Source organism: Mandrillus leucophaeus, unplaced genomic scaffold (assembly GCF_000951045.1).
Source record: "Mandrillus leucophaeus isolate KB7577 unplaced genomic scaffold, Mleu.le_1.0 Scaffold376, whole genome shotgun sequence".
In the NCBI taxonomy this organism is placed as follows: domain Eukaryota; kingdom Metazoa; phylum Chordata; class Mammalia; order Primates; family Cercopithecidae; genus Mandrillus; species Mandrillus leucophaeus.
This window is the reverse complement of record NW_012103987.1, coordinates 2208303-2352481: the sequence shown is the minus strand read 5'-3', so window position 1 is coordinate 2352481 and position 144179 is coordinate 2208303. Positions and strand designations below refer to the sequence as shown.

The following is a 144179-nucleotide window of genomic DNA, read 5'->3' as shown; positions in this document are numbered from 1 at the left end:
TCATTTTTTAATGATTCAGTCACAATAGGTTGTATGTGCTCAGAAATGTATCCATTTCTTCTAGGTTTTCTAGTTTGTTAGTATGGAGTGGTTCATAATAATCTCTGATGATCTTTTGTATTTCTGTGGTGTCAGTTGTAATGTTTCTTTTTCCATTTCTAATTTTGTTTATTTTGGTCTTTTTCTCTTGGTTAGTTTAGCAAATGGTTTGATTTTGTTTACCTTTTCATAAAATCAACTTTTTGTTTTACTGAATTTTTGCCTTAGTTTTTTTGGGGGGGATGAATTCTATTTTTCTTAGATCTGCTCTGATCTTCATAATTTATTTCATACTACTAATTTTGGGTTTGGTTTCTTCTTGCTTTAGTAGTTCCTTGAGGTGCATCATTAGACTGTTTATTTTAAATCTTTCTACTTTTTTGCTGTAGGTGTTTATTGCTGTATATTTTCCTGTTAGCACTGCTTTTGCTATATATCATAAGCTTTGATATGTTGCGTCTCAATTCTTATTTGTTCCAAGAATTTTAAAAAATTTGCTCGTTGATTCCTTCCTTGTCCCAATGGTCACTTAAGAGCATGTTGTTTATTTTCTATGTATTTGTACAATTTCCAAAGTTTGTTTTGTTATTAATTTCTAGTCTTATTTCATTGTGATCTGAAAAGACTCTTGATATGATTTCAATGTTTTAAAATTTGTTGAGACCTGTTTTGTGTCCTACATATGGCCTGTTCTGGGGAGTGTTCCATATGCTGATGAGAAGAATATGTGTTCTATACCTGTTAAATGAAATGTTCTGTAAATATCTTAGGTTCATTTGTTTGAATGTGGTTTAAATCCAAAGTTTCCTTGCTAATTTTCTGTCTAAATGATCTGTCTAATGCTGAGAGTCACGTCCCCAAATATTATTGCATTAGATTCTATTCCTTTAGATCTAATAATATTTGCTTCATATATCTGAGTACTCTGGTCCTGGGTGCATATGTTTAGAATTGTTATATCCTCTTGCTAAATTGTAAAATATGGTAAATAGTTACAAAGAAGGTCATTACGTAATGATAAAGGGATTGGCCTTTTGGTTTCTATTTGCATAGAATATCTTCTTCCATTCCTTTACTTTTAGTCTATATGTGTCTTTACATTAAAGTGAGTTTCTTGTAGGCAGCATATAGTTGTGTCTTGTTTTTCAAATCATTCAGCCAGTCTATATCTTTTAACTGCAAAGTTTAATCATTTTCATTTGAGGTTGTTATTGATGTGTGAGGGCTTATTCTTGTCATTTTATTCATTAATGTTGGTAGTTTTGTATTTTGTTTGTTTCTTTCTTATTCCTTATCATTGTGGCTTGGTGGTTTTCTGTAGTGGTAATATTTGAGCTCTTTCTCTTCCTCATTTATGTGTTTGCTCTACCAGTGAGTCTTATACTTCTGTGTGTTTTCATGATGGTGGGTATTGTCTTTTTGTTTTCACATGTAGGACTCACTTAAGCATTTCTTGTAGGATCACTCTAGTGAATTACCTCCACTATGTTTGTCTGGGGAAGACTTCATTTATGAAAGATAGCTGTGCTAGGTATAATTTCCTTTGTTGGCATTTTTTTTTCTTTCAGCACATGGACTATTTTCAATCTCTCCTGGACTAGAAGATTTCTGCTGAGAAATCTGCTGTTAATTTGATGGGGATTCCCTTATAAGTGACTAAAGGCTTTTCCTCTTGCTGTTTTTAGAATTCTCTCTTTGGCTTTTGACAGTTTTATTATAATGTGCCATGGAGAAGACCTTTTTGAATGATAATATCTGTATAGGGATCTCTGAGTTTCCTGTATATGGCTGTCTAAATCTCTTGCTAGAGTTGGAAAGTTTTCAGCTATTATTTCATTAAGGACATTATCTAACCCTTTCATTTGTTCTTCACCTTCTGGGACACGAAAATTTGAATCCTTGGTTGCTTTATGGTGTCCCGTATGTCACATAGGCTTTGTTCATTCTTTTTAAATTTTTCTCTTTATTTTTGCCTGACTGGGTTATTTCAAAAGACCTGTCTTTATGTCTGAAATGTTTTCTTCTGCTTGATTTAGCCTATTGTTGGAGCTTTCAAATTTTGTATTTCATTCATTGAATTCCTCAGTTCTAGAATTTCTGTTTGGTTATTTTTTATGATATCTATCTCTTTGATAAATTTCTCTTTCATATCCTGAATCCTGAATTGTTTTTCTGATTTCTTTGTTTTACTTTTTGAGTTATTTTGTATCTCACTGAGCTTCTTTAGTATCATTTTGAATTTTTTAATCTTGGATTTTATACTTTTTTTGTTGGAATCTGTTGCTGGAGAATTATTGTGTTCCTCTGGAGGTGTCATATTTCATTGCCTTTTTATGCTTCTTCTATCCTCACATTGGTATCTGTGCATCTGGTGTAACAGTCACTTCTTAAAATTGTTTGCATTTGCCTTTTAGTTGGGAATGACTTTTTCCTGAAGGTGTATCTATAGTATTGGTTGAGCAGGGCACTTTGGCTTTGATTCTGGGTGTGTGCAGTAGTATAATCTCTGTATAATTTATTTGGCTATAAACACCACCAGTAGTTTGTGATTTACTCAGTGGTTTACAATACTGTTAGTGAAGGCTGTAGTAAAGTTTTGCTGGAGACAGGGACAGCAGTTGAGCCTGCACTTAGGCCCCAGTGGTGGCAGCAGCACGCTACGCATGCCTATCCTTGTGGGGCAGCATATGTTGACCCTGGTGTTAATGGGTCCAGGTGGGCTGATTCTTGGACCTCCACAGGTGGCCATCTCAGGTGCCAGCAGTTGCAGAAGTGGGCCAGGTGCCTGGGCAGCAGGCATGAAATGGGCAATGACAGTAGCAGTAGTGAGACAATCCTCTGACTTCCAAACAGCCTGCACTGGTGGTGCTGGTGGCTGCAATGGGCTGGGTAGGCCAGTCTCCAGGCCTTTAGGTGGCATTTAGTGGTGCATACCATCTGTGGTATTAGCAGCAGATTGAGTGGGCCTATCCTCAAGAGCCTGGAAGGGATGCTTAGATGCCAACAATGGTTGATGGGGCGGGGGAATCCCAGGCCCCTAGATGTTGTGCTTGGGCATGGGAGTGGGTAGATCCAGGCTAAGTGTCCCTGTTCTTAGGCCCCCAGTGGTGTGTGTGGTAACCGGCTACGGTAGGCAAGGACAGGGCAATCAATCACCAGGCTCTTGGAGGAATGCTTAGGTTGGAGTGCCAACAGTTGTGCTGTGGCTCTGCTCCTGGGTTGCTTTCAGTGGCAGCAGAAGAAGCATAAACAGGCAGCTAAGGAGCACACTCTTTGGCCGCAGTTGGCAGCCATATAAACGGAGTAGGCTTTCCTTAGGGCATTTTTGAATGCATGGTAGCCCTGCTACTGGGGGTAGTGGGGTTGCTGCCTATGGCTCATACTTTGGCCCTGGAAGTGCCAGACAGCAGCAGCTCCCTGCTGTGTATGTGGGATGTCAGTGGGGCTCCAGGGATGTGAAGATGCAGGGGATGTTGGGCCCCAGGGCATTCTGGTGGAGACTGGGCTCTCAAAATAGTGTTTTGATATAGCTGCTTAGTACTGGGAGTGGGCATGGGACCCGGTGTGAGCTTCCTTTCTGGAGCAATTCCATCAAGAAATCTCCAGGTAGCTCCCTATATTAGTCTCAGGGCCTTGTGGATTGAAGGACTTGCCTGTGGCAAGAATTGCAGGCGTCTGTGGTGGGAATGTGAACTGCTGGGAGTTGCTCAGTTTCTCTTTCACCACAATTGGGAGATTCTTCAGGCCCCCAGGTGAGCATGCTGCCACACTTCCTTCTCCTCCCTTGCCTTCTATGTTTCCTGTCACTTCTCTGTTGAATTCCAGTGTTCTCTCATAGGTGACCTATCCAAAGTATGATTACATATTCACTATTTTGGTTCTTCTTTGTGGGGGAGGCAAATACCAGCTGCCTCTGGTCAGCCATCTTAAAGCCATGCCATGAATCTGTCTTTTAGTGGGTCTGTTTCTCCAGGCTTGACCTTCGTGAGTATGGTAGTAAGCCCACTCCTCTTATCCTCTACTCTACATAAATTCCGTAACTACAGCATTCTTTATCTGCTTCCTTGAAGCCTTGACCCCTGCTGACTGTGTTTTCTCCCTAAGTCAGATGGGAAGGCTAGAAAAGGCTAGAGAACAAGTAGCAGCCTCCAGCAATTTGTCAGTTACCATGTAGCTGTTCTTAGTTTATGGCTCTGGTGGCTTCCACTCCATGTAAGCAGATCTTGGCCTTGACTCTGAATGCAACTGTCTCTCCAAATTTTGGAACAGTGGTTGTACCTATGACCTCATTTCTGTGATGGGTCCAGAAAAACTTGTTTTGCAGTTTGCTCAGCTTCTTCCTGTTGTAAGGATGATAGTGGTAATTCCAAAGTTCTTTAAATGTTGAAGCTGAAACCAGAAGACCTTGGTGACACGGTTTGCATGGTCAAATAAATTTGGAAAAAAATAAGCAGTTCTTGGCAGAGTATCCTTAATGACTAGGTACACAAATGTATGTCCTAACGAAGTTGAACTGTAAGGCGTTATCAGTTTGCTTTAATGACTTCCAACTCTCAACACACAAGACGTCCAGAAGAACATGAAAAAAATTAGCATTGAAGTAGAAAATGGAGGGGCTTCATTCAGGTATCTTCTAATTAACATTATATTGGTAACTTTGAGTCCATTCTCTAGGTTTCTTAACTGTAAGACTTGTCAGAGCCATTAATGTGCTAATGTGCATTGTGACTCTCCTGGAGAGGACCCAGGATGCAGCTGTGTGCAAGTCCAAGTGTCTAATGGACAGCTATTAATTTACACAAGGCCGTTTCAGCTATACGGCTCTCTGAAAATGCATGTTCTTGAAATAACTTTATCAGGGAAAAATCAGTACCTCTCAAGGGAGCAAGTTGAAAATGGAACCCCAATATACCTTATAACAATGATGGGTGCCACGAATATAGGCTGAAGTGTAGTAATGTACGTCAAAAAGTGCAAGTTCCATCCTCTGAGGTAGCTTCCTTTGTGGTGGGGTTCTTAGCTCTGCAAACAGCCAGATATTTGGGGGTGCCTATGGCAATGTTATTTTTATTTTTACTTCAGAGTACATCAGTGTTTTGTGGGCATTTAAATTTCTGGGTGTCAGTTTTGATCTTTCCTTCTGAATTGTAAAAAGAAATGGATCTGCCTTTTAAATTGGCATGGAATATCTCTGGTACAGAATCAAAATATAAGTCATCACACTGAGGTGCTGCATTTTTATCGGACACTCAGTTGTAAATCTTATAACCCATATGGAATTTTATAAAGGATAGCTTCCAGTCACTTCCTCCGAGATATTCTGTACCACCACCACCACCACACCAACCATCCCAAGCAGGCCAGAGCATCAAGTGTGGCTCTTTTTAATAGTCATTGAATAATAATCCATCTTTTAAATGAAACAAACCAACAAAATCTCATTGAAGAGGGTCCATATATTTACTACATACTATATTACATCACATAGGCAGAGATTTTTCTTAGCCTTCATATGAAGTAGAACTGAATTTCTTCTCTGCAACTGATTCTCATGGACATTAAATTTTATACTGATTATGTTGTGTTTTTTGCTTTGGCGTTTGGGAAGCTGATTCTAATTTATTGTCCATTCTTAACAACTGTACTGAATTTTAGTGTATGTATTTGTGCTCTTGGTATTATCTTTTTTTTTTTCTATTTTTCTCTTTTGCCCCAATTTCTTTCTAATAGTCTTTGTTTAATAAAAAATCTTTTGTGGAAATAAGTTGCGGTCAACTCTATACTGATGTATAATTCATGTCTCAGAAGCTGTCAAGCATTTTGATGGATCGGATATTCACTCTCACTAGGCCTCTGTGGATTGTCCCTGCATGAGTGATAAGGGTCTCCATTGTGATGATGGATTGGAACATGGCACTACTTCTTGGCTCTGTGGTACCCCAATTACACCAGGCTTTTCATGGAAGGTTGATTGATAGTGAGAAGTGGAACATTATTTTGTGGTTTGTGGGTTTTCTTTCAAGATGATAAATTTAAAATCTGGTTAGGGGCTTATTAAAAAAAATCCTTGACATCACATGATGGAGCCCTAAGTATTGACCAGCTCCAAGCATGACACTTTACCAGTAGCCTTTAGCATCCCCTTGTGGTTAACTTTGTAGAGCACTTGTAAATATACCTCTTCATTGGTTTTTGATGGCTACGGATGGTTCTGCTGTTTTTCTTTTGGAGGGTGGAGTGGTTGTAATCTTTGATTTTTGCTTTCCTAATCCTTTTGTTAGTATGCCTCACAGGCCCTTGGAATTTCACAAATTATCATCAGTTGCATTCTTGGGTAATAAAGGAATAAAAATGGGCTGACAATAAGGAATGCCCAAGATTGAGGCTGACCACAGAACTCTGTGAATTTCAAGACTAATCTTTCATTCAATCACTTATACATTAATCATTCCCTCTTCTTTTCACCTCCCTCCATTCATTCAGCAAATGTTTTTGTGTTAGCACTGGGAGCTGGTGTCGAACAAAGTAGACAAGAGTGCCTGCCTTCATAAAAACTTTTAGTCTGGGCTATTTTCAAAGGATAGTAAAGTAAATCTCAATCAATGAGGACTCTACCAAATCAGATTATTTGGATTTTAAGAAAAGAAACTATGAGAAATACAAATAGATGAAATTATTTCCTCATTAAAAGCAGTTTCTCTCAGAAATGCTGTTGGCTTGCTCTTGAACTTTGACACCTTGTATATGTTTATGTATATGTCTTTAGCATTGGATGAAGAGCATTAATATTCAGACATTGAAATCTCTTCTAGTCATCAAGGAAATAATTAAATGCTTCCATCTGCTCTGTTTCCAAAAGTGTAAAGTAGGTATTTTAGAAAGACTTTTCTGTCTGAAAAAGGTTTGCTGAATAAGCCCTATTTAAATTAGAAATTTTGATTACCCAGAATGTCCCATTAGCCCAAGTTTTTAATTGAGAATTTATGAAACTACCTGAAAGAAACTTCCAGATTAAGCCCAGATGAAGAGGGAGAAGTTAGGAGTCTAATGAGTTAGTGGTTCAATGTGTCTAGTTTCACTATGAGATTTTTCTGCTTCAATATTGTTCCTTTGCAGTGCCTAGCATAGTGCTCAAAGCATGTTCTTAAAGTTGTTGAGTGACTTTTCCTAGGAGAGTCTCGAGAAGCATCCACAGAATTCCTACTTCTACTCCAGACTTCAAAAAAGCCTTCTCCAAAAAGACAAGTTAATAGCCTGGAAGTTGTATTCTGTGTTTGTCTAATGTCTATTAAAACTCAGCCTTAGGGCCGGGCGCGGTGGCTCAAGCCTGTAATCCCAGCACTTTGGGAGGCCGAGACGGGCGGATCACGAGGTCGGGAGATCGAGACCATCCTGGCTAACACGGTGAAACCCCGTCTCTACTAAAAAATACAAAAAACTAGCCGGGCGAAGTGGCGGGTGCCTGTAGTCCCAGCTACTCGGGAGGCTGAGGCAGGAGAATGGCGTGAACCCGGGAGGAGGAGCTTGCAGTGAGCTGAGATCCGGCCACTGCACTCCAGCCTGGGTGACAGAGCAAGACTCCGTCTCAAAAAAAAAAAAAAAAAAAAAAAACTCAGCCTTAGGCAGAAGCATAAACATAAGAATTTCCACCCTGAGATCTGTGGCCTGGCAATCTCATAATCTAAAAGCATGGGCCTCAAGGAAGGCATGGAGGTGATCCCTGACATAAACCTAAAACCCAGTTTCCCTTCTCTATCCATTTTTCTGCATAATTTAGTTCACTTTTTCAATATTTTAGTTTCCTTCCTACTAGAACTCCTTCTTGTTCCATTTTCTCTCGATAGGTAAATCAGTAACCTAGGTGTGTGGGGTAATTCTGACTAGGATGGGAAAAGACTATCCAAAATGCCATCTCAGTAGTTTGATGGAAAATTCCTTTTTGGGCAACTTCATGATTATCAAGACTTCTAGTACATTGGGAAATTTTAGACAGAGAGAAAATGAGGTTGTCAGAGATTTATCTCCAGCAGTCCTTGACTCCAGGTATAGGTGGCCCTCATGATTAGAAATAAGCCTATAGCAAGAAAAATAGTTTGACAAAATCCCAGTGTTAAAGCAAAGCCCAAACTGCAGAGCTACTCCTGAATACTTTCTCTTTCTCTTGACTATTCTACTTGTCTGAGAGCAGCGTGGATACATCCCAAACTAGTGCCTGATAAAGAATCATCAGGGACATTGGTTAGTAACAAGTATGATTTCTGAGAAGGAACCTCAGAACATCAAGAGAAAATGTCAGGCGCCTACAGTCTAAAATGCTTGGCCTATGTTATGGTGCATAATTCTTTGTCAAGTTATGGTGTGCAATATTCTCTATTTAGTCAATTGCTTTTCTTTCATTCTTTTTGATGAGCCTTTTTTTTTGGCTTGGCTGACCCAAGATAGGTTCTGAAGTAACTTGGGCTATCCAAAGCATTTTTCAAGGTGAGTATGAAACAGCAGTGATTGTTATTCCTGTAGACAATCCCAGTTTGCATTATTTCTAGCAAGAACTTCAACCAGGATAGTGCATGGATCTTTATTTCACACCTAGAGCTTTGTCCAACTCTTTTCTCATGGGCTTGAGTCAAGTTGTGGTAGTGCTTGGAGAGGTATAATCACTTCCAAGTACCAATGGTCCCCGACTTAACAATAGTTTGACGTACAACTTTTCAACTTTACAGTGATGTGAAAGTGATGCACATTCAACAGAAACCATACTTCAAGTACCCATACAACCCTTCTGTTTTTTACTTTCAGTACAGTAGTCAATCAATTACACGAGCTATTCAACACTTTATTATAAAATAGGCTTTGGGTTAGATTATTTTGCCCAACTGCAGGCTAAGGTAAGTGTTCTGAGCACATTTAAGGTAGGTTAGGTTAACCTGTATTTAGGAGGTTAGGCATATTAAATGCATTTTCAACTTGCAATATTTTCAACTTACTATGAGTTTATCAGGACATGACCCCATCACAATCTGAGGGGCATCTGTATAAACCCAGAGTAGTTTCTGAAAGGACACATATCATTCAGAATATTGATAGAGTTATCTAATCTCCTAGAGGCCTCCTGATCCTAGAAGCTGCTCTAGTTTACACCATCACAACTAGAAACCCTTAAAATCAGTGTTATCATTTACCGTCGTGCTGTTTGGGAATGAAATGTACTCTGCAGACCACAGTGGATTGTGCAGGTACCCACTTGTCTGGGAGATCCAGAAAGCCTTTGGGGAGTGAATAACGGGGCCAATAACAAGTTCAAAGAAAATACTTCTGCTTGGGAAATGAGCTAGGCACCTTCTTTCTGTTTAACTTGTGTATTAGGCGCTGAATAAAGGATCAATGAATATACATACTCTACTGTGTTATGAAGAATGAGAGTAATTACCCAGGGGAGAAAAGAAACTACAGAAGGAGATAGAGGAAGTATGGTGTATCCAAGAGGGCGTGGACTGGGAATTCAGCTGTGTGTTCAAATCCCAACTCTGCTGTTTACAGGCATTATGCCCTACAGAAAATGACTAACTTACAGGTATTGTGCCCTACAGAAAATGACCATTTTCTTTTCAGAGCCTTAGTTTTCTTCTTGACAAATTAGGGACAATGTTATCTGTCTTGTAGATAGATAGAGATCTATCTTGTAGCATAATGTGGGGCAGTCACGGCCTGTGAGCACAGATTAAATGCACAGTAAATGACCACTGTTTTTATGGAGAAAGAAATGAAAAGGAGGCCCCTGTGGAGCCAAGAAAGAAGTCCCAGCTAATGGAAAGATGGGCCCCAGAGAGAGCGAGGCCAACTCGGTGGGAAACCAGGGCAAGCCCAGACTCAACCTTTATTTGAACTTCTGTCCAAACATATTTACGTCTTATAACCTTTGGTAACATAATTGCTCTAGCATTCTGCAAGCCTGACGTGCATGGACAATGGTTGTTGGAATATTGATGGACTCTGAAACAGTGTGACACAGGATCTTGGAGGGTGAGTACCCATACAGGGTAGCAATGAAGCAGAAACACATGTGGTCACCATGATTTATTGGCACCTAAAGTCTGCTTCCTTTGCCAGCTCTGTGTCATCACAAGAAGGAAATGGTGGAGTTTGAATTGCTTTCTGCTGGTAGTATTTAGCACCATGAGAAGAGGTTTCAGTCAGAGCACACTGCCTCTTATGCATTTTCTTTTTAATGAAGAGCCTGCGTCCACAAAAAAGGCACATATCTGGCTTCCCTTTGGGGATGTGTAGAAATGCTCCTTGGTATGTAAGGATGTTTTTTTGAGAAAAAAAACCTAAAATTAAGTAACAAAAATCATTTTTGAAACAGATGTGATTTGCCTGTTAAAATGTTTGTTTTGAAGGCTTCTCTAAAATCACTGGCTCTGAGTTTGATCAGAGTCGTGTCATTGCCAGGCCTGTGGGAAGTGTGTTCATTACACACCTTATTGGCAAAGGGAGCCTTCAGACCTCTGGCTGGCGTTTGGCCGTGACAAGGTCCCCTAGCAGCGGGTAACAGGTGAGGATATGGCACCAACTTCTTTTTCACAGCAGGCAACATTAGCAGCAACATTACAGCTGCTTCCGTGAGCCTCATGGGCTTCATACCAGAGGCCGGCAGATGAATTTGTAGGCGTTTGCTAGCTCCACTTCTCCATAGGCTGTAGGGATGAACATGTACAGCAAATGGCTTGAAAAGGAATTGTGTCCAACTAGTGCTGCTGGCACATGTCCCCTTTGGAAACGTCTCTGTGCCGGATCTGGGTGCACATTCCTGTGCTCATGAGCTGACACCAGAGGGATTGCTCGACAGGGCTTGCTCTTCCTTCCCATGCAGCTTACAGAGGACACTCTGAACCCCTATGGGCAAGTGGCTGCCTAACGAAGTTTCCTCTGGGGCTCCTGGTTTCTGAGCACAGCGGCATGCAACTGCAGGAGGGCAGAGGAATTGAAGATAGGGAAATAGCCAGAAGACCCTGTCCCACGATCTCTGTACCAACTGCACCCAACACACAGTAAAAGTTGAGGAAAGAAGGAAAGGGAGAAAATGGTTCTTCCTCCAGGAGAGAAAAATGTCAATGTATTCAGCACACATAACCCCCACACACTATTAACATTCACTAAATGTGAATTCAAACAAAAAGTCCCCCAAATTAGATGGGAAGGTATCTGAAATGTCACTTTAACACATTGCAAGTACGGAGAACTGGGACGATTTGGCTTCCTGCAGATCTGGGCTATCAACACTGGCTTAAATTCTCAAGATGTTCAGGGCTGAATCACCAATTAAAATCAGTAACAACAATGAATTTACCCAGGCCTTAGGAAATCTGTTTTCTTGTTGGAAACGAAGGGGGCCCAAATCCAAGTCTCTCTCGTTTGACAAAAATGATGAGGCACTGATGGCAATCTTCCTACTGCTAAAAAGAGGTCAGAGCAGGAAAGGCAGCCAAATTCAATAGCAAAGCCTGCTGGTTTCTGTTCCGCTTTGGAGCAGAATTTCACAATGATAATCCATCTAACCACACCTCTTTTCTCCCAGTATTTTACTCTACTTACTTTGCCACATATCAAACTATCTCTTTATCCATCTATCAATTAATCACAGTTTTTGGATGCATTTCGAAGTAAACTGAAGATACTTGTGCACTTCTCCCTAAATCCTTTGGCATGCGTATCATAAACTAAAATTCAAAATTTGCTCACAGTCTATTTTTCTTTTGACATAGAATTTATAGATAATGAAATGCACAAATCTTAAGTGTATAGTTGCTGTTTTGACAAATGCATGTGCCTAAGTAACTCAAACACTTCTCAAGATACGGAGAAAGTTCCCTATACCTCTTCTCACTCGATCCTGGCCAGCCCTCTGCTCCTCCACTCCCTTAGGTAAATATTCACTGTATTTACACTAGTTTTCTACCATAGATTTTTTCCCCACCATGTATTTATATATGTGTGTCTGTGTGTGTATATGTGTGTGTGGAGGGGAGGGTGGGTGGATTTCTTTTCATGCTGCAAAATATTTTTCAGATTCATCGATGTTGTATTTCAGTAATTCATTCTTCTTTTACTAGGGAGCAGTATTCCATTGAATCAATGTACCACAGTTTGTTCATCTACTCTTCAATAGATTGACATTCGGACTGTTTATAAGTTTTGAATATTATGAATAAAGCAGCTTAGATCTTTGTATATGTTTTGTGTGTGTCTGTGCATGAGTGTGCTCACACATGTATATGTGTGTACGTATATACATTTTCACTTTTCATGGATAAATACCCAGGTGATGGATTGAAGGGTCACAGGGTAGATGTACATTTAATTTTATAAGCAGCTATCAGACCTGCTTCTAGAAATTTTTCTTGCTTTTAAAATAATACCTACTGATGAAAACCCACTTCCTCTGAGCAATGTTGTGTCTAGATGTAATACATAGAACTTTTGTAGCTCTGGAGAACGACTGACACATGGAAAGGACATGGATCATTAATGATATCACTGGATGCTGAAATAACCAACTCTGGGGCTATTCTCTTTGGAATTTCTGTTTCTTGAGTTAACAATTTTCCTTAGTTTTTATGCCAGTTTGAATTAGAGATCCTTTTCCTTTTTAATTTTACAGAGTAAAATTGTTTTTATAAATTTTACTAAAGTTTTACATATATACAGAAAAGCACAAAGAGATTAATTTTCACAGACTGAATATACCTGAGTAGCTGGCCTCCAGGTGAGGAAATACAATGCTGCTGGCCCCACAGTGGCCTTGAGGAAGTGAGACTATAGCTCACACGTCACAAAAATTAGAAATGAGAAAATAAAATTAGAAGCTCGGACGGGTTCGCTAGTGAATTCAACAAGTATTTAAGGAGGAAATTAACCCAATTTTCTACAAAAATGAAATTAGACCTCCCTCACTCTTGCTCAAATATTCTTTCTTTCCCCTGGCTTCTCTCTGTCCTCCAAACCTGTCGTACAGTCACACTGTCAATACAGGTCTGCACACTTCATTCAGCAAGGGAAAAGTCCAATACTTAGCTAAAACAGTAATCACTGAATTTTCCTCAAGTTATCCTGGATTCAGGGTTGAGGGAAGTTGGGAAGGAGGGGCCACTATGATCAAGTAACCCTGCAAAGTGCTTATTGTCCCCGCTGAAGCTGTTGGAAAACTATGGGGTCAGAGAATAAGTTGTGTCACTTAGGCTGGCCAAATGACTTTGGACACTCAGCTATTTGAACCTCAGATATTATTTTATTTGTAAAATGAGTAGAATAATAGTAGCCACTTTATAGGGTTGTCTTTTGGGATGGAGTGCAAAGAGCTTAAATGTATTATGGGGGCAGTAGGTAGCAAGGACCGTGTTCTGGTTCGTGGGATAATTTCTTTCTGGTTTCCACTCTAAGCAGGGGGTGATTCTTCCTACCAAACACAGTCATCTGAAAGATCAAAAGACTGAAAGACTGAAAATGACTGGCAGCACAGGGGCAGACCCAAATGGAGCCACTTGCTAAAGAATGAAGACAGAGCTGCCTGTAACCTTTAGCTGTCTAAGGAGAGAGGGGTTAAGGCAGCAACTGGCCTTGTGCAGCATTTATTGGAGGAAAGCAAATTCTTGTCTATAAATCAATCAAATCACTGAGAACTCCAATTAGAGCAAACTTTGAGCAATCATATATAAACATGGAGTGAGAATAATCTACACATACTATTTTTTACTTTTGGTATAAGACACACTGCCCCTGAGAAGTCCTCATGTGAAAAAAAATATGGTGGTGATGGGGGGTCATAGACAGCAATTAACCAACCGAAGACAAATAAGAATTTGGAGTGGATCAGAAAAGATTCAGTGGCAGCTGTATCTGTAAACTGATGTTTACAGATACTTGAATTAATTGGATATTAAATTGTAGTTCAGTATTTCCCAAAATTTATCTATTAGTGTACAACTAACATGATTTTTCCCCATAACTATTTACCACTTGTACTATTATTTAATTAATGTTTTTCTTTAAGTGACTTCATTGAAAATTGCTTTAGCCTTACTCTATATATTGTATATTTCTAATTCACAATGAAATCGATATGTAACAATTAAAAAAATATACTCTGTACTACCTAAAAACCTATCACCTTTTGGGAAATACTTTTGTCTATTATGGTCTTTACAGATATTAGATTATTGTCAACCAATTTTAGTAAGTCATTTTTATAAGGTCTTGAGTTAAAAATCCCATTTTGCAGATACCCAAGGCTTGATTCTCTTTGTCCAGACTTACGTCTGTCACACTCTTCTCCATGTTAGAAAATGTCAATGCCCTTCTGTCAGTACTAGAATCCAAAAAGCTTTGGAATAATTCTTGATCCCTATTTCTCTCTTATAGTTTAAAACCAACAGGAAACCTTTCAAAATGTATTCATAGTGTGACACTTCACATCATCTCCACTTCTAGCCTTCTAGTCTAAGTCTCTCGCTTAGATATTGCAAATGCCCCCAAATTAGACTTATTGCTTCTGACCTTGACCCTCTGTTCTGTGTGATCTGCACAGAATCTAGGTAATATATAACAGAATACATTTCCTAAAGTCAGATTATTCTACTGTCCTGCTTGAAAATCTCTCATGACTTCCCATCTCACTGGGAGCAGATCTAGTCCTCGCATTGCTCTCTAAGGCCTTTCCAGACTTTCAACCCCTGTACTTCTACCTTGCACGTTTTGACCCCGTACCCTACTGCTCCTTCTTTTTTTTCTCTCTGCTCAAGTCACCCTAGCCATTTTCTGTTCCTTCAATCCATCAGTCTTCTCTGGGGACCTTTATACTTGCCACTCCTTTTTCCTGGAATACTTTTTCCCCAGGCAGAACCACGACTTAACACTCTCTTCCCAATTCCTTCAGGGGTCTATTGGGATATCACCTTTTAAGGAGGACCTCTCTGATTATGCTACATTAAACAACTTTTCTACCTATTGTCTTGCTTTCTTCTTCTTAGCACTTATAACATTAAACTTAGTTTTATTTTTTGTTTATCCCCCTCCAGTTAGAATGGAGGCACCATGAAAAGGACACTGTTTTGTTCATTACTCTTATCACTGTGGCCTAAAAAAAGTGCCTGGCAAATAGGAGGCACTTAGTAAAAACATGAATAAACACCAGATCAGATAAACGCTACCTGCCCATCACAGTCAAGATTCTGTTGCCCAGAAAGAGAAAAACCAGCTAGTGAGCACTACCTTCTTCCAGCCTCTGCCTCTCCATCTTACAGTTACAGATATGCCTCATGTTATATGAATACCGTTCTTATCACTCAATAAATGTTCATCGAAGGCCTATTATATAAGGTGCTACACACAGTTATAGTGAAATAAAAGGAGCTTGACTCCAGGTGGAATAGGACAACTCCTTATATTAAAAAAAAAATTCAAGACCAGAATTTAAAGGATGGGAAAACTCAGATCGTGGTCAGAAAATGCTTCCTGCAAAACATGAACCCTTGTCTTGGGTCCTAAAGGAGGGTATTCTAGTTGCCTCTTACTACAAAAAAACTCCCTCAAACACAGTGGCTTAAAACAACATCCTTTTATTATAGCTCATGGCTTTGTAGGTAGGAATCTGAACAGAGCTCAGCTGAGTGACACTTTTGTTCGATGTAGCATTGATGAGTTCACTCCAAGGTATTCAGCTGGTGGATGGACCAGTTTGGAAAGGTCCATGGCTGCTTCATTCACATATCTGATACCTTGGTGAGTTTGACTGGAAGGATGAGCATAGCTAGAACAGTGACCAAAGCTATGTGGTCTCTCCAGTGTGGGAGCTTCTGAATTTCTAGAGTTCTTGAGTGGTGAAGATTTATGAGTAAATTTTCTAGGAAACGGAGGAAGCTGCAAGGCCGTGTGTGACCCAGCCTCGAGAGTCACATGACATCATTTTCACATTCTCTATTGACAGTCACAAACCTGTTCAGATTGAAGTGGAAAGGACACAGATCCCCACCTCTCGATAGATGGAGGGTCAAAGGATTTGCAGCCATGTTTTTCAGACTGCCTCAGCATCAAGATAAGATTCAGTTAAGAGGAGGGTTGTTGGGAAAGTGTTTAGGGGGAGAATAAAAGTTAGAGCAGAGACAGGAAAGTAGAGATACATTCAAGAACCATAAAGATTGGGAGGCTGAGGCAGGAGGATGGCTTGAGTCCAAGACTTCGAGGTTACAGTGAGCTTTGATTGTGCCACTGAACTACAGTCAGAGTGAGACAGCAGAGGAGCAAAAAAGAAAACAAGAACCATAAAGAGACCTGTGCGTCTGGAATGAGATAATGACCAGGAGAGGTGTGAGAGTCAAATATAGAGCAAAAGGTTTGGTTGGGTTAGGGTGAATATGAATACCTGGAGATATAGTTTGGATGCTTGTCCCCTCAAAATCTCATGTTGAAATTTTATCCCCATTGTTGGAGGTGAGACCTGGTGGGAGGTGACTGAGTCAAGGGGCGGATTCCTCATGAATAGCTTGGTGCCCTCCACGGTAATGAGTGAGTTTTTGTTCTATTTACATGGTTGTTTAAAAGGACATGATATCCTTTCCCTTTCTCTCCGTCTCTTGCTCCCTACCTTACCATGTGACACATTAGCTCTGCTTCCCCTTCTGCCATGATTGGAAGCTTCCTGAGGCCTCATCAAAAGTAGATCCTAGTGCCCTGCTTCCTGTAAAGCCTGCCGGACCTTGAACCAAATGAACCTCTTTTCTTTGTAAATTACCCAGCCTCAGGTATTCCTTTATAGCAATGGAAAATGGACTAGGACACCTAGTTAAGGATTCTAGTCTTTATATACAAGTGGTATCCAAACTGTTTTGCTTACATGGCCCTAAAATAATTTTGAAAAGCACATTTTTAGATTGGCATTCATTTCCCTCCCATAAGTTAAAAGTAATTGCAAAGGTCAGCAACTGTCCTCCATGTGGTTATTCATTTTGATGGAGGCTTTTCATTTTCTGCCTCCTATATCTCCAAGGTCATGGTGGATCTCTCCCTCCAAGTCTGTGCCTGGAGCCTGGAGGATCACATATGGGGAAGATTTTACAGACCAAGAGTGGAATTAGTGCATTCAATTTTGCTCACTTTCCATCGTCCAGATCTCAGTTTATATGGCTATGCTGATGGCAGGGCAGGCTGGGAAGGAGAAGGAAAAACAGATTTTGTTGAAGAGGTAACAGTTCTTGCTACAGAATGTAAGTAAAGCAGCCAATTTGTTGGCATACAGTAAGCATTCAATGTTGTAGCTGCTGCTATAGTTATCACCGTGATTATTATTACTATTATTACACATCAGTTTACAAGCTGTGTTCTGTGCGCAGGTGGATTTTCACTGCCTTTTCTGTAGCCTCTTGACCTTTAGATAAAGGAGCCCCAGAGCCTTGGAGCCCAATTAGTAGTTATTGAAGCTCAGCTGGCATCACTGCAGCTCCAGTCAGTGGGAAGAAGCGAGAGCCTGTGCAGTAACTCTCTCACTCCAGAGCCCACAGGGCTGCCTGTCTACTTCATGCTTGCTGTCAACAATTCCTTTTATTTTCTTTTTTAACCAAACACTTGTACAACACCTGTCCACCTTGCACCCAACTTCTACTTCCATGCAAGTCTCACAGTGGACTCTGTCATAGCCTAAAGAAAGCTATATATATATATATATATATTTGCTCTAGGCTGGGAGGCAAGTTTTTTGCCTCTATAGTGCTATTCTAAGTGATCCACCAATAACTGGAAAAACGGCACCATTTTTCTTCAGGAATTCTAGGCTTCTGAGCCTTTTGCATGTTGGCATAGGTAGAATGAAGCAAACTTCGAAGATCTAATCAAACAATAAAAGCTTCTGCTGTCTTTTCCCTACCTTTGATACCTGCTAATCTGAGCCCAAAGGGTTAGAAGAATGAACTTTTCCCCTGGGAACCCTACCAACTACCAGGTAGATTAAAATGAAGACAATAATGAAGAATGTTGATTTTTGGTTTTGCTTGGAAAGGACAACAGGGAAAATGTAAACACTGTCTCATTTGCTTCCTCAAAGTACCAAGGTGATTACGTGCAATCAGTTTCCTCCATATATTTGTGATTTCTCTAGAAAAATGGGGGCATCTTCTCTCCCATAGCTTAACTCATTCATCCAAAGTGGTCTTAACTTACATCTCTGTGCTGATTTGTCCCGTAAAGTCTCCTGTCAGTGGTATGTAGTTGATAGGGTAGAGAAAGAATTAAATATTTATTTTCCAAACTGAATAGGACAAGCAGGTCAGTCTGAAAAAATGAATGACCATCTCCTCGGTTATGTTTGTTCAGGGTGCAAAATGAGGAACTCTAAGTGTGACCTTCCAAGGATGGTGCAGGGGTTTGTCCATCAGCAGGCTCAACGGAGGTGTGTCCTGCCCCGAGCATGAGTCAGCACGTAAGTAGTTAAGTTGGCGAGCCTTGGGCTTCCCTGGTTAGAGCGTCCAGCCTCCCAGAGTTAACCTGCAGCACTGCTCAGAAGAGCAGGGGCAGAGGATACCAAAGCGTCCCGGCACTCTGGCTTGCAGGGGAATGACATGCGGTTTTGAACAAGCAGCTGCTGCAGCAGGTCTGGGTATGTAGCTTTACTTTGATTGATAGTGTTTTGTTTTCTCCTGAGAGAACAAAGCAATGGTGGTTGATGTTTGCAAACAAGATCCCTTGGACACTGAGAAGGAACAGATGTTTATTAACCTGCTGTTTATCATGGAAAAAAGTTGCTGGGAGCAGGGGAGTAGAAGGGCAGTTTCCTCATATTCATTTATGTTTCTGGTTGCAATGGCAGATTTTTTTTAATTCTATCTGGATTCCAGTGCTGTGTGGTCAGGTCATTTGAATGTCATGGTTACAGTCTAATTCAAACGATATCTCTTTGCTGTTCTTTCTGTGAATCTTCATATTTACATTCAGAGATATGGATTTCATTTAAAGAGTTATTTACTGAATTGGTGAAACTAAGTGGCATAAATCCATCTTCCTAGCCCATTTTGGAAGGCAAGAATCAAATCCTTAGACTTAGAGAACAAACTTCTCCAAATTTACCATATGCCTGAATGAGAGAAACTTCATCTTGAATATGGTCATTTTCTTTTTTACAACCTGACAAATTCAGTCTCAGGTGTATGCAGTGTGCCCTGAAATAACCTTCAGATTCCGAGTTCTTTTAGTGAGACTCTGAGATTGAATCACTGGCCTTTCCCATCACTTTGGATATCTTTCTCTTTTCTATGAATTTAAAAATATCTAAGACTCAGGGTAGACTAGAACTACCCAAAAAGACTTGGATTTGATAGAATTTCCAAGGACACAGGGACTTAAGTAAAGTTTGTCTGGATCTCGTTCTATCTCAATCTTAGCGCCGCAGTATCAGCCACCAACTGACTATAGGACACTAGGGACTCTTTCCCAGTTATAGGAAATAGCATCCCTTGCAGATTGAAAATATGGAATATTGCTTGTCAGGCTTAGATCCTATCTAACAATTGATTGCTTCCCAGCAGAGCATTCAAGATGGTCTTCAACTGTTTTGGAATCAACTAGAATATTTTTTCCCCAGCGCCCACAGCTTCTCTATTATCCTGAATTTCCAACCAATGGGAGGCTCCTTTGGTAAACAAATTTCTTTTGAAAGATGCAAACAGTACCTTAAAACTTGGGCAGGTTATTAGTCATTAATACTTTTGTACAAATCGGTTTAATGCCTCTTTAAAACTGCTCTCCCTGAGCATTGCCAAGGGAAAGGAAAGGTGGCAAGAACCAGGAATTTGGAGCCTGGGCTCTGAAAGCTGGGGGCTGGCAACCAAAAACAAACTTGGGCAGGTGCCTCAGTGGTGGTCAATGAAGCCAGATTGAGGATACTACCGAGTCCTGGAAAGAGGGGAACTGGGGCATGAGAGGAGGATCTGGAAAGCATTGTGCAGAGTGGCGGAGGTGAAGGTGGCTGAAGACGTTCAGGGTCCCTGGGCATAGTCAGCATTGGAGGGAATCAGTGTCCAGGTCCTCAACTTCCATTTGAACTCTTTTCCAAACTTTTGTTTGTTTGTTTTTGTCCAGGAATTCATCTGAGTTTTCCTGCTTCAGAAAATAAAGACAAACTTCTCACACACTTGGAATTTCACTGTGGGACAGTCCCAAGGTGTATAGGGATCTCCTGGTGTCACACAAATGGATAATTTCAGTACACATTGATTCAGAGGAAGCGTTCACTAAGAGCAAAGCAAAAAGAAGCAGATTATGTCTCATTTTGTCCTGGTTTCAAACTCATGCCGAAGGCTCTGTGCCTTGTCTCTGACTGTCTTAGAATTATAGTTGAGGAGTGAGTAGGTTATCATGGGGACAGGGTATATGTATGAACGCCTTTATTGGAAGTAAAAAATGCAGTCTTTTTTTTTTTTTTTTTTTAAACAGCAATTCTGATTGCGCTGCCTGATTTGATGATGAAGTTGGTTTGGCTAATTAGCATCTGTGGTGGATATTTTCTGTAAATTTAATACGTTGATTCTGCTGTTCAAAGTATTAGCCAAACTACATTTAAAATATGTATACAGTATACAGAAAATTAGATAATATATGTCTTGCAACTAACTTCTATTTAAGCCTATAAGAGTTTTAGATGTTATTTCCAAAAAATGTGCAAGGGAGTAGATGATGTTAAAAAATTCTTCTAGGGCTTTCATAAGTGAAACCTGGTAAAAGACACTGATGTGCACTATCCTTGAGGTGAGATGAGCCTTGTCATATAGCAAGTGCTTCTGCCCTCAGATGGCCACCAAGTCTACTCCTGGCTTTGTGCCTCCAGTATCCTGCTACTTTTCCCTGCAACTTCAAGGTCCTGTAGTATCCTTGTTCAGTCTCTACACCACTTCATATGTGAACCAGCTAGTTAATTTATTTGATGTATTTAGTAGTTGTCTAATGATGTGAAGATAGGATCTCCTGGAACTGTTTTCAATGTTGTTTTTATTATTATCCACAATTCCTGACTGCTCTTTCAATGTACAATACCAGAGCAGATTTCCTAAGGCAAGGGTTAAAGAATAGGAAGGTTTATTCACAAATATATTCATTGGACATTTTTTTGAGCGTCTATCACGTGTCAGGGTGGTGCGATCACTGCAGTTGGAGTCAAGAGATGTGAATTCAAATCCTATATCTGCAACTTCTTAGCTCTTTGAACTTCCTTGGGGTTCAGTTGATCCATTTGTAGAATCGGGATCCTGGATGCCAACCTCTGCATAGGTGTTGGGGACAGAGAGGGATAGAATGGGACTCTAATCCCAAATCATCTAATGGAGACACACACACTCATTACATATTGAGTACCAAAATAAGAGAGTGTACTAAGCTTAAGAGGAAGAAATGGATTATGCAATTAACTTTGCCTGCGGGATCATCTTTCCAATAAATAACATCTTTCAAGCACTCTGTAGTTCACACAACACTATTACACGCTCCCTTTCTGTGTTGCCTCCATGGTCCTGTGAAGTAGATTCTTGGTGGGAGGATGAGGAAGGCAAGCCCCATTCCTATCACTGCTGACAAAGGAAAAGAGCTGCGACGTGAGGTGATACCCGGAAATCTTGCCTCATTGGTTAAAGCAGCCAGGAGCAGGCTCTGAAGTTCTTCCAGATTGGCACCTTTCCAGAGCCTCTCTGCAGTAACACTTTGCCAGTCTCTTAATGTCCTCCTCAGAGAAAGAAGTGCCTGCTTCTCTGCTAAGAGGCAAAGTCAAGTCAACGTAGGTGAGAAAAGTGGAGGATACATCTAATTTCCAGTGCAAATACATCATGGAGAGGGAGGAAAGGAACCAAGCTAATCTGAACTGCCCCTGTGACAGGCACTAGGAGTTTTGCTAGCATCAGAGTGAAATGGGTACCTATGAAAAAATGGAAATAGAAGCCTTGAGATGGCCGGTTACCCTTCTCCAGGATCAAGACTCCAAAACAGGAATCACCCCATATCAGTAGATTTGAGTGTCAAGGGATCATCTTAGTGAGAAGGGAACTCTGACACCCCAGAGCTCCCTGCAGCAAGGAGCTATGTGACTCAAAACCAATTTGATTCTGAGTTGTGTTGATCAACTGTCTTCCCATTTGGTATGAGGGAATTTGTCCCAAATTCCTCCAGAAAAGTGGAGTCCAATAACAGTTGTACCTATGATTCAGTGAGGCTTCTCCTCACACCTTACTGAGAAAAGCTTCAGCCACAATAAGACATTTGGGCTCAGTCACCACCAGATTATGGCAGCCACGGAAGCCACCAGAGGGCAGTGCAGATAATGACACTGGTGACCGGGAAGGAGAATTTTAATGTCCACTCAGGAGGGTGACATGAGCTTTTTGGGACTCTGCCAGGAAATGAGGCCCCTGAAGGTCTCAGAGAATCTCCTGGAACTGTTTTCAATATTGTTTTTATTGTTACCCACATTTCCTGATTGCTCTTTTAGACTGGCCTGGTCTGGGAAAAGCAGCTGACATAAGGAAAAGCCTCAAAACCTATTCATGATACAAAACAAAGCAGTCTTGCACTGGCTGAATATGGTTTTGACACCACCTGGAGAATCCAGTCTCAATTCCTGCTCCCCATTGCTTTCCCAGCTCCTAGGGTGGCATTGTCATCTGAAAGTTAACTTGAGAAATGCCTCATTGGTGGCCTAAGAGGTGGCTTGTACAGGGACAATGGTGTGTTGGGGACAGCTCATATTGGCTCATAAGAACCAATTGTGCGCAGATATTCCCAGCTTCACTTTCAGCAATGTCGTTTGATTGTTTGAAAGCAATTATGGTAGGAGTATTCATACTATAGAGATGGGTGAATGTTACACGCTAGAGCTTTTTATTCCTGAAGTGTCAGTTGTTTACATTTAGCATCACACCACTGCCAATATTTTTGCAGAAATTCTTTCATAAGGACATGATATTCTGGTTTAAGAAATTAGGAGGAAAAAAATGGCTTTGTATTGTTACAGAACATCATGACAGATCCAAGATCAATTTTTGTTAGCAAGACAACTCTTCAAGAGTTTGCAAATGGGGAGTGTTCTGGGTAAGTCACCTCCTAAGTGCTCAAACTTCTCATCCTGCTTAATCAGTCACATAACTCCATCTTTATGTTACTATAAGAGTGGGAGTTTTTTTTTTTTAATTTACATTTTTTAATTGAGACAGAGTCTTGCTCTGTTGCTCAGGCTGGAGTGCAGTGGCACAATCACGGCTCACTGTAGCCTCAACCTCCTAGGCTAAAGAGATTCTCCCACTTCAGCCTTCCTAGTAGCTGGGACCACAGGCGTGCACCACCATGCTTAGCTAATTATTTTTGTTTATTATTGCTTTTATTTTAGAGATGGGGTGTCCCCTAAGAAGGAAAAATTTATAAGGAAATCTTTGAAGCTGAAATGAAGAGTACTTGAATACTTTTTCAGCTCCTTTACCTTTTCTGAGTTAATGGAAGTAGAAATAAGAAATTCTCCAAACCCAATGGTGGAAGGTCATTTTCGAAATCCATCTTCCTAATCTCATATCCATGGAGACAGGGTATGACTGGCACCCCATAGCAGATGAACTGTATGGCTAGGATCACTTTACGCCTTCTCAGAGATTGGGGAAGCCTCTAAGAGTTTTCTTTATAGGAGGCATTCATTCATGTACAGGTCGTTAAAGATTCTCATCCAGTCATGCTAAACCTAAACCAAAGGGATTTTCATTTTAGAAGATGTGAGAACTCTCCATGGACTATATTAATGTATAAGAATTATTCATTAGCACTTGATAAGAGCATCTATACTAAAAAGGTAATTATGTAACAATTATATTTAATAATTGGGTGAATTTAACATGTATTTCTTGTTCACTTCTCACAATGACCTTAAGAGATGGATACTATTATTAGGCCCATTTTACAGATGAAAGAATGGATGCGAAGAGAAATTAAGTGAGTTTCTCAGATTAGGGTAGTTCTGGGATTTAGCTCAAGAAATCTTAATCCAGAATCCATACTCAAAAACCACAATTCTTTATTGCCTCCTTGACAAGGGAATAACTTAAAATTCAACTCCCCTCCTCTGAACATGGGCACCCACTTTTGTTGCTTGACAAACTATCTCTATCAGGAGGTAGCAGAACAATACATTTCATAATTTGATCAAGTCTTTCACATGTCCTATTATGTCAAAACTTCAGACACAGTGCATAGGTTGAAAGATGAGGTAGGATGCCGTGGTTTCCACTTGTGCATCCATGGTCAAGCATGCAATGCAGGAGCCATTTCTCCTACTCTTCTCTTATGCAGAATAAAACCCCAAAACTCTTTTGCTTTTACTTTTTCACCTTTCCAGTTGTTTTTGGTTCTGCCATGACTCTTGAGTGATAATGTAGTATTTTTAGGGGAAATAAGAAATTGACTCCTCTCCCCTATGCATTCATTCAATGCTGAGTATCTTGGGGAAAATCCCGTGTTCATGAGATTCATGTTTATGTGTTTATTCTTCCAAACTTTAGCCTCAGCCTTCATTCTAATAATCTTAGGCCTGAAGTTTATACTAAAGACTCAAACTCCATGTATATTCTTCTTCCCTTCCTAATCAGTTTGTTTTCTCATTTTTTTTTGTAGGTAATGGCTCCGTATTCTCTCATAAGCTCAAAAAATTGGAGTGATATTTAGTTGCCCCTCCCCTTCACCCCCCCCAACATGAAACAAGTGCCAAGTCATACTGACACACTTTGCCAACACTTCTCAAAGTATTCTTCCTTTTCATTTCCACTTCCATTTCCAAATGCCGTCCTGGCTCTGCTTCCCACCTACATGACGTCTCACCTCTTAAACAGCTGACTCTCTTCAGTCCAAGAGTGGCCATTAGGTTTCAGCTGGCTTTTCAGTTCCACCCCTTCCTCCACCATTAGAACACTACGCTGAGAAGAATTTGGAGGATCTGTGTGGGCTTCTCAGAAATAAGTCCCTCAATCGATGCATCGTGCCTGCCATGGGCAGGGATAGGGAAGAAGCATCCTCTCTTAGCCTCGCCCTGCTCTACTCACCTACTTCTGCCAGATGAAAATTGGCAAAATGCAGCTCTATTTGTACTGTCCTGCTTAAAAATATTCAGGGACTCTTAACTGCCTTCACGAAGATTAAATCCCTTAGCCTGGCATTTAAGCACCTCCAGGCTCTGTCTGTAATTTATTTCAGGTGCAATCTTCATGGCTCCTCTACAAAGTCCTTCGTTAGTAGATCTCAGACTCAGCCGCATGGTAGACCATGGGGCGAGAGAGGGTGGCATTATAGTCCGAGAGGTGGCGATTGTGCATAACTCCATAGCCTGTCTTAACTCTGGCATAATCAGGGTATGAATGTGGGAGAGTTACGTATGAATATCATCTTTCAGGAGGTTAATGCAGAATAAGATTGAGAGCTGCTGCCCTCAGCTTAGCCAAGCCACAATGCTTGCTATTCCATATAGCAAGCAAGGTTTTCCCTCTTGCACTTTGGTGGATGCTCATCTTTTGGCTCACCTCTATAACCTTGCCTGGCAAAATCCTTTTTGTCCTTCAAAGTTCAGTTTGAATTCTACATTTTAATGACAATTTCTGTAATTTTTCCAACTAGATAAATCTTCTTTATGAGTCCCCAGAGCATTTTATTTAGGATGCTATGATTAAGCTTGCATTGCATTTATTTTGCAATTATTGTCTTGTATTGACAAGGCAAAATCATCTGTGTATGTGTGTGTTTGTTTTTTTGTTTTTTGTTTTTTTTTACAAGAAAGCCATAAAAAAAAAAAAAAAAAAAAACCCAAGACTGTCTATTTTACTGGGTTGCATACATGGTAGGTCCTGTATGATCTGACTTCTGACCACACTTGTCATACCTTCCCTCAAACCCCTTTGCCTTCTCTGCTCCGGCCATCCTAAACAACTTGGAATGTCCCAAACTCCATGTTCTGTCTCAATTGTCTTCAGGCCTTGCACATGTCATGCCTTCTTATCAGGTGATACGTTACCAAAATAACCACTGTCCTTCACCCACCCCTGTGACCACACCTTTCAGTGTGACTTCCCATCACTAGGTGGAGACCATTTCCCTCCCCTTAAATGTGGGCTGGTTCTGGGACTTACTTGTTTTGGTAACAGAATGCAGAGGAAGTTCATTGTGCCAGTTCTGAGCCTCAGCATCAAAAGGCTTGCATGTTTTCACTCATTCTCTTGGAAGCTTGTCCAGCTGCCATGTGAACAAACCTGGGCTAGCCTGCTGGAGAATGAGAGATGATGTGGAGGAGAGAGAAGTGGTCCAAGCTGAGGCCATCCCAAACCTCAGCCCCCACACAACCCCCAGCCAACCCAGCAGTTCTCTGTTGTTTGATGGATCAGAAAGTCTCAAGTCAGAGCTATCTAGCTGGGCCCAGCCCAAATTGCTAATGCACAAGATTATGAGCTAAACACGTTGTTATTTTAAACTATTATGTTTTGGGGTGGTTTGTTGTGCAGCCAGGGTTGCACTAAGTTAACAGCTACCTTTCTGATCTCCACCTGTGAAAGCTATTTCTGATCCTCTTCAAGTCTGGGTTAGGGTTTCCTCTTACATACCCCAGAGGTATGCATAGTTCAATATTGTAATTACTTGGACATCATCTCTATTTTGACATTCGATTGTAAAATTTTTAGGGCAGGAACTTCATCTTATGAATTGCATCCTTTAGTTCTAGCACAGTGTGTGGTACTTCAGAGATTCTCAGAAAGTATTTGTGAAGGAAGGAAAGAATGGATTAAATCAGAGGTTGCAACTTGTGGACAGCCTATCTTCAGTTTTTCCAGCATAGTGTTGACCTGAAGAGTGATAAACATGTTTGGGTTTCTGTTTTAATTGTTTGCCTCCATTTGAAAATCAAGAAATTTGAGATAAACACCTGCATTATTGACTTCTCATTAAAAGCAATGGGAGGATCCATCAACATTGGGCCTGCATTTTCTCATGGCACCAATGAGTAGTGGCTGTTCCCTTTAGATGGGGCACATACTTTCTGACTGTGACAGTCCTGCAGGATTTCCTATTGTCTCATCCACACCCATGGTTATTGATCATCACATCTATGCTGTTCTCTCGCAGACATCTGCAAGTTTCCTTTACATACTTACCTGCTGTAAAGTACTCAGCACTTAGGAGAGCCCTTGATAAATATGCTCACTTATTTACTTCTACCTTAAATATGAGTGTGATGTAGGCAGCCTCCCTCCTGGGCACAATTTTAAGCATTGCTGATGGTCTCACTTTCCTCTTCTACAAATTAGGTTTGTTTTCTCTCCCTCCAAAGGGCTTTCAAGGATAATTCAGCTTATAACCTGCCTAAACTCTTTTCTTCCTTTGTCATGTAATTCAGTTTTATTAGGGCAGCAATTGTGCTTTGGTTGGAAGCATTCACACCCAGCCATGCTGGCAGGCCTGAAAGATGTCATGCCAGCTTTCCTTTTCATTTTGTTTTAATTTTATTTAATTTTATTTTTTTAACTTAGAGATGAGGTCTCACTCTGTTGTCAGGGCTGGAGTGCAGTGCCACTATCATAGCTCACTGAGATCTCAGACTCCTCAGCCTCCCAAGTAGCTGTGACTATAAGCACATGCCACCATGCCCAGATAATTTTTGTATTTTTCGTAAAGACAGTGTCTTGCTATGTGGCCCAGGCTGGTCTTGAACTTGAACTCCTGGGCTCAAGTGCTTCTTTTGTCTCGGCCTCCCAAAGCACTGGGATTACAGGTGCAAGCCACGTCGCCTGGCCATCATGCCAGTTTTCTGATGGTTTTCCCTCTAGTGGTACTCTTAAGATGCAACATGTAAGTGCTATGGGTGGCGTGTCCCCCTCATGATGGATTGAAGTAGTTTTTCAGCAGTGTGAGATGATGAAATTGGAGGTTTTAAAAAATGACTACTCATTCTATTTATAAGGCTTATAACTCAATAATTGGGACTTTGAAAGAAGAAACCCCTCAGCCAATGCACAACTCCATGTTTTAAAGAGAATCTCACCAAGGCTGAAGTTCAGCAGGAATACATCCACACAGGTCTACCACATGTTTACTCCTGCATCTTCTCTGATTGATCAGTGCCCAGGTTGAGCCAGTATTTACATATTTTGAATATATCAGTCATAGAACCAACACACTGGAATGGAAAAAATACTAGTCTTCAAGATTATTTTTTTTTTTTTTGAGACAGAGTCTTGCTCTGTCGCCCAGGCTGGAGTGCAGTGGTCGGATCTCAGCTCACTGCAAGCTCCACCTCCCGGGTTTACGCCATTCTCCTGCTTCAGCCTCCCGAGTAGCTGGGACTACAGGCGCCCGCCACCACACCCGGCTAGTTTTTTGTATTTTTTTTAGTAGAGACGGGGTTTCACTGTGTTAGCCAGGATGGTCTCGATCTCCTGACCTCGTGATCCGCCCGTCTCGGCCCAAAGTACTGGGATTACAGGCTTAAGCCACTGTGCCCGGCCAAGATTATCTTCAACTTTGGACTCATTTATGAGGCAACAACTTGGTCACAGCTCCATGCAACCTGGTTTTATCAAATCCCTTCTGTAAACACCACTGTAATTATCCTATTCAGAAGAATCTTTATCTCTTATGGTGCATCCAAGGTTCAGCTCATCTGGGTACGAAAAGGTAGCTCAGCCTGTTCTCTGATTAGTGACATGAATAAGCAGTAGAACTTGTTCTGTTCCATTAGTCCTGAATGAATTGGTTGATAATTCTTTACTTCTAAAAGTCCCATGCACCCAGACCACTGACTTCTGAGCTCATCTGAGATAGAATCTGAGGTCAGCACAGTCCTCCTCGTATGTCTAAGAAAAGAAACAGAAACTCTATTTTTAGCAGTGGTTATTCTTTATTTGATGATGCATAAGAATAGCCTAATAGAGTTGACACTTCCTTTTTTTAGCCTATCTGGGGAATAAGCCTATCACGTATATTCACTCTACGTGACTTTTTTGTACACCTGAATTCAACCCTTTAAAAAAATTACCTTTATATCACAAAAGTAATACATTATCATTGCAGAAAAATTTAAATATGGTTAAGTAAAATGCAGAAAATAAAAGAGTTCCCTAAATCCCATGCTAACAAAACAGTGTTACATTTTGAGATGGATTAGTCTAGTTGTCTCTTTGTCTCCCTCTTCATATCATTGGTAGCTTTAGAACTTGGAGTTCTTTCTTTTAAACTTCAAAATAAAAAAAAATCCTGGAAAAATCTCTTTTTAAATGTGTTTCAGATTCTGCTGTTTTAGAGGCTGTTAAAAGACTCAGAGTGTCACTACGACCACTGATTATTGTCCTGGATAGAGTAATTTTCACTTGAGTCCCTTTAAGCTATTACTTTTACTACCTGTGTGTCTGCTTCTAGAAACCTGTGTTAAGTTTCTATGATAGAACGAAAAAGGACAGCTAGTTAGAATTGTATGTAAATTAAAGTTACCTCTATATGAATGAAGCCTCTCCTGTAGAGTAAAATACGTGGACTTTATGTCATGAATTTCTGTAACCTACAAGCCTTTCATATTTACTTTATATTTTTAGCCATGTTTTGTATTTGAGGTTGTATGAAATTTTATCTCTGAATTAGAGGGATGTTAATATGTTTTGAAAAGTAGAAATAAAATCATTTGATTGAGATGTTTATTGGCCTGAAATAATTTAAAGGTAAGATTTATAATTTAGCTAAGAAGTCATCTCCATAAGCTGGCATTATGAGCGTATTAGTCAGGATGGGCAGGAGGCTTGCTGTGGTAACAAATAAATTCCCTGAATCTTAGTTGCTTAATATGTAAATATTTATTTCTTGTTTATGCAAAGCCCATTCTTGGTCTGGCAACTCTTGGAGGTCAGTTGCTTCCAAGTGATATCTCAAGGAACTTGTAACCTGTCATCTGGGACACGTGACACTCAGGGTCACCATGGCAGAGGAAGGAAGAGCATGCAGAACTCACACCCCCTCTCAAATGCCACCACACTAAATACTTCATTCCAGAAGTGATGCATGCCACTGCCACTCACAGCTCATTTGCCAGTACCAGGAGACTGGAAAGTATAACCTTCCCATATGTCCATAAAGAAATGCAGAACCAGATATGAATGAACACTGCAAGACTCCACCACAGTGACCTTGGGTGAGTAACTATCTCTATGACAAGGAGATTGGCCTAGATGACTTCAGAATCCTTACCTCTTCTCACAATCTCTGAGACTAAAGGTTTGATTTCTTCTTACAACAGCTTTATGGCTTTCACTAATTGACATGCATTATCTTTTTGTTACTCTAAAGACATGAACATAGGCCGGTGTGGTGGCTCACGCCTGTAATCCCAACACTTTGGGAGGTCCAGGTGGGTGGATCACCTGAGGTCAGGAGTTTGAGACCAGCCTGGTCAACATGATGAAACCCCGTCTCTACTAAAAATATAAAAATTAGCCAAGTGTGGTGGTGCATGCCTGTAATCCCAGCTGCTAGGGAGGCTGAGGCAGGAGAATTGCTTGAACCTGAGAGGTGGAGGTTGCAGTGAGCTGAGGTTGCACCACTGTACTCCAGTCTGGGTGACAAGAGCAAAACTCCATCTCAAACAAACAAACAAACAAATAAATAAATAAATACATGAATATATTGATACCAGTAGAAGGCAGATGCTTATGTTGCATAGTGTAGCTGATGGTTAAGCTAGAGAGCTCTGAGGGCAGATGATCTGTTTTGAATCCAGCTTGATCTCTTACTGGCTATATGACCTCCAATTATCAGCTCTTTGATTGACTTCTCTATGACTTAGTTTTTTATTTTTTAATTCAAATGTAGAGTGAGGATAGGAATAGTACCACCCTCACGGGGTTACTATGAGTACTAAATGAAGTAATTCTTGTAATGGCCTCAGAACAGTGTCTGGAGCATAATAAGTTCAGTAAGTTAATTGCATTTTATTTTTTATTATTTAAAAAGATGGCTGTCCTTCTTGCCCTCACTTGATAAGTATCTACATAGTAAGAGCTCAATAAGTTGTTGTTTTCATGATCACCTTTCTTGTTCTGGCTGGATAAGCCAGCCCAACCCACACAGGTCTCTCTAATCTACTGATTCATAATAAAATGGAGTCATAAATAGTACCTGTAGGTGACGTGGGGCCAAGACCACCAACCCCTTTGAACTTGTGCCTCATCTGCTTTAGCTTAGATTCCATCCTGGCCTGGCCTCATCTTGGCTCTGGAATCTGAGTTGGATCCTGCCTTTGGCTCTTGCAAGCTCAAGATTCCTTGTGATTTCCCCCTAGTCACTGAACTCTGCCTTTCTCTCACAGAACTTCCTGGGCTGGCCCCTTTGACTCTTAGGGAACCCACGTAGCTCAGGTGGGAGCTTCCTGCCCTAACCTCAGCCTCTTAGGATCCAACCCCTGCCTCAGTCTCCAGTTCAGATGTCTTGGCCTCCATAAAGTTGAGGGAACGTGATATACGTCCTACATTGCCTACTTTTATTTCATTGACTGCACCATTGAGCCTGGTATTTCAGATGTCTCCTGGCCCTTATAACCACCCCACATCAGTGATAAATCCAAGATGTTAAGTCCTGCTGCAGGCATTATCCCTCCAGGTAGAAAAAAAATAACTTTTTCTTTTTCTTCCTGGGTCTAGAGTGGATTGTCTTTGGGAAGGAGTTAGACAATTGCAGCAAGAGAGAATGTGAGAAATGCCGTACATTCACTTCCTGGCATAGGGAAGGTCGGGTTCTCCTCTCCTTTTAATTCTTGACTGATCTAATGGGGGGGATTCTCTGAATGGTTGCCAGTGAGTTTGCTCCAGGAAAGAAAGCAATTCTTACCTGGTGGGTTTCCTCCTCAGGTTTGATTCTGCCCAATATAAGAAAGACCATATGCCTCCACACCAAGCTCCTCTCAGACTCTCCTCCCTCCTTCCTCACATTGGCCTGAGGGAACATCGATTGAGTCAGGCTGGACTTTGATATTATCATTTGCTTTCTGCTTCTCTTGGTCCTTTCTTTTTCAAGTCTATCAAAGGACAGTGTGGTATTTTTTTTTTTCCACAGGTGCACAGCAAGGTGGGAGATGTGAACCATCTGAGATTTATGTAGAGGGCATTACATCAGAAGATATTGCCACCCTGTCCCTGAAATAATGATAAATGCGACTGCATGCTGCTTTCTCCCAATCTGACTTTGTAATCTTGTATAGCACACAGGTCAAATTTGTCTCTGCCAAATGAAATAAATTCTTATCTGTGGTTTTAGAAAAAGATAAATCATCAGAGAATAATTTCCAAAGACTCTGAAAAAGGTTATACAGCCCCCCCATGTTTATCTAACAGTGGAGAAATAGGGACGTTTTGCAATTCTAATTTTATCTAGATTTTAAACTCTCTGGATGTGTCAAAAATAGCAAAAGATACTTTTTTCCCTTAAGATTGAATTTATCAAAGTTGAATGGGGAGATCTTTAGAACCAAGTGTGAGGAATATACCAGGAAAACGTAACTGTGCTATAGAGTTTAAAATGCACAGAACCTGCCACTCTTGGGGCATCCAGAATTAATTAGTCCATAATTAAAGAAGTAATTAATTTGCCTCCTGTTATACAGCAAACAGAGAAGTTTAAAAAACATAGTAGCTATGTAATCTTTTAACAAGGTAGGTTCTTGTTAGACTCCCTGATTTTATATATATATATATATATAGAAATGAATGAAGCTCAGGGAAATTAAGGTCACTGACAACAAACAAACAAACATATACATCTTAAACTTTAGATTTAAATCCCAGTTCTTTTCATATCTACAGTGTTTCCCTTTATCTTTTTCCACGGGTTTGAAGGCAGAACTGAGGTAAATTTGAGGGAAGAAACTCTGTAATCCTGCTCTCTGAGAAAAGCAGAAGATTGTCAGCATCTACGTGTACTCTCCTGGGATCATGGGCTTTGAAAATTTCCTTGGGGAAGGAGGGTAATGGTGTGCTCCCTTGTCATGCTCTATTTTCTTCCAAGCCCTGCCGCTTTGGTCGGAGCTGAGAAGTCCCTCACGGAATCAGCCTGGGCTCCGCACCACACTGGGCCATCTTTAGTTGCAGTCTCAGGCTTAATATGTGATGGATGCATAAGGGGTTAAATAAGAACATTCATTTCAGCTCAGAACAAAAGATGCTCCTCCTCTCTTGCTTGCAGGTTGAATTCAAAGTAGAACTGAGACCATTGAAAAGGTGAATCTACAGTTAACTAATGATGAGCCTGCTTCGGGGTTCAAAGAGATTTTTCAGTCTTGTGAAAAACCCATGAGGTGGTAAAGTACCACCATAGCATCCCTGTGTACCGAAAAAAAATTTCTTTTTGGACCCAATAAAAATGCATTGTGACAGACTGCTCACTACTTTTAACTTTAAAAACGTTCTCAGAGGCAACGTGGCATACACAGGGTCCAGTTGATTAGAATGCATGCATTCTTTACAGAGAGGTCCAACACTCACTTCTGTGAGATTTAGCTTGGCCATGTTCTTAGTTGGAGATAACAGAATCCACTCCAGGGAACTTAAAAAGAAAAGGATTTATTAAAGGATTGAGATAACTTGCGGTATTATTGTGAAGGCTGAAGACAGAGAGTTGAAGCTGAGCCCTCAGGAAAAACTCCCCAGCTTAAACTGCAGAATTGAGCTTCTTAGTGGTGGGCTACCTTGACCATGTTCACGCAGTAAGGAAGCAGGCTGCGGCATCTGGAAATAGCCACCAAACCACCAGCTCAGGGCCGTGCTGCCATGATCCAAACCATGAAAATGGATGGTCCATGCCCTGTTTCACTGTCCCACTGGCTCAGTTCTGAATCAAAGTCTCACGCCAATGCGTCTGAAAGGCAGAACCTAAAGTCGATCTGGAACTCTAGACAAATGGGGGTCCAGCTTCTCTGTACACTAGAATTTGGAATCGGTGTTGAGTGGAGCGTTCTGCAGTATCTGCCATAGTGCTCCTTACCTACCTATCTCCTGTCAACTGGCATTTTCAAGAACAAAGCTTATGTCCATCCATCTGTCCTCCCATCTGTTCTGCTAGCTGTCCAACCATCCATCCGTCCATCTGTCCATCCATCTGTCCATTTGACTTTTGCACTTTTTATCAATACATCATTTCTTTTTATAAATCTGTGTTTCAGATTGTGTCTCTAAAACACAAAAATTTCTTTAAAAAGTATAATCACAGTACCATTATTATATTTTAAACAATCCCTGAACATTGTTATGTACCTAGTCAGTGTTAAAATGTCCCCCGTTTCATAATTTTTTTGTTTTTGTTTGAATCAGTTTCCAAATAATGTTGGTTCTGAGCCTACAACATACAGTGGATTGACCTGTCTCTTAAGTGTCTTTTAATCTGCAGCCTCTTCTCTCCTTCCCTTTCCTCTGCCCCAGCTGTTCTCTTCTCCCCTCCCTTTCCCTGGCCATTCTCCCTGTCCTTTGCTTCTGCCCTTCTCTCCCCTCCCCAACCCATTCTTGCTCTTGTTCTTGTCTCCCCCTCACCACCTCCCCCTTCCCACCTCCCCCTCCTACTTCTTCCTTTCTTTTCAGTTCTAACACATTTTTTAAACAAACTGGATCATTGGTTTTACTATCTCACAGTCTAAATTTTGCTTCCTGTATCCCCATGTCATCCTTAACATACATATTCAATTGTCTTTTGTATTTCCTATGAACAGGCACTTAGATCTAGAGGCTGATCCGATTTAGGTTTTGCTTTTTGGTAACATTGAGAATGTTGTGTATGTGGTTCAGAGGTTGCAGTATGCAGTTGTGTACGTGGTTTAGTATCTTGTTGTCTCTCTTTTTCTCTATTGGTGACTTAATCAGCTATTGATGATCTTTGTCTAGATCCATCATTTCATTAGGGATTGCAAAATATTTAGATTCCATTTTGTCATTCCTTCCTCATTTATTAGTTGGAATACTTGGATCATGAGAAACTGTCCCTCATCAACTATTTGACTTTCCTGCTGTACATATATGCAGGAAAAGCAGAGTACATCCTTGACTTCTTGATTCCTACTCCTGTCCTTTTTTTAAACCAATTTTCAGAATAACAAATTGGTTCCTTAGCATCTTTTAAAAAGTATCACTATGACATCATGGATTTAAGCATATTTGATTTGCTTCAACCCATTGAAGTTATTTTTTAAATTGATGCTCAAGTTAACTAATCTTTAGTTAGTGGGAAGCTCTCTAGTTCTTTAGATACTGTCTTCATAATTTTGATGACTTTTTTGATTTCTAGTATAATAAAATATTCCCAGCTTAGTTCTATAATTCCTGCCTCAGACCCAGAACCAGCCGTTTCTCCAAGGATTTCCAGTTCCTTTCAGCAAGAAATGTTACTTAAAGATGACAGTCTGGATGCTATATATAATAATATATTTTTTCTAGAAGTTTTTTTTTTTTTTTTTTTTTGGACAGAATATCGCTCTGTATCCCAGGCTGGAGTGCAGTGGTGCGATCTTGGCTCACTGCGACCTCCACCTCCTGGGTTCTAGTGATTCTCCTGCCTCAGCCTCCCGAGTAGCTGGCATTACAGATGCTTACCACCACACCCAGCTAATTTTTTGTATTTTTAGTAGAATTGGGGTTTCACCGTGTTAGCCAGGCTGGTCTTGATCTCCTGACCTTGTGATCCGCCCGTCTCAGCCTCCCAAAGTGCTGGGATTACAGGTGTGAACCACCGCGCCCAGCCAGAAGTAATTTAATCTTTAATTACTCTAAGAGTTAAAGAATGAAAGAATATGACCCTTAACACGAAGTATGTGAAATTAGCACCATGCCTTGTAAGACTCCATAAGTAAAATATTAAGAAAAATTGTGATGCTAGTGATTATTGCTTAATGATTTAGGAGTTAGGGTTTTGGGAGAAATATTCTTCCAGCTTGAATACAATTATTCATCAGCTGCCTTTACTTTGTGCTCATTAGTTTTTCCTCCTGTAATGGGGTGTTAAGAGACAGAGGACATAGCTTTGCTTCATCAATTGCTAGTAAGGAGTGAACACATAGACTTTTATATCCCCAGAGTCGCCGTGCCAAGGTTCAGGTCAAGGTAATGGAGACAATTAGAATTTGGTGAGAGGCAAAAGCTCTTGTCTAGGAGTCTAGAGACTTGGATTTATATCCTTCAATACCATTGCTGAATCATGCTCACTTTTAACCACCTTTATGTGTTCTGAAAATTGATGTCTGTTTCCTCCTCTGCAAAATGGGTACAGTATGTGTACATGAGTGAATTTGGGGGGGGGTATAGTATAGAGAAGAACAGTTAGCTTATCCTAGCTAATTGGATTCATGAGAGGATCATTCCAGACAGAAATAAAATGTGTGCACAAGTTAAATATTTACGGTGACCGTATCTTCCTCTCTCCCCAGGGGAGTCTTGAGTCCTGTTCCTGTCTGTAGGAGTCAGTTGTTTTGATGGACATTATGAGTCCCCGGGGTCCGACATCTTTTCTCCACTGGCCCTCCAGAGCGCTTGGAATCTTCTCAGTTCTCACTCCATTATTGTTCAGATATGGACCCTCAAATGTAGTCTAGGAAAGGTGACATGTTATGCCATTGTTGTCTACCAAAACCCTGGTTAAAATAATCTCATCTGTCTAGATTGTGAGTCACTGAGCAGGAGTCTGAATGGGCCATAGCATGGCTCCTTTTTATGATGAGGAAGATGGCTGGGGAAGTCTGGAGGAGACCACAGGGGCAGTCAAGAGGCCTCCCCACTGCAAGGGAGAAAGGTGGGAGGAGGAAATCTCATGGAAAGTCACTAGTGGGTATTTGTTGTTTTTACTGGCTCATAAGTTATACAGCACCTTGATTTTATTTTGGAGAACTACTCTTCTCTCTTTGTGAATGTTTTTTAAGATTCCCAGTTAAGTATCCCCTCAAATGAAAGGATAAAGGTATTATATAGCTGTCTTTCAGAAATTGGCTCCTGAGTGGAGCAACACAAGACCTAAAGTAGTTGGAGTCCATCCATCTCAGTGGTAATGCCCTGAAGAGATTGTTTGATAGCTCCTGCTACCTAGATCTGCAGAGATGCTCTGATTCCTGGCCATCCTGAGCCTGAGTCTGCAGCTTTTCTTGCTGTCTTCCAGTGAATTTACTTTTCCTCTTTTCCCCCTCTTATCCTACATTAACTACATTTGGTGTTTGCTTGTAACCAATAATTCTACATAACTGCACTAAAAAAACCTTGTTTAATATCATGATTTAATCTTTCCCCCTCTGTAGTAGCAGAGAGAAATTTAAGATGCATTACTAAATGCCCTATCTGAAGGAACTTGTGTCTTTAATACTTCAGTTGGAATTTTGCAGGCCTGTCACTGATCAAACTCTGCAAGGAATTAAGTGGCCTTTGTGGCCTTCTTTAAAATGTGTCCTAGACAGCTTAGATTTTACTAGGGAAAAAAAGGGAATGGGTTGGTTGGTTTCTTTATTGCTTTCTTTGTCTCCGTGGCCCGTTGTTTAACTTTGTGCTGTAGTCTATATTCTCCAAGAGGAAGAAAAACATTTTATTTCCCCATTTTGAAAGTGATGCATATGTATGATAGGAAATACTAAGAGACAAAACGATGAAAACAAAACCACCCATAATCACCAGATAATTACTTCTTACCATTTTCCTGTACTTACAGTCTTTAATATATAACATATATAAAGTTTATAATGTATATAAAGTAAAAATAATGTTTACTTTACAAATGGGATCATATTGTTTTGTAAACTTACAATTACTTAATATTTGGCAATTTTTGCATGTCATTAAATTATTTTCAGTATGATTTTTAATGGTTGCATAGCAGTCTTGCTGCATTATTTACTACTCACATTTAGCAAATCTAAAATTTAGAATTCTTTTTATGAGCACTCATAAAAATTAAGATTAGTTTTCTGTTCTGAAATTGGTGAAAATATTGCCTATTGCTATCCACAGCCCACACTGATGTCCAGCATATATTACTACGCTCTTTGCTGTAGAACGACCAGTGGTAAATGAAGTAGATGCATTTTTGTGTGTGTGTGTGTGATTCAGGTTATAAGCTTTGCGCAGAACTTGTCATGCTGGAAAAGTTACAGAAAAAGTGAAACGACCTTCAGTCCAGCAGGCCTTCTGCAACTTCTACCTCTGATAACAGGCTGCCCTAAGAGAGAGTTCGTGTATAAGCCTTTTGTTATCAATACTCTTTAATCTCATACCTGTACCAAGCCCACAAAGGTATGCTAATGAGAGCTCTAACACTCCTGGACTTGACTGAAAATTTTTTCTCAGTAGATTTCAGAAAGTGCTGGGAAATATAAACCCAGCAACGTGCAAGGGGAAAGCGGACACGATTCTGGATGGCCATTTGCTTCACTGGGATGTGAAAGCTCTTTTGAGTACTAGAATCAGGTAAGGATGGCTATGTTTTCTTGGAGAAGGAGGGAAGGAGGGCTATTGAATTATCCTATTGTCTCGGAGATCTTGAAGAGACCCTAAAGCTTCAATTTATCTCATAGCTTTGGAATCTTCTTTTGCCAAATTGTTACCCTTTAGTCTCTCCTTGAAAAACAGGGACCCTGTTCTGTGAAGATGTGGCAAATGGCTTGCTATTGTGCCATTAGAGCCTCATTATTGAGTTTTCAGGATTATTACAGATTAAATGTGAACCATTATAAAATCTATAATCCTTTAAGATATATTTATTGGCTTAGCTCTACCAAGGTGTGTTTGCATTCTAAAGGCGGGGAAGGCATCTGCTTTAACATTCAAATTCAGATTTTAGTCACCAATGAGAAATAAATAGTGCTAACCCAAGTTTTAATTTCCTTAAAGGTGGTGGTCAAGTCAGCTAAAGTGATTCAAAAAGAATGTTACTGTGTTGGCAACAATTGTGGCAGCTAAACAGAATGGTGAAACACGTGAGGTAGATCATTCAAGTCCACGTAATATGTGGAAACGCTAATGTTAAATCAAGTGCCATTGTTGAGTGGTATAAAATGTCATCAGCTCACCAGTGCAAAACTAGAAACAAAAAAGAAGTATTATTTTGTACCCTCTCTGTTTGATACACAGCCTTCTGCTACATGACCATATTTACATACACAATCTGCCTGTCCATGCTGTGGGGTTGGGAGATCCAACTGTCAGTCATCTTGGCTAGTAGGAAGGCTTAGAGAACCAAAGCTCTGAGCAAGAACTAGAGATACTGGGTTTGAAGTTTTCTAGCGGAAGAGCTGCTAATGAGTAGTAATTCTCTGTAGATCCTTAGAGTTCAGAGGCATATCTTAGATGTGTTTCCTGACTCCTGGGAACTGACAATAGAAGTCGGTCATAAGTCACAGAACTGATTTGTTTTGCTCCACATTTGAAGTTGTCCCTGCTGCTGGTGGGTAAGGGGATTATGGTGGTGATAAGTGGATGAGGAAATCTTCCGAATAACCAGAAGATTTGGGAAGATGTTCCAGTCTTTTTGCTCACTCCCAGTTCAGCCTACTCTCCGAAGTGTCTGCTGTTAGAACTGTTCTGTCACCTCTAGCCCAGGAATTGCAAAATCAAATGCTTGCACAGACCAGGCAGTAACTTAGATAAATAAGACTGGATAGAGACTGGCAGATTGAAAAATATATCCCCATATCTAAAGAGAACAGCAGCACTGAGTTTTAAGAAACTCTTGGCACATGTGAATGCTGGCTCAGTGTCGCTATATTTTATGAATTATTTTGAGAGATAATTTGAAATTTCAGGATGGTAAATGTAAACTCTTTATAAACTCTAAATGCTATTTTTTAAATCTTCTTACCTAAGTCAAATTGAATAAGAAATGGACCGTACTAAATATATCTACATTGTTGCCATTTTTTAACTCTTGGGGGTAGCAGCATCTTAGCCACAAATCCCCTATTTTGGGGGCAAATCCTGGGATTCCAATGCCATTTAACCTCTCAGGCTTCCTAAAGCACAGGTTAAGAAAATGAGCTCTGAAGGTCCCACCTGTGATTTCAATCATCCTTTAACACTAGCCTCCTGTAAATTCCCTTAAAGGACAGGGAAGAGCACAGACTCTTTGCTACTTTGGAATCTATTAATACATGCTACCAGTTTGAGCATTTATTGAACAAAAGAAGTGTTGTTGCTTCATCTCATCTTATTTCTATAAGAAATTTATGAGATAGGTTTTACAAGAACTTTGAGATAAGATGATCATAATCATATTCCTATTTACAGATGGGTAAGCTGACGTTCAGTATTGGGGGAGGATTTCCCAAAGTCACCCAGTAAGTGGCAGAAATGAAATTTGACCGCTGGAGTCAGATTTCAGAACTAAATATTTAACCACCATATTATTCTTCTTCTTATTACATTTTATGGGGTTTTAACTTGTATAGTTCCTCTGAGTAATGATTAATTCTCCCTCCCTTAAAACATCTTAAGGAATCTGTAATGACATTTGATACTTTTGTAGAACATAGGAGCATTTTAAATTATCGTCCTTTGATGCAAGGTTTGCAAAATGTTTGGGATCCTTCTGATCACTCAAGGGGGATGTGTTTTGTAATGCCTGCCTTCAGACCAGAGATGCTAATTCCCTTTTCCATGCCCATTTCTCACCAGATAGTAATTGAAAGTTAAAACATAGAGTGTAAAGGCCAAAGTTACGGGCTTCATTTCCAGGTGAACAAGATAATTCTACTAAGTCCATGACCTCAGAATACTTTCCTAACCCCCGCCAGCCTTCTCCCAAATACAAGAAGTATGTGTGCATCAGTCATCCTTGTCAACAAGGGCACTCTCAGCCCAGACCCATGTACAGATCCATAAACAGCATCATCACCATAAATGAAAGCAGTGTGATATGGCTGAGGAATGCAAGTAGATTTTAGCTCAGTGGCCAATGCTAAATCATGAATGGTTGCTGCCAGGAGGAGTGTTGTATTGAGAAAGATTTGGAAACCACATTCGAGCTTTTCAGAAAGAATGCTGTAATTGATTGGTCTTGTCTGCCATGGGCTTGGTCTATGGAATGAGTGGTAAGTGCTCTGTACCTGTCATCCTTGGTATAGTCCATTAATATGAAAGAGTTAAGATATCTTAACTTCTCTCTACTAAAAAATACAAAAAACTAGCCGGGCGAGGTGGCTGCGCCTGTAGTCCCAGCTACTCGGGAGGCTGAGGCAGGAGAATGGCGTGAACCCGGGGGGCGGAGCTTGCAGTGAGCCGAGATCGCGCCACTGCACTCCAACCTGGGCGACAAAGCGAGACTCTGTCTCAAAAAAAAAAAAAAAAAAAAAAAGATATCTTAACTTCAGTTGGCTTACAGCTTTTGCATTTTAATTTGTGATTTCTTCCTCTTCAATATTTCTTCTTCCATCTCTGCTGTACCTGAGAAGAAATGGCCAAACGCACCTTCTCTAACTTGGAGACATTCCTGATTTTCCTCCTTGTAATGATGACTGCCATCACAGTGGCCCTTCTCAGCCTCTTGTTTATCACCAGTGGGACAATTGAAAACCACAAAGGCAAGTGTCATGGGCTCTCTTAGATGCAATTTTTAGGCCTGTAGGAAGCTTCTTGATTACTGTGGACACCAAAGAGAAAAACAGTGTCTGCTGATAGTTCTACGTGTACTTAAGCAGCCTGGAATAGCCATTTCCCTTTGCATTAATTGCCCTTTCGCATTGATAGCAGTTTTTATCAAGTTTACCTTTGTCCCCAATAGCCAGCTGACAGGCATTCTGACATGTACGTGTTTGCCATTCGTTTTTCCATTGATATAAGCACAGCTCAAGATTTGTCAAGGTCTGGTAATGGCAGCTTTTGCCCTGAGCCTCTAATCTTTCTCTTTGCCTCCTTGTAGACATCATCTTCTCCTGGGGGCAAAAGGAGAATGAAAAACTCACTGAATGAACGTCAGTTAGTCTGTAACGAGCCTTAGAGAATGGGGTCTCAAACATAAATCCTTACAAGGGCTAATCAAGTTTTGCAAATGAGGTGGAGTGAGGAGGTGGACCGAGGAGGAGGCAGGTGCAATTCTGGTGAAAAAGGCCTACAGCCACTCCCAGGTGCAGCTGTTTGTTGTAGAGAGAGCACATGATCTCAGATCTCCTGAGTTTTCCAGAGAAGCTGGAAATTAGAATTTTTAGATATCTGATGATTTTCTTTTCAATGTTGGAAACTAAGTTTTTGAGAACAATGTAGGCTACACTGACACACAAGATTGGCAGTGAGTCTTGGTGGAGCCTCTGTTTCAGTCAGTATTAGGTTACATAACTGTTAAACGAGTAGAGAAGACAGGTGAAGATTGAAGCTCTGACCAAAGTAAAGACAGGGCTGGCCTTAGGCCAAATGGAGAAGATGGTATTTTCTACCTCAGTTTTCCCTTTTGTAGCCTCTTTTCCTGCATATTCTCTACCATGTCCCAGGGCTTTGAATTCCTGGCAAACACAGAGGATAAGAGATCCTCTGATCCAGCATTAGGCACAGCAGGGTCAGAGACTGATAGAAGTGAAAGGATCATTAAGAATTATTCAGTTTTGGCTGAGCCTGGTGGCTCACACCTATAATGCCAGCACTTTGAGGGGCCAAGGTGGGCGAATCACCTGAGGTCAAGAGTTCGAGACCAGGTTGGCCAATGTGGCAAAACCCTGTCTCTGCTAAAAAAAAAAAAAAAAAAAAAAGCTGGGCATAGTGGTGCCCACCTGTAATCCCAGCTACTCGGGAGGCTGAGGCAAGGCAGGAGAATCACTTGAACCCAGGGGTCAGAGGTTGCAGTGAGCCAAGATCACACTACTGCACTCCAGTCTGGGTGACAGAGCAAGACTCCATTAAAAAAAAAAAAAAGAAAAGGAATTATTCAATTTTACCTCTTAAAATTAGGAAATCAGGAGGCTGAGACTCAGGGAAGTTATTAATAATTATAGTAACTATTCTTATAGCAGTAGTTACTGTTTATTAAATGTTTTCTGTGTTGAGCACTATAGTGAGGATTCTAGAATATTTTCTCATCGAATTGTCACAAAAATCCTATAAGGGTTGATGCTAGCCCTACTGTTTACATTAGTTTCATTTTACACTTGGGGAAACGGAGACCCTGAGATTGCAAATAACATACCCTTGGCTATGTGTTAGGTTTGGCTTTAGTTGGCATGACATTCCTTTGCTGGTAGCAGTGAAGCAATAGCGAAGATGCCTGCTCCACTCCTTGCAATACTTGATGTCTTGAAGAAAATCTTGGCTTGGGAATGAGAAGACGTGGATTCTCACTCCATCTAGAATTTGGTCGAAAGAGCATCAGATTCTGAGTTTGAGGATCTGGATTGCACACCAGAATCATCACATGCTCTCCATTAACTATTGGTTAAGTCAATTTTCTGATTTTCAGTTTTCTCATCTGTAAAACTGAGGAGATTATGTTAGGTGATCTCTAAGTTTTTTGAGCTCTGAATTTCTAGGATTTCAGAAGGAATCAGCTATAAATCTCTTGCCTAAGTACTTTCTGACCACGAATGCCTTGTGACACTGATATTTGATGCCTTGGCAACTCCTGACTCTTGTCTGGGGAATGGAAATAAACAAAATAATGAATATATAAAATGTTTAAATAGGTAAAGAAAATCAAAGCTACATATTAGCCATTGTTCCCAGTTTATAATATTAGTGAACATAGTTATTGTTCAAAACAACCCCAGAAAGCAAGATATTATTATAATCTCCATTTTATAGACAAGAATAAATAGGTTATTCTTTATTCCCTAACCTATTTCACCTATTTATAGACAAGAATAAATAGGTGAAATAGGTTAGGGAATTTGATCACTTAGTAGGTGGTAGATTCAGGTTTCAAACCAGGCAGTTTGTTTCTGGCAACTGTCTTCTCACAAAAATCCTGTATGTCATTCTGCTTCCCTTGATATTTGTATGTGTGTGTATAATAAATATATATGCATAAATTAATATAGAATATATGTGTATAAACACACACATATAGATATGAATATATAAATATTAGAATAATTAAGATGAAATTATATCAACATGTATGCAGTGATCTAGGTGGCATTAAAAATGAGTCTTTAGAAGGTCAAAGAAGATCAGAGCCAAGGTAGAGCCAGCAGGGTGGCATCCTGCAGGTGAGGAGTTGAGTCGGATCTAGGTGTGATGGAAATGGACTAACTCTGAAGCAGGTGGTGGAGTTTGGTAGGTGGAGAGGAAAGGAGTGAGGAGTCTGGATAGAAAGAATGGAAGAAACCAATCCCCAGATGTTGGATTCAGTAAACCTGGCACCTGTTTAGTTTAGCTGGAAAAGAAGAGCAGGGTGTTGAGTAAAGGCAGTGAGTTTGACAAGGAATGGCTCGTGATGAGGAGTTGAAGGACATTTGACAGAGGCCTTGATCATTAGTCTGAAACATCTCTCATCCAAGAAAAAGATCCCGTTTAGGATTATGATTTTTAAACAGATTCCTGAGATGTTTCTCTCTGTATATTTTTATGTATAAGAAAATATATACAGAGTTTTCCTTATGAACCTGAGCCTATATGTTGTATTCTAATTGATGTTGACAAATAAGAGGGCTGAAATGTTGGTTCTCAAATCTCTTATTCTGTTTTAGATTCAGGAGGCCATTTGTTTTCAACCACCCCAAACCCTCCAGCCACCCAGGGCTCCACAGCCACTCAGAGTTCCACAGCCACCCAGCGCTCCACAGCCACCCAGAGCTCCACAGCCACTCAAACTTCTCCAGTGACTTCAACCCCAGAGCCGCCTCTATTTCAGAACTTCAGTGGCTATTATATTGGTGTTGGACGAGCTGACTGCACAGGACAAGTAGCAGATATCAATTTGGTAAGTAGGCAATGGGCTCCTTAAGGAGACTGTGAAACAACCAATTCTATTATTTTACAAACTGCTTTCATTTCTGATTATTACAACATCATCATTATTTTCTTCTAGCTTTTTAATTGACCTTGCTGCTGTCTAGCACTATGAATTTCATACTAGAAAGAAGAGGAAAACTTTTATTCAATCATAACTCCCCTGTAAAGTCCATTGGACTTTTTTCTTTTTTTTTTTTTATGAGCAGAAGTGGCAGAGATGGCAAACTCAAATATGACAGGGGGTGAGCCGGCACCATAAATGACATCACCAGGCCAGTGTAACATAATAAATGTCTAGTGAATCCTCAGTTTGGGAGTGGGAGGCAGTAGGAAATGGTGGGGACTTTGAGGGAAAAAAAAAGCACAAAGAAAGTATATGGATTTAGCTGATTGTTGCCATATAAGAATGGGGGCTCAGGGCTGCCCTATCTTGCAGTATTTTAGAAGAAGCCCCAAAATCCCTAGATTAAAGAGTTGAAGTTTCAAATATCTTACTTGAAAAATAAAGGCAACTCTAGCTAAAACTGGAAACCTAGGTTGCAACAATATGTGAAAGCAAATAAAACTTCTATGTGTCAGGTGTGGCCTATTGACTGCTAGTCTTGTCTATGTGATGGAAATACCCATTTACGTCAGTGCTTCCCTAGGAAACCAGAGCATGAAGTTGTCTAATGGGATTCACTCCCTCCCTCTAAGTAATCTTTACATTCCAGGTATGATTCTCAACTGTATGTTCTGAAAAGTGATCCTGGAATGTGACCCCTAAATAAACACTCCCAGGAGGGGTAAAGCAAATAGTAGAAAAAATTCTGAAGACCTGGGTATAGTTTTATGGGTAAATTTTATGACACAGTGAGAGAAGTGACTTGGGATAGGTGTATGTGATCTGATTTGGCTTAGAGAGTTGTAGAGTCCTAATAAGTCAGGGGCCCCAGCGGTGGGGAGAACAATTGTTCTGAGAGACGGCTAATCATAGATAACCTGCTGCCACAACATCCTGTTCCCAAATACCTCACTCTGCATGTAGCCCCAGCAGCCCAACCTCGTTCTGCATATGTCCCACTCCAGCATGACCCTATAAAACTTCCCTCCAGCCCCTGCTTCTTTGCGTGTTGCGGGAAGTCAGGGATGGAGGGACCGACTGAAGTCATGGCAGAAGAACATAAATTGTGAAGATTTCATGGACATTTATTAGTTCCCCAAATTAGTACCTTTATAATTCCTTACACCTGTCTTTACTGCAGTCTCTGAACATAAACTGTGAAGATTTCATGGACACTTATCACTTCCCCAATCAATACCCTTGTGATTTCCTATGCCTGTCTTTACTTTTATCTCTTAATCCCATCATCTTTGTAAGCTGAGGAGGATGTATGTCACCTCAGGACCCTGTGATGATTGCATTAACTGCACAAATTGTTTGTAGAGCATGTGTGTTTGAACAATATGAAATCTGGGCACCTTGAAAGAGGAACAGGATGACAGCAATGTTCAGGGAACAAGAGATATAACCTTAAACTCTGACTGCCAGTGAGCCAAGTGAAACAGAGCCATATTTCTCTTCTTTCAAAAGCAAATAGGAGAAATATTGCTGAATTCTTTTTCTCAGTAAGAAACATCCCTGAGAAAGAGAATGCATCCCTGAGGGTAGGTCTCTAAATGGCCCCCTTGCGGGCAGCTGTCTTTTACGGTGGAAGCCGAAGGGATGAAATAAGCCCCGGTCTCCTGTAGCACTCCCAGGCTTATTAGGATGAGGAAATTTCTGCCTAATAAATTTTGGTCAGACAGGTTGTCTGCTCTCAAACCCTGTCTCCTGATAAGATGTTATCAATGGTAATGCGTGCCTGAAACTTCATTAGCAATTTTAATTTTGCCCCATCCTGTGGTCCTGTGATCTCACTCCGCCTCCATTTGCTTTGTGATATTTTATTACCTTGTGAAGCATGTGATCTCTGTGACCCACACCCTATTCATACACTCCCTCCCCTTTTGAAAATCACTAATAAAACCTTGCTGGTTTTATGGCTCAGGGAGCATCATGGAACCTGCCAACATGTGATGTCTCCCCTAGACACCCAGCTTTAAAATTTCTCTCTTTTGTACTCTTTCCCTTTATTTCTCAGACCAGCCAACGCTTAGGGAAATAGAAAATAACCCACGTTGAATTTTGGGGGTGGAGTTTTCCCTGATATTTGCAGACAGCCCCTTCTCTGCTGTGCTGCCTGTTGTACCCTTGCAACATATTTTCTCACTTTCCCTAATAAATCTGCCTTTCTTTACCTATGACTGTCTTGGTAAATTTCTTTACCACCCCATGTCTTGGGCGATAAATGAATTTACCAGCCAGTTGCACCCACGACAGGAATAATACTATGGTAAAAGCCAGGGCGAGGTACCCTCTGTGAAGAATACTTAATTATGAAGATACCATTTTCTTCAGAAAACAAAATCGTATACTAAACAACCAACATGAGAGAACCTTCAATCTTTTAAATGTTCCTGGGCAATGTGGGGTGGAGGTAGAGGAAATATTTTTTTCTGTACATCTTAGACAGGCAGGAGAAAAAGAGCCATTGCTCAAACCAGAAAGGCCAGAAAGATCTCACGTGTTAGTGTTAGTAATAGCATTTCCAAAGTCTCACCAACTCCCTCCTGCCCATAAGCCAGGGAACAGCTTCTGCCAACCTGATCAATTCTTTGCCTTTGCATTTTTCTATATGGAAGATTCAAGCCTCTTTTATGATATTTTTTGGCTTTCTTTCTTCCTTTTGCTTTTTAATTTTTGAAAACACATATTCTCTCACTCAGAGCCACCATGTCATGTGGATGTTTTTTCTTTGTCTTTCTGCAGTCATCTATATTGTATGTTTGTGCCTGGTTTCTAGTAGTAGGGGAGTGAGACAGAGCAGTTCTGATTGTCTCTTCCTCTTTAGATGGGCTACAGCAAATCTGGCCAGAATGCACAGGGCATCCTCACCAGGCTGTACAGTCGTGCTTTCATCATGGCAGAACCTGATGGGTCCAATCGAACAGTGTTTGTCAGCATCGACATAGGCATGGTATCTCAAAGGCTCAGACTGGAGGTAAGTGATTTGAGAGGGGAAAGGAACAAAGAAATGATATGGTTTAAGGAAAAGTGGATGAATGTGACAGGAACTAATTCCTCTTGGTTTCTCATTCATTGAAATTCTACTACCTTCAATGTTATAGACTCTTGACAATATAGTAGATAATCTTACAAGGAGAATGATCCTCACTATTTCAGTCTAAGTTATCTTGGTCAAAAGTTGCTTTCAATTCTGCTGATGACTCATTGTCATGATTAATGCTAATGTTTTATTGAAAGTTTATAATGTGCCAGGTTACATTTATATATATATATATTCCCTTATTTAATTTAATATATATATATTCCCTTATTTAATTCTCCTTGTTAGAAGTTGGGAAAGTACCAATTAATCACTAAGCCCTTCCTCAGGTTCTCAGACAATTGAGAATACATGTGAGGAATCAGATGTGAATTAAAATACAACATTGCAATGAGGTTGACCATGAATTAGTAGTTATAGAAGCTGGGTAATAGGCACATAGGGATTCATTATAGTATTCTGATTGTTTTTGTATGGATTTGAAATGGTCAAATCCATACAAAAGGAGGAGGAGGAGGAGGAGGAGGAGGAGGAGGAGGAGAGAGGGAGAGAGAGAGAGAGTGAGAAAGCGAGCAAGCAAGCAAGCAACTGATAGAACTTCCAATTCTATCTTTCTAGGCAATTTCTAAGCCCTGACACAGTTACATTTTCTGCATGAGATCAGGTCACTAAGAGAGAATGTGTTCTGTTAATGTCTGCTCACATATTCATGAATGTGAGAAAGAGGAGCGCTGGATCTTTGACCAGAATGATGACCATAAAGGTCCATTATGCAATGTCAGGTTCTGCTAGCCTCACCTATTAAACACTTTTCTCCTCATGCCATGTGAAGGGGCCAGTGAGAGGGATGATGAGATGGCCTAAAAGCATCACTTTAACATTGTTCCCTCTTGGGGAGGAGAGTTGAAGCCTCCCCCATCTGCGGAGACATGAGGACAGGGGATGAAGTGTCTTCTCCACTCCTGCACTTACCACAAAACAGTGAGGTGGCTTTGTTGTTATTTCCATTTTCTGGATAAGAAAACTGAGTCTTGGAGAAGATAGGTAACTTTTCAAATTTCACACAGTTAGCAAATGGTAGAGCTGGATTCTGAACACAGGTATGATTAATCCCTGAGTCCACATTCTTTTTTTTATTTTTTTGTCATTTTTAACTATACTTTAAGTTCTGGGGCACATGTGCAGAACATGGAGTTTTGTTACATAGGTACACACGTGCCATGGTGGTTTGTTGGACCCATCAACCCATCATCTACATTAGATATTTCTCCTAACGCTATCCTTCCCCTAGCCCTCCATCCACCGATAGGCCCCAGTGTGTGATGTTCTCCTCCCTGAGTCCATGTGTTCTCATTGTTCACCTCCCACTTAAGAGTGAGAACATGTGGTGTTTGGTTTTCTGTTCTTGTGTTAGTTTGCTGAGAATGATGGTTTCCAGCTTCATCTGTGTCCCTGCGAAGGACATGAATTCACCCTTTTTTATGGCTGGATACTATTCCATGGTTTATATGTGCCACATTTTCTTTATCCAGTCTATCATGGATGGACATTTGGGTTGGTTCTAAGTCTTTGCTATTGTGAATAGTACTGGAATAAACATGTGTGTGTATGTGTCTTTGTAGTAGATACATTCTTAAAAGTGACATTATTCTATACTCTTAGAGGGAAAAATGCATTGACCACTTGCTTTTTGTAAGGTACTTTGCTAGTGTCACTTCAGGGGACACATAACTAAGTAAGTCATAATTCATCTCCTTTATGAGATCATTTTCTAGTTGGTGGATAGAAGGAAGGACTGTGAAATATAGAGGTATACAGAAGTATACAGATAGCTATAATTAACCAAAGGAAGGTACGGTAGGATAGTAATTGTCTATTACTGGGTAGGAAATTACCCTAAACTATATGGCTTAAAACAACAAACATTTATTATCTCGTATGATCTATGGGTCAGGAATTCTATCTTGGCTAGGTGGCTCTGGTTTAGGTTCTATGGCAATCAAGGTGATGGCAAAGAAGGAGTCATCTGAAGGCTTGACCCAGGCTTGAAGGTCCACTTCCAAGATGGTTTGTTCATGTGACTGTTGGCCAAAGGCCTCGGTTCCTCACTCTTCCTATCCTTACGACACAGTAGGTAGATTCCCTCAGAGTGAGTGACCCAAGAGAACGAGCAAGGAGGAAGCTACAGTGCATTGTATGACCCAGGTTTAGAAGTTATACACCATTACTTTCACCCTGTTCTATTCATTAAGCAAGTCACTAAGTCCAGCTCACACTCAGTGGTGAAAAAGTAAGCTTTACTTCTTGAAGGGCAAAATATCTGACTTTGTGGACATATGGTCTTTTAAGATCACCAATGGGGATTCAAGAAATGCAAATTAGGAAAACATTTTCATGGTAGAAATGACACTTGAGTGAGCAGAATTTTAAATGGTTAGGATGGGAAGGGAGAGAAATCTGATGGGAAAAACAGAATGAACACAGAGAGGCATGAAGGAGGGATGTAGACTCTTTTATGAAGGAACAGAGGAGATCTATTAGGACATATGGAGGCATGTAGTTGGAGACGTATCTGGAAGATATGTTTATCATAATTGCAGAGGGCCTGAGATGCCGGCTTGTTTTTAATTCTGTGGGTGATATGGACTCTGAGAAATCTTCTGAGTGGCAGAGTGATGTAAACACCATTTTGTTTTAGGATGATTAAGCAGGTAGAGATGTTTGATATGGATTGGAATAGAGTGGAATAGAGTGGATTGGAATAGAAGTGAGGACAAAAATTAGCAGACTCTTTAAAGTGATACTGAGGCTCTATTGGTGAGGGTCCAGTTAAGAAAACAGTAATCATTATACTAGGTATTTCAAACAGAGGTATTTCACCCAGGGGAATTTTATAAGATGTTAAAAGGCTGAAGGAAAAAGAAAGGGAAACTGGAGTTGCTGGAAGGGTTTTTATTTTTTATAATTTTGCCTAACAATTTCCCCCTTTATCATGTGAGGCTGGCACAAAGATCTTAAACCAATGTGATGTCAGTGAGACTACATGGTGGTGGGATAGGAAATTAAATGTGAGTTGGCTGGGTGCAGTGGCTTACATTTATAATCCCAGCACTCTGGGAAGCTGAGGTGGGTGGATCACTTGAGGTCAGGAGTTTGAGACCAGCCTGGCAAACATGGTGAAACCCCATCTCTACTAAAAATACAAAAATCATCCAGGCATGCCGGCAGGTTCCCGTAGTCCCAGCCACTTGGGAGGCTGAGGCAGGAGAATTGCTTGAACTTGGGAGGTGGAGGTTGCAGTTAGCCGAGGTCAAGGTCACTCCATTGCACTACTCCAGCCTAGGTGACAGAATGAGACTCTGACTCAAAAAAAAAGAAAGAAAGAAAGAAAGAAAGAAATTAAATGTGAGTGAGATTTGGACATGAATATACATAAAAGCCAATACTTAACGTAATATTCATGCTGAGTCTGAAACTCTTGTCAGTGCCTTGTATGGATTAATGTACTTACTCCTCCAAAAACCTCTGTGAGGGAGCTATTATTATATCATTTGACAGATTGAGAAACCAAGTTTGCAGAGGACTGAGTAACTTATCCAAGGTTGCACAGTTAGGAACTATCAGAGCTAGGATTCAAACTTAAGCATCTTGGTGTCAGAATTCATGCTCATTTCTACTATACTATACCGCTTTTCTGAAAAATGAGATGGCTCTAATTGGGAAATAGTATGGTCATTAGCAGAAATGAAAGAACCAAAAGGTAGACTTTGGCAGGTAGAGTGGCGAGGAGTTTAATGTGTTTGTTTGTAGAGGATATCAAGTCAATAGTGGGCACCATTTATCTGTCTCTTCCTATTTTTATATCCTCGTGCAATCTGAGACCCAGTGGGAAGGTCGTTAAATGAACCCACTTAGTTTTCCCAAATTAATCCAAGGGAAGGTGTGAGAAATAAATGTAGCTAAATAAGTGCTATTAAGATTATTTATAACACCTACTTCTATGCAGGTTCTCAGTCTCGGCTTTAAGATAGATGAAATTTCCAGCACAGAATGAAGATTATGGAAGATCTGTGTGCAGTGAGGCAGGACAGGAAAACAGAAGGACTTTCTAGGTTTTTCTATGTCATGCTCCCAAGACTGTCAGCAATAGGAAATGGAATAGAAACTGAAGACAGAAGTGAGCTGTAGACATAAACGTAGCTGCTTTGTCCTGTGTTAAAATGCCCTCCTTTCGTGAACTGGGAAACATGTTATTTTCAATGGCTATCTTCCTGGCATTGTTATATAACTAGGTTTTACGTTTTTCTTTTTTTCCCCCCTAGAAATCCCATATGTCTGGCTTCATATCAGAGATTGTAGTTTAAAATAAAATTCATGTGTACTGTTTGTAGTCTTTTTTGTTTTAAAATTCAAGATTCATAATTTCTGTCTTTTTAAGGGCTTGATACTTGAGTAGACATGAAGAAACGCATTTAATTCTAAAGCCCTAATGTCACAGTTCTTTAGGAATAAATAGGATGGGGTTAAGGAGCTTTAAAGTTGACTTGTGGCTCTTTTTCTCTACTACCTTCCTGTCTTAGCTGTAAATTGTTAAGAACATCAGCTTCTGACTTTAGTTCAGCTTTCTATGGTGTCCCTTCATTGATCATTTTCTCTTCTCTTTACAGACATTTCTTCTTCATGAGTGTGGTAGTTACAGTATAGAATAATATACGAGAGTGATGAGGGATTGGGGCTGGAGTTAGGATCAAACAGAGGGAATATAGAAGGATGTTAATCTAGTTAGATTATACTTCCATTCTGTATTTGTCTTGCATCATAGGATTGCTTATGTGGACATGGTAACCAAACAATCAGTCTTTGGGACATGGAGAGGTTAATGAGGCAAGGTGGTTATGACTGGAATGAGAATGGTGTAGATCAGAGGTTGAATGGTTATCTTTATGTATATTAAGTACATAGCACAGAAGCTGCTACTCCCCACTTACCAGCAGTGAGCTGGAACTAGCTTGCACAAGTTCATAAGAGCCAATTTGTAAATATTCGGGAGCATTGTGAGCTGGCTGTTAAGCTTTTGGTAGCTTGAAATTGATCATGATGAGGAGTTTTTACACCACAGAAATTGGAGAATGCAAATGAGGGCTTTTAATTTTATTGCATGTTCCAGAGAGACAGCTCATCAGAGTGTCTATGCCATCCTCAAGGTAAACATTGTTAATGATTGCTTTGGGTTTGACACTTCTGTTGGATCTTTCCTTTTCTTTAATTAATGTTTGTGTGTACGTGGTACATATATTTATGGGGTACATGAAATGCTTTGATACAGGCATTCAATGCCTAATAATCACATCATGGAAAATGGGGTGCCTATCCCTTCAAGCATTTATCCTTTGTGTTACAAACTGCTGGATCATTTTTTAATTATCTTTCACTAAAAGTCGCAAAGATACCAAACTTTAGATTGCAGCTTATTAAAGCATAAACAGCAACAGGTACTCAGCAACATCACCAGTATTCTCTCTGGTGTTTTCTTGATGTGTCTGCACCATATGAAGACATTAGTCTTGCATTTGGATGTTCATTGATTGACTTATTCACTAAACATTTACTGAGTTTCTTTGTATTAGTTGTTTATTGCTGTACAACAAATCGCCTAAAAACTTAGTGGCCTAAAACAACAATAATACATGTTGTTCAAGGTTTCTGTGTGTCAGGATTCCCAGAGTGGCTTGGTTAGACGATTCTGACTTGTTTTAGAACAAGTTGTATATCATCACTTCTGTGTCACGATGTGGCACTCAGATGCCGGCTAGGGCCGCAGTTGTTTGATGGCTTGACCAAGGCTGAAGAAATTACTTCTAAGGTTGCTCACTCAGATGGCTAGCAAGTTAGTGCTGACAGGATGCTTCCTATCCTCTTAGGTCTCTCCACAGGATTATTAGGGTGTCCTTGCATCATAGGGGATGGCTTCCCCTAGACCAACAAGTCTAAGAGTTCATTTCAAGGTGTACTGAATTCTTCATCTGGGAAATGAGGTAGTAGAGTAGCTTAAAAACCTTTGCAGTTTCTGCTCACTATACCTGAGTTGCTTTTCCCCCAGATATTGCACAGCCAGCTTGCTTTCTTCATCTAAGCCTCTGCTAAAAGAGTGCCCCTCTTTAGAAGATCTTTCCTCACTAACACCCACTAGTTTCTTTTTCCTTATGCAACAATATTTTTCTTCATAGCATTTATCACTCTATGATATAATATTTAATATTTATTTGCTTGCTTACTGTCTTTGTCTTTCATTAGAATAAAAATATCTTCAAGACAGGAACCTCATATATTCTTTTGCTTAGAGCACCTGTTGAATGATGAATGAATAAGAGTACTAGTTCTCTAGTTAGATGTGGGTCTGGAGTCTGGCTCTGCTACTTATTAGATCAACAGGCAAATTATTTAACTTTTGTATAATTCAATGTTCTCAGCTAAAAATGGGCTTAACAATACCTGTGTAGCTCTTGAAATTGTAATAAAGATTTTTAAATACATACTATATATAACATACCTAGCATTGTGTTTGCTCATAGCAAGAATCCGTAAAATGTTAAGTATTGTTATTATTATTTCATTGTTATTACTATGATAATATTCTCAAACATAGAGTGAGGGGCCATTTGAAAGGAATGTTAATATAGTTTGGCTGTGTCCCCACCCAAATCACATCTTGAGTTTCAGTTCCCATAATCCCCATGTGTCGTGGGAGGGATCCCATGGGAGGTAATTGAATCATGGGGGTGGGTACCTCCATGCTGCTGTTCTCATGACAGTGAGTTCTCACAAGATCAGATGATTTTATAAGGGGCTTTCCCCTCTGACACTCTGCACTTCTCCTTCCTGCCATCATGTGAAGAAGGACATGTTTACTTCCCCTTCTGCCATGATTATAAGTTTTCTGAGGCCTCCCCAGTCATGCTGAACTGTGAGTCAATTAAACCTCTTTTCTTCACAAATTACCCAGTCTTAGGTACGTCTTTATTAGCAGCATGAGAATGGATTCATACAGATGTTATTGGTATAGATCAGTGATTGAACTCATGAAAGCCTTTTCTCATGTTGAGCTCCTATGTTATCCCTCTTCTTAGTTCAATTACTTTTTTTCTTGAAGGTCCTGAACAGACTCCAGAGTAAATATGGCTCCCTGTACAGAAGAGACAATGTCATCCTGAGTGGCACTCACACTCATTCAGGTCCTGCAGGATATTTCCAGTATACTGTGTTTGTAATTGCCAGTGAAGGATTTAGCAACCGAACTTTTCAGCACATGGTCACAGGTATCGTGAAGGTAGGCAAAGAGCCCCAGAGGCAGCTGTTCTTTACCATTGCTTATAAGTATTTTAGGAGTGATTGGATGTGATATGAAGGGTCCCTATAGGATTTGAGTCTGAGCATAGTATTGGCATTTACCATTCTTTCTCCTCCCTGACTCTCTCTTAGCTTCTGGTTCTGAGCTATGGGCTGTTGGGGCTGAGGCATGGATGATTGGAAAAGAAGGCTTCTATGGGAGTAAGCCCGATGTAGTTATTTAAACAGACAGAAAACATTTTGGTTTGGGGTTCTTTGTAGAGGGCACTACATAGTCTGTTCTTTGCACAAAGTCACACAAAGAGAAACCCATGAAGGAGCTAAAAGTAATTACAAATAATTCTAAGATTTTAAAATATTTCCCAAAGTACAAAGATAATCCAACTTGTAAATACACATCCCAGTTTTTCAAGTTCTCTACTACAGATGCAGACCTCCGTGGTGCTCCTGACAAATACCCTTAAACTCCTCTCCTGTTTCTGGTTTGAGCTTATACTCCTCTCTTTTCTGTCTTCCAGCTTATTATTTTGTTGCATAGGATCCTTGCTAATGTTTTGCTTCATTTTATTGTATTCCAGGCTTATTCTCTATTTTTTTCTTACAGTGTCACCCCCAAAATTCAGGGATCCAGCTAGCATAGGCAGAAATTGCTTTACAATGATGTTTTGCAAACCGAGGCTTGCAATGTATTAAAGGCTTATGAAATCAATTGTATGGGTTGCAAAAAAAATTACAAAAAAATGCTAAAAAATAGATTGTAAGATATAATGTATAACACACAGTCAGGGTATAGTTTGCTTTGTGAACTTTTGTTTTGGGATGCATATGTTGATGTGTATTAAGCTATGATGAAAAATGTATTTCTCACTGTAGTTCACAGTCAAAAAAGTTTGAACAACTCTGCCTTGGTGGTAGAATGGCAAGGGTAGGGAGGTGGAAACACATGTTAGCAAAACTTGTATTAGTGTTGTAGGAGTCAAGTCTCGCATTTTGGCTATCTGAAGTGACAAATTGAGCTTCATTTAGCAGTCTGGAGAGACCAGCAGATGAGGCTTTTTGTGAGCTCAGGCATTAATCAGTACTGTGCTTCCACACAACATGGCATTTCCTTTATCTTAACCTTGAAAGCCATTTCTGTTTACCTCCAGAATGGCAACAGCAGTGTGGTTCTCCAACTTTTATCCCATAATGTGGACGCATTAGAGACAAAGGAAATTGTTCACAGGGCTCTTCTGTTTGTATTGACTAAGTCATTATCCCCACCAGGATTTCTAAGTTTATAACAGCTCCCTCTTTTTTAACCTTCAGAGCATTGACATAGCACACACAAATATGAAACCAGGTAGAATCTTCATCAATAAAGGAAATGTGGATGGTGTGCAGATCAACAGAAGTCCCTATTCTTACCTTCAAAATCCGCAGTCAGAGAGAGCAAGGTGAGGAGAAATCTTCAAAATGATATCGTTTCATTCCCTTTAGGGAACAGCAACAAAATCTAAGTACAGGGCTGTTACTTGATGAATATGGTGAGGTCCTAAGAGAATATTACAGCTACAGTGTCTTAGAAACATCTTTATAATCTAAGACAAGTAGAAACAAAAAGTGATGTAGAAACAAACACCAGTTTATTCAGGAATCTTTCCACTTTGTTGATTATGGGAGCCAGGGTGGATGTTTGAAGTACTCCGGGCTTTGAAATCAGGAACAACTGTGGTCTCAGCTTAGTTTTATTGCTTTCTAGTTATGCGACCTTTAGTGATTTACTTATCTTAATTTATTGTCACTCAGCTTCTTCATGAGTAAATGGAGATAAAAATGTGCACAATGTATATTTATTAAATTAATGAATAGCTCTTTTATTATGTGTTATCCAGAATAAATCATCTTAGTCCACAAGAGTGTGGCTAGACAGAGAAAACAAAAGGATAAAGAATGTGGACAGAAGAGTAAGAAATAAACCCACATATTTGAATGGAAAAACCAAGGGAGAGCATTATTTTGCCTTTTTGTCTTTTTTAAAGTGGTGAACTAGGTTTGTGACAGAAGAGAAGTGCTTGGTTACTGTAACACTGTAAAATAATATCACAGTTTTAACTTGACCACTTGACATTTTACATTTTTCTGCATATTTTTCAATATCTTTCAAAGGAGAAGATTTTTAGAAAATGTAATCTGATTTCCCTTGAGAGGACGTAAAAGAACACTTAAGTTGCAGGTCTTGAATGCTTTTGATTTTGCAAATTCCCTGCTCTTTTAAAGAGATTTCATTAAAAATTGACATGAGTGGAAATTTCAAAGACAAATCTCTTTTGTAAGAAATACCTATATGTTATATAATATTGTATATTATATAAAAATATGTGTATTTCAGCTCCAGTTACTTGACCCTAGTCCCCCAAACTTTGATCGCAATTACATACCCTTTCCTTAGCTGAGAAATGAGGTACTGGATGCAGTTCACAGAACCACTGTTTGTCAAGACATCTCACTCACTGAGAGGCATTTTTGTTTTTGTGTCAGCTGCTACTGTTCATCTTACATGAGGGTCAGTCTCTAACACAGAACTGATTGTGCTTTTCTGTTTTACTGACTAGGTATTCTTCAAATACAGACAAGGAAATGGTAGTCTTGAAAATGGTAGATTTGAATGGAGATGACTTGGGCCTTATCAGGTACTCTATTTCCTTTTTAAAAATAATTCTGTCTGGGTAGCTTTTCTTAGTTAAAGAGAGGGGAAAAGAGACCAGAATAGTACCAGCACACACTGAGAATAAGTTGTGTGGTTAAGAGTCCAGGCTCTGGAGTCAGACACAACTGGGGTCCAGCCATGGGCCTTGTACGGGGTTCTCAGCCTCTCAGGGCTTAGTTCTGCACTTGCAAAACAGATTTAATACAGGGATGATAAATGAGGGATCTTGGTGAAGAGCTTGGCACAGCATCTCACATATGATGTAAAAACTCAATAAACATTAATGCTTATTATGTTATCAAGATCTCACATGTGGAGCTTCCATGATGGTAAACAGTTCTCTCCTAATAAAATGAAAAAACAATCTGACCAACCAGGAAGGTGATTATGTTTTTGAGATTATTTACCTGTGTTTCCCTAAAAGGATTAAGTTCAATATAGGACAATGCCAAGGAGGGATAAATAGAACTGAGAACACCTAAAGGAAGCAAGTGAGGGGAAATTACAGCTGGGGCCAGCTTTTAGCACCGTTATCTGGGAGTGACAGCATTTAGGAAAGCACATGGATTTTGTTTTCTTGAAAATAAGGCATTTGCATTCATATGTGATTTTGGTTACTGCAACTGGCCTGACTCAGGAATTGACTGGGTGGGTAGCATAGTTCCAGACTCTTTGACCTATGGACTTGCAAATGATGCAGACATGCCCTAGGGAAGTATCAGATAGAGCTGGGTGCTAGAGTCAAATGGTTTGGGTTGGCTCTGGGCTCTTGTTCTTATTAGCAATGTGACTTTAGACAAGTTCTGTGACTGTCTTCCTGTTTCTCATCCCTAAGTATTTTTGAGCATACTGTGGGATAAAGTAAGTATTTAAAATGTTGATAATAATGATTAGAAAGATGATAAAGGGTCTGCCAAATAGAATTATAAAATATCTAAGTGAAAGACGCTATGTGAATAAAACTCGCAGTAAAAGTGACAAAAAAGTGGTGAAGAAAAACATTAAAAACTATGATTCACAGTTCACACACCAGAGTTGGCCCTAAAAGTAGGTGGAGAACAACATGGTAATAAAAAGTTCAGGTCTTAAGATAAGGTTAACTTGACTTCAAATCCCAGCCCTCTGCCACTTACTAACTCTGTGGCCTGGAGAAAGTAACCTAATCCACTTAGACCTTAACTATCCTATTCGAAAATGGGAATATTAATACCTTATAGGGTTGTCTGAGGATTAAATGAGATAATGCGTACACAACTCTAGTTCTGTGCCTAACACAGAAAAAAGTTTAATCATTTTAGCTAAAAAGGAATAGAAAACATATTCTACCTCTTCTAAATAATTCCATTATTAGAATGCTTGCGATTCTTAGCATTTGAGTTCCTCTTTTGTGTTAAAAGTGAAGTCACTAAAAGCTCCCTAATAAAATTTGCTATATGGGCTGACATAATACGACTTATTCTTCTATTACAATGAATTTATCTCTTGATTAGTTGCCCCTTAGCATTTATTTAACTCAGCACACTTTCTAAATGTCAGGCGTCTAACTGTGTGAGTGGGGTATGTTACGATGAATAAGGTATGGTTTCTATCTATAAGGGTCTCACAAGCGGGTGGGGTGATTGGGGCAGGAGACAGAGATAAATAGATAGACAAATAACCATAACATGAATCAGATGACCACCAGTACTATCACATGGGCATAAATAATTCTGTGAGAGTTTGGAGGAGGTAGCCCTGAGTTTTTCCTGAGAGCTCTGTGGAAGGCTTCCAAGAGAAAATGACATTTGAACTGGACCTTCAAGGGGTCATGGGATTTCTCACGGGGTCCTGAAAAACAGAGAGAGTCATGAGGCCAGAGTGTGGGTGAGGTCAGGGTGTGGGTAAGAGGTGGACTGGAAAGGTAAGACAGGTCCTAATTCTAGAGCACATTAGTGGGGCATTCAGTTACAAGAAGGGCAGGATAAGAGCATACATCTCTGCTAGTTACACTGAGTATCCCAAATTTGTTGGGACAAGGAGATAGAGTCGCCCTTATAGTTTCTATTTAACTCTTGGCTGAAGGACCAAGACCATTTACAATTCCCTTTTAGTAGCGTTTGAACCTTTTTTTTTCTTTTTTTCCCTGAGACAAGCTCTTGCTCTGTTGCCTAGGCTGGAGAGCAATGGTGTGATCATAGCTCACTGCAGCCTCAAATTCCTAGGCTCAAGTGATCCTCCTACCTCAGCCTGCTTAGTAACTGGGACTACAGGCGCTCACCACCACACCTAGCTATTTTTTATTTTTTATTTTTTTTATTTTTTGTAGAAATGGGGTCTTGCTTGTTGCCCAGACTGATCTCAAACTCCTGGCCTCAAGTCATCTTCCACCTCGGCCTTCCAAAGTGCTTGGATTACAGGTGTGAGCTACTGCACTTGGTCAGTTTTTGAATCATTTAATAACTGGAACAGAAAATTCAAAAATACTATTCTTTTGGCCAGACGTTCTTTGCTTCCCTACATACAATTATAGCATGTATCTGGAAGTTCTTTGGTCAACTGTCAAGGTTATAGCAAAGCTTTTCCATCTGTTGTGCTTAACACCTTGCAATAACTTTCCATTGTTTCTGTAGCTGCCGTATGTTATCTTTGATGTAATTGCTCCTGCAATTGCCTCTTGTTTCATAGTGTAATTGCTCTTTGAACACGTTAAAAATGATCCAAAATATAAAGTCAAATCTGGGCTGCTAAGTAACTCACCCACCACATGTAGGTGCCTGCTGTTAGACAGAATCCCAAGGTGAGAGGAGTTTGGAAGCACAGCAACTCAGAATCACAGAACATGGAGATGACCTAGTTCAACCTTCAGCAGAGGAGTAAGGGCCTAGAAAGGTGATGTGACCTGCCCAGCATCACAGCCACGATTATCTTCTTCACAATGAAAACCATATTCGAGTTCATAATTCATTCCTTCTTACTTTCATTTTTGTTTTCAGTTTTTCAGTCAGCAAGTCTGTACTAGGGACTTACTATGAGCCATGTAGTACCTCCTTGGAATGATGTATTCCCTGGCCTTGAAATCAGGAATCCAGTACCTTGGAATCTAGTACCCATATTTGTACTACTGGAATGAATCCCTTAAACTCTCTGAGACTCAGTGCCATATTTTCAAATGTGGCTATCATATCTTCTCTCCACACAGAAATTATTATGGGATACACTGATGAACAAATACACATGGAGTTGCTGCCCTTATAGGACTTCAGTCTACTGAAGGAGACAGCAGTCATACAGATAGGCATACAATACATGTAAAATTATAATTGGGCTCAGTGCTAAGAAAGGCAGATGTGTAGAACTATCTTAAAGGAATTTGACCTTGTCTGAGAGATTGGGAAAGGTTTCCCTGAGGAAGTGACAACAATGGGAGCTGGAAACTGGAGTAGGAATTAACTGGAAAAATGGGGGGATTGGAAAAGAACATTTAACACAAATGGGGAAGCATTTGAAGAACTGATAAAAGGTGTGTGTGGCTGGAGTGCAGGGGTCAACGGGGCAGGGTGATGCAAGACAAAGTAAGAGACAGAGATTAGATGGCATGACAAAGAATTTGTTGTTTTATACCAAGAGGAATAAAAACTCATTAAAGTGTTTCAAGCTTGGGTTGGGAGTTGGGGCTGTCGAAGGGTTGGGAAGAATGTAGACTTGAGGAATGAAATAAAATTATATTCCTGGAACTGTTCCATGAACCATTAAGCCCTTTACAATTGTTAGGCCACCATTTGCTCTAGTTGCTCTACATCAGAAAAATCTATGGTAGAAAATTCTATGTCAGAAAAAAATTGCTATCTTGTGCCTTTTTCCCCTTACATGAAAGCATTCAATGTTTTTTCTCCAGACATGGAGAACATGTTTGGGATGTTCTGAATTGTGAATTAAAATATAAGCTGTGTAACATTTACAAAATTCACTTTGGGAGACTCTGTAAGGTACCCCAAAGGGTCTGTCATCCAATGGAGGAGAATAAACAGAACCTTGAGAGTCTCGGATGCAATAAGACACTATGTGTATGAAGAAAACAGGAAGGGAGAAAGCAAAACAGGTTTCAAACGTCTACATCAGAAAGAAAGTCACAAGTGCAGATAATCTGAGTGGCAGTTGTGGTCAGTGGAAGAGGTACTACTCACACAGCTACACTTACAAAGGCAGCTCTGAGACAGGTGAGGAGGCCGACTTATTTCTTCAAGGATATTGCAACTGAAAAGGCTTTGTCTTGCTTTTCTTCCCTTTGCCTTCCTCTTTTCTTCTGCCAAGTTTTCTTCCTTGAATTTGCAGCATCACATGGACTCCTCTTCTCCTTCCTTCTTCTTCTCTTTCCTCTTCTTTTCTTCTTCCTCCTCCTCTCTCCTCATCTCCCTTCTCCTCCTTCTCCTCTTCCTGCTCTCCTTTTTTCTCCTCTCCTCTCCATTGCCTTCTATTTATATATTGCAAACCTTTTATTCTTATAGTCAGTGGTCTTGTAAGCGAGCCCTTTAAAAGCATATTTTTAAGATGACAAGGGCAGTGATTTGTGTAAGCTATTTGAATCATTTGTGTAAAAAGTTAGAAAAATCCTATTTGTGCTATTACACTAATTTATTCGAATGGTATTGACTTACAGAACTCAGTTGCAGTATATATACAAATCTTCTCTGTCATCTATGACTATGACTTCTTTATTTAAAAACTTTTTTTACATAAAATATTTTGTTTTTAGTTGACACAGAATAATTGAATTATTTTTCTTGAATTGTAATGTCTGACTGTTTATTCTCTGTGGCTTTCTCTATTCCAAGTCTACACTTTCCCCTCCGTCCACTTAACCCCACTCAAATTGCAAATGCTGAAACCTTAGTGACTGCCCTCTGTCAAACCATTCTTGTTCTCTTGTTTTCATCTCATCTTGTCTTTGTCTTCCTAAATGCCTTCTCTATCATTAGCATGAATGCTGGTTTATAAAGCCTTCCTCTCTGTTTATTTTATTTATTGCTTTTATTTAAAAAATAAATAGAGACAGGGTCTCGCTATGTTGCCTAGATGGGTCTTGAAGTCCTGGCCTCAAGGGATCCTCCCACCTTAACATTTCAGAGTGTTGGGATCACAGGCCTGAGCCATTGTGCTTGGCCCCTGCTTTCTGTTTCTACATCTTTCACTGAACCTCTTTTTCTTGTTCTGCTCCATGTTGTGAAACTTGATGCTGTCTTGCTGCTCTAACTTCACTTTCTGCTTGCCTGTATTCTTCTTCAGTGGGGCTTGGTCATGGTTGTACAGTGATCTTTCATCCTGGGTCAGGTTCACCCCCCTCCCCTGCCGGTAGGTGAAGGTGCCTAATAAGGACTTTTTGATGACAAAGATGATGACTGTTGACTGATAACAGAGATTGATCACCCTTGTGTAGTTTAAATTGTCCCAAGTTTAGAAACCAAAGCCATAAAAAAACAGTTGGCTGGAGATATTGGACAACTTGATTGTTAGATTTCTGGAAAGTTCTTACTTAACCTGAAAAAAATCTGGGAGATTATTATTTTTTAAGTTTTTTTTCAGTATAAAAATAGGGTGTGCTTACCATAGAAAACTTGAAAAATAAAGAAAGTAGAAAGGAAGGAAAAATTAAATTAAATTATACTACCTCAAATCAATCATGGTTAATATTCAGGTGCATTTGCTTCAGTTCATTTTTCTATGTAGAACATATAATAGGAAATACACATGACTAAAAGGTCTTTCTATAAATGTGGATGCTCACTTGATTTCACTCACTGTGCACTAGAAGCTTTAAAATACTATAAAAATATTAACAGTGTTATCTCCATGTACTGAGACCATCAAGTATCTGTTTGTTTTTGTAGTGATCCTCTTCTTATCTAATAATTTTTTTGGTCTTAAAGTCTACATAGTCTGTTAATGTGGCTAACGCAGAATTTGCCATGTATATTTTTCTGCAATTTTCTTTGAACTTTTCTATGTTCTTACATTTTAAGAGTGTCTCTTATGAATATCATATAGCTTTAGTTATTTCTTTTATACTCTGACAATCTTTGTTTTTCAAGCAAATTTAATGTATTTTCAGGAATTGTGATGATCATATCTGAACTTTTCTGTATCTCCTCACTTTGTGCTATTTGTCTCACCTTTTCAGTGCTTCTTTTTCTTCCTCTCTCACCTCTTACGTTTTTTGGATTAATAGTTATTTTTAAAATATATATTTAAATGGCAGATTGTAGTTTATAAAATGGCTGCAACAACACAATAATTGCTCTTATTCCACATTTTATCCAAAGTGACCTTGCCACTCTCCATTAAAAGATGGAGATGATTTTCCTAGTTCTTGAACTTTGGCTGGTCCTGTGACTGCTTTGTACAATAGAACAATGCAGAAATGATACTGTGCCAGTGCTGGGCATAGTTTTTTTTTTTTAATAGACTTTATTATTATTTTAATTAATAAACTGTATTTTTAAAAGCAGTTTCAGGTTTACAGCAAAATTGAGCAGGAAGTACAGAGTTCCCATATGCACCTTCTTCCAATACACACACAGCCTCCCCGACTATCAATATTCCCCACCAGAGTGGTATATTCCTTACAACTGATGAACCTACATTGACACATCATTATCACCCATAGTTTACCTTAGGGTTCATTCTTGGTGCTATATCAAGTGATTTTTAAAATCTTCTTTTCTTTTATGTATTTTCTAAAATTTCCACAGTAAGAAAAAAAATTAAAAAGTCAAAAAATCATCTGGGGATCCTGACACTCAGAGATAGCTTCATAGTCTTTCAGACTTTTTCTAAGCACATTTATAATTTTTCCCAAAAAAGTGGTATTTTATTATATTTACAGTTTGTTAACTCTTTTTTTAATTTAGCAATACCTTATGAATATCTTTCAATGCCAGTTAGTATTTTTTAAATCACCATTTAAAAATTGCTATGTAGTATTTCATTCCATGTATCATACTGTACTCAACTAATCAGCAATCATTTGTTATTTAGGTTGTTTTCAATCATAAAATACATCATGATAAGCATTTTTTTTTGAGACAGAGTCTTGCTCTGTTGCCCAGGCTGGAGTGCAGTGGTGCAATCTTGGCTCACTGCAACCTCCACCTCCTGGGTTCAAGTGATTCTCTTGCCTCTGCCTCCTGAGTAGCTGGGATTGCAGGCGCACACCACCACACCTGGCTAAGTTTTGTAGTTTTTTAGTAGAGACGGGGTTTCACCATGTTGGCCAGGCTAGTCTCAAACTCCTGGCCTCAGGTGATCTGCCCGCCTCAGCCTCCCAAAGTGTTGAGATTACAGGCATGAGCCACCACGCCCGGCCTATGATAAGCATTCTCAAACGGATACATATTTGCCAATGATTTCCTTAAGCTAAATTCCTAGAATGGGATTCCTGAGCCAAAGAGAATGTTTATATTTTAAAGCTTTTCCTACAAATTGCCAAACACTCCTTTGTTGGTTTACTCTCCCGTTACTCAAACATGAGCAGAATGTTGTTTGTCATACTCTTGCCAAAATTAGTATTATCATGCTTTACAATTGTCGCCAAGTAACAGGCTTAAAAAAGTCAAATCACTGTTGTTTTCCTTTGAATTTCTTCAATTCACGGTTTGGCTCAATTAAAAAAGCAATACTCTATTGGCCATTTCCTGTTTCTTGTTGATCACTTACCATGTAATGTGCAAGGATTTTTAAATTTTTTTATTTTTATTTTTTGACAGAGTCTCGCCCTGTCACCCAGGCTGGAGTACAGTGGCATGATCTTGGCTCACTGCAACCTCCGTCTCCCGGGGGTTCAAGTGATTCTCCTACCTCAGCCTCCCGAGTAGCTGGGATTACAGGTGTGCGCTGTCACTCCCGGCTAATTTTTGTATTTTTAGTAGAGATGGGACTTTGCATGTTGACCAGGCTGGTTTCGAACTCCTGCCTCGGCCTCCCAAAGTGCTGGGATTAAAGGTGTGGTGCAGGGATTTTGACTGCTGTAACTTAATGGAATTTACCCTAATGAGATATTTCTCCAATATTGTTATTTAGAAGGACTTTTTCATTCAGGATTTTTGAAGATAACAAAAGGATTCCTTGAGAATGTACATCTCTTCTCTGGGGTGGAGATGGTAGAAATATTCTGCAGGATACTTGTCCCAGGTGTGCCTGTAACTTGAGGAGGGCTCTTCTGGCTAGAGCTCATTGTCTTTTTAAAATCTGAGCAGTCCAGTGCGTATTCTTTTCTTCTGCTGGTTTAAAATTTAGCTTGCCCTTTGGGTAAAAGTCTGGGCCCAATAATCCTTCCTGTATGAGACGATGAAACACCCTTTCCTCTTCTTCTCCAGTTTGCGGCGGGTTGGGGTGAGGATGATTGTAAGCGAGTGAAAACGAGAGTGTGAAGGTAATTAATGGCAGGTGCCACACAAGATAGAACGTGAAATTCCAGTGGCTGAACACATTGAAGACTTATTTTCCACTCATGGAAAGTCGAATGAAGATTGGGTAGTCCTTCTGCACAAATGTTAATAGTCAGAGCTATTCACACACCCCTTCTTGCAAATGAGACTGGGAAATAGAAGAGCACATGGGCATTTTGTGAGCACTCACGTCCCTGTCACAAGAGGGCAGGCTCTCCTCACTGAATCATTTCATGCCCATACCACGTGGGTTGAATATACATGTGTTGTGAATGTTGAACACCGCCCCCATATATTTAACATTGTATTAATCTTACGAATCATAGATATGTGTGTGTGTATATATATATTTATTTATGCTCAGAGCTTTGTGTCTCTTTCCCTTATCATCATTATCATCATCTGCAGCTGCAGCAGCAGTAGTATCAGTATAGCGTCACCCACCTTCTCGTAGTGAACATTTATTCCATTCTTGGTATCAGCCAGTCTTTGTGCTAAGCACCTCACATGTATTAGTTATTTTAATTGTCAAATGCAGATACTACTATTATCATTATGTTACAGGTATGAACACTGAGGTTCAAATAAATTAAGTAACTCATGTCTGACCCCAGAGCTGGTATTTTCAGCTATTGTAATATAATATTAGCCTCTGTATTAGTTTCCTAGGAAAGACACACATTATCAAAGACTAGGTGACTTAAAACAACAGAAATTTATTCTCTCACAGGTCAGGAGGCCAGAAATCCAAATTCAAGGCATTAGCAGGGTTGGTTCCTTCTGGAGACTCCGAGGGGGAAATCTGTTCCATGCATCTGTTTTAGCTTCTAATGGTTCCCATCAATCCTTGGCTTCATTGACTTGTAGACGCATGCCTCCAATCTGTGCCCCCATCTTCGTATCACCTTCTTGTCTATGTCTCTGGGTGTCTCTCTGCTCCTTTCCTCTTGTTGTGAGGATGCTAGTCATTGGATTCAGAGCCTACATGCAGTCAGTATAGTATCACTTAATCTTTACCTTGATTACATCTATAAAACCCATATTTGCAAGTAAGTCACATTCTGAGGTTCCAGATGAGCATGCATTTTTGAGTGACACTATTCAGCCCATTACAGCCTCCTATATTTTATTTACTGAAGAGCTCCCATGTTGCTATGAATCTTCTGAACAGTACCTTTGAATGGGTCCACAGTATTCTATTTCCCTATTTGTGGACGTTTAGGTCGGGGAGGGCCAAGCTAGCACATAGAACCTTTGTCTAAGTTACACAAATGCATCCTCTTTTCTGGGCTGGCTGAAGTGCCTGGCTCAGTGAGCTGCACAGAGGCTGGCTTTAACCCCTTACCCGCTTTGCCAGTGTTCTTTGTACAGGACACAACTTGCACACTGGACAGGGAAGCCCGGGTCTGAGTGTATGGAACCTGCTTTTCTCTTTGAGTTTCAGAGTAGGGCACACACGATGTCTGAATTAAGAGTCACTAGAGATCCTTTTCTCCAAATACCTCCTTTACACAGAAGGAAAAAAAATTGTAGGGTTTTATATTAATATGTTGTTTACTGATTCATAAAGCATAGTTGAAATCTATTATTTTTCAGTCTCAATAATTTTTAAATTTTAGTCCAGAAATTTTGACTAACTTTGCTACAAACTAGGATAAGGTCCCCAATCTCTTGACTTTCTGCAGTACTTTTAATTACATCATGCTGATTCAAGTAGCACCTTACTTCCTATTTTACATTTAGCTGTGACATAAGCATTATTTAAAAATGCTTACTATCAGAGATGTATTCATCCTTTTATGTCTGAATTCTTAACTTCTGAAACTAAAGCTTTCTTCCTTCCTTTTGAACTTTGCTTTGAAGAATATTTTTTGGCCAGATAAAATAAAATATAAGTACTATGTTTTAAAATTAAAATGATCACCTTTCCGCATATCTTTATAAATATTCATCCATAACTATAGTACTTTGGTTCCTGTGACAAGTTTGCTATTTTAATAGTGCACATTTCAAAGGACAAAGGAGGAAAAATATGACATCTTCCTTTCCTTCAATTTAAATAACTTTTTTCTGAACACTTATTTTAATTTTCTAGAGAAAAAGTTCAATTTATTTTCTAAGGCTTAAAATAAATGGAATAAAGAAGAAATTAAGCCAGGTGTGGTGGCTCATCCCTGTAAAACCAGCACTTTAGGAAGGTGAGGCAGGAGGATCGCTTGAGCTCTGGAGTTGGAGATCAGCCTGGGCAACATAGTGAGACCCCCATCTCTACAAAAAATAAAAAGAATTACCTAGGCATAGTGGTGAACATCTGTAGTGCCAGCTACTTGGGAGGTTGAGGTGGGAGGACCACTTGAGTCTGGAAGGTCAAGGCTGAAGTGAGCCACAATTGCACCACTGCACCCCAGCCTGGGCAACAGAGTGAGATGCTTTGTCAAAAGAAGAAGAAGAAATCAAGTCTATATCTAACTAGTAGATTGAAATTCTCAGCACATGCTTTCTCCACAGATACCATTGTGGCCAATTGTGTAAGGTCCTTGATGGTAGGAAATGCATCTGACTCCTCTTTATGATCCTTCACACAATGCCTATCAACATGGTTCCCAATAAATTCATGTTGATTGAATGAATGATACAACTGCCATCTTTCCTTGTCCATATCCGTTCTGCTCTGGCCACCCTAACTACCCATTCTCTGAACACAGGGCCCTCCTTCACATCTCCATGCCTTTGCAGATGTTATTTCCTCTGCTAGGAATACTTCTTCTCTAGTGATTCCTTTGCCTAGCTCTTCCTCATCTTTTAAGATCCACCTCAAGTGCCACGTCTTTTGTGAAGCATTTCTCAAGGCCAAGATGGTGCCTCATTCATCTTTATGTTCCTAGTGGCTGGCACAGAGTCAAAGTTAACTAAACGTGTAGTGAATGAGCAAGTGAATGAAGAGAAGGGACAGAGCCAGGATTCCACAGTGGATAAGAGCATATATCTCTATAGCTAGCTAGCTATCTATCTATCTATCTATCTATCTATCTATCTATCTATCTATCTATCTATCTACACACACACACACACACACACACACACACACACACACATACATATAACCTGAATTCATTGCCCTGCTTCTTGACTTACCACTGTGTGACCTAGGTCAGGTGGTCACACTGTTACCAGTCCCAGTGTTACCACTCTGGGACTTAGTTTTCTTAGTTGTAGAATGAAGATAATGATAGTACTTGACTCAAAGGGTTCCTGTGAGAATAGAATGAGATCTTGTACATAAAGTCCTTTGTCTAATAAGAGCTAAATAATAATCATTGTCAGCAGAATTGTTCTATAGTTTTTCTTTGATTGTAATGGAAATATTCAGTGTTGGCTGAAGCTGGCTGACCTCAGCATGATGGTATCAGATGGAAATGTTTTGATTGGGAAGCCAAAATGCCACCACTGCATTTTCTTCCAAACTAAAGAAACTCCAGTAAAGCAAAATCCATGTAACTGGAAAACACTAGTTGATTAGAATTTCCTGATACTTGAGTTCTAAGAGAAAGAGACAAACCACACACACAAACCTAATAGAAGAATATTCCTAAATGTAAACACCTTGCAAGTAACTGCGAGGGGATAACTCTAGAATATCTTCAGACTAATAAATGTTTATTCCTTAGCACAGGGGCAAATAGCCATCTCAGGAACTGAATTCAGCTCACTCATTGGTGATTTGGCTTGACATTGTGTTTTGAAAAATTCAAAATGTATGCCAACATGAAAAAGGAAACTATATAGAAATTTTTGAATACATACTAATTACGGTAATTAATGTGATGAATCTCCATTAACTTATTGCCCAGCTTCAATAATTAGCAGGACTCTGTCATTCTGTTTTATCCTTCCTCTCCCCCAATCCCCCTTCTTCTTTTTTTTTTTTTTTTGGCTAGAGTATTTGAAAGCAAATACCAGGACATCATACACTTCTTTTTTAAAAATTTACATTTTATTTTAAGTTCAGGGGTACATTTACAGGCTGGTTACATAGGTAAATGTGTGTCATGGGGCTTCGTTGTACAGATTATTTCATCACCCAGTTATTAAGCCTAGTACCCATTAGTTATTTTTCCTGATCTTCTCCCCTCTTCTACCCCTCACTCTCCAATAGGTCCCAGTGTCTGTTGGTCCATGTGTTCTCATCATTCAGTTCCCACCTATAAGTGAGAACATGTGGTATTTGGTTTTCTGTTCCTGTGTTTGTTTGCTAAGGATAATGGCCTCGAGCTCCATCTATGTTCCTGCAAAGGACATAATCTTGTTCTTTTGATGGCTGCTAAGTATTCCACGGTGCATACATACCATATTTCCTTTATCTGGCCTATCATTGATGGGCATTTAGGTTGATTTCATGTCTTGCTATTGTGAATTGTGCTGCAACGAACATACGTGTGCATGTGTCTTTAGATATATTTCACTCAGAAATATTTCAATGTGTATCTCCATCAGATAAAGACTTTAAAAAATAAGTAACCCCAATCATTTATTATAACCAACAAAATTAAAATTAATTTCTTAATATGATCTGACACCCAATCTGTGTTTGGTCTTCCCTGATTATACCAAAAAGTCTTTTTTTGTTGTTTCAAATAGTTATTTTGTTTGAATCAGACCACAAACTACATTTGTTGGCTACATGTCTTAAGTCTCCTAATGTATAGCAGTTCTCGTCCTTTGTTGCCATGCCATTTACTTCCTGAAGAATTTTAAAGTTGATAAATAAATATGAAAACATGGATTTGTGGCTCCTTTTGAATAAATGAGAAGAGCTGGCAGCACTGGTTTATACTCCCATAAGGCAATACTTGGCTGGAGCTGAGTAAAGGCTATGAACTTTAGACACTGCAAGTTTTCTACAGTCTACACCAGTCCCTATTGTACCAACTAGTATGACTCATTTGTTTTGCCTGCCTAGCAGCGCCAGTGGGCTTTGAGCAGGCCACCTCAGCCCTACGTCTGCTTCTGATAGGCAATAAGAACTGATGCTTGAAAGATGATCTTAAAGTCCTAAACCCTTTCTAGCCATTAAGTAGATGCTTAGTTTTGTGCATTACATTGCTTAGGTAGGCATGTAAGCGAAAACATTTAAAGATTTTTCAACGAAGAATTGAATCAACAATTTTTTAAAAAAAATTCTAAGTTAACCTGACACTTTATGAACTGGCATCTCTCTTTTCTTGAGCGTTCCAGTTAATCTGCTTTACTGCCTTCCACTCTGTAAATATCCTTTTCACCTGTGTGAGGGTTTGAGCCTACAAAGACCGCTGGACACTGTCACAAGACCCAGACTTGAGTCCTGGGCCTCTATGAGCAGTGGACCATTATTTTGCTTCTCTGGGTCACCTATGCAGAGTAGAGGTAAAACAGCCTGTCTCTCAGAGTTGTTGTGAAGTTCAAATAAGGTAACAGATGTGAAATTAGTTTGTAAACTGTATAGCTTTATGCTTAAACAAGGTATTACTAGGCATAAGGATATACTGAATTATGCATCACATCCTCTCTCACGCCGCTGTGCATTTACCCTGCTGTTTCCTCTCCCTGTAATGCCCTCAGGAATTAATTGTTAGTCATCTGTGGTCCCTAAACACTTTATGCCTGTTTCTTTGCAACGTTTGTCACACTGTGTTAAAGCCATTTGTTCACATCTATGTCTTTGGTGAGATTCTGAAAGTAAACCACAGTTTATTCAGTGCTTGGCATACAGGTAACCCTTAGTAAATGTCAGATTAGATAGATTTAAATAATTACTATCTGTGTGCCTATCTTGAAGGACAAAGTCCGTGTACATACAGTTCTTTAGGTATGCCATCTGGTAACTGACCAGTCTAATGATGATGCCAACGATGAAATAGTCATGAAAATGGAGTTCTGTATTTTTAATTTAAGAAAATGATCAGACTTCTTGAGTACATTTTTTTTGCATTGTATTTTTAAGCCCATGAACAATGAAAGAGTCTAGATGTAGAATGTCTATCATTTAAAAATATTTTTTCCTGCTGGAGAAAACTTAAGCTTCCAGTCATAGTTCTTGGCCTCAGTTCTCTGGTTCTCCTGATTAACTTAGAGCTTCTTGCTCCTTTACAGCTGGTTTGCCATCCACCCGGTCAGCATGAACAACAGTAACCATCTTGTAAACAGTGACAATGTGGGCTATGCATCTTACCTGCTTGAGCAAGAGAAGAACAAAGGATATCTACCTGGGCAGGTGAGAATTTATATCATTGAAAGTTTCATCTTGAGTCACTGAGTATCATCATTCATGCTGCGTTCAGAATAGGTGATTCAAATCTCCAGAATAAAGTGTCATCATCCATCTCACATATTGATATGCTTGGATAGAGAGCATTTACCATCCTCCCTAACGTGGAAAGAGAAATAAAAAATGAGTACTAATCCATTTGCTTTTTGTGTCACATAGTCCTTGTATTAAGTGCTTCATAAAGTTATTAGTTGAATAAGGAAGGGCAAAGTTCAAGATTTTTGTAATAACAGTAGTTTTTGATTAAACTGAAAATATGACAAACTGTTGATATTTACTTACTTTCATTTTTAGAGCTATACAGGGATTAAGCACCATTTTATTTTTATTTTTATTTTTTTGAGACAGAGTTTCACTCTGTCACCCAGGTTGGAGTGCAGTGGCACGATCTCAGCTCACTGCAACCTCTGCCTTCCGGGTTCAAGCAATTCTTGTGCCTCAGTCTCCTGAGTAGCTGAAATTACAGGTGCAAACCCCTACGCCTAGCTAATTTTTGTATTTTTAGTAGAGACAGGGTTTCTCCATGTTGGTCAGGCTGGTCTTGAACTCCTAACCTCAAATGATCTGCCCGCCTTGACCTCCCAAAGTGTTATATTACAGGCAGGAGCCACTGCGCCAGGCCCAAATTCGGAAGACTATATAATGGGATAAGAGTCCCAGGCCCTTACCTACAATTAATATTCCCTTTTAAAGATATTAGCTTCCATTAACATTCAGCCTGATCATTTAGCTCTGTCTTTGTTTTGTTAGCAGAATAACTGAGACTGGATAATTTATAAAGAAAAGAGGTTTTTTTGGCTCATGATTCTGCTGGTTGAAAAGTTCAAGACTGATCATATGAAAAAATCACATGGTGAAAGAGGAAGCAAGAGAGGAAACACTGAGGAAGCCAGGCTGTTTTTTAGCAACCTGCTCCTGCAGGAACTACTGCAATCCATTCCCTAGAGAGTGAGAAGCCATTCACCCTGTGGGAGGGCATTATTCTATTCATGAGGGATCAGTCTCTTCCTACTAGGCTACAGCTCTCAACAATGCCACATTGGAGATCAAATTTCAGCATGAGTTTTGGCAGGAATAAACCACATCCAAACCAAAGCAAGCTCCTTTGTTGGCAAAACTCACTCTATTTTCTCACTTTAGCCTGCGTTTTAGAGAAAAGAAGAGATTTTTCTATTTATGATCACTGCCTGAGTGCTAGGCACTATGAAATAAATTATCTTTTTAGTATCAAAAAAGATTTATATCTCTAATACTTAGTTATCTCTTTCCCGAAGAAAATTCGAGGCATTTAAGGTAGAATACTATAGTGGTTGGGTTGAGGCAGAGACCTTGCATGGCTCTAATTCGGTTGAAGAGAGAGAGAAAAGATACACCGAGGGCAAGTCCAGATGGTGTGTTTAGTTTCATTGTGCAACAGGAAAGTCTGTATTTGCTTTTTCCTGTTTAAGCCAATAGCATATTTATTTTTAAAAGGCAAATGGATCTCTGAGCTCCAGATAAAACACAATAGACTAGATTGACTGGTCAGCATTTTATAATTTGTTATTGCACACGGTGTTTCTGGTTAAAATATTTCTGTTTGAGGCATAATTTGAAACTCTCCCACTTGAAACAGCTTTGTTGATAATTCGAATATTTTCAGTAATAATATGTACACCGATGGTAATGTGAGCCTTTACAGGAATAAAAAGTTTTCTCAGAATATTTTTTTCTGGATTTTTTTTTTTAAATTATACTTTAAATTCTGGGATACATGTACAGAACGTGCAGGTTACACAGGTATACCTGTGCTATGGTGGTTTGCTGCACCTATCAACGCATCATCTACATTAGGTATTTCTCCTAATGCTATCCCTCCCCTAGCCTCCCACCCCCCGACAGGCCCTGGTGTGTGATGTTCCCCTCCCTGTGACCATGTGTTCTCATTGTTCAACTCCCACTTATGAGTGAGAACATGTGGTGTTTGGTTTTCTGTTCTTGTGTTAGTTTGCTGAGAATGATGGTTTCCAGCTTCATCCATGTCCCTGCAAAGGACGTGAACTCATCCTTTTTTATGGCTGCATAGTATTCCATGGTGTACATGTGCCACATTTTCTTTATCCAGTCAATCATTGATGGGCATTTGGGTTGGTTCCTGGTCTTTGCTATTGTGAATATGCTGCAATAAACATATGTGTGCATGTGTATTTATAGTAGAATGATTTATAATCCTTTGGGTATATACCCAGTAATGGGATTGCTGGGTCAAATGATGTTTCTGATTCTAGATCCTTGAGGAATCACCACACTGTTGTCCACAATGGTTGAACTAACTTCAAACTATGCTACAAGGGTACAGTAACCAAAACAGCATGGTACTGGTACCAAAACAGATATATAGAACATTGGAATGAAACAGAGGCCTCAGAAATAACACCACACATCTACAGCCATCTGATCTTCAACAAATCTGACAAAAACAAGCAATAGGGAAAGGATCCCATATTTAATAAATGATGTTGGGAAAACTGGCTAGCCATATGCAGAACACTGAAACTGGACCCCTTCCTTACACCTTATACAAAAATTAACTCAAGATGGATTAAAGACTTAAACGTAAGACTTAAAACTATAAAAACCCTAGAAGAAAACCTAGGCAAATACCATTTAGGACATAGGGATGGGTAAAGACTTCATGACTAAAACACCAAAAGCAATGGCAACAAAAGCCAAAATTGACAAATGGGATCTAACTAAACTAAAGAGCTTCTGCACAGCAAAAGAAACTATCATCAGAGTGAACTGGCAATCTACAGAATATTTTATATCCTCTTTTTATTGTCTGCAAATGATTTTGAATAGTTTACCAGAGTGGATTTAATGTTTGCATTTCTAATGGAAGTCATTACAGGAAATAGGAAAGAATAAAAGGCAACTTGGTATTTCTTTTGTCAGGGGCCATTTGTAGCAGCCTTTGCTTCATCAAACCTAGGAGATGTGTCCCCCAACATTCTCGGCCCACGTTGCATCAACACGGGAGAGTCCTGTGATAACGCCAACAGCACTTGTCCCATTGGTGGGGTAGGTAATTATGGCACATGAAATCTTTGTTTTTGCATCTCAAATACATTTTATATTTGAATATTTACAAATACCTTGCCTTCTAGCATACACTGGCGTAGTTCTCCCTAGCATCTGCTCTTCTCAAAAACACCTGTCCAAATCCACTAAATTTTAATTGAGTGAAGTTATATTTTCCCATTTGAGTGACTGTTAAGTTTTTTGAATGATGAGACAATTCAGTAACTGTCAGAGGTTAACTTTACCCTTCCCCAAACTTGGACAATCTGAAACATTTTGCTTTGGCATTTCGAAAGTCACAAGTTTGTACTAAAAACTGCCTGCCTGAGACATTTCTCATGGATTATACAGTTTATAGGATTTTTCATATAAGACCAAAATTCCTTTTCCTTTTTAAAAAATTACAAGCAGAAGAGAATTGCTGTAAAAAATTCAAATAATGTGGAGGTGCAGAGAATAGTAAAAAGTGAAAGTCCCTCTTCGCCTCGCTTTCCTCTATACTTTGCTCTTCCTAGAAGTTACTATTCTCATACCTCCTCCTATGTATTTATCTATGCATTTATAAACAACATTTTATGACTTATTCATGGATTTTGAATTTTGTATCCAGAACTTCAGTTTTCCACTTAATTTGTCTTAGAAACCTTTCAATGAGTATATCCAGATCTGTGTGATATGTTTTAAAGACAACAAGTAAGGCTATACCATCATTTATTTAACTCCCACAATGTTGATTTGGCTTTGTTTTCAACTTTGACATGAGTAGTAGATGCTATTTTTTGGGTTCTTATTCTTTGTGTTTGTAGAACATTTCTCCTGTGATAAATCTTTTTTGTACCTATTTCTGGGATATTTATTCCATCTCAGTCAACTCTACCCAGTTGGGTTAATACCAGTATTAATAAAGATATTTTTTTCTTATCGACTTTTTAAAGTTCCTAATATACTAAAGTCTTAGTTTTGTCAAAATAGTACAAACTTTTCCTAAAGTTTATCAGTTGTCTTTCTGTCTTATATATGTCTTTTGCCTCCTATGGAAATTTAAGATGTTTAAGCTGTCCAGTTTAACTAAGCTTGTTCTAGATAACTTTCAGGAGGGTCTGCCCATACCCTCATACTACAAAATATGTTTATCCATATTTTCTTTTAGTAATTTTTTGATTCCACTTATAATATTTAAGTGCTTGATCAATCTCAATTTTTTCTGACATAAGAAGTAGGAAATAGGGCCAGATTTGTTTATTGATTTTTTTCCCCAGAAGTCCAGCTAGTTGTTTCAATGTAATTTTAACTGAGTTTTAGTTTAAGGTGATCATGAGTAAGAATCAGGCAAGAACAAGCAAGTAGAAAGATGTGCAGTCAATAGAAAGACCTGGCTTCATGTCTTACCTCAGATATGAGATACCTGAATAATCACCAACACATCTTTTAACCTGAGCCTCAACTTCCTTATTTTTAAAAGAAAGGCTTCAGAATAGATAATTTCTAAAGACATTCACTGTTCTAATTCCAGGTATGATTTTGTTTTTATAGTCTTACTTTGAAAGACTACCCAAAAAGAACTGCTAGAATGTGGTTTTAAAAATCTATTTGCTTAGATTCAGTTATAATTCTTCATTCCTTAACATAATTATTTACTTGTCCAAGAATGCATCCTATCTTATTTTGTTCCAGTCTAACATGTGCATTGCTAAGGGACCTGGACAGGATATGTTCGACAGCACACAAATTATAGGACGGGCCATGTATCAGAGAGCAAAGGTAAGCCATGGGCCTCGCTCCTTTCATCTTCATTTAAAATTGTCCTTTAAAATCCATTGACATGGTTCATTAGGAAGTTGAATATTGTAAAGAAAACAGCAAATGCTCAGGTTGTGCTGGGGAGTCTGGAAGAGGTCAGCTTGGGAGGTGGCCTTTGCAATCCACACAGGAACCTCTGTCTGCCTGCTCCGGTCTGACTTCTTATAGGAAGTCCATTTAAAACCAAGTACTCAGGAAAACATTCTATTTTAGAATGTCTAGAAAACCAGAGTGCTTGCTTCAGACACTAGGAAGATAGACTATAAGGTTTTCAATTTCTTGTGGCATTAGATATGACCAGATTGATTCAAATTCTCGGAAGTCTCTAAGGCCTTTGTTTGCCTAAGGTCATCTAGCTATCTCTTAACTTTTCCTCTGGTGACAAGAGAAAGCTGAACCATAGAACTCCAGTTCTTGAAACTTGGATTTAAATTAGTTCCCGGTGTTCTTCAATATGCAAAGATCATCCATCTATTCTTTTCTTTTTGCACAACTTTTTGATGAAGAGAGAATCTGGTCTCCATTGAGATTACTATGAATTACTCTGACTTCCTCCCCCTCCTAAATTTTATTTCCCATTTTGTCCCCATATTTTGTTTCAGCTCCTATGGAGACAGATTTCTAGGCAAAAAGACAAAAAAAAAAAAAAAGAATCTCAAACTGAGATGCCCTTGATATGATTAAATCTCTTTGTTTTCATAGCTTATTCATACCTTTGCTCTGTGTGTGTGTGTGTGTGTGTGTGTGTTTAAATAGTTTATTCCAAGGGTTCTAAAATCTTTTAAGAGCAACTAAAGAAGGACAAAAGCACCTTTAAAGAACAATCTGACACAAAATTGGTAGCAACAGCCAGCCTAATTGCTGCAGTTTCTTTTTAATTACTGTGGTATTATCAGTGGATTTTTCTAAATTCACAGATTCTATTTAGGGTGTGCACCCATGACACACTTTAGTGTCAGAAATTTTGCTCCCATTCTGAGCCTGAGAGTCATAGAGATTTGACCCACATTCTGCATTCTCTTCTCATAAAGGCACAACTTAATTAGGAGCGGCAGGCTGCAGCTGGTCTTGCTGATGACTTATGAGAGCTCTCATGTGGCTGTTGAAACTGGGGTGGGGACAGAGTGGAAATGAGCTAAGTGTCAGGCAAGAGAACATTTGATGAAACAGGATTTGCCTATGTTATATAATGTGAATTAATACAAAGAATTTTTTAAACATGTTTTGACTCATGTTTCCCATAAGATTGAAAAAGCATCAATTGACCATATTAAAACACAAAAGCAAAAGCACCAAAGAGTGGATTGTGGGTGGGTGAGCTGCTGCAGACAAAGTGGGGCTTGAATTCCTCCAAGCCTCCCTTGGCCCCAACCTGCTTCAGGACTCAAGTATTCTGAAAGGAAGACCCTATAAGAACACCCAAAAATACTCTCTCACTGTAGCAAAGAAAGTAATTTGGTCCAGTTATTCCTAATCTTAAATTTTCTTGGTGATCTTTCAAGTGAGATTGGGGCCTGTTGTGCCACAGCCTGTATCACTATAATTTCATTTTCGTGGGGAGTTGACACAGGTTAACAGCCTTGGAGACTTCAAGCTTCTGGGAAACTCCTGGGTTTGGTAGAGAGACCCATGTGGTTGGGGGCCAATTCTAAGCAACCAGCAAAACAAAAACTTTGCTGAGAGATGCATTTCCAAAGTGCATCAAATTGGTACTTCCTGAGTACAGTTGGAGATACTCACTTTAGCCTTTTTGCTTGGAATAGTAAGCCTGTGTGTTTTCTAGGAACTGTATGCCTCCGCCTCCCAGGAGGTAACGGGACCACTGGCTTCAGCACACCAGTGGGTGGATATGACAAATGTGACCGTCTGGCTCAATTCCACACATACAGTAAGTGTTGCTGAGAAACACTGGTTATGTCCCAAGGGTGAAGTTTTGGTTTGGTCTCATTATTTACTTTCAGCTTAACTTTCGTTTCTTTATCTATTCCTTTTTTGTTTTTAAAACTTTTCCTTTAGGCAAAAACATGTAAACCAGCACTGGGCTACAGTTTTGCGGCTGGCACTATTGATGGAGTTGGAGGCCTCAATTTTACGCAGGGTAAGGTGAAGTCCAGTGAAATCTATGGTTTCAGCTTCTGAAGCTTCTGGGTTCCGTTCTCTGATCAGGTTTTATTGTAGCCAATACATTTATTAATTTTTAAACTCAAGGTCTGCTGGTTTTCCAGGCTTACACATGACCATGTACCTCCCCCCTGCCCAGACCTAAGTAACCACTAATATTTCTGTCTCTATATTTTCCTATTCTGGACATTTAATACAAATGGAATCATATAATATGTGGCATTTTTTTGTTGGCTTCTTTCACTTAGTATCACGTTTCAAAGGTTCATTGATATTGCAGCATGCATCAGTCTTTTTTTTTTTTTTTTTTTTTTTTGAGACAGAATTTTGCTCTTGTCACCCAGGCTGGAGTACAGTGGCACCATCTCAGCTCGCTGCAACCTCCATCTCTCAGGTTCAAGCAATTCTCCTGCCTCAGCCTCCCAAGTAGCTGAGACTACAGGCACCTGCCACCACGCTTAGCTAATTTTTGTATTTTAAGTAGAGATGGGGTTTCACCATTTAGCTAGCCTGGTCTGGAACTCCTGACCTCAAGTGATCTGCCCACCTCAGCCTCCCAGACTGCTGGGATTACAGGTGCGAGCCACTGCTCCCAGCCTCATTCTTTTTTATGGTTGAATAATATTCCATTGTATCAACATACCAGATTTGTTTCAGCCTTCCTCAGTTGATGAACATTTGGGTTATCCCATGTTTGGGTTATTATGAATCTATAAATATTCATGTGATTTTTATGTAGGTGTTTGTTTTCATCTTTCCTCTTGGGTATATATCTAGGAGTGAAATTGCTAGATTATATAACTCTATGTTTAATCATCTGAGAAACTGCCATATTATTTCGGAAATATCTACACCATTTTACATTTCTACAGGCAGTGTATAGGTTTCTGACTTTTTAATGTCTTTGCCAATACTTGTTATTATCTGACTTATTGAATCTAGCCACCCTAGTGGGTGTGGAGGGATATCTCATTGTGGTTTTGATTTGTATTTGCCTAATGATTAATGATGTCAAACACCTTTTCATGTGCATATTAACCACATGTATTTCTCCCTTGGAGAAATGTCATTTACGTAGTTTTCTCATTTTAAAATTTGGGTCATTTTTCTTTTTATTACTGAGTTACAAGTTTTCTTTGTGTATTCTGTATTCATTCCCTTATCAGATGTGTGACATAAAAATATTTTCGGGCCAGGTGCGGTGTCTCACGCCTGTAATCCCAGCACTTTGGGCGGCCAAGGCAGACAGATCACAAGGTCAGGAGATTGAGACTATCCTGGTCAACATGGTGAAACCCTGTCTACTAAAAATACAAAATTAGCCAGATGTGGTGGTACACGTCTGTAGTCCCAGCTACTCGGGAGGCTGAGACAGGAGAATCGCTTGAATCTGGGAGGCAGAGGTTGCAGTGAACCAAGATCACGCCACTGCACTCCAGCCTGGCGACAGAGTGAGACTGTCTCAAAAAAAAATTTTTTTTTTCTTCCATTCTGTAGGTTTTTTCCCTTTATTGATTGTATCCTTTGAAGCATAAATATTCTTAATTTTTATGAAGTCTAAATTTTCTTTTGTTACTCATGGTTTGGTGTCATATATAGGAATCTTTTTCCAAATTCAATGTCATGAAGATTTACCCCTATTTTCTTATAAGATTTTGATGGTTTTAGCTCTACATTAAGTCTTGGATCCATTTGTAGTTAAACTTTGTGTATCATGGAGGTAATGGCCTGCCTTTATTCTTTTGCATATGGCTATTCAGTTATCCCAGCACCACTTATTGGAAAGATTATTATTTACACATTCTATAATCTTGGCACACTTGTTAAAAATTAGTTGACCTGTGGCTTTCTGTCTGGATTATCAATTCTATTCCATTGATCTGTATGCCTAGCCTTGTGCCAGTAAAACCGTCTCTTGGTTACTGTTTTGCTTCAGATCAGAAAGTATGTCTTTCTACCTTGTTCTCCTCTTCCAAGATTGTTTTGACTTCTGAGTTTCTTGCAGTTCCACAGGAGTTTTAGAATCAGCTTATAACTTTTTACAAAGAAGTCAGCTGGGATTCTGATGGGAATGTCATTGAATTTACAGAATAATTTGGGGAAGTATTGCCATCTTAACAATATTATGTAATCTGATCCATATACATTGATGTTTTAGCATTCATTTAGATCGTCTTTAACTCTTTTCAACAACGTTTTGTAGTTTTAAGAGTATACATTTTGTACTTTTTTGTTAAGTTTATTTCTTAGTATTTCACTCTTTTCTATGCTATTGCAAATGGAAATTTTTTCTTAATTTCATTTTTGGATTGTTCATAAAAATGTATAGAAATACAACTGATAGTTGTATTGACCTTGTATCCTACAACCTTGCTGAACTCATTTATTAATTCTAATATTTTAATGGATGATTTAGGATTTTCTCTATACAAGATCATGTGATCTTAAAATAGAAATATTAATAGTTTTAATTTCTCTTTTCCAAACTGAATGCCTTTTATTTCTTTTTCTTGCCTAATTGCCTGGCTAGAACCTTCAGAACAATGTTGAATAAAAGTGGAAAGAGTACACATTCTGTGTTGTTCCTGATAGTATGGAAAAAGCATTCAGTCATTCATCATTAAGTATAATGTTAGCTCTGGGTTTTTAATCCTTTATCAGGTGGAGGAAATTCACTTCTATTCCTAGTTTGTTGAGTATTATTGTCATAAAATGGTATTAGATTTTTGGCAAATGTTTCTCTCTGTATGTAATTTAAAAATTATATTAATATGTTGTACTGCATTAATCAGTTTTTGTTTAACCAACTTTATATTCCTGGAATAAATCCCAGTTAGTCATGTTCTATAACAATTCTTTCTCTATGTTGCTGTACTCAGTTTGCTAGTATTTTGTTGTAGGTTTTTGTGTCACATTTATCAGAGACAATGTTCTGTAGTTTTCTTTTCTTGTGATATCTTTGTCTGGTTTTGTATCAGGATAATATTGGCCTCATAGAATGAGTCAGGAAGTGTTCCATTTTCTATTATTTTGGAAAAGTTTTGGAAAAGCTAGTACTAATTCTTTGGCTGGTGGAATTCAGCAGTAAAGCAATCTGAGTTCTGTTATTTGTTGTAGGTAGTTAAAAATATGTTATGAATTCAATCTCTTTACTTTTTATAGTTTTTTTTTTTTTAGATTGCCTATTTCTTCTTGAGTCAGTTTTGGTAGTTTATCTTTCTAGAAATTTTTCCATTTTATCTAAGTTATCTAATTTGTTAGCATACAACTACTTACAGTATTCCTTTATAATTCTGTTTATTTCTTTAAAGTCAGTAGTAATGTTCTCCCTAATTTCTGATTTTAATAATTTAAATATTCTCTCTGTTTTTCTTGGTCAATCTAGCTAAAGTTTTGCCAGTTTTGTTGACCTTTTCAAAAAACCAGCTTTTGGTTTCATTGATTTTTCTGTTGTCTTTCTACTTAGTGTTTAATTGATTTTCTTTTGAATATTGATTATTTCCTCTTTTTCTTTCATTTGGTTTAGTTTGCCTTCCTTTTCCAATGTCTTCGGGTAGAAGTTAGGTTATTGGTTTGAGATCTTTCTTCTTTCTTAATATGGGCATTTACAACCATAAATGTCTCACTGAGCACTGCTGTCACTACCATAAGTTTCGATGTGTTGTGTTTTCATTTTCGTTCATGATAAAGTATTTCCAGATTTTCCTTTGATTTCTTCCTTGATTATTAACTATTTCAGATCATATTGCTTAATTTCCACATATTTGTGAGCTCCCCCCTTTTTTCCTATTATTTATTTTTAATTTCATTTCACTGTGTTTGGAAAACATATTTTGTATTATTTCTACTTTTGAAAATGTATTGAGGTTTGTCTTTTGGCCAACACATGATCTATCCCAGATAATGTTCCATGTGCACGTGAAAAGAATGTATATTCTGTTGTTGTTGGGTGGAGTATTCTACAGATTGGTAGGTCTAGTTCAAGTTTGCTGTTGATCTTCTGCCTAGTTGTTCTATCTATGATTGAGAGTGGGGTATTGAAAATTTCAGTATTGTTACTGAAATGTGTATTTCTTCCTTCATTTCTGTGAGTTTTCAGTTTATGCTACACCGACATTTATGATTATTACATTTTTCAGATAGAGTATATAGATTCTTAATTCATAGGTTTTATAGTTACAAAACCTTTTTCCTCAGATTATGCATTTGAAGTTTGTTTTTGTTTTTTACTGCTTTTGGTTTTTTTTTTCTTTTTCTTTTTGTGTGTGTGTATGTGTGTGTAGATAATTAAATGGGTATCCAGGAGAAATTATTTCAGGGACCATAAGTCAGACAACTGGTATTGAGAGTTGGAGGTGTCATTTTTAGTTTTCAAAACAGGAAAAAAGTGATTTAGTCAACAAATCTGCAGTTAATTATGTCAAACTGTTTTTATTTGCAACATGGATGAGCAGGAGTAATAGAAACAAAACTTTAAGGATATTGACAAAATGTACTCTGTCATTCTCTTGACCACACTGAAGATCTAATTAAACAATGGCTCATGTCTTAGGCTGCACAAGACATTTTTCCTATTCTGTTATTCAAACTGTTTAGAATTATTGAACAGCAACCTTAATAAAATCTCTGAAACTCCTTAAAAGATTGTTGTACAGTATTTGTCAAAATAATGACTTTTTTCAGAGGTTTGCTTCAAGGAAGTATACTAATCGTAACATTTCTAATAGGGAAAACAGAAGGGGATCCATTTTGGGACACCATTCGGGACCAGATCCTGGGAAAGCCATCTGAAGAAATTAAAGAATGTCATAAACCAAAGCCCATCCTTCTTCACACTGGAGAAGTAATGCATTTTCATTATCATAGTGAAATTGTCATATTGTTATTTTTAAATTTGTGAACTGTCAGATAATGAATGGTAGATATCTACTGAGATGGGAGGTCTTAATTTAGATATTCCCATATCAAGTTTTTAATATTAAAAAATGGGTTCTGTGACTCTAAGAAATGAAGGTTATGATTATGATGTATACTGATTTACCTGTTGCACTTATGATTAATAAGTACAATAATTAGGACAGTGGGAAAGGCAGAATAAGATGAACATTTATCTTATTCAGAATTTATTTATGTTGGTTCCAAGAAGGGAGTCAGCATCGAATTTTCTGCAGAAGAAAACATTTCAGGTCATCTAAAATGAAACATGTTCATGTCTAAATTTTCTCACAGTTCAGGCAACATTATCAACTTTATCAACAGCAATTTTCTTTTACATTCCTTTGAAACATATATTTTGCATTCTAAATGTCAAAAGGTCATTTCAATATGCATAAAAACTTGGATTGTTGAGTTAGAAGCATTTAAAAAATATTTTGTTCCTAATATCCTATTAAAATTCTTGAAAGAAGAAAGAGAGGAAAGGAAGGAATAGAGGGACAGGCTATATTATTCTGAATATGGAAAAGGATAAATTCTCTTGGGAAAAATCTTGGAAAATAAGACAAGACTTGGCAACTGTAAACTTAAAGGGCAATTATAATAAAAAGAGAAATTAAGTTAAACCATTCCAAATGGAAGTCCTTATTTATTGGTTATAAGAATAGTCACCAATAGTACTCTAGGAAAACGTTTGGTTATCTGTTATACATTGTGATTTCACGATGACAGATCCACCAAAAACTTCATTGATTAGTGCAGGTTAATGGGACTTTGGCATTTGAAATTCTCATGTTATGACTAGGACATAAATGCCCATATGGAATATTTAATACTATATCATAAATTAGAAACTAGAGGAACTTCTGGGACCACTATGTGTCTGTTAACCATGGAAAGAGTGTTATCCCTAACATAATTTTCTTGTTTTGGGTTCTCAGCTATCAAAACCTCATCCCTGGCATCCAGATATAGTTGATGTTCAGATTATTACCCTTGGGTCCTTGGCCATAACTGCTATCCCTGGGGAGTTTACGTAAGTTCTTCTTTTTATTACTTAGTTAAAAATTTGTTGTATATTTCTGTTGGAATTGCTTCTTATAATGAAAGATCATTCTGTACTGACCCCTTGGTATCCTCCTGTACTGTTTGGTGACAGTGACAAATATTCCTACCCTCTTTTGCTGGGGTCTCTGAAGAATAACTATCTCTATGCTTATTATCGATAACTAACCTGAAGCAGACATGAAAATTAAAAAAAAAAAAACTTACCCCAAATTAAAATGTTGCCATGAGTTATTATGTCAGTAGAAAGATTTACAGTCATGTTAAAATACAGGTACTTGAAATAATCAGATTAGGTATTAAAAGCATGGAAGAATGTTTTAAACCTGCTTGATATGTAGTCTTCCTATCTCAGTAACTGGCAATTTTGTATCTTTCCAGCAGGTCCTATCTCTTGGAGTCATCCTTGAATTCTCTTTTTCTATTTTTTTCCTCTTTGAATTCTTCAGCAAATTTCGTATACTCTACCCAACACCTTCCGTCACTTTCCCTCCTGGTCTAAGTTACCACAATCTTTTACACAGATTATTGCAATAACCTGCTATCTGGTCTGCTTCATTCTGTCTTTACTCCTCTGCAGTTTTTTCTCAACACAGCAGCTAGATTAAGCCCTTTAAAGTATAAATTAAATAATGTCATGTCTTTGCTCAAAACCCTCCAGTAGCTTCTCATTTCATTCCAGGTAAATCCTCAAACTTGCAATCTCCTACATGATCTGTTCTTCAGCAAACTCTCCTATCTGACTTCTTAACTTTCTCCTCTTTACTCACCTCTGATTCAGCCACGCTGGCCTTATTACACTTCCCAGACTCATCAAAGATACTTTTGTCTCAGGACCTTTGAACTTATGGTTTCTTCTGTCTGGAACACTTTTCTTCCAGTTATCTTCATGACCAAATTTTTATCCCTTTAGTTCTTTGCTCAAATATCTAACAGGGATACCAGTGCTGTTTGCACTGTATAATCTTCACCTACCACCACCACCACCACCACATCAGCACCCAGCAGCACCCGCAATACCACCTGCACCACCATCACCACAGTGACCACCACCACTCCCTTTCCTCTTTATCCTGCTTTGTTATTCTCTATAGCTTTTCTCATCATCTGTTTTTATTTGCTTATTAACCCTCTCCTCTCCCTAGAACGTAACCTCCATACTGTTGAATCCTTAGCACCTAGAAGTAGGCCTGGTGTGTAGTAGATGCTCAGTGTTTTACTGAAGAATTAAATGAATGAATGATACAGTAAATTCTTTGTAGGAAGGGACAGTAATGTATTTTCTACCTGCTTCAGCTTTTACAAACATAGAATGCAACTAATCATTTTGTTGACTCAAGAATGGAAAATAATGATGATCTTTTGCCAGTGATAACCACTGATTCTGTTTCCATCTTTTAGTTAAATTGACTGTTTTCAGTTTAGGATTTATTTTGAAGCTAGGACAGGCAGGAAAAAAAGCTCAAGTTTAGCTTTTCATAGTCATTGGGTTCCTACATATTTTCCTATTGCGTGGTGAGCCAGGGTAATTTTTTGGCTTTCACTGAAAGTGTTTCTGCATACTCTGCACACAGTCTGAGTAAGAAAATGTGCACATAATTGTTTTCTTGACTCAGGACCATGTCTGGACGAAGACTTCGAGAGGCAGTTCAAGCAGTAAGTTAAAAATAAAATAACATATCTACATGTTCATATTTGATGAAGAGGAAATTATATCCTATCCCTATGATCCTATGTCTTTTAAATTAATCTTTTTTAAGATGACTAGAGTTCCACATTTCTTGAAATTAATGGCTTAGGTGAATATGAAATATTGGTAGTATCAGAACCAGACTTAGAAAACATAAGGGATTTATCATTAGGTTAAAAATATTTTATTGGTATTTATGTATTAATAATTTAAAATTTGATAATGGTTTTATATATTAAATACTAAGTAACCTGTGAGTACCACAATATCTTAAGTTCCTGTGAGCAGTCTAAATAAAATGCATTATACTTTGGGAATTCTGTATTTTATCTGTGCCATATTTTAAATTTTCTTTATATTCAGGCAGTATTGTAAATGGTTCTGAATTGACATGTCAAAAATGTCTTGTTACTTAGCTCTGGAAATTACTATTCTGGTTAGCTAATAGCCAGCCACCCATTAGATTTTTTAACAAGTTGATTTTTTAAATCCCTATTTTAGTAGTAAGAAGTTTCTACATCTGCAACTGTGATCATCAAGGTATTTATAGATCCATTGACTTGTCCAATTTAGTGCAGTTAGAAAAATTTTATTAAGAAAAATATCTTAAACTAATAATGTAATCAATGCTTGTGTGTTAAGGATAACAGAATGATATTATACTTAAAGATGAAGAGTAATTTTACTGGATTTTACTTTTCTCTCCTAGGAATTTGCATCTCATGGGGTGCAGAACATGACTGTTGTTATTTCAGGTCTATGCAATGTCTATACACATTACATTACCACTTATGAAGAATACCAGGTAAAGCTAAAGGTTTTCATAATTTAAATGAATTATACCCCGGTCATGTCAAATACAGACTTGCTTTGTAAACTGTCCTAGTCATGTTTCTGAGAGATGATTATGTTTTAGGTATAGCAGATAAGAGAATGATAAACCAAAGGTCGTATTTAAGAGTTTCAAATACATCCTCTTAAGTCCAGGTCAGAATTCTAGTTTTACTGACTTACATTTTCCCTGAAATTAATTATTTTGTCAGGGGCACTGGTAATAAGCCTGAGTTGTGACATAAAACATTTCTAACACTATTCATAATGCATTTGATGCCTTAAGCCTCTGTAACACCTGAGAAAACTCCTACTAGTAGCTGTTTATTGAGTGCACTAGTTAAGACTTTGCAAATATTATTTAAAGTAATCCTTACAGTATATCTGGAAGTAGGATATTATTATGTTGATGATATATATTAAGAAACAGAGTCCCAGAGAGTTTGAGGGAGGCTGGTAGCTGGTAATATTTCATTGTTTACAAATAGTCCAGAAAGCAGCCCAAGTACTTTTTAAGTAAAACATGAAAACAGTCCAGAGTCTCATAATTAATAATTTCTGTTAACAATATATCTGCTGGTATATAACAGCAGTGCATACAGAGGCATACAGTCTATCCCTTGGTAAATATTCAGTCATACTAAGAGTGGCCTCTGCCCTGCTACCGTCTGTTGGCTTTCCTGAAGGTCCCTGCCTTCTAGGAATTCCCATTGAAAAAGGGGTCTTAATGATGCTAAACTTGGACAAGAATAATTACATCCTTTCTTCACTACCTCTATTATTAAGCATTTCTGTCAATTATAAATATAGGAAACAAAAATAAATTATTTTAGCAGTATCTCTGTCACCAATAGGAACCACAGATATTTTCATATCACATACAATGATTGCAGATCTAGAAATATCTTTTACTCTTATTGCTGTTTTATAATCACAGTAGTTATTAGATCCACAGATATAACTTGTTATTCAATAGCATAATAAAGAAGCACATACATTACTGTACACAACATTGGTTTATTATAGTTTGGTAAACATATTTCAACCTAATTGGTTTCCTTTGTCAATTCCATGTATTTTATTTTACACCTTTAGAAACATTATTCTGAGGGAGGTCCTTAGGTCTCAACATGCTGCCAAAGGAGTCCATGTCACAAACAAGGTCAGGAACCCCTACTAGCTTGTCTCCTGGTCCAGGTGAGATGGGAGAGTTCCCTGAACCCCTTGCAGTATGTGTGACAGGGGTGTGGCTCATCTTTTTGGCAGCTGTACATGCTGAAACCCTTTATGGGAAGGAGAGCATGCAGACAGGCAGGTGCAGGAGGCAGGGCAAGTGCTTTTGGGTGCCAGCAGGAGCAAATTCCATGAGGGCCCTGCAGCAGTATCTAGGTCTGGGTGCCTGCTACTCTGGAAGCCCAAGTGGGCATGTGTTACATACAGTGCACTTTTTTTTTTAACTTTGCTGTCTGCAGATGGCCTGAGTGTTAAACAGCTCAGTGCCCTCTTGGTACCCAGGTCCTTGTACAGTGTCCAGGAAGAATCAGGTTGCAAATGGACATGAAGGATGAATTCAGGGTTTTATTGAGCGGTAGAGGTAGCTCTCAGTGGGATGAATGGGGAGCTGGAAAGGGGATGGAGTGGGAAGATGATCTTCCCCTGGAGTTTGACTGTCCAGCAGCCGATCTCCTCTCCAGCCATCCCCAGCCAAACTCCTCTCAGAGTTCAGATACTTCTTCTCTTTTCTCTGCTGTGCCATTCTGCCATTCTGCTTTTCTGTTCATCTCCTTGTCTGCTTGTGGAGCTGGGGGTTTGGGGTTTTTATGGGTACAGGATAGGGGGGCATAGTGAATGAAAGCGCAAAACAGAAGCGTTTGGGTGCAAAACCGAAAATCCTTGTTCTTGTTTAGGGCCACAGATTTCCAGGCTTAAGGGTGGAAACTTTGCCAAGGAACCACTCTTTTCTAGCCAGTATTTTCCTGTTTCCTGTCCATATCACAGGAATATACTCCTGCAAGGATTACTATTAATTACTTCATTCATTCAACAGATATGTATTGTTACAGATACTGTGCTAGCCACTTTCTGGGGCATAATGATGAAAAGAATCTGTCCCTTCCCTCAAGATCACTAGAAGTCAGGGGTCTAGTACAAAGACAGAAAAGAGAACAGACGATAACATTTTCATGAAAGGCATGCACAAGGTGTTATAAAAATAAAGAGAAAGAGCACCAGCCCAGACTGGGTATTTGAGGACTGGGACTGTTCAGGAAGATGTAACATCTGTATGAGTTCTTGAGAACAAGTGAGAGTTAGGCAAATAAAAAGTAAGAATGTATCTCATATAGAAGAAACTATATATGCAAAGGTCCAGAGGGCAGGCACATTGATGGAGCATAATTAGTTGAGTAGCATGGAGTAAGTATGAGAAGTTGATGGTAAGGAGATGGGGGCCAGAGTGGGAGACACAGGTTAGCTAATGGATAGTCTTACATGCTATGCTACAGAGCTTTCATTCAGTAAGGAAGGCTTTGGGGGAACTGCAGTAGGATTCTAAGCAAGAGAATGCTTTGATAAAATTTTGTGATTTAGAAAGGTCAATAGGATGGCAGTGTGGAAAAGGAATTGGAAGGGCTTGTATATGGGCAGAGGACTGGTTAAGAAGCCATAGTGTAGTTACGATCTGGGCATGACATGGACACGCATAATTGAGGGTGAAGGCTGGGAGGAGGGAGAGGATCAAAAAACTACTTGTCAGGTACTCTGCTTATTACCTGGCTGATGAAATAATCTGTATAACCAACCCTCATGACATGTGATTTACCAGTGTAACAAACCTACACATATACTCCTGAACCTAATATAAAATTTAAAAAAAAAAAAGATCTGGGTGAGAGATGAGGGTTTGAACTAAGGTAAAATCTACTTATACCTTAGGAGAAAGTAAGACAGGAAAACGAAGGAACTCAGGAGATTTGAAGGAGACAGAATTACCAGATTTGGAGACTGATAGGATACAGGATGAGGGAGAGAGGAGTCTAAGGAAACTGCAGGCTGATCCTCACATGGGAGAGTGGAAAGATGACATTCGCTGAGATGAGAATGTTGTGGAGGAAGCTGATATGTCTGGAGTGGTGAAATTGGTTTTAGATTTGATGACTTTGAAGTTCCTGTAAAAGAGCCAAAGACCTGGAGGTCAGGTAAAAGATACATTTGGCTCCGTTTCATGGCTGTGATGGATTAAATGTCCTTCTCCAGTTAGTACCTTCTAACTATTTATCCAGAAGTTATAAGGACTCTTTTTATTTTGTTTTTTCTTCTGACATATGCCCTGGGGGAAAGCATTTATATTACAAGTACTTACAATAGACTAAAGCTTAGGAGCTAGCACCCTCTTTCATAGTAAATAGGGTGACAGTCTAAATGGCATAAGCAGAGAGAACCTACTGCTTTTAATAGGTAGTTGATGGGAATCACTTACCTTGGCCAGTAAATGGAAATGCCCATCCTCTTTTGTCATACATAATCTTGAATATTATGCCAGTTTTGAATAATGTGAGATGTCAAGTATCACATTTACCTAAAATGCTATACCTCTGTAAATGGATTTAAATATGCAGAACCATATACAACTCTCCCTGCCTTTCCTGCAGGCTCAGCGATATGAGGCAGCATCGACAATTTATGGACCTCACACGTTATCTGCTTACATTCAGCTTTTCAGAAACCTTGCTAAGGCTATTGCTACGGTAATCAAATATTGTTTGTGGGTGTGTGGGTGTGTGTATGTGTGTGTGTGTGTGTATGTCTCCATGTGTCTGTGTCTGGTGAGAAAATGCAGAGAGAAGCAAAAGAGAACCTTAGCTTCGAGTGCTCAGTTTCTTTGACAACCTTTATATTTTACAAAACTTACAGCTTTGTAGTATCTCTGAGAAAAATAAAATTTCTTTCCAAATTTTGGATCTAGTTAACATCCTTTCGTGGTGGCAGCTTCTTTCATATATATTATCTCATTATTTTTACAACCATCATGTGAAGTTAAGGAGATATCATTTCTCCCCAGTTTTCAGAGGAGCACATAGACTTGAAGATAAGTGAGGAAGCTTACTATACCTGGGAGTTGAACCTGTGTTCTCTAATCCTTGCCAGATTCTTCCCATTTGCTCCAAGAGTTGAGTAGGTCAGCATTCTAAGATGCCCATTTTCCACATAATAATATCTCAGAAATTGGGATGCATTTTCCAATCAGAGGAATCTTATTATAATTAGTAGCATGCTTTTACTTTCTTGGTGGTTCAAAAGATTATATGAGTTGTTAAATCAATGGAAGCTTAGATTTGATGTAAAAATGGTGGTGCCTTGGAATGAACACATTGCATCTACCTAAAATATATACCACTGAACAAGTTTACTTGATTTAAAGGAACTTCACTTGTGGAAATATTCCCTTTGGATGCAGTTGTTTATGAAGCTGTAACTGTAATGTCAGACGGTTAGTCAACAAACAGGATAAAGGGCTTAAAATAGTAAGCAGCCCCTTATATAATAATATGTAAGCCTCAATAAAAAATGTGAAACAATTGTGGCGTAGCAAAGAAAATAAAGCCCTTTTAATGAAAGAGCTTGGATGTATTAAATTGAAATAAATGAAATGGTTGTCTCTGTAGGTTGCATCAGTCGAATGTTGAACATTTCATATGGCTGTATTATTAGTTACTGATTGTGTGTTTGAAATTTCAGTATTTTATATAATTTCTTTGCACATATTTTAATCAATTGATATTTATTTTCATTTTATCATAATTTTGCTCTCAGTTTTAGGTTACTTTTTTTTTGAATAACTGTCTGTATTTATTTATTTATTTGTTTCTATTATAAAAGCCAAATCTATTTGTAGGACATTCATATTATACAGAAAAGTATAAACCTATAACCCATCCCTAGAGGTAACTGCTGTTTAACTGTCACTATGCTCATAGGTCTATAGTTCTTCCCATGAAAATAGATTCTTCAAATTTTGTAGTGACAATGGAGAAAAATGCAATTAATTTGGTGGAAATTTGTTTTACAGTCAAATTTCTGGTCAAGCACCTTAAAACTAGCCATGTGATCTTGAAAAAAAACCACTGAATATGTCCAAGCCTATTTTCTCATTTGCAAAATGGGAATGGTAATACATAACCTATCTCATATGCAGTTGTAGAGATTAAATCTATAATGTGAGGAATAAAGAACATTAAATATTCATTGAAAGTAATGGCAAAATGCCAATTACTTTTGTACCAACCTAATATATATCAAGGGATATTTGAAAATTGAGATTTGTATTTTTATGACACTATTAAAAATGGTAAACTCTGTGGGCAACATAGATTAAACCAGTCAGGATATGGGATGATCTTAAATTTTAAATTAAAAGTATATTTATTATATTCTTTTATTAGAACAGACAAGAATCTAGGAAAAAACTTGGTACTGATTCCAGATGAGAGTGGCTCAATACTTTTTTAAAATTAAAATAATAATTACAGTGTCATGTTATAATTACCTTTTTGCATGGTAGGCCCCTGTGCAAAGTCACACAATTCGAAAGTATGCTTCCAACCTTATACTCTGGTCACTGTCCTTATGTTGTCTAGGGGAATAAAAGAGCTGCCTATGACCAAAACTTTCTCCCAGTGACAAGAGTTTGAATTGTTAATTTCTAGGCTCATGCTTAGCAAGGCTACCTTCCTATTTTCTCAAGGTTGTTAGCTCTTGGAGTGTGTATGAGTATGTGTGTGTGCACTCTTCCATTAATGAAGGCATTTCAGGAACTGGAAGCCTGGGAAAAGGGTCTTTGACTCTACGTATGCACTCCTTAACAAATGCTCTCCGTTCCAGGACACAGTAGCCAACCTGAGCAGAGGCCCAGAACCTCCATTTTTCCAACAATTAATAGTTCCATTAATTCCTAATATTGTGGATAGAGCACCAATAGGCAGAACTTTTGGGGATGTCCTGCAGCCAGCAAAACCTGAATACAGAGTGGTAAGACACACGCGCAGACCTTGGAATCCTTTAGAGGCTTGTTTTTGGGGATGAGGAGAAGGATGACACTTAGTGTCACCATTTGCCTCTAATCACGCTGTAGACCAGCTGTTAGCAATGATAATTTTGACAATTGTTCTTATCTCCGCAAAAGTAATGAGAATGGGAAAATATTTATTTTTTGTTAGTAATTGTGTCAAATTGAAATTCTAAAATCCAAATTATTCCTTTTCCTAAATGAATGATCATGGAACTATTCACTGACACTGAGAGTTGTCTCTTAAATCAAGGATAGGAAAAACATACAGAAATGAAGCAGAATTTGTACCATTACTATTTTATATCAATTTTGTGCCCTGAAAGCTTGCTGAATCAGTTATTAGTTTCAATTGTTTTTTGGGGGGGGGCAGGGAATGAATAAGAGGGGAGTCTGGATTCCTTAGGAATTTCTACATATAGTATCATGTCATCTGTGAATAAAAATAAACCTATTTATTCCTTTCTATATTTCTTTTCTGAATGCATCTAATTATTTTTCCTTATTGGACTGGCTAGAACCTTCAAGAGAATATTTTGCTTTTTAAAAAATTTTATTTAATTTTCTAATTGATAAATAAAATCATACATATTTATTGTGTACAAGATGGTGGTTTGAAATATGTATACATGGGGAATGGCTCAATTGAGCTAATTAACATACGAATTATGTCACATTCTTATTATTTTTTGTTGTGAGAAAATTTTAGACTCTCAACAATTTTTAAAAAACAATACATTGTTTTAACTGAAGTCATCAAGTTGTACAGTAGACCTCTTGAACTTATTCGCCTTGTCTAAATGAAATTTTATATTCCTTGATCAATACCTCCCCAACCCCTTAACCACCTAGCCCCTGGTAACCAACCTTCTGCCAACATTCTACTCTCTACTTCTATGAGTTTAACTCTTTAAGGTTCTACATATAAATGAGATCATGTGGTATTTATCTTTCTGTACCTGGCTTATTTCACTGAGTCTACTGTTCTCCAGGTTTATCCATGTTGTGTCAAATGTAAGGATCTCATTCTTATTTATGGCTGAATAGTATTCCTTTGTGTATATGTACTACATTTTCTTTATCCATTCATCCATTGATGGACACTTACGTTGTTTCATATCTTGGCTATTGTGAACAGTGCTACAATAAACATGGGAATGCACATATCTTTTCAACAAACTGATTTCATTTCCTTTGGATATAGACCCAGAAATGGTATTGTGTATAATATTTTACAGTAGTTCTATTTTTAATTTTTTGAGAAACCTCTTGCTGCTTTTCATAATGGCTGCACTAATTCACGTTCTCATGAACAGTGTGTGAGAGTTACCTTTTTCTACATTCTTATCAACACTTATCTTATGTCTTTTTTAATATTATGCATTCTAACAGGTGTGAGGTGATATCTCGTTGTAGTTTAATTTGCATTTCTTTGATGATCACTGATATCAAACATTTTTAAAAATATCCTGTTGATCATTTGTATGTCTTCTTTGGAGAAATGTTTATTCAGGTCCTTTTCTTATTTTCAAATTGGGTTATTTGTTTTCTTGCTATTGAGTTGTTTGAGTACCTTATATCTTTTAGATATTAACTCTTTATTGGATGCATAGTTTGCAAATGTTTTCTCCCATTCCTTAGGTTGTCTTCTCACTTTGTTATTATTATTTTTTTTTCATTGTGCAGAAACTGTTTAGTTTGATGTAATATCATGTATCGGTTTTTGTTTTTGTTGCTTTTGTTGCTTTTGCATTAGGGGTCACATTTGAAAACAACAACAACAACATTACCTACACCAACATCATGGAGCTTTTCCTCTAGGTTTTCTTTCAGCTGTTTTATAGTTTCAGGTCTTATATTTAAATATTTAATCAATTTTGAGTCAATTTTTATATTTCATTCTTCTGCATGTGGCTATCCAGTTTTCCCAACACCATTTATGGAAGGGACTGTCACTTCCCCACTGTGCATTCTTGGCACCTTTGTCAAAAATAAATTTATCATAGATGTGCGGGCTTATTTATGGGCTCCATTGGTCTATGTGTACCAATGGTGTGTTGATTACTTTAGGCCAGTACCATGCTGTGTTGATTACTATAGCTTTGTAGTATATTTTGAAGTCAGGTTGTGTGGTACTTTCAGTTTTTTTCTTTTTGCTGAAGATCCAATCCAATGTCAAATAGAAGTTGTGAGACTGGACACTCTTGTCTTGTTTACAATCTTAGTAGAAAGGTATTCAGTTTTTCACCATCTAGTGTGATGTTTTCTTTAGGATTTTTGTAGATTCTCTTTTTCATGTTGAGAAAGTTACCTTTTATGCCTAACTTTTTGAGAGTTTTTGTCAGAAATAAGTGGTGGATTTTTGCAATTTTTTTTCTACTGAGGTGACAATGTGGTTTTTGTCTTTTATTATTTTAATATGGTATTTGCATTCATTGGTTTTCAGATGTTAAATAAATGCCATACCATTTAGTCATGGTGTATAACCCTTTTTAGATGTTGCTGAATTTGATTTGCTAACATATTGTAAGGAGTTTTCTACTTATGTCTATGAGGCATATTTTTAGTTTTCTTTTTATGTGTTTTCTTTGCCTTTGGTATCGGGGCAATAGTGGTTTCAAAGAATGAGTTGGGAAATGTTTCCTCTTGTACTTTCTGAAAAAGTATCTAAAAGATTGGCATTATTTACTCTTTAAATATTTGATTGGATTGACTAGCAAGGCCATATGGACCTGGCTTTCCTTTATGGCAAAATTTTTATTACTAATTCAATTTCTTTACTTGTTATATGTCCATTCGTATTTCCTGTTTTTTTTTCTTGCATCAATTTTGTGTCTTTATAGGAATTTATCTTTATAGGAATTGATATCATTCTAGGGGAATTTTCTCATTTCATATAAGTTGTTTACTTTGTTGTTGTAATATAAAAGTTGTCATTGCTCATCATAATCTCCTCTAATCCTTTTAATCTCTGAAGAGTTGACAATGATGTACCCTCTTTCTAATTTTGGTAATTTGTGTTCTCAAAGAACTAGCATTTAGTTTTAGTGCTTTTACCTATTGTATTACCTATTACTAAACTTTTTAGGCAAGACCAGAGCAGCTTTTCACCTTGAGCAAATCCCTTCCCTACTTCCTCCAGCACCCCCCATCCCCTCACGCACTGAGGTAAAATTCTTTTGAATTATGCGGTTTTCCAGTCTGGCCTGGTGGGAACGGAATCTTGTCACAACTCTCTATGAGCCTGGGGACTGTTCTCTGTAATTCTGTTAGCCCATTCTTTTCCTGGCTTCCAATAGTTCCCTTATATGCATGCAAACTTGAGGAGAGCTTTCTGCAAATCTCCAGGTTTCTGCCTCTGTGCAGCTCTTCTATGATGCTCTGTGCTATAAACTCAAGACTATTTGCCATTTGTGGACTCCCAGCTCCATATCCTCAACTTAGACTGCCAGACTTGGCCTGAATTCTCCTCCTTCTGCCATGGCCCATAAACTCTGATGACATTGAGCTGGTGAATTACGGGGTTCATCTTGTTTGTTTGCTGGCACTCAAATATCACCGTCCTTCATTGTCACTTGAAAATCCATTGTTTAATACATATTTTTTTCCAGTTTTTTAGTTAGTTGTTTCAGGTGGGAAGATAAATACACATCCTGCCACTCCATCTCTTATAAAAATATAATCTTAACTATAAATGTAAGCATAAATATGAGTCATCTGTGGAAAGTTTTCACTGTTCTAATTTTGATTCAAATATTCCCTGTATTTGTGTTGGGAGGGAGTTATGAGGAATTATCAAGGCCTGAAGAAGCCATTTTAATGTGCTGTCACTAATATGAACTACAGCTCTAGATCTTCACTTGTATCTGAGTCTACCAAAAGCAAACTCATTGGCCAAACATTCCTATGTCTATTGTTGCAAGGGTTAATATTCTTAGAAGATAACTTACTTGATTAAATACAATGAAATCTATAAAGGCACCCTAAATAATAAAATTTATAATAAATAGTGCCAAAATATGAGTATAGCAAAAATCCTTTTATTAGAAGTCATTAAATGAATTTTTATTTTCAGGGAGAAGTTGCTGAAGTTATATTTGTAGGTGCTAACCCGAAGAATTCAGCACAAAACGAGGTAGGCATCAATGATTTTCTTTTACAAATGTAAATCCACCTTTCAGCCATTCATTCATTTAAATATCCCTCTAGAGGTTAATATCATAAAGACAAAATCTTCCAACTTGTTTTCCATCTTATTTTGTAGGTATGGGAAAATATTCAATGGGTACAGTTAATGTGGATTGAGTCTGGGTAAAAGCACACAGGAAATATATAATTGGCTATTTAGGACCAAGTATAGCATAATGCATGTATGACTGCATTGTCTGTCAAGAAGATGTTAAGTTGAATACAATCACATATATGTATAGTTATGCACCATATATAATGATGTTTCAGTCGAAGATGAACTGCATTTATGACAGTGGTCCCATGAGATTATAATAGTATACTTTTACTGTACCTCTTCTACGTTTAGGTATGTTTAGATACACAAATACTTACCATCATGTTATAATTGCCTACAACATTCAATACAGTAATGGGCTGTACAGATTTGTAGCCTAGGAGCCAGAGGCTATACTCTATAGCCTAGGTGTGTAGGAGGCTACACCATCTAAGTTTGTGTAAGTCTAAGTCTGTGATGCTCATACAATGATGAATTTGCCTAACGATGCACTTCTCAGGATGTATCCAATGTATGACTGTATTCAAATATATAGAACTCTACCAAATGTTGTGAAATAATCAAAGGGCCAACTGAAGGATGTGTGTCTTTGGCTCCTTCTTCTCTTTTTGGCTGTCTTCTCCTCCTCTACACTACCACCTCTGGTCCTACCTGTACTGTTGTGGAATGGTCATGGATCCCTGGGTGGATACTCTCATGGCTTGGAGTCCTGGCACATGTGCTTTACTTTATCTTGCACTGGCCATTTTCCTATTATTTACTACTGGTGTTAATAGGGCATTTAATTATTAAACTTAAAAAATGACATTCAAAATACATGTCCAATGTTAAAACAATATAAGAGTGCAGAAAATAGAATATATATGTTCTCTTCTACTCACAAACCTGCTTTGCAGAGGTAATAGCTGTTAAGAGTTTTTTAATAAAGCATTTCAGACTTTTTTGTTTTTATCATATGTATGATAAACTATATACATATGTAATATATCTATTAATAAAATTATACTTCTATAGCTTCCTTAACATGTACTTATAACTACACAAGCAATAACTGGACACATTCTAGTTGTAAAACCTCAAATAATAAAGGAATTTATAGTGGAAAAACAGTGGGCATACGACTGTGATTTCAAGGTCATGGTTTTTACTATGGCTGAGGATGCATTCCTTCTATCAATTAGCTGTTCTTCCCAGGGCACATAGTCACTTATAATCCAAAAATACCTTCCTTCCAAAAGAACCTTCCCATTCCTGTTCATTAAAATGTCATTATTGCCAAGATAACAATTGTGGCAATATGACATTCTCAAATGTCATTCTCAAAAAAATATGACATTGGGGGATAGTCTTCTACTTCTTAGGTAGTCAATATGTACCTGTTTGAAGCAATTTCTTTAGGAGGTCAATCTGTGCCATAATAGTTACATGTTTATAACATTATTTTCTGAAGATATCAAAGTGTTATATCAAAACTGCAGGTTTACCTGTCATCTGATACGCCTAGGGTAGAGAAATTCTATCATCATTATTGCCATGGAGAAGCAGGAGAACAAAACATTTAAAGTACTGTAGTGGTAATAGAATTAATTTTAAAGAATGCTTTGGGACTTGGTATAAAACAATTTCCAGTACCCTCCATTATTAGTAACTGTCATCACTATTTATGGAATGCTTACTATTTTGCAGGTACTATTTGCAAGTATTCCTATTAAAGTGCTTTATATGGATTATCACATGATTAATTCCATCCTTACAACTACCCAATGAGTTAAGTTTTATTACCTCTGTTTTCCAGATGAATAAACTGAGGGCTGGAGAGAGAAAGTAACTTATATTAACTAATTATGCATCTGGAAGAGATTGTGGTAGAGTAGTTGGGAAAAAACTGTCATATGTTTTATCCCTGATATTCAGAGGCCTAGACTTGTTCTTCAGTCTATACTCTAGACATATTCAAAAAGCCTACTGTATCTTCTCCATCTAAGGCCTTCCCAATGTCATTTGCCCTAAATAGACAGAAATAACTCTCTTTACAAATTCCTATGGTTATGAAAACTTCCTTATTGAATGTAATTCATCAGTTGAATACTTAAAGAAGAATTTTAAACAATTTCATGGCCCACATGTAAATAGGTGATCCATTTAGCAAGGGGTTATTTGAGCACCAGTAAATGACAGATGTAAAGGACTGTGATAAATATAGGTGAATTAAACATGTGCCTTTTAGGGTCACAGTCTCAGGGATTTAAAGGGATACTAGAAATGTATAGCCTTTGTCTTTATTAACTTGTCATATTATTCAAATCTGCGCTTTGTTTGAAGCTGAATTCTTGGTCTGAAACAAATTCTTCTATTATAATAATCTTCCAATGGGGAAATAAAATCTTTTTATGATGTGGTTTCTAGGAATCTATTATAAAAATCTAGAGACCTCCTTTAGCACCCCAGGATAGGGAAGATTTATGTATTCTTTTCAATTCTTTCATGCAGGGAGGTACGTTAACTAATAATTCATTCACCTAGAGATAGAAAATAGATTAAACTTTACCATTTTCCCTTCTAAATCTTGAGGTGACTAGAGAAAGTCTTGGGATATTTAGATCAATAAGCATGTCACGAAAAGGCTCGACTTATACCTTTTTAAAATCTCAAGTAAGTTTTATTTCCAGCCTCTTTTCTGCCCTAATTTTCAAAATTTGCTATTAACTCTAAAATTATGCTTCTTTCAAATTTCTAAAAAAGTCATGTTTTTTTAATACACTGGATAAATTAACATTCTGAGTACATTGCATAGAATGTTAAGAGGAAAGCCTAAGAATGTGGATGAAATTCTAACACATTTTCACACAAGGTACTGGTAGGCTAACATATGGTCAACAAGGGGAGTATTTTACAAACGGGTTCCTAATTGCATTTCAGACCCATCAGACCTTCCTCACTGTGGAGAAATATGAGGCTACTTCAACGTCGTGGCAGATAGTGTGTAATGATGCCTCCTGGGAGACTCGGTGAGCACATCTATTGAATATTTTTGTATTTCAAGCTTTGAAAACAGTTGGCTTGTAATGCTGGGAAGACAAATGAAAAGACTGGCTCAATACAAGGTATTAATGATATCAAATTCTCAAGGAGCTTTCCGGCCATATTTAGTTGATTTATTAGATTTCATTTTGATTCATTTTTCTACAAAACAGTGTGGTGTGTGCTTCTGTAAGATTAGGTGCTAATGAGGTTATGGCTTCCATTCTTACAGACATCTGTTCTGTTTTTTTTCCCCATGGTCACAGGTATTATTTCTGAAATCTAACTAGCTTTATTGCAAATTGGTTGAAAGGAGTGTGGAGTAAAAGTATTGAGATGTCTCTGTAGAGCTTGATATTTCTATAGGGAAAATGAGTCTATACCTGATATGTATTGCATGTTTGTATGTGATCAATGATTCTTAATTTGAGTTACTAAAACGCTATAGGCTTGGGTGTTTAACCCTTAATGACTTGAGTGAGGAGATAATATACTCATGCAATTTCCTCAGAGAGACATATCTCTTTGCTTTTAGCTACCGAATTCCTGAGCTGAATAGATATTTTGAAGATTTGACAATGTGTCTGAAATAAGACAATATTTCTGTTCCCAAGTCTATACATTTCGCATTCTAGGACAGTGGCATGGAAGTAGGTACAGTTTTTGGCTATTTGGGTCTAATTCAGATCGCCTCAACTAAGTGATACTAGTTTGTTAAACGTAAGTATGTTAGTATGGTTCAGATGGTTAATTGAAAATAGGAATTTGACCATGGCCCACTTGATAACCATATACAAATATGGGAATAATTTTTCTTTGGTAATTAGAGCTGTAGAGTATAGGTAAATTTTTAAACAAGTAATGCATATTTATCATTTAAAAGGTTATACAGGTAATAAAAATAATGATTTATATTTAAATGCTAAAAGTTTTTAGCTAATAGCAGTCAATACTGAGGATATGTTTAGATCCCTGCCTTGTTCATTAGCAGCAGAATAATCAAATATTTGTTGAGAGTACTGAACCCATCACTGAGAAACATAGAATGTCGAGCACACTCTCTGTGCCCAAGAGATTAACTTTCAACGTAACTGAGGATGTCAATCAGTTAGCCCATTGTATCTCATTGAGTCTAGAAGAGTGTCTGAACTCTCTGCTGTGATCTGCACGGGCCAACATGATCTGGTTCCATCTGTTTCTCTCATCTCAAGCACTCTTCCGTGGTTTACTATTCCCTGTACCAACTGACCTGCTTTCTGCTTTGTGGCCACATCAAGTTTGTTCCTGCTTTGGACACTTTGTATTTTCTGTTCCTTCTTGTTAGAATGTTTTTCCCTCCAGATTTTTGCAGACTCAGTTTAAATGACATCTCCCTAAAAAAACTTCCATCTTGTTTTCTACATTACATTTGTCATTCTTAAGATTTTTATATTTATTGCTTTATTTGTTTATTGCATTTATTTCCATCCTCAACCCAGTAGAACATAAGCTTCATAAAACTTGGGACCATATCTATCTTGCTCCTTACTGTACCCTCAGTACTTCTAGAAGAGAGTCTGACATGTATTCATTATATATATATATATAAAACAAATGAATCTAGATGTGAAAATAAGTGTCAGATAAAGGCTAAAAGAGTACTTTGCAATTCTACAACAGGAGAGACATCTTGTGGCTATCAGGTAAGGTTTCCCGGGATGAATATAATTTAGGTAGGAAGAAAGGTGGAACAAGTAAAGCTATTTCTACAAATTGCTGTTCTTTAAAGTTTCTCTTCTAGAAAATAGATGTTTTTGTCTGTTGTGTTCATTGCTGTATCTTCAATGTCTAGATAGTGCCTTGCTCATTATAGGTACTCCCTGAATATTCATTAAATGAATAATCAGTATTTTTTCTAATTACACATTTTTAAGAGTAAAATTGAGTTTTGCTTGCTTGTTTGTTTTCTATCAACAGTTTTTATTGGCACAAGGGACTCCTGGGTCTGAGTAATGCAACAGTGGAATGGCATATTCCAGACACTGCCCAGCCTGGAATCTACAGAATAAGATATTTTGGACACAATCGGAAGCAGGACATTCTGAAGCCTGCTGTCATACTTTCATTTGAAGGCACTTCCCCTGCTTTTGAAGTTGTAACTACTTAGTGAAAAATTGGCAGATCATGTGAAGAACAGCATTACTCTGTACACATTATATAAGTGATTTCAAATGAATGTGAACTAGTGAACTACTATGTTGACTTCTATAATCGTCCTTATTTGGGGACAGATAGTTTACTGCTAATGGGGCAGAGGGGTGTGTGTGTGTGTGTGTGAGAGAGACAGACAGAGAGAGAGAGAGAGGTTTGTCCCATATATCTTGTTCCAGCAGCCATATACCTTGTGGTCTACAGCCTAAAGCATGATTTCCCTTGAAGCCTTGGGGTTGTTGAAAGGAGAGTTTCTTCAATATAAAACCTCTGAAATATTAGTGAGAATGGCTGAATACATGTGAACAATGTTTAACCTATTTATTTATATAAATAATTATTGGATGTTAGTACTGGGAAAGTTTATAGAAATCATCTAGTCTTATTGTTCATCTTACAGATAAGAAAAATGGTCTTTTCTTATAATCACATTTACAAAATATGATATACACCTTGATCATAAATGTATGAGCCTAATTAGAGAAACAGAAAATCAGCATGTCAGTTTTTCCTCATTCAAAATAACATAGCCTTTCTAAGCAGTCATTCTGGAGTTAACATGCTTAGTTCAGAGTTGTTGTAGATGCTCAAATCATTTCTGGAATTGCCTTCAGAACTCAATTATGAGAAAGCCAGACTTGCAGTATTTTGATCATGCCTTGTGTTTTCTGAAGTGTCCTTATCCCACTGGATTGTGTCTCTTATCCTCAAGACTTATTCCAAATGATTTTTTTGACTCTTTTCATTAATCAAATTCACCCCAAACCAGAAAGCTTTGCCATTAGTGTACATATTAAAAGTATTACTGGCTGGGAAAGCACTCCTCAGAGCAAAGGTTCTAAATTAATTTATCTGTTCTTTTACCATTTGTTCACTCACTCACGGACCCATTCAATCATAGAATATTTACAATTTATATGCCCAGAATTACAGTGGTGCCTGGGCCTTGATAATTAGTGAAATTGTACTTGGGATGAATATGTAAGTGTCAAAAGGTAACTATTATGAAGGAGAAAGTAATCAATTTAATATGTAAATTCCAGGGAGGCATTTAAAAAATCAGTAATCTTCAAGTTACATCTTGGGTATCATCTGTGTTGGACACTCTAATTTTGGGGTAAAGAGGCTCCAGACAGTTTGCTAAATACTATTTTGAAAGTTGTTTTTGGGCATTGTAAAATACCTAGCCTCATGCCCCAAAGAGTAAGATATGACAATCTGACATCAATTGCCTGAAAGTACTAATTGCATTTAAAATCCTTTAAGTTAACTAGGAGCTCCCAGACTGCAAAGCAAATTTCCAAACCCAGGTCATACTTTTGTATTGTATGTAAAAGCTCTAGCATTTTAGGGAAAATATCAATCTGTATTTCAAAAATAAACTTTGAGGTCTGAAAATAATAACAATATTAATGATGGTAATATTAACATCCATTATGTATAACTTAATCTCAACATAATTTATTGAATTAGAATGAACCTGGAACACTATTTGATGAATAGGCATCTTAGAGGCTGTTTCCATGGACATTAACTGCTGGAGGATTAGGCAATCAGGGATTCCAAGTGTGTGATCATTTTTCTAATGACACCACAGTCTTTAGTGTAAAAGTTCAGGAGCCTAAAAGAACAAGTGATCCTGAAAGTAGCTGATCCCAGACAAGAAAATTATATTAGAACTCATGATATGGTTTTTAAAAGTATTTGTTATTACTCAGAAGGGTTCATGAATCATTTTCCACTACCTCTATGCCTTCTATTGAAGCTTTCCTCAATCTACTTGTGATTCCTGATAGCTCACTGGCAACTGTACCAAGGTGGTCACTGTATCATCTACTGACCCTTCTGCACCCAGCACTCTTGGTCCCAGATAACCCATAGAAACCTATTTCCTTACCAGCTGCCATTTCTTCTAGGCCATGCAGTTCTATGTTTGCAGTTCATGTGTAAAAATAAAACCAAATTCCTGGATTATCAATATCGGTTCTGTATCTATGCATAAAAGAATATTATGAAGTAACTGAACTTATCTATTGATAGAAAAACACAGATCCAATTCGTGTCTGTGGATGCTGCAGGGACTGGCTCATTGGAGCCAAACCATGTGGCGGAAACTCCTGAAATTGGTGGAAAAAGTGGAATATGGCAGATTGGGTAGGTAGGAGAACAATTTTGGAGATTTTGTTAAAGTGTCTGCATTTTATTTGCTGTACCCTGCCTACTCTGGTTTTAAGGATTCTGTGACTTCTTTGAAAAGCACTGAATAATCTCTTTTCCAGGTCTAGATTTTTTGATGAGTACTGAGTAAAATTGTCAACATTCAATGGATTATTTAATAATAAATTAAGAATTACACTCATAAAAGTATTGTCTAATGAAAGGTAATGTAGACAAATGAACACTTTTTTAAAAAAAGAGGTGGAATAAAAGGTGTTAGATTACATGTAAATTAGGTTGGAAAGTGATACAAATGACTAATAAATAACCACTGAAGCACAAGGGAACCACTTCTTTATCAGTTCCTTTCCAACTTCTGAAGATGTACTGCTGGAAAAACACATGTATGGTTGGCATTTCTTTTATTTTCTTTCTCTTTTTTACTAGTTGGGCAAAAAAATTTCCTAGGCAGGTAGCTAACTATGAAATGGTTTCATGAGCTAATTCTGAACAAAAAGACCAAGAATGAATTCACTTATGAATGTCCTTTTCTAATGTGCCCTCTTATGCTTCTCCTCCAACATAAGCGAGCTTACTGTCTTTTTCTACTATTAGCGCATGGATTCTATCTTTAGCCAAAAGGTTTCATCACTGGATAAACTTCTCATGTGTTTAGTTCTTCCAAATGATGCTCTTGCTTCCTGGGTATCCAATCTGACTTGCTGGTTTATATTGGCTTCCAAAATTTTAGAGTGATAGGGTATCGGAGAGGGAAATTTGCACATTCTTTACACAATTAGTTAGAATGCATTCAGCTGTAACTCAGAAAATATTCCTGATCAACATCCATCCAAATACTGAAGACATTTATAACCTCACATAGCAGTAAGTCTTGAAGTGATAAATTCAGGTTTCGTGCAGCCACTTAGTGGCTCTTCTTAACATACTGACTTAATTCTTAGGCTTATCTTCTTGGCTAAAAGATCGCTACCTCGTGTCTACATACAATTGAATGAAGCAGCACAATGGGAAAAGAGTTCTCTTTATAATACCCTTTTGGAAGGTGGAAAGTAGTAGGAACACAAGTTGAATTTTCCTTCTATTTCCTTGTTCAGAACGGTGCCACACAGCTACTCTTACCTGCAAGGGAGGCTGGAAAAAAAGAACATTTAGTATTTTGTGCTTCTAGAGAGTGAGGCAAGTTCTGATAGTAAGAAAAAAGAGACAGCCGAAGTAGCTGACATACAAGTATGTCAGTCAAGACAGATTAGTTAAGCTACAACATTAGAGATTTATTTCTTGATCTCATGACCTGTCCATCGAGGTTAGCTGAAGGATCTGTTCCACACCCTTCTCATTTGGGTTCACAGCCTGACAGAGATTTCCATTCTAAGCATTCTTCCATTGTGAGGGAACAGGAACGGGTGCTTCCATGATTAGGGAGAAGGGACAGGGAGAATCATGCAATAGTTCGTGAAGCTCCCACATTACTGTGCATTTTTCACTGGGCAGGTGACGGAACCAGGATGTTTGCAAGCAGCCCTAAAGTTTACCACAATGGGCAAGGAATAATATCTGCATATCCAACTTAACTGCTCTCTGAAATAATTATAACTAGTTTTACTCTAGAAAACATTTTGGAAAAGGACACACATTGGAATCATGATGAAAAAATTGCTTTCTGTATTGCAAAATGTTTACATTCCTTTAACAGATTTATATCAAGCACCTATATACTTTGTGGCAGAAATTATACTAAATCCTAAGAATGAAACAATAATGAAGGCAAAGCTATTCCCTGCCGAAAGAAACTTACAGTTTAATGAACAAAGCAAACAGATAAACAAGTAATTACTGTACAGGGTGACCCATATTGTTATTGTTCAGGGAATGAGAGAGAGCACCTAATATGGTCTTGGGGATGTTTCAATAAGTTTCCTGGAAGAAATAACATATAAGCTAAGACTTCAAAGATATGTAGAAATTAGCTAGAAGAAAGGCAATGGTGTGTGCATGTATGTGTGTATTTGTGTGTGTTTGTGTTTGTGTACTGGGCAAATAGACTATACCATGTAGAGGGAATATTGAGTACTTTATCAAGGTTGTAGTTAGAGTATAAGGGAAGAGTTGACAGTGAGGCAGCACTAAACTTTACTTTCATAAATAGCAATTTGGTTTTATACTTGTATTAGCATTTTTCCCCCTTGAGACTTCCCCTATAACATCAAAGTCCTTGAATGTATTTGCCATTTGCTCTAATAATAAAATACACTTTCTATAACCAAAAAACTTACCTTGGCTCCCAGTTTCCAGTGCCACTTAGTGTCATCCTTCTGTCTTCAGGGCTATAACACTGTCCATAGACAAACCCATGGAATTGAATTTATTCAGACTTCTTTTGCTTATGTCAATTTCATGTTTCCAAATCTATGATTTCTTTTGTTTTTTGTTTGTTTGTTTGTTTGTTGTACCTGCTAAAATGGCACGTATAGCCAATGAAGACCATTCTCTCCCTTTAGATAGCGTTCAGAGTTCCAGCCTTACAAGTTCATAAATACTTGTGAATACTAAAAATTAGAGCCACCCACATAAAATGCAAAGCATCTTGACCTGCATACTGCCAAGTTATCAGGGACCCAGCTTCTGTTGGTCTTATTTCTGGATGTTTTTCAACCATAATGAAAAAGTAGAAGCCTGGATGTATGGGGTCAATACTAGCTAGAGGAGAATAGAAGATCTACTATCCCTGTCTGAAATCAGATATCTGGAAACATTGACTTGCCCATATTTTCTGTCTCATTGTATTTTTTCATATTCAGTATAAAAGATTTACCCTTTTTTTTCCGGACCAAAGTAAGCTAAATGGACAAAAGAACTTAATAATCCAGCATTTGCAAGCTTAGGACAAAGTCCAACCACATCCCCTAAATGGCCAAGGAACAGTGATGATGACGTGGAGAAAGACACCCTTAAGTGGAATTTCAAGAAACTAGTGTCTGTGATTTTACAAAGTTGATTCCACTATCATGAGGAGAATACACCCTCTGGAAGACTTTCCCACACTGTGGACTGTGTTGTGCTGACTTGTTGCCTGTCTCTTCTCAGTTTCTCTTAATCTCAATAATCCATGAATTCAAGAAATCTCACAGAGACTGGAAGGTCATTTATAACCGAGGGACATAAATGGGAAGTTGTATAAAGAAAAGAAAGAACTTGGGCTGTGAAGTCTGGTCAAATTAAGATTATTTAACTTCCTTGGTTTATGAAATAATAATATTAATAATGACCTTCTATAATTGCTATGAGGTTAAGTTAATGTTTATGAGAGGATATTTTGGAACTAACTGGTTCAAATCCTAGTTTTACCATTTAACCAATATCAGACCATGAGTAAATTACTTAGTTTTGTAAAGCCTTGGTTTCTTCCTCTCAGTTGCTTAATATACAAAAAGAGAACAATAATAGTACTTACCTTTTTAGGTTGTGAGACTAAAATAAGGTACAGTTGTTGGCACAGTGCCTGGTGTATATATGCACTTAATTTACTTAGCTGTTAGTTTAGTTAGATGTTACTGAGTATTATATGAGATATTGCATGTAAGTATCTGGAAAATAGTAAGAACTAAAAAATTCTACCATTAAGACTGGAATCATGGTTAGCCACAATGACTGTCCTTTCCCTAATCTTTTTCAAAGTTGTGCTTTGGCATCCTTGATATTAGTGTAGGAAGAACTAGAATGAGGAGAGAAGTTAGTAGAATGATCTAGACTAAGAGGTAATGAAGTCAGAACAAGAACAAGAACAATGGCTTTAGGAACAGGTCAGAAAGGTGTGGGTGTATAAAACTCTAGAGTTACAATGGACACAATGTACTCATTGACTGGATAAGGTAGGGAGAAGACAATTACAACCACCCAGAGCCTAAAACATTTGGGTCATAGTAATGCTATAAACAAGAGCCAGGGTAAAAGGAAGCAGATTTCAGACAGATGATGGTAAATCTAGTTTTGGATGTCTGAGACGTTGACAAGATATGCAAAAGTCCAGCACACAGTGGGAAATGTGGAGTAGAGACACTGGAGAGAAAGTGGGGCAAAAGATTAGATATATGGGAAGCATCAACTTCAAACTGATGGTAGAAATCAAGGAAGTTGATGATTTTGCAAAAGAGAGGGCATATAAGAGAGAGAAAAGAGATTCAGATGACAGGCCTTTTGGAACCACCTACTTTAAGGAAGATGAACAGAAGCAGGGCCACAAAGTAATATTACTAAGAGGGAAACAATTAGAAGAGTTAGGAGAAGGGATAGTGTATTTCACACTGCTGATAAAGACATACCCAAGACTGGGCAATTTACAAAAGAAAGAGGTTTAATGGACTTACAGTTCCACATGGCTGGGGAAGCCTCTTAATCACGGCAGAAGGCAGGGAAGAGCAAGTCACATCTTACGTGGATGGCAGCAGGCAAAGAGAGAGAGCTTGTGCGGGGAAATTCCCATTTTTAAAACCATCAGATCTTGTAAGACTTATTCACTAACATGAAAACAGCACGGAAAAGACTGGATCCCATGATTCAATTATCTTTCATGGGTCCCTCCTACAACAGGTGGGATTTATGAGGGCTACAAAATGAGATTTGGCTGGGGACACAGAGCCAAACCATATCAGGAAGAAAGAACTCCAAGCGGGTCAATTATATCAAATGTTGTAGAGAAGCTTAAAGGGATAAGGACTGAATTAAGCCTTTGAAACTTGCCAGCAATTTCACAAGAATGGAAGGGGATTTTAAGGAGGTGGGGAGTTTTATTAGGTTGACTGGCTGTGGAAGAGACCATTAGACTCCACACCACAATCTGCTCTCCCATTCTTCCATAGTGATAGTTTTAATTGGTCATGGATTAGGACTGTATTTCCCAGCCTTGGTATAGCCCAAGGCTGCCTCTAGAAACTGGTTGTAGCCATATAGCTAAGTTCTGTTCAATGAGATGAGAGAAGTGATATGTTCTACTTTCCTCTTGTACTCTCAAAAGTGATGGGTATACACTCCTGATATGGTTTGAATCTGTGTCCCCATCAAATCTCATGATGAATTGTAATCCCCAATGTTGGAGGTGGGGCCTGATGGGAGATGATTGGATCATGGGGACAGTTTCTCATGAATGGTTTAGCACCATTCTCTAGGCACTGTTCTCATGATGAATTCTAGAAAGATCTGGTTGTTTAAAAGTGTCCAGTACCTCCCCACTCATGTTCTTTCTTGCTCCTGCTCCCATCACATGAGATAACTTGCTCCCCTTTGCCTTCAGCCATGGTGGTAAGTTTCTGGAGGCCTCCCCAGGAGTCAAGCAAGCAGATGCAGCACGACGATTGCTGTACAACCTGCAGAAGTGAGAGCCAATTAGACTTCTTTTCTTTTTAAGTTACCCAGTCTCAGGTATTTATTTATTTATTTATTTATTTATTTATTTATTTATTTATTTATTTTTGAGATGGAATTTTGCTCTTGTTGCCCAGGCTGGAGTGCAATGGCATGATCTTGGCTCACTGCAACCTCTGCCTCCTGGGTTCAAGCAATTCTTCTATCTCAGCCTCTCAAGTAGCTGGGACTACAGGGACATGCCACCATGCCTGGCTAATTTTTGTATTTTTTTTTGGTAGAGATGGGGTTTTACCATATTGGTCAGGCTGGCCTTGAACTCCTGACATCAGGTGATCCACCTGCCTCAGCTTCTCAAAGTGCTGGGATTACAGGCATGAGCCACCATGCCCTGCCCAGGTATTTCTTTATAGCAATGCAAGAATGGACAAATACACCTCCCTTGCCCTAATTTCCTTCTTAAAAGCTGTGTAGCAAACAAGATGGCAAAAGCCCAGAGATGGAAACTTCGTGTTGAAGATGGCAATAATATAAAAGATCCCAGCATCCCTAATAGTTGAGTGTTGTTAAATCATCCCTAAAGTGCTTATTCTCAGATGATTAACTGAAAGGAAAATAAACTTCTATCTCATTTTTCACTGTATCATCTCATTGTTAAAGTATCTGGAACCTGGATTCTAAATAATATACCTCTTATAGCCCCATGAAGGCTACTACTTATATACTTTTTCTATTGTGGTTAGGACAAATGTCAACATATTTGTATACAATCAGAAAGCAGGTCTTTACTAGTTGACCTATGGAAAATGGTATGGTGGCCTCTTCGTTTTTTTGACTCTCTGAGTTGTTATGGGTTGAAATGCGTACCCCCAAAATGATATGTTGAGGTCCTAACCCTCAGTATCTCAGAATGTTTGGAAATAAAATCATTGCAGATGTGATTAGTTAAGATGACATCATACTGGAGTAAAGTGAGCCTGTAATCCAATATGACTGGTGTTTTTATAAAAAAGAATGCTGCACGGAGAGACACACACAGGAAGAATGAAATGTGAACAGGAAGGCAGAGATCAAAGTGATGTCTCTACAAACAAATGATTACCAAAGATTGTCAGCAATTACCAGAAGCTAGGAAGCTGACATGTAACAGATTCTTTTTTACAGCTCTCAGAGGGAACCAGCACTGTTGACACTTTGATCTCGAACTTCTAACCTCCAGAATCATGAGATAATACATTTCTGTTGTTTAGGCCACCCCCCATCTGTGTTACTTTGCTATGGCAGGCTTTGGAAATAAATACACTGGTCAAGAGATTAATGTCTTCCCCTCTAGTCACCTGCTAAAAGAGATTCTTGGGTACCTTCCAGTTTAGAGGACCAGTAATTATGTCTCTTCTTTACTTTCCTGGATAACATGCTCATTTTATGGCAAGTGATCTTGTCTATCATTGGTTGCCTATGAATGTCATCTATCATTGTCAAAGACTGTAGCAAATTCTGAAACTAATTTACATACCATTAAATGCCAAATGAATCAGCTGGGATGCAGCTCTAACTAAAATTTTACAGAGAATAAATATTCTGCAATTTTGGAAATTGATCTTTTATGGGTTGTGGGTAAGTGTGAATATCTATTATATACATTTACAAGTTGACAGAATCAGGATAAGTATCATTATGCATGTTTCTTCTCAGTTGCAGTTGAACTGAGTTGGTCTTTTTCCTCTCCAATTTATTATGCAAGTATTATAAGCTCTGCAGCAAATAGGGGAAATGTCAGTGTATAGTCCTTCTTTCTGTTTACCTGGAGGCAAAACCAGAGAGGAATTGTGATGTACTTTAAAAATTGTGGTAGGCCTAGTTTTAATTTAAGGCAGGAGACAGTTGTATTCAGGTTGTAGAAAGGCATTGCAGAAAGTAATAACAGTGTTTTCTGTAAGTGATTCACTTTACATTTAAATATGTGAATATGTTCCATTTCAGGAAATGTGTTTATGAATAGAGAATGCTTTACAGACTCTATTGAAGCGAGATCTTCCAATCTTTGGGGGGCTTTTAATTTTCTTTAAACAGTGTCCATCTTTTAGCAGAAAGCGTAGCGGGGTCCTGTGGAAATACTATGTTTCCTCTTTGCTGGGAATATGAAGCCTGACAAGGGGAACCTGAGGATCCTCTTCCATACATATTATTCTTCCTGTGCCTCCACCGTGGGAGGAGCATCGTGAGAATTCCACTTTGATTCCAACCTTAGACTGTCATTGGCTATTCTGAGACCTTAAAAAATCCTTTTGTTATGGAAACTTTTAAACATACAAGCAACTAGAGGGAGCAGTCTGATGATACTCCAGCTACTCCATTGTCCGGCTTCAGAAGGTATCAACATTTTGCTAATGTTGCTTCATCTGTCTCCTCACCATTCTCTGGAATGGAGAGGGAGGTTGAGCTGTAGAGTATTTACCCTGTAAATACCTTAGTATATTTTTCTAACAGATAAAGACTTAAAAAAATCTTAACTACAGGGTCATTCTCATGTCTGACAAAGTAACAATAACCCCCTAATATCATCCAATACCCAGTCCATGGTCAAATTTCCATGATTATCTAAAAAATATTTTTACACTGGATTTGTTTAACTAGAGTGCAGACAAGTTCCATGCATAACATTTGGTTTGTCTCTTCTGTCACTCTTAACATATAACATTTCTCATGATCTCTTCTCTCGTGCCTTTGTTTGTTAAGGAAATCCTGTTGTTTATCCAGTAGATTTTCCCATTGCTTCTTCTGACCAATTGTTTATTCATGGTGTGTTTTAACTTCTTCTTCTATCCTTGCTGTTTCCTTTAAATATTAGTTAGATCTAACAGTTTGATTAGATTCAGGTCATTTTTTTTTCTTTTGGCAAGAATACTCAACCAGTTCTGCCATCGCACCCAGGAACAGAAGACAGCAAGAAAAATTCACTTTGACCCCTTATGATTTCATCTCCAACCGGACCAATCAGCACTCCCCACTTCTCAAGTCCCTACTCACCAAATTATCTTTAAAAACTCTGATCCCTGAATACTTGGGAAGACTGATTTGAGTCATAATAAAACTCCGGTCTCCTGCACAGCTGGTTCTGCATGAATTACTTTTTCTCTACTGCAACTCCCCTGTCTTGATAAATCTGCTCTGTCTCTGCAGCGGGCAAGGTGAACCCACTGGGCAGTTACAATTATAGTCCTCAATGATCTTTTGTATTTCTGTGGTATTGGTTGTAATGTCTCCGGTTTCATTTCTAATTGACCTTATCTGGATCTTCTGTCTTCTTTTCTGGGTTAACCTAGCCAATGGTCTATTAATTTTGTTTATTTTTTCAAAGAACCAGCTTTTTGTCTAACTGATCTTTTTGTTTGTTTGTTTGAATTTCATTTAGTTCTGGTCTGATCTTTGTTATTTCTTTTCTTCTAGCTTTAGGATTAGTTTGTTCTTGTTTTTCCAGCTCCTTGAGGTGTGACATTAGGTTGTCAATTTGTGCTCTTTCAAACTTTTTGATGAAGGCGTTTAGTGCTATCAGCTTTCCTTTTAGCACATTTTTATTATATCCCAGAGGTTTTGATAGCTTGTGTCATTATTATCTTTCAATACAAAGAATGTTTAATTTCTATCTTTATTTCATTGTTAACCCAGATATCATTCAGTAGCAGACTACTTAATTTCCATGTATTTGTAGTCTTCAGGGTTTCTTTTGGAATTGATTTCTAATTTTATTCCACTGTGGTCTGAAAATATATTTGATATGATTTCATTAAAAAAAACTTACTCAGACTTGTTTTGTGAGCTATTGTATGGTCTATCTTGAAGAATGTTCCATGTGCTAATGAGAAAAATGTATAATTTGCAGATCTTAGGTAGAATGTTTTGTAAATGTCTGTTAAGTCCATTTGTTCTAGCATGTCATTTAAGTGTGTTGTTTCTCTGTTGACCTTATGTCTCGAAGATCTGTCTACTGCTATCAGTGGTGTATTGAAGTCTATCACTCATTTCTTAGGTCTAGTAGTAATTGTTTTGTGAATCTGGGAGATCCAGTGTTTGGTGCATATAAACTTAGGATTATTTTGAATTGATCCTTTTTTCATTATATAGTGACCATCTTTATATATATGTTTTTTACTGTTGTGACTTTGAAGTCTATTGTGTTTGATATAAGAATAGTTACTCTGGCTCGGAGCAGTGACTCATGCCTGTAATCCCAGGACTTTGGGAGGCTGAGGTGAGTGGATCACGAGGTCAGGAGATCCAGATCATCCTGGCCAACACAGTGAAACCCCATCTCTACTAAAAATACAAAAATTAGCTGGGTGTGGTGGCACACGCCTGTAATCCCAGCTTCTTGGGAGGCTGAGGCAGGAGAATCACTTGAACCCACGAGGTGGAGGTTGCAGTGAGCCGAGATCATGCCACTGTACTCCAGCCTGGCAACAGAGTGAGAATCTGTCTAAAAAAAAAAAAAAAAAAAAAAAAAGAAAGAATAGCTACTTCTGCTCGCTTTTGGGTTCCATTTGCATAGAATACCTTTTTCCACCCTTTTTCCTTGAGTTTATATTAATCCTTCTGTGTTAAGTGAGTCTCTTGAAGATAGCAGATATTTAGATTTCAATTTTTTTAATCCATTCTGCCATTCTGTATCTTTTAAGTGGAGTGTTTTGGCTATTGACATTCAATGTTAATATTGAGATGTGAACTACTGTTCTCTTCATCATGTTGTTACCTAGATAGGTTATGTTATGTTTTAGCATTTCTTGTAGTGCTGGTTTGGTAGTGAAAAATTTTGTCAGCATTTGTTTGTCTGAAAATGACTATTTCTCCTTCATTTATGAAACTTAGTTTTATGGGATACAAAATTCTTGGCTGACAGTTATTCTGTTTAAGGAGGTTGAAGTTGGAACTCCAATCCCTTCTGGCTTGTGAGGTTGCTGCCGAGAAGTTTGCTGTTAGTCTGATGGATTTTCCTCTGTAGGTTACCTGTTGCTTTTGCCTTAATGCTCTTAGAATTCTTTCTTTCATAATGACTTTAGATAGACCGATGACTATTTGCCTTTAGATAGCCTGAAGATCTTTTTGCACTGAATTTTCCAGGAATTCTCTGCGATTCTTGGATTTGGATATCTAGCTCTCTAGCCAGGCCAGGGAAGTTTTCCTCAATTATTCTCTCACATAAGTTTTCCACACTTACTATCTTTTCTTCTCCCTCAGGAACACCAACTATTCTTAGGTTTTGCCATTTCACATAATCCCATATATCTTGGAGACTGTCCGTTTCTTTTTATTCTTTTTTCTTTATTTTTGTTTGATTGTGTTAATTCAAAAGCCTTGTCTCTGAGCTCTGAAATTATTTCTTCTACTTATAGGGTGTTCATTTAAAGTATGGTCACCTGTGATGGTGGGTGTATTAGTCTGTTCTCACAGTGCTATAGAGAACTATCGGAGACTGGGTAATTTATGAAGAAAAGATGTTTAATTGACTCAGAGTTCTGCAGGCTGTACAGGAAGCATGACTGGGAGGCCTCAGGAAACTTACAATCATGGCGGAAGGCAAAGGGGAAGCAAGCACTGTCTTCACAGGGTGGCAGGAGAGAAAGAGAGAAGGGGGAATTATCACACACTTTTAAATCACCAGAACTTGTGAGAACTCACTATCACAAGAACAGCAAGAAGAAAATTCGTCCCCATTATCCAGTCACTTTCTACCAGGCCCATCCTCCTATTTGACATGAGATTTGGGTGGGGACAAGAATCTAAGCTATATCAGTGGGCTAGATCTATGGACAAGTTAGGTAGTTACAGAGGTAAGAAATTGGGAGTAAAATAGGTTTCTGGAAAACCTGGATGCTCAGTCAGCCATCCTGGATAATTTGTGTTGCTAGATCCAAACAGAGAGCACAAGGCTGGGCAAGAAACACTGAGGATTTGGACCCTAAGCCCTGGGGACCAGAATTGGACCATCTGTGAACTTTGGGACTTCTGGTGCATCTTTGTCCTTAAGTCTACATCAGTGTTCCTTAAACTTGAGTGATAAATGAACTGGAGTTAAAAGGAAAAACAATCTTCATGGATCCCATATTTTCTTATAATCCTTATTAAAATATTAGTTAAATATGCAGAAAAAGAATTAGGAATAAATCATTTTATTTATCAATCTTCTGCAACTATATAAATAAGTAAGGAATACTGAATACACTGAAAAACTATGAACCATAAGAATCAAATAATAATTATTAAATGTGGTTCATGAAGTTCTATTACAGAAATTAAATCACTTGTAATGTGACTATGATTCTGACCTCTCTTGTAAGAGTCTTTTTGAGTCCACTATGCTATAGTGAGTTTGATGACTTACTTCTAATCATCAATCTTCTCTGTTTGTTCTATCATGAAGTTCATATTTGAGCAGATGCCAAGGCATCAGTTGATCATCACATGGCACAAGGCATCAATTACATTTAAACCCATCTCACTTCTTCCTTCAGTAAGCTGTGATAGTTTAAGGAATAGCATAGTGTAGTGATTACAAAGGTGGGCCTAGGAGTTACATGCTTTGGGTTTGAGTTCTATCCTTATCACCTATCAGCTATGCATCCTTCGGCCCAGCTAATAAGTGTTCTATGCTTTTTCTTCAACTCTAATGCCATACTTTATCTCACTTTGTGAGGATTAATGAGATACACATGTTAAACACTTAGAATCCCTAGCACATAAGAAGTACTCAATATAGTTCCTAGTATGCTTATTATGGAGCAAGTTCACTGTGCACTGGTTACCAACTTGTTTGCAGCTGGTGAGACAGAACACATTCATATGCAACAAGTTAAATGTAGTAGATTTATTACCTACAAACAGGCAGAAAGTGATAAGCCTAGGGTCCCGGTGAGGTGGCTCATGCCTGTAATCCCAGCACTTTGGGAGACTGAGGCGGGCAGATCACAAGATCAGGAGATGGAGACCATCCTGGCTAACATGGTGAAACCCCGTCTCTACTAAAAATACAAAAAATTAGCCTGGTGTGGTGGTGGGCACCTGTACTCCCAGCTACTCGGGAGGCTGAAGCAGGAGAATGGCGTGAACCTGGGAGGTGGAGCTTGCAGTGACGCAAGATGGTGACACTACACTGTAGCCTGGGCCAGAGTGTGAGACTCCGTCTCAAAAAAAAAAAAAAAAAAAAAAAAAAAAAAATTAGCTGGTTGTGGTGGCGGGCGCCTGTAGTCCCAACTACTCGGGAGACTGAGGCAGGAGAATGGCATGAACCCGGGAAGCGCAGCTTGCAGTGAAAGGAGATTGTGCCATTGCATTCCAACCTGGGCGACAGAGTGAGATTCCGTCTCAAAAAAAAAAAAAAAAAAAGAGAGAAGCCTAGGATACATTGTGAGACAGTCCCCCAAAGCTCAAGAAACTTACCTGGGGCAGATGATGCCTCAACTTCACGTGTCCCACTTGTGCTACAACTCAAGGACCCAGAAAGGCAACCCCTTCTGGATTACATACCTCAAGGGCAACGTGGCTCACTAAGCAAGACTCCAAAGAACATCCGGCTTCCAGGGGAGAGAGGAACAAAGCCTGAGCTGCACTAGGCAGTTCTTGCCTAACTCAAAGTGTTACATTCCCTAGGAGGGACAGGAATAAGGCCTAGGCTATTCCATGCAGTTCCTCCCTTCCTCAGGATGTTGCATTTTTAGCACAATCTAGTTATTCTTAAGAACTACAAACAAGAAAGAAGGGGAGAACTTGGTCAGTCCAAGGCCCCCTGGAGAACAGTCCTGCATTTATATAAATATTTTGCCTTTGCCTGGAATCAAAATACAACATCATAAATTTCTTATAGTTAAGTATTGAACTCCTAGAAAGACCTAAGTTTCAGAAACATGAATGTACACTAAAACCAGAAGAAGTAGCCTCCTTGAACCCTTTTGCTTTTCACAACCTAATATGAGCCCTTTAGATTGTGGTTTATAATCTTTCAAGCTTCAGGATTTATTTATGATAGTTGAATTATTGGTAATGCATTTTAAGAGATTAAAAGGTAACTATTTGATATAAAGAACAAATTTCAAGATTAAAAAATACCCTTATATTAGTTCTAGAACATGGGGCTGGACAACACTGTATACTTCAGTAAATATGTGCAATTCATTTTTACTACTAGAAAGGAAACACACTATTATAATGACACCTGTCAGAACAGTGAGCCAAGAAAAATTTATGTGACATGTTGTAGAGAGGTAAAGGCCACTGAATCTTCTGTAGGTAAGAGGCATTGACAACATTCGACTGATGCCAGAGAAATGTCACAAGTTTAGTGGAACATGGAAGGACTTAGCCTTGAGGTTATATAAGTACATGGTCAGCACAGTAAGCCGTTCTACACAAATGGTGACAGAATGCTAAATGGTGATCATTTTAAGAATGTAAGAACCACATGCATCTTTAGTAAGAGTGCAAATAAATTGTGCACATTGACCAAAATTTGGCAGAGAGCTCAGCACATAGCAGCGTGCTGGGGCCCATAATTTGAGGATCACCCCTGCCCTAGCTCCATGGTTCTCAACCTTGGCTGCACATTACAGATATCTGAGGAACTTAAAAAAATGTGCTAATGTTTGAACCCACTCCAGACATTCTCAATTGATTGGTATGATGAGTGGCTGAGGGTCAGGCTTTTTAAAGTCTTTCCAGGGCTTCTAATGGGCAGTCAGGGTTGAGAAAGACCATTGTAGATATTACTACTATACTGATAAGAAGAATAAAGCAGTGCTGGGCTCAAGGAAGCTTGTGCCAAAGAAGACAAAGGGCATTTTGCTCCTATTCACCTTATTTACACTTCTTCCAATAAAATTGTATCTTTTAGTAATGGGGATAATTTTCTCTTATCTTTGTATTATGTAAATTCTTTTCTGAAGATAGGAGAGGAATCTCCACTCTCTCTGAAAGGCCGAGTGGTCCACTAATAAACTTCTGGTCAGCTCTAGAAGAATATTCAAGAGAGCACATATTGGCTGAACTCCTCTTAGGAACAAGGCATTGGCAAGTGTAATGAGTGGGAAAGAGGCCATATAAATACAGTCCTGGGGAGGGGGACTTATTCATCACAGAATGTTTTTTAATTATGAAAATTGCAAAATAATCTAAATGTTCCTCAACAGGGAAAGTAGATCAATAAATTACGGGTGTTCCACACAATGGAACACTGTAGTTAACACATATGAACTGGAGCTACAGGTCTCAAAATAATTATCAAAGTGTGAAGCAAAAAGGTAAGTGGCAGAAGCATATGTATTACATGTTAATAAAGTACTCTTTAGATAAAGTTTGAAAACATGCATGATAATAGTGTATACTGTTTTGAGATATAAAATGGAATAAATGAGAAAATGTACGTGAAACAATTGATACCAAATTTGGGATGGAGGTAACTTCTGGGCCATGTAAGCTCCATGAAAGTAGGGGCTTTCTTTCATTTGCTGATGTGCGCCCAATCCTAGAATAGGGCTTAGCACTTAGTAATGACTGATAAATATTTGTTAGCTAAAGCAATAAATAAATGATATCAGGGATGGATTTGCAAGGCCTTTAATTTTAAATATGACTTTTATTAAAAAAATACCACGAAGTTCGACAAAATGCAAACATTTGACAGAACTTAATGATGAGTATGTGGGTATCCATTAGGTTATTATTTTGACCTTTTCTATTGGCTTGAAATATTTCATTGACATTTAAAAAAAGGGCAGATGCAGAATAGACAAGAATTAGTATGACTGGGGGAAACAGGGTAAAGGAAAGGGGGGATTTGAAAATGACAGATTTCAAGTCTGGGTTGACTGGAGAATAGCACTGCCTATAAGAGTTTCAACTACTAGATGAAAATCAGGGATGAGACTGAGGGACGCAATACCACTTTTGGATGCATGATATTTAAAATCATGACTGAATTTCATCTAGAAATGCCCCCCAGCCCACTGAAAATGTTCATTCTGACATCATCAGTAGTTTTGGGGGAAAAAAGTCACAGGATATAGTTTAAGAGCTTCACCCTCTTTATTCCCCAAAACACGTTTAAACAACAAAATTAGAAGACGAAAAATCCATCCCTGGAAATGCAATATTAATGAAGACACCTGCCATCTGACTCAAAGTTGATACCTGATTGCCTTATAAAAAACAAGGGATAAAAATTCTTTGCAACTGAAGGTGGCGAGCCCTGAAGGGGGAGCAACTGGAGGGCTATGCCTCTCTGGGTCCATGGAGCAGGATTATCTTGGGTCAGCACAAAACTGGCCTGCACAAATAGTACAGGCCCCCGTGAACTGTTTTTGGGTTTAATTTCTGCCTGTTCTTTTCCTCCCCATCTCCAAATGATAAGTGGGGCCACCAGAGACCAGACAAACCTTTTGTGCTTGATTATCTGAACTTGGTCCTCCGGGGCTGTACTTCAGCAGTCTGACTGTTAGCAGTAGGGCATTAAGTCAGGGTGGAATACAAACTCTTCCACTAGAGTCAAGAGTCCTGAATTATTGTCCTGGTTCTGTCACATCTGATAAGCTTGGATACATTTCTTAACAACTTTGAATATTATCAAGGATTTGATCTTGAAAAATCTCCGAACTCTATGGCAGATATTAGAAATAGATTGTATCTTTGGTGCCTTGGTTGAGGGATTTATAGTAGCTGCTTGGAAAAGTGTATTGAAAAGAATTGAGAAATGTTGTTTGGCTCCTGTGGAAAAGTGGCTATGATTGATCAGCACTGGCTGGTCACCGGCCTTGAGTGGTGATTAGCACTGTCTGATATGGGCCGGGTCTGCGTCGGTGGTCAAATGATAGTCCAGCGTTTGGCCTTCTTGAGCTAGGGAATTCTATAAATGCCAATTTTCAAGGGGTTAAGAGGCACAGGGAGAGTTTCCAGTAGGGGCAGAAAATCATTACTTACACTACTTTGCCCCATCCCGCTCCCACAAAATACACAAGTTACCCTCTTAGCAGATGAACAATATCGAAACTAGAAAGGGTAAACAAAAACAAAACAAGAATATTCATTCAAGGATGAATCCACATGAACGCTATGGGTTTTCTCTATGTTCAATCTGCAGCGCCATCTACTGAATTGGACAGAAAATAATGCAAAGACTGTAAATGTAGGCCAGATGACAATGAAGGAAAATGTTTTGCTCTTTATTTAAGGGCATATATTTTAATCTCATAATTTACCTGAACTTACCTTATAGTGCTTTGATTGAGCTCTTTGGAGAGGTTCTCAAAGCTATCTTTAAAAATTCAGTATAAATAACACTCATTCATAAGTATCTTGTCAATACATGTTAAAACATTTGTTTTCCTTTTTTTTTTGGCAGGGAGTTTGGGCGGGGGGTGGTGGTTGTTTTTTTAGAGATAGGTCTTGTAGTCTTATCCTGTCGCCCAGGTTGGAGTGCGGTGGTGTCATCATAACTCACTGTAGCCTCAAATTCCTGGGCTCAAGTCATCCTCCTGCTTCAACCTCCAAAGTAGCTGGGATGACAGGCTTAAGCCACAGTGCCTAGCTGTTTTCATTCATAAAACTACTATTTTAAATGATAAAGTTTAAGATTAAAATATCAAAACCCAAAAGTACACTTCTCATGTCACTGAAGTCACAAAGATCAAAGTGTCTTATTTGTATGTTAGTTTTAGGAGGTAAAGAAGTCTGGGTGGGAGAAGAAAGGAGGAAAGTTTTGTCTGTTAAGGGTCTATTAGGTTTTGCTCCAAATTGTTTTTTTCAGCATTGTTTATGTTAGTGCCATGAAAAAAGTTCTATGATCCAATATGTTTGGGAATTGCTATAATAGTCCCTCTCTTGAAGATTTACCATGCACATTAGGACAACACAGGTTTCCAGAAACTCTGAAGGCAAGAAACCTGTTTAAGTTTGTCTAATTCAATGTTTTTTACATTTAGTTGAACATGGCCTGTTTATTTTAATATGTTACCAATACCGGTCTCGCAGGTGCCAGATACTGTGCTAGGTGCTTCAGCCATGTTAACTGACCACACCTCCTTACAATCTTGTGATGTTATCCCTGGTTTACAAAGGAGGGAGTAGGAGTTGACAGAGTTGAAGCAACCTGTACAAAGCATATAGTAGAAAATGGTAGTGCTAGAATTAAAACCCAGGCCTGCCTGATTTCTAACCTTATGCTATTCCCACTGAATTACACGGTCTCTCAATAGGTCATTTTGGTTTTCACGTGGTTGAGGTCAAGATAATCAGCTTGACAAGGAGTGTCACAAGAGCCCCCCTTTTCAGTTGACATTTCCCTGGGATAGAGACACTTTAAAGGTTCTTCTTGGAGAAGCAAGTGATTTGTTCCTTTGAATGTTGGAAATTGTATCCTGTTTGTGATGAGTAGTCTTTGTGTGTCACTCCTCAAAAACACAGCCATCTACTACTCCTAAAGTTGGCCCTGATTTTTTGAGGGATACTTGGAGAGAAAGAATGTCTCCAAGGAATTCTTAATTTGGATAAGATATGTCACCTCTAGGTCTCTACTAAGCTCTGGGTTTCTTAGCCATGAAAGCAGAATTTATAACTCAATTATCTGGGATTCAATTTTCAAAGCCTCTCTCTTGAAGAGATCACAGATTTTGTATCTTACCAATAAGAAACAAATATTAAAGAACTGGTAACTCTAGAAGGTCACCAGTCTAGAGCTACTTTTTTTAAGATGACTATTTTGGGTCCTTTATATCTGAAAGTTGGTTGAGAGCTTCCCTTCAGGATAGGGAACAGGACAAGGTGGGCTCTTTGAATCCTGGCTGTGTCCCTCACTCTCTGTGCCTCTGTGGCTCAGTTTCTCCACATATCAACAGGAAATAGTGTGTCTTATGTCTTCGGGCTGAACTGAGTACCAAATGAGATCCTGGATATTTCATTCTCTCATTCCAAGCTATTATGGGTCTATAAAACTCCACAGAGAAAAGGAAAGCAGGCGACAAGATTTATGAAGTGTGTAGAGGAAACTTGGGTGTCTGTCCCATGTTGTAGAATTCATTTTGTCCTGCCCCCTGGCTTCAATTCTTCAAATTGTGGACTTAAAAAAGGAGGATGAAAAAGTTTGAGGAGACAGGAAGAAAGCTTAGACTTCGGATTAGAAATCTTATTATGGAACATCATGAAAATAATTGTATCTTTTCATCCCAACTGTGTGTTTGGTTTGAATTTAGGTGCTAGTGTAGGCTTTCTGACCCTTCTCTTCCCTTTAGGGTTCCAAGTTAGAAGATCTTTTCTTACTCTTCTTCTCCTTCCAGGGGAAGCTATAAAACTCCATGGCTAGAAGTGAACTGGGGCTGATGTTCACTTTCAAGATCACTGTGCAATCCTCCATATTCAGAATCTGCCTGTAAGCTGCTGTGGCCTTGAGAGGGTGGTGAACTTGGAGGAAGGATTTTGGTAAAATGGCATAGAATGGGAGAATAGTAAACAACTGTGCCAGGGACCTGAGAGCAAGGGGCAAAGCTCTTGAGATTCCAGGGCAAATGTGCCATAGATCTACTTGCTTTAGGAGTTGAGGAGCTTGGCAGAAGAAAAAATATACTCCTGGAGTGAGGCTCCTCTGAAAACCCCTCTCGGTTTTGGAGGAAATCATTTAAATACCACACCCTGTACTTGATGGGGAAGGAGCTCACTCTGGTAGAGGGTTGAGGTGAGGTACACTGTTGGCGTGAAGGGGCTTCTGTGTGCTTTAGTGGGTGGTGTTCCTCAGCTCGACTTCTAGCCTGGCCTCCTCTGGACTATCTCTCAGCTCCAGCAGGAGGGAGGCTGAAACAAGTGATTCAGTTTAACAGACGGGCTGTGGGTTCAGACCGTTTGAGAAGCAGGTGTCAGGCATTTCATCGATAGCAGGGCCCCGTAATGAGCCAGGAGCTGTTTCTTCACTGCGGATGATGTGGCCTGGCTAGATACGTACAGACCTGTGGTGTAAATGTCTCCTTCAGGCTTGCCATACACTCCCACAGTGCATCTCATCCTATCCCCGATCCCTCCCACACCACGGGGTCTGTAGGCTCATATGGCCCCAGTGGCAGGCCAGCTTGTATCACATCCTGTAGATTGGCCAGAGCAGTATATCTAGGCATGGGATGTTCTCTCTCTAGAAACAAAGAGGACCACCAGGCATTGGGCTTTTATTTTCTTTTCTCAGGGAGACTGTTGTTCAACAACACTGGCTCAGGTGAATAGCAGTGAGCATTAAGTGGGTTTGTGGACCTGGTGGGGCCCCAGTAAGCCAGACTTTAGCCAGTCTCCATTTATTACCTGATACTTGAGAAGCTCCACTTTAACAGGTGATAATGATGATGATTTGATGATATTTCCAGGAGTTAATATCAACTCAAATCCTATATCCAGTAATCGCCAAAGTCTCCAGGTGTTTTCCATATTCCAGGAAAACCTAAGTATTTCTGCTTCAATCAGTGTGGGCTTTTACTTTTTCCAGGTTCCAAAGAGTTACCTGAGGTAGGCAGAATAATGCCCCCTCCCCCTAAAGATGTCTATATCTTAATCCCCAGAACTTGTGAACGTATTATTTTACATGGCAAAATGAACTTTGCGGGTACAGATAAATCTAGGATCTTGGGATAGGGAGATTATCCTGTATCCCAGTATCCCATGATATCCACATATTCCAGTATCCCATTATAACCACAAGCGTCCCTGTAAGTGAAAAACAGAAGAAGGATGGTTAGAGAGGAAGAGAAATTTGAAAATGCTACACTTGATTTTGAAGATGGATGAAGGGGCCATGAACCAAAGAACATTAGCAGGCTCTAGACACCAAAGAAGATGAGGAAATAGATTCTTCCTTAGAGTCTCCAGAAGGTATGCAGCTTGCCAACACCTTCATTTTGGCCCAGTAAGAACTATTTCAGACTTCTGATCTCCACAACTGTAAGTTACTTAATTTGTGTTGTGTTAAGCCATTAAGGTTGTGATAATGTGTTACATCAACAATGGGAAACTAGTATGCCACTCAGTAGTGAGTTTGCCCCTTATCCAGGGACCCTTCCCAGAGCATTAAATCCTACATCTCAAGAAAGTGCCTTCGAGTCCATGAATTCTTCCTTATCCAGTTTTATGCTTTGGCCTCTTGATCAAGCCAAAGCCCAATCCAATCCAATCCCAGCTCCTGTGTGTACCTACTAGGTAATTCTTGCCATTCCTTTGAAGTATATATAATCCTTTTCCTCTTATAAAGCCCAGTGCGTCCTGAGCTGGGTTTTGTTGGATTTAACCCTACCCATTGGTGTGGTGTGGGGAGTAAGAAGAGGAGATGGGAGCATCTCTTTTGGAAGTTACCCATTGCCTTGTGGAGTTAAAGCTTCTGCAGTGTCTTCCACATAAGTGAAGTGCTGGTTCTTACTGTGGCGCGGTGGGCTACCTCTGCAAGGTCTGGATAGTCTCCAGAGTCAAAATCCTTGTGGCCATCCACTCAGATATCACCATCCTATATTCCAGGGTCCCATGTTTTCCTAACCAGAGTCCTGGCCTTAGTATAACAGACCTACTTTGGCTGTGTATTTAAATGTCTCTGGAGTTCTGCATTTCTGACTCTCAAGTTCTGAATCTGCTCCTCAGCCATGCCTTTTTTTTTTATTACAAGAGATAAATTAACAAACAGGCTCCATGGTTTCCTCACTTAGCTTGTAGCTGGTTGCCAGTCATCCTCACTTTCACATGATGTCTCTGTGAAGCATTAATATAACTTGATAACTATTTACCAGCTCTGCTGTCTTTGTAGGAGTAGGTCCCAAATATCTTTCAAATGCCTGAATCATTGAGCTGTTCCCACTGAATCATTGAACTGTGACTAGGGCATTTTCCCAGGTCAACATCAAGGAAAACTTCAGCAGTTGGCCTGTCACCTGTGCCAAGGACTATCTGTATTTGATATTCTATTTGGGATGGAGTCCTTCTTGCCAAATGGGTGGTGAGTTAGCCAGTCCTGGAACCCCATTATATTACCTGTTTTCCTGGACCACTCATGGTACCACCTGTGTCTTTCAAGGAGCAGAAGCTGAGATGGGCTTAGGCATGCCAGAGATTTAATGGAAAAATACCTATTTAGGGTAAAGGGAAAGGAGCAGAAACAGTTTGGTGAACCTTCAGACTGCAGTACAGATTTGTGAAAGGAGAGATGGAGGAAGGCATGATTGAAAAGGAAGATCCTCAGACTACAGTGCAGTCTTGAGAAAGCATTGATCAGGCTGGTGAGGAGTTCCTCAGCAAAGAATGCTTGATAAAGGGATCTTGTGTTGGGCAAGAATGACAATAATGGCCCAGCTCTTGTCCTTCTACTGTGCTTAGTCATTTTTGGGGGGTAACCCAGGGAAAGTATGACCTTGTTATTGTTACTGGCAAATCCATATGGGTCAGCAGCAACCTCAATTTTCACCTCCTCAGAAGAAAGAATTTGAATGAGGAGATAAGGCAGAAGGAGAGACTGAGGCAAGTTTTAAAGCAGGAATGAAAGAAAGTAAGAAGAGGGCCAAGCGGGCAACTTCAGAGATCAAGTGTGTGGTTTGACCTTTTGACTTTAGGTTTTGTACATCGGCGTTGTTCTGGGGTCTTGCATCCCTTCTCCAGTGATTCTTCTCTTGGGTTGGGCTGTCCACATGTGCAGTGTGGCCTGCTAGCACTTGGGAAGTACGCATGCGTGGTGTGTTTATTGGAGTTGGATGAATGCTCGCTTGAGACGTTTTTTCCTTTCCAGTAGAAGGATCCTAAAAGATCATATATCAGTTAAACTCTACCATTTGCCTCTTAATGCACATGCTTGAGCCCACTCACTCAACTCCTGAGATCTTGTTGGGAAGCTGCTGATCACCAGATTTGGTGTTTCTATCTATTGGGAGGCTGCCTTTTCCTGGCACCAGCTGTGATCAATTATTATTTTAGAGAGAGAGCTAACAACTGCCTGATCATCACCTAATAGTTGTCTAACATTTTTGGTGTGTTTTGGGGTAGTAGGAGCCTTCTCCTGCCCTACTCATGTCTGACTAGCTACCTACTGTAAGAGTATAAATAATGTGGCAGATCCAACTATGCTCACTGTGGCAGGTTCTCTTAAAGGACATCTGAGTGGCACTCCTCCATGGCCATTCCAGTGGTTAATAACCTCAGCTCTGGAGTCAGCATTTCTGGTTTTGAAACTTGGTTATGCCACTCATTGGCTACATGATTATTGGCAAGGTACTTAATTTCTTTAAGCTATAGTTATCATATCTTAAAGCATGAGGTTTATAGTAATTATCTCATAGGTAAGCAGCGAGACTTAAAGAGTTAACACATGCAAAATGCATGCAACATGCTTGGCATACAGAAGGGGCATAATAAATGGTAACTAAACAAGTAAAATAGGATTGATGACTCTAGAGCCTGTTCTAATCTTTTCTTTAAGTCTAACTATTACTCTTGGATGTGAACTAAAGAAGTCATTGTAATGTAGTAGGAGAAGGAATTCATTTTCAGTGATAGGATTGAAGAATTCCGTGAAAAGGAGATTTTATTGTATTTGAATTAAACTCTAAAGTAGGAGTTAACTTTTGACAAATGGGAATGGCTAAGAAGATAAAGGAGACAAAAAAAGGAGGTGGATATTGGGGAGAAATTTCAGGTGAAAGAAAAGTCTTGTCGGTAGGGGAGCAGAAAAAACATTTACTGAAAATCCCAGAGAAGACGCAGTATGTGAGGGAAGTGGACAAAGGCGAGATGACACCTTTACCAAGGCTACTCTGGACTTTATATTTGAATTCCTTTCAGTCATTTGGGAAACGTAAGTAAAAATTTGAATTCCTGATAAACTGCTTCTTGAATTGACTCTGTTCTGAGACTGAACTGAAAGGGACCAGGTTTTGTCATGGCAAAACAGGCTGGCTGTGGATATTGAATATAGTCCTTATCTGGGAATAGTGCAGTTATATTTGTGGCATAAACCAAAGAGTAATGGGAGAAGAATTTTGGGCCAGATGGGAGATGACTTCCGACTACCTCTATAGACCACACTCAAAGGTTTAAGAATGTGGCAAATGAAAGCCTGTCTTCAAGATAAGATATTTAGCTGCACACAAAATGTTAACTCTCATTATTTTGAATCTTAAAGATTTCCAAATTAGATTACATATTTCCGTACTTGATTAAATATAGGACTGTAAGAATAATTCAATCTCTCTTAATGGCCCAGTGTCATCATCGTGGACATTAGTTATTATGCCAGGTTGTATAGGGTGAAACCTTTGGAACTGAAAAGTGCATCAGACTTTTTGCCCCAATGCTAATAGCACTATACACATTCAAGAGATATTTTTAAAAATTGTTAATTCTTCTTTTGTCCTTTTTCTACTGCCAACTCTTTATAATAGGTTTATTTCTAGTCTCCCAATTGTCAGCGTAGGGGCTTAATTGTAGCTCTACCTCTTTTTCTGAAGTGAGGCAAAAGGTCTTTGTGAGCATAGTCTGTGTTTTAAAGGCCTTGTTGGGAGGTAAAGACATTTCTATGATATATTGGATCTCATAATTAATAGGTAGATCTGCAAGCCTTGGGTTCCAGCCTCATCTCTGTCCTTAAGTAGCTATGTTTTGGGTATCACTTATCCTTCCTCAGGTTAATTTCCACATTTGTAAAATAGAAACTTGGAAACATGTTCTCCGAAGTCTTGGAATGATGGATGCAGCATGTTTTCAAGAGTCAGATGGTATTTAGAAATTCTTATTTGCAGGGTTAGTGAGACAGTTAGGCAAGTTAGTTCATCTCTATGTCTCTTTCTGTTTTCTTGTCCATTTTGGTAGTTAATAATATTGATTGCATAGTTACTGTGAGGTGTGGGTGGAATAAACGGCAAAAATTCCTCTTGCAGTGCTTGCAACCCAGTGGAGAATACTTGTTAGTTCCAGTTCCCTTTCTTCAATTGAATTTTTTTTCTGCAAGATTAAGTGCCAAAGAGATCAGAATTCCCCAGATTATTTCAAAGTCTCCAAGTGTCATTAGCCAAATAGGCCACTGGATGTCATACTTGATCTAAGCTACTGTACACACACTGTCCAGTGCACTTGGGCTTGGACAATCTTAGGTTTTTAGGATTAGAATAGACTTTGGCAATCTTTGAGGCCAGAGTTTAAAAACTGTGGGTTGTAGGCAAGTTTTATTTTGCACATATTTTATTTTTTCTCAGTATTCATAGGACTTGGATGCATCAAGGCAAAGGGTGAGCTCTTCAGAATGATCAGAGTTGAGACAACTGTGTCCTACTCCCTGGAGTCTTACAGGTGCGCTTCACTCATTTGGGTCAACTAACTAGTTCCTTAAGGGAAGGAGTGTAGGAGCCCTTTACGTCCTTTTACAAAGGTGGAGCCTGACCACCCAGGCACCTTACATGGTTTGACCAAAACACAGGTTAAATTGGTTGTAAATCTGGACCTAGAACTCAGGTCACTGCACTCCCCAGTTGGTCCCTGGCATTAAGCCAGGCACTTAAGAGCCACATCAAAATTATGCACCTTTAGGAAATTTCTACTATGCAGAAGCAGATGGGACAAACTATTATCTGGTTCTGCCTCTCTCCTAAGCTCTGTCTAATGACAAGGCACAAAATATTCTAGCCTTCACCCTGACACTTGATTGGGTGTTTTATCTCATGAATATTTTATCTCATGATTTTGATTCAAGGATGGGACTGTGGTTGGAATATGAGTCCCAAGGCACTTAGCAGAGAAACATTAGGCTAACAATAAAGTCCACAACTTCCAACAGGAAATCAGTAAGACAAGTCAAGGGCTATGATTTATCCCAGCTCTTGTTAGAAAAAGCAAGCAGAGAGCTCACTCTGCGTACTAATAAGTTATAAGGTAACCATACACATGCATGGCAGGTACACACTCTTAAACATAGGAGTTTAAATTTTCATAACTGTTGGATGGAAGATATAGGCTAATATTGCCTTCAACTATACCCACTGCCTTTGGAAAGGCAGTAAGGATCATCATCTTTCAAATTAAGCCCTCCCTGGTTGTGTTCTCACTAAAATTGTAGGTGATTTTGGGGATTATGGTGGCAGAATTTCAGACCTATAGGAGCTACGAAGATAAGAGTGAGTCAGGTCTCCTTATAAAACATTTTACTACCTGGGACACTTGTTCCCAGGTAGGGCACTTGTTCTGTGATCCTGCACAAGTTGGGGAGGATGTGGTTCCTTCCCTGGGGACCCAGAAATGTGGAGGGCGAGCCATGTCTCTCTCCTTAGTTAATTAATTTTGAAGGTTCCTAAGGAAGCTCACAGGCAGGCTCTTTAAAGTCTTTTGAGAACCCTGATATCAATGATTAAAAATAATAGCATAGACTGTTAGAAGTGGAACAAATATGAAAGAGCATCAAGCTGATTTTCACATGACAAAATCAGAAATGGGGGTCTGGAGGTGATAGAGAACTTGCTGAAGGGTAGACAGCAATTTAGCTGAGCCAATACTTCCTTGTACCCAGAAAGTATTTACTGTTTTTGCTATTTTATACTCATTTTGTTTTTAATTTTTCTATTGAGGTGTTATTGACATGCAATAAATTGCACAAATGAATTACACAAATAAAATTATAACATTTGATAAGTTTTGACATGTCTATTCTCACAAAACCATCATCACAGTCAAGATGATGAAGAAATCTATCATCCTGGAAAATTTCCTAGTGCTGCTTTGTAATCCTTCCCTCTTGTCCCTCTCCCTAAACAACCACAATCTGCTTTGTCTCACTCTACATGCACTTGCATATTCAAGAATATAATATAAATGGAATCATGCAGTATGTACTCTCCTTTGTTTGGCTTCTGTTGTATACAACATACTTATTTTAACATTCATCCATGTGGCAGCATGTTTACTTTTTAGTTGCTGAGTAGCATTCCATTGAATGAATGTGCCACAATTTGTTTACTCATTCATTCACCCGTTGGCAAATGTTTGGGTTTTATTCCAGTTATTGGCTATTACAAATAATGCCACTATGAACATTCATGCGCAGGTCTTTGTATGAATACATGCTTTTGTTTCTCTTGGATCAATACCTAGGAATGGAATGGCTGGATTATGTGATAGGAATATGTTAAACTATTTTAAAAAGCGCGTTATTAAAGGGCAATTGATATATAATACATAGTACACATTTAAATTACACAATTTGATAAACTTTGACATATGTATACCCCTGTGAAAATGTCAACACATTCAAGATAGTGAACATATCAGTCACCCACAGATGCTTCCTGGTGTTTCTTTGTAATCTCCCTACCCTTCTCAGCTCCAAACTCAGGGAAACTCAGACTTGCCTTCTGTCACTATAGGGTAGTTTCCATTTTCCAGAATTCTTTAAAATGAAATAATACAATATGTGCTATTTCATGTTTCGCTTCTTTCACCCAACATAATTATTTTTCATTTCATCCATGATGTAGCATATCAACAGTTTATTTCTTTTTCCTTGATGAGTAGTATTCCATTGTATGGATAGATTTTGGTTATTACAGAGAAAGCTGATAGGAACATTCATACATACATTTTTATATGGAAATATGCTTTCATGTATCTTGGGCAAATATATAGGAGTCGAATGGCTGGATCATACAGTGAGTGTACATTTAATTTTCTAAGGCACTGCCAAATTGTTTTCAAAATTCATTGTATCCTTTTACATTCCCAAGAGCAGTGTAAAAGACTTCCAGTTCTTCTACAACTTTGCCAACATTTCTTATGGCAAGTCTATCTAATTTTAGCCAGTCTAATACATGTTTAAGGATATGTAATTGTGATTTTAATTTGCATTTCTCTAATGACTAATGATGTTGAACATCTTTTTAAGTAATTATTTGTCCTCCATATATCTTCTTTGGTGAAATGTCCATTCAAGTCTCTGCCCATTTTTAAAAATGAGGCTTTTGTTCTTAGTGTTGAATGTTGAGAGCTCTTTATATCTCCTAGATATACAGCCTTTATAAGCTATATTCTTTGCAAAGATTTTCTCCTGGTCTATGGCTTCTTTCATTCTCTTTTAAAGACCAGAAGTTTTAAATTTTGATAAATTTCAAGTTTTCAATTTGGTTTTTTATAGATCATGCTTTTGGTGTTATATCTAAGAAATATTTGCCTATCTCAGGGTAACAATGTTTTTCCTATGTTTTCTTCTAGATGTTTTATTGTTTTAAGTTTTAAATGTTTTTCTAGAATGCATTTTGAGTTAGTTTTTCTGCACGGTGTGAGATATGAGTCAAACTTTATTGTTTTACCAATAGATATTCAATTGCTTTCATCACCCTTTGTCAAAACAACTATGTTTTCTCCACTGAATTAACTTTACACGTCTGTCAAAAATCAATTGGCCATATATATATCTTTGGACTCTATTTTGTTCCATGGATCTGCTTTAATATCCTGACACCAATATCACAATGTCTTAGTTACCTTAGCTATAAAATAAGTCTGGAAATCAGGTAGTACAAGACTTCAAACTTGTTCTAGTTTTCAAAGTCGTATTAGCGTGTCCTATATGCATTTTTATATAAAATTTATAATCATCTTGTCAACTTCTAAATAAATCTGATGGAATTTTGACTGGGGTTGCACTGAAACTATGATTGGGGAGAATTCACATTTTGGCAACACTGGGTCTTCTGACCCATGAACATGGTGTATCTCTCCATTTATTTGAGTTTTCTTTAATTACTCTCAGCAATGTTTAGTTTTCATTACACAAGTCTTTTATGTCTTTTTAAAATATTTATCCCTATTTCATATTTTCTGATGGTATTGCAAGTTGTATCGCTTCTTAGATTTCAACTTTGGGTAGCTTGTTGCTAGTATATATAAATACAATTGATTTTTGTATATTAATTTTATACCCTGAAACCTTGCTAAACTCACTTATTGGTTCTTTATTAAGAAAAATTAGAACAAATAAACAAACAATAATAATAAATAATAGGACAAATAAATAATTTGACAGTAAAGCTACTTATATTTTATTTCTTCTTTAAGAACAAATTTATTCTTATTTGTTAAAGAAGAAATAAGATACAAGTAGCTTTATTGTAGAGTCCACTGAATTTTCTACTCAGACTATTATGTTGTATTTAAATAAAGACAGTGTTACTTCTTTCTTTCCAATCTGGAATTTTAATTTTTACTTGTTCCATAGAGAAAAGGACCTGGAAATCTCTGTGAAAACCCTACTAGGCTACCTTTGCAGATTTTTGTGATAATGGTGACTGTTATTTATATGATGCTTACCATGTCAGGCACTGTGATAGGTATTTTAATATACATAATCTCAATGAATCCTCACAGTAACCCTGTGAGAGAAACATTATGATTTCTCTTTGACTGATGAAGAAAGAAAATCAGGGAGTTTAAGTGATTTTCCAAGATCATATAGTGCGTACTCCCAAGCCAGTGCTCATGCCACTCTGCAAGGTAGCATGGGATTAAAAAGCCCAATGGGAGCCATGTTAAGGTGGACCTTGAGTGTTAAAGTAGCAGGTCTCAGCCCATAAACACAACATGAAAGAAAACATTGCTTTATTTTTCTGCAACTCAACTTGATTTTTCACTGAGCTCACATCTTACCGGACAGGTAAAAATAAAAACTTGCCAAGACTCATCTTCCCATTCCTGAGACTCTGCCGCAATCCTTAGTATCCTGTATAGTGTCAGAATGTAGCCAAAGAATTGGAGAGTTTGATCTTAATCATTGAGTCATAGAGATGATTTATGAGAAGACCAATGTCTCTGTCCCTACAGTGCCTTTCATTCCCTTACAGAAGCCATGTTTGAGTCATGGATATATAGTCAAGGCTGCTTGAACTTGCTCTGTAGCCATTCTTTGAGATTTTGTTACTTCTGGATAGTGCTACTTGGAAGCAGGAACTAAATTCCATATGTTCTTGGTTCTTGAGGTCTCTTCCTTCTCTCTCTTCCCCTCTCTATGGTGTTTTGTGCATGAGGATACACATTTCTCCCTTTGCTTCTCCATGATAGTTTGTCTCTGCTTTTGTCACTTCCTGCCACCTTTTCAGTTTCTTCAAAAACCCTACAAATTCTTCTAGTCCCTAAAGCTTTTGAAAAACCACAGCCAGAAAGCCTTGCAGGAAATCTCTGTTTGATGTTTAGCTAGATACCTTTACTGAAGCAATGATAGACAGTTGGACCTGCTGAGAAAGGGGAAGAATACAGTGAGAATAGAAGAAAGTTAATATAGAAAATATTTACGTAGCCATGTAAGCTAAGAAATCTGTAGTTAATTCCATAGATCAACATTTCAAGTACTGGTTGTGGAAAGCTTTTGCTTTTTAAAATAAGTTGTTTATGAAGTGGTTTTGTTAATATACCTTCAGTTTTTTTAATATGTAATGATGAGGAAAGTGGAAATTTACAGCGGTATCATTGATTGGTATGCTGATTGATGGGTAATGACTACCTGGAGCCCTATACTGAAAAGAATGCTGAGGCTGTGACTTAGACCAATAGATCAATGAGTCATTCCTCAATGTCTGCCAAGGGTGGGAGAGGAGAGTGTCTGCCCATGTGCCAGATATTTGCTTTCCCTGGGGAGTTTTATCATATTTATTATTGTTAGGAGCATACAGAGGGGGTAGAAAATTTGGTAAGTGGCAAGGAAGTAGGTCTTGTGGTAGTAATATGTTAACTGTGTGCTACTGAAACAGTATTGGTCTGTGATATGGTTTGGCTGTGTCCCTGCCCAAATCTCAACTTAAATTGTATCTCCCAGAATTCCCATGTGTTGTGGGAGGGACACAGGGGAGGTTATTGAATCACGGGAGCTGGTCTTTCCCATGCTATTCTCATTCCCTGTGTCCCAGCTGCTCTAGCCATGGGTGAGAGTGGCCAACATACAGCTCAGGCTGTGGCTTCAGAGGGTGCAAGCCTCAAACCTTAGCAGCTTCCATGTGGTGTTGTGCCTGCAGATGTACAGACGTCAAGAATTGAGGTTTGGGAACCTCTGCCTAGATTTCAGAGGATGTGCAGAAATGCCTGGATGCTCAGGCAAAAGTTTGCTGCAGGGGTGGGGCCCTCATGGAGAACCTCTGCTAGCGCAGTGTGGAAGGGAAATGTGGGGTCGGAGCCCCCACACAGAGTCCCTACTGGGGCACTGCCTATTGGAGCTGTGAGAAGAGGGCAACAGTTCTTCAGATCCCAGAAGGGTAGATCCACTGACAGCTTGTACTGTGTGCCTGAAAAAGCCTCAGACACTTAATGCCAGCCTGTGCAAGCAACTGGGAGAGAGAGGCTGTACCCTGCAAAGCCACAGGGGTGGAACTGTTCAAGACCATAGGAACCAACCTCTTGCATCAGCATGACCTGGATGTGGGACCTAGAGTCAAAGGAGATTGTTTTGGAGTTTTAAAATATGACTGCCCCACTGCATTTTGGACTTGCATGGGCCCTGTAGCCCCTTTGTTTCGGTCAGTTTCTCCCATTTGGAACAGCTGTATTTAACCAATACCTGCACTCCCATTGTATCTAGGAAATAACTAGCTTGCTTTCGATTTTATAAGCTCATAGGTGGAAGGGACTTACCTTGTGTCAGATGAGACTTTGGACTGTGGACTTTTGGGTTAATGCTTAAAAGAGTTAAGACTTTGGGGGACTGTTGGGAAAGCATGGTTGGTTTTGAAATGCGAGGCCATGGGATTTGGAGGGGCCAGGGGCAGAATGATATGGTTTGGCTGTGTCCCCACCCAAATCTTAACCTGAATTGTATCTCCCAGAATTCCCATGTGTTGTAGGAGGGACCCAGGGAGAGGTATCTGAATCATGGGGACTGGTCTTTTCCATGCTATTCTTGTGATAGTTGAGAAGTCTCATGAGATCTGATGGGTTTATCAGGGGTTTCCGCTTTTGCTTCTTCCTCATTTTCTCTTGCTGCTGCCATGTAAGAAGTGCCTTTCACCTCCCACTGTGATTCTAAAGCCTCCCCAGGCATGTGGAACTGTAAGTCCAATTAAACCTCTTTTTCTTCCCAGTCTCAGGTATGTCTTTATCAGCAGCATGAAAACAGACTAATACAGTCTGCCCGCCACTGTTAGCCACATGTTTCAACTGATAGTCTCTACTATAGAGTCTGAGAGTCTGAGCCAGGTATTTATAAAACAGTGGCAGAACTTGGGCCAGAATTCTGGATTCTTGCTTCAGAGTCACTCTTTTCATGGCAACTATATCAGGTGTCCTTGTGAACGTTAGACTTAGAGGATTTTTTTTTTCTTAGTGAAACTTTTTTGGATCTAAAGTTGTTCATATCATGACATTGCTCATCAAAAGGAAATTTTACTCCGAATTGCTTGAAATATGGGAGCAAAAGATGCCACCTACTTGCCATTACTTAATATCGTTCCTGGTTCTCAGACGTCCAGATTCTCCTCTCTCTTCTCCTCTCCCCTCCATTTTTCTTTCACTTCCCTTTCCTCCATTTCTCTCTTCCTCCCTTCCTCTCATTTTCCTCCACTCTATCCTATACTCTCTTTCATCTATCCCTTCCTCTCTTTTTTCTTTGCACTCAACCAGCATTTTTGAGCACCCACTTTGTATCAGATATATAGCATTTCTTTAGCTTCTTATCCTCTCCAACATTGGGCATATGCTCCTGGATACTGACATCAGCAACAGTTATCCATAAACTCAAAACCTGAGTTGGTTTATCTGATTTTGCACAACAGTTTCAGTGACTCTCAGGTATAGACACATTTGAATTCCCTGTACTTTAGAACTTCTCACTGTTATGTTATTCATTGATGGCTGTGACTCTCAGATGATAAACACATTTACATTCACTGTAATTTTGTAGCTTTTCACTGTTGTATTGGTTATCAGTTCCCTCACAAAAAATTATCCTGAAGCTTAACACATTAAAATAACATTTATTATATCGCTGTTTCTGTGGAGCAGGAGCCAGGTGCAGCTGGCTTGGTCCTCTGCTTTGAAGTTTATCATAAAGTCCACTCAATGTATTAGCCAGGGGAACTGCAGTCCTCTCAAAGCTTGGCTGAGAAGTGACCCACTTCCAAGTGCGATCATGTGGTTGATGGCAGGACTCAGTTCCCTACAGGCTGTTGGCTGTAGGCTACCTTCAGTTCCTTGCCATGTGACTCTTTACACAGCCTAGCTTACAATATGGCAGCCAGCTTCATCACAGTGAACAGGCAAAAAGAGCCAGCAAGATAGAAATCATAATCTTTCATAACATAACCTTGGAAGTGATATCCAATCATTTTTGCCACATTCTGTTCATTAGAATGGAGTTACTAGGTCCACCATGTATACAAAGGAAGGAGATTATACGATTGTGTGAATACCAGGAAGTGGGGACAATGGGATCCTCCCCACACAGTTATACTTTCAATGGGTGGTAATGCTTCGAGAAACTCTAAGATAAGTTGGCAGTTTCCTTTTAGTTGGTAAAGGCAGGGTAAAAGAGCAGAAATTGCCTTTGCAAAAATTACAACATTGAGAAAATTTTGACAGTGAAAGGGATCTAATGTAACCAAACCCCATCTTGCCTTTAAGCTCCAAGCTGCCCTTAATTATTCCTGGGCTTGGCCAAGCTAACTTTGAGAGACATTTAGTTTATAGTTTAAATAATGGTCCTTCCCTCAAACTAACTGCCTTGGAAAGCTCATGAAACACTACCAGGTTAGGAGGATGAAGAGCCTGAATTCTTCTAAGGTGTCCACCTAAAGGATAACCAGCCATTATTCTGTAGGTCACAAGATTTGTAACTCCCCCAATTACTCTTGCAAGTAATATCACTATCGTAGAACCTCAGATTGGCCTTTTGAGGTGTCTTTTCAGGTTTTTGCATTTCTGACTACCTGTGGCTTCACCTAAGCCCACTGACTCCCTCTGAGTCACTGGTCCCATGGCCCCACTCAGAAGCAGACTCCCTAGTCAGCCACACTATCCTTGAGAAACCCTAGTCTCTGAATTTTCAGGGAGATTGAGTTGAGTAATAACTCTGTCTCCCGTGTGGTATGGATGGCCACACGTCTGTTAAACTCTTTCTTTATTGCAATGTCATGGTCTTAGTGAATTGGTTTTGTCTGTGCAGTGGGCAGGAAGAACCCGTCAGGTGGTTGGTTACAGAGCCAAGATTCATAAGTACCCATCATGAAAGGCCAGTGCCAGATGTTCTCATATGCCTACTTAATTTAAACATCACATCCTTCCTGTGATGTAGGAATTTGTAGCAGACTTTGCTAGTTTTCTCTTGGTATTCATTCTTCTGTTCTTTCATAGTAAAATAATTTTTTTCCTGCCTAGATAAAGACTACATTTCCCATCTTCTCTTGCAGCTAGGTGTGGCCACATGCTTAAATTTTGGCCAATGTGATGTAAATTACAGTGTCCTGTGGCAGCTTCCAGTAGCTCTCCTAAAGGGACAGCTCGTGGGTGTCCTTCCCTTTTTTTGTCCTTTCTCTATCTTTCTACTTGGATGTAAATCTTAGACGATGAGATTAAAACAACAAAAGGCAACAAAAGGAAGCAACAAAAGCAACAAAAGGAAGCCTATGTTCATGAACCTGTGAAGCACAGTACCAGCATTGTACTGCCCTTTGGGACTTTTGGGTAAGAGACAATAAATTGCTATTTTATTTAAACTATTGCTGTTTGGGAATACTGTCACTGCCAGCCAAACCTAATCCTAGCTAATTCAGAATTTGGCATCAAGAAGTGGGGTGCTACAGGTAACAGAAATTAAAATATGTGGTATTAGCTTAAGGCAAGCTTGGCAAACTTTCACTGTCAAGGACCAGAGAGTAAATATTTTAGGCTTTGTGGGCCATATATGGTCTTGTTCTCCCTTTTTTTTTTTTTCTTTAAGCGAACCTTTCAAAAATGTGAAAAACATTCTCAGCTCAACCTTTTAAAAACATAACAGTCATTTTTAGCTCAAGGACCAACAAGCATCAGACAGCTGGATTTGGTCCTGGAGGAATAGTTTGCTGTGTTAGCTCTAGTTCTTAGGGATCAGCAGATGCCCCCAGGCAAATGTTAACTTCGGGGCCCACTTACCTTTCTGGAGTCATGTTTCCTCAATATTTTTAGTTGCTAAGTATTTCTCTTGTTTTTTTATGGATTTAAAAATAATGCATTTAATTATTAAAAGTTGCATTTAATCTCAGAAGAGTGAACTTATATAGAAGATGTGAATCATGTAAAGAAGTTGTCAAAACCACATTGCAGTTATAGATTATTAATATTCAGGTATTTACTCACAAAAAGAAAAATTTTTATTTTCAGGAAAGAAAAAATTAGCCAACAACTCATATTGATAATTTTTAAAACTTTATAATGGCATTTGAAAATTCAATTAAAACAATTGCATCATCCAGGAGTTATACAATATTGTATTGTCTCTCATTTCATGCGATTTATGTTTCTAAAATGCCCATTATGCTCATATCTTCCAAACCAAAGATTATTTTCCCAACAAGTGAATGGTGTAATTTTACTTAATATATTTAGATAGATCACAAAGTTCTATAAAACATTGTACTAAAGTACAAAAATAAGTGCTTTATGCACACTTTTTAATACTGTCTTTGTCTCTTTTTTGGTACCTCAGCTAACTAACTTCACATAAATAAAAATAATAACAAAAAAGAAAAGAAGAAAGAGATTGTTTAACATCTGGAAACTATAAATGCATTTTGCTGACAGTTTGCTTTTCATTAAGATATAGGGAATAACAATATTGGGCTGTATTGCAGTCAGAAACATAGAAGAAAAGGAGAATTCTGTGAAGGAATAAGAATAAAAATTCCAATGGTTACATTAAATATTAAACCAGTGATAATGATGAATTGATGTAAATAGATTTATCTGTAGTCTGTGTGCCCAAAGATATGTTAGGAATTATAAAGAAAATGCCAAGTTTCAAAATAAAATTCACATTTGTAAAAAGGTATATATACTTCATTGCAAATCATTTATTGCAAAGAAAGGCATGTCTAAGGCTTGTGATATAGATTTTAAAATTTTATAAACACAAATATATTTAGAAAACAGAAATAGTTAATGGCAAAAATGTTTTCAGGTAAATAAAATGTATAGGTACCTGCTCATTAACATCACAAATCAGTATGTGAATTTTCAATTCCATGTTTTAATTCTCCTTCTAGACCTCTAACTAACCTTTTCCTCCTCCTTCGATGTTTTGCATAGTCCTTTATATTTCTCCTGGGGGAAGTCTTTGAAAATTCATTTTACTTAAATAACCATAATAAGTCAAGTGTTAAATTCACCTTTTAAAAGGCTTATTGTATCAGTCCAGAGCTTGGCAATAATAGTGGAAACTTAAGGTTTAGAACAGAGTTGATTTATTTTCAGAATTCTAAATGGCAAACCTATCAGGTGATGCAATTATATTCAATTTTGAAAAATGCAGAATGGATCCATGAGACTGTGTGTCCCATTAAAGAGAGAAGTAGGAAATATATGTATTTGTATTTGCAGTTTCTGGTATAAGAGTAGATGCATAGTAAATACAGGCTGATCATATATTTTCTGAAGAATAGATTTGTGGGTTAATAACAATAGAGCCTGTAAAATTTGTTTAATTTCCAATGTTAGTAAAGAGAGTAGAGGGAGGGGAAAAGGGAAATTTTATGAAAAAGGAAAATAATCTGTCAATGTTATTTTCCATTAAAAATAATAAAACCTTTATGTGAAATGATGTGAGAATTTTTCATGAAGAATGGTTGATGAACAATCATAATGATGAAATCAAATGCAAGGGAATTAGCGTTGGAGCAAATTTGTGAAGCAGAAGGAAAAAAGGCAATATGCTTTTTAAGGTGAAGGTTTACATAAGACCTGTCTGTTTTGGGATAAAAGTAACTTGACTCAAGGAAGAAAGAAACCAGTAAATGCTCTAATACCCTACTAGGGCCCTGTGGGTCTCTACAGACCAAGCAAGTGTTCCCAAGAGCTATCTTTTGTCTTGCCCCGCCACCTAACCTGGCATAATAATGGTTAGCTTGCTTTGCCACATGAAGGCAGAACTCAGGACTCACAGCCCAGGAGTAATGAAAAGAAAACTAGGACCACAAATGGGCTGGGTAGAGAGAGAGTTAGACAGAAAGTGGATTGATGGAGATTTCAGAGGAGGAGGTGATCCATTCTTCTCTGTTTACTATGACTCTGCTCAGTCAGAAAGAAGTAGCTGGGCTCTTTAGTTTAAGCTGTTATCTGCTTTGGAGAGGGCAAAGCCAATTCTACAAAATTAAAAACAAGAAAACAACAACAACCCATAAAGATGGTGGTGGTGTGTGTGTGTGCGCGCGTGTGTGTGTGTGCTGGGGGGCGAACACTGTATAATTTGCTGTCTAAACTGAGACACATTTGGAAATAAGAGGGACCATTGTTAATATTTATAGAAGGACAGTAGACCTAAGCCAGGACTGTCCTGGAAAATCAGGATGTATTATCACCTCAGAGAGACATTGCTAAGCCCTGAATGGGGCTGATATTTCTCAGTCTCCAAGAAGGCCTGTGGGCAGCTTACTTTATTTAAGGTACTGTTTCTTGGTATCTCCTATTCCCTTAGACAAAGTATTATTTGTGGAGAGAGAAAAAGCTGTATTATTCTTCTTGAATTTCTCTCTCAAAATAGGAGAAAAGTCTGTAAGTGGGAGGTAGGTACAGAAGTATTCCATATTTTATTCCAGGCATGTTTAAATGAATGAGGTCTTTTGCTTTTCAGGTTATTTTCCCTTTCTAAATTGGTTATGAATTTCATTATTAGTGAGAGTACAAGTTTTTCTTTTAGCTTTCCTACAAAACCAAGGAGAACTAGGGGGCACATAAAGTTTGCAATCTCCCACAAATGAGCCTACATATACATTGCTATCTATATTAAACCTATACATTCTATTTTCTGTATAAACTTTGTTAGACAACATGGCTTTAAAAATATTGGACATTTGGTGGGTAATAGAGTATTCTGTACCAATTTTTCATTTAATAAAAAAAGTTTAAATATTTTACTGCTTAAATAAAGAGAAGGAATGAGAGTCAGAAAAATCTCATTTTCCTTAGTTTCACTCATTATAGCTCAACTTACTTTGTTTTTCTAATGTTGGCAGACACAAACATAGAGCCTGGTAGATACATTACATTTTCTATGAATATGTTCTAGCAAAATTCAGAGCATTTTCAAGATATTATTCGAGTAAACTAAAATTTCAAAATCAAATTTGACAATTTAGCGAAACCTATTTGACAATGGTTGCATGTCAGGTAGGAATATTTACTGCCTAGTTTCTTTCTGTCTTCCAATAAGTATACACAAAATGTTAAGTTATCCTATTAATATTCTCTTTTTAAAAATATTTATCCAAAGTTTCCTTGTAGTCCTATGTTAGAAACTTAGCTTTATCTTTAACAGATGTATTTACAATATATGAAAGTGTATCTACAATATATAAAAGTGCCAAGTTTCTAGTCTAATTTTTAGATACATTTTCATCCCCCTGGGAACTTTTATATGAATGCAAGAAGAGAATAATCATGACTTTATGTGACTATTGAGCACATTGTTCATTTTTCTTTTTTTTTTTTGGTAAGTTTTTACTTTTAGGAAATCTTAGTGTTGGAGTAGTT

At 38.5% G+C, this 144179-nt stretch overlaps 1 protein-coding gene across 2 annotated transcripts; it reads left to right on the top strand.

Moving 5' to 3' along the window:
- The first annotated feature begins 41514 nt into the window (after positions 1-41514).
- ASAH2 (N-acylsphingosine amidohydrolase (non-lysosomal ceramidase) 2) lies at positions 41515-106292 on the top strand. 2 transcript variants are annotated; one of them, XM_011990280.1, is made up of 20 exons: positions 41515-41641; positions 44732-44964; positions 47930-48079; positions 55296-55472; positions 56801-56928; positions 58087-58164; positions 72731-72851; positions 75840-75965; positions 77640-77726; positions 79549-79653; positions 79782-79863; positions 84614-84729; positions 85763-85857; positions 87503-87542; positions 88286-88381; positions 92058-92153; positions 94288-94434; positions 98547-98606; positions 101637-101725; positions 103695-106292. In XM_011990280.1, exons 1-20 carry the CDS (start codon positions 41515-41517, stop codon positions 103882-103884), a joined length of 2343 nt encoding a protein of 780 aa, XP_011845670.1. In that variant the 3' UTR covers positions 103885-106292. The 2 variants fall into 2 exon arrangements, with proteins under 2 accessions (XP_011845670.1, XP_011845671.1); XM_011990281.1 differs by lacking the exon at positions 79549-79653.
- Positions 106293-144179: the final 37887 nt, after the last annotated feature.

Bases quoted from the DNA above. Each gene is read 5' to 3' on its own strand.
- ASAH2 (XM_011990280.1), top strand. From the start codon at position 41,515: ATGGCCAAACGCACCTTCTCTAACTTGGAGACATTCCTGATTTTCCTC. The intron at 56,929-58,086 runs GTGAGGAGAAAT...TTTACTGACTAG, and splicing joins CCGCAGTCAGAGAGAGCAAG to GTATTCTTCAAATACAGACA. The intron at 88,382-92,057 runs GTAAAGCTAAAG...CCTTTCCTGCAG, and splicing joins CCACTTATGAAGAATACCAG to GCTCAGCGATATGAGGCAGC.